General features: G+C 44.8%; 3 protein-coding genes across 19 annotated transcripts; all 3 read right to left on the reverse strand.

Moving 5' to 3' along the window:
- Window positions 1–28,220: 28,220 nt before the first annotated feature.
- LOC140457208 (uncharacterized) lies at window positions 28,221–54,244 on the reverse strand. Of its 3 annotated transcripts, XM_072551288.1 has the most exons (4): window positions 53,919–54,244; window positions 46,206–47,206; window positions 39,485–39,491; window positions 28,221–31,592 (listed from the first exon to the last, which is right to left on the reverse strand). In XM_072551288.1, exons 2-4 carry the CDS (start codon window positions 46,916–46,918, stop codon window positions 30,522–30,524), a joined length of 1,791 nt encoding a protein of 596 aa, XP_072407389.1. In that variant the 5' UTR covers window positions 46,919–47,206; window positions 53,919–54,244; the 3' UTR covers window positions 28,221–30,521. The 3 variants fall into 3 exon arrangements, with proteins under 3 accessions (XP_072407389.1, XP_072407388.1, XP_072407387.1); XM_072551287.1 differs by lacking the exons at window positions 39,485–39,491; window positions 46,206–47,206; window positions 53,919–54,244 and adding exons at window positions 39,160–39,244; window positions 39,549–39,691 and having other exon boundaries at window positions 28,221–31,724; XM_072551286.1 differs by lacking the exons at window positions 46,206–47,206; window positions 53,919–54,244 and adding an exon at window positions 39,160–39,244 and having other exon boundaries at window positions 28,221–31,724; window positions 39,436–39,673.
- Window positions 54,245–78,310: 24,066 nt separating this feature from the next.
- Window positions 78,311–113,548, reverse strand: LOC140457219 (uncharacterized). Of its 15 annotated transcripts, none has more exons than XM_072551326.1 (9): window positions 113,437–113,548; window positions 109,039–109,129; window positions 104,528–104,615; window positions 103,484–103,666; window positions 101,125–102,111; window positions 98,087–98,169; window positions 89,272–89,355; window positions 83,220–83,857; window positions 81,028–81,524 (listed from the first exon to the last, which is right to left on the reverse strand). In XM_072551326.1, exon 5 carries the CDS (start codon window positions 102,085–102,087, stop codon window positions 101,236–101,238), a length of 852 nt encoding a protein of 283 aa, XP_072407427.1. In that variant the 5' UTR covers window positions 102,088–102,111; window positions 103,484–103,666; window positions 104,528–104,615; window positions 109,039–109,129; window positions 113,437–113,548; the 3' UTR covers window positions 81,028–81,524; window positions 83,220–83,857; window positions 89,272–89,355; window positions 98,087–98,169; window positions 101,125–101,235. The 15 variants fall into 15 exon arrangements, 11 of the variants coding, with proteins under 11 accessions (XP_072407427.1, XP_072407426.1, XP_072407429.1 ...); XM_072551325.1 differs by having other exon boundaries at window positions 104,528–104,657; XM_072551328.1 differs by having other exon boundaries at window positions 101,125–102,105; window positions 104,528–104,661.
- Window positions 113,549–124,137: 10,589 nt separating this feature from the next.
- On the reverse strand, window positions 124,138–127,014 carry LOC140457215 (uncharacterized). Its single transcript, XM_072551315.1, has 2 exons — window positions 125,140–127,014; window positions 124,138–124,549 (listed from the first exon to the last, which is right to left on the reverse strand). Exon 1 carries the CDS (start codon window positions 126,162–126,164, stop codon window positions 125,172–125,174), a length of 993 nt encoding a protein of 330 aa, XP_072407416.1. The 5' UTR covers window positions 126,165–127,014; the 3' UTR covers window positions 124,138–124,549; window positions 125,140–125,171.
- Between the last annotated feature and the right edge of the window lie 17,165 nt (window positions 127,015–144,179).

Consider the following 144,179-nt stretch of genomic DNA (forward strand, 5'->3'; position numbering starts at 1 on the left):
TCTCTGGCTTCCTTCCCTTCCACTGGGCCACGTTGCCAAGCAGTTTCCATGGCTCCCACTATCGGAGCCCTGAAATGCAAGTGTCTCCAGTTTCTCTCCAACCTCAACCTGCCCTATCAGAAATAATTTGATCACATGACCCACCTTTTATTCCCTTGACCCTCTTCTCACTTAATGCTGATCATCAGCCATTCCAGGTTCACTGACATTGTTAACAATACTTTTGGTACTGCCCCTCTCAGTTCTGAATCCAGCATCCAAAACAAAAATGAACCCACCATCTTCACAAACTACTGCCTCATCTCCAACCTTCCTTTCCTCTTCAATGTTCCTGAATTTGGTGTACCTCAAGGATCTATCCTTAGCCCCTTATATTTCTCACCTACTTGGTGCAGTGGGCAACATCAACTTGAGGTACCACATTCGATTTCACATACACATTGACAACAACCAACTCTACTTGATCACAACCTTTCTTTACTCGTCCACTGTTGCTAAATTATCAGATTGCTCACCTGATACCCAGTACTGGATTAGCAGAAAATTCCTCCATTTGAAAATTGGGAAAGTAGAGTTCATTGACTTTGGTCGCTACTACAAATTCAGTTATAGAGTCATAAAATAATACGACACAAAAACAGACCCTTCGGTCCAACTCGTCCAGATATTCTAAATAAATCTCATCCCATTTTCCAGCTCTCCCTATAGCTCAAACTCTCCAAACCCGGCAAACAATCTTTCCAAATCTTTTCTGAATCCTTTCAAGTTTAACAACATCTTTCCTATAGGAAGGAGACCAGTACTGAATACAGTATTCTAAAAGTGGCTGAACCAATGTCCTGTAGCACTGCAACATGACCTCTCTACTCCGATACTTAATGCACTGACCAATAAAGACAAACGTCCCAAACACCTTCTTCACTACCCTGTCTACCCATGATTCCATCTTCAAGGAATTATGAACCTGCACCCCAGGACATGTTTGTTTGGCAACATTTCCCAGCACCCTACCATTAACTGTATAAGTCCTGCCCCGCTATACCTCACATTTATTTAAGTTAAACTGCATCTGCCACTCATTGGCCCATTGGCCCATCCAATCAAGGTCCGTTGTACTTCTTCACTGTCCACTACACCACCAATATCGGTATCATCTGCAAACTTACTAACTAATTTTTCTACATTCACATCCAAATCATTTATATAAATGACAAAAAGTAGTGGACCCAGCACAAATATTGGTCACAGGCTTCCAGTCCGAAAAATAACGCCCCGCTATCACTCTCTGTCTCCTACCTTCAAGCCAATTTTGTATCCAAATGGCCAGCTCCCCTGGATTCTGTGTGATCAAACACTGTTAACTAGTCCACCATGTCAAAGGCTTTACTGAAGTCCATGTAGTCAATGTCCACTCCATGTCTTCATCAATCATCTTCGTCATTTCTTCAAAATACTTAATCAATACTTTCCACGCACAAAACCATGCTGACTATCCTAATCAGTCCTTGCCTTTCCAAATACATGTAGATCCTGTCCCTCAGAAGCCCCTCCAAGGACATACCCAGCACAACCTTAGGCTCACTAGCTTTTCCTTATCACCTTTCTTAAATAATGCTACTTTATTAGCCACCTTCTAGTCTTTTGGCACCTCACCTGTGGCTATCAATGACACAAATACGTCAGCAAGGGGCCCAGGAATCACTTCCCTAGCTTCCCACAGAGTTGTGGGATACCCCATATCAGCGCCTTGGGATTTCTCCACCTTTATGCATTTTAAGATGTCCAGCACCTCCTCTTCTGCAACATAAACAGTTTTCAAGCTATCATTGTTTATTTCTACAAATTCTTTAGCTTCCATGTCCTTTTCCACAGTAAATATTGATGCAAAATACTCATTTAGTACCTCACCCATCATCCTGCAGTTCAACACATAGATGGTCTTATTAGATTAGATTACTTACAGTGTGGAAACAGGCCCTTGGGCCCAACAAGTCCACACCGCCCCGCCGAAGTGTAACCCACCCATACCCCTACACCTACATCTACCCCTTACCTAACACTACGGGCAATTTAGCATGGCCAATTCACCTGACCTGCACATCTTTGGACTGTGGGAGGAAACCGGAGCACCCGGAGGAAACCCACGCAGACACAGGGAGAACGTGCAAACTCCACACAGTCAGTCACCTAAGGCGGGAATTGAACCCGGGTCTCCGGCGCTGTGAGGCAGCAGTGCTAACCACTGTGCCACCGTGCCGCACACCAGTATTAATCTTAAAGGGGCCCCATTCTCTCCCTAGTTACTCTTTTGTCCTTAATGTATCTGTAGAATGTTTTGGGATTCTCCTTAACCCTGTTTGCCAAAGCTATCTCATGTCCCTTTTCTGCCCTCCTGATTTCCCTCTTGAGTATACTCCTACAGCCGTTATACTCCTTCAGGGATTCACTCAATCCCAGCTGTCTATTCCTGACACACGCCTCCCTTTTTTTCTTGACCAGAGCCTCAATTTCTCTTGTCATCCAGCATTCCCTGCGCCCATCAGCCTTGACCTTCACACAACAGGAATATATTGCCTCGGGACTTTCCAACTGCCCCTTTACCTGTGAATAACCTCTCCCAATTAATTTAGCAAAGTTCTTGCCTAATACTGTAAGAACTGACCTTACTCCAATTTAAAACATTAACTTTTAAATCACATGGAGCTCATTATTAACTTTCAGCAGGATGTTACTCATGCCCCCCCTACACATTAACAACACAAAGGTGGAACGAGTGGAGAATGTCACGCTCCTGGGAGTGGTCATCCACTACAGGCTTTCTTGGATTCTTCATATGGACGCACTGGTTACAAAGGCCCAACAATGTCTCTTCTTGCTCAGGCAGATGAGGAAATTTGGAATGATGGCGAATACCCTTGCCAACTTTTATAGACAATAGACAATAGACAATAGACAATAGATGCAGGAGTAGGCCATTCTGCCCTTCGAGCCTGCACCGCCATTCAATATGATCATGGCTGATCATTCCTAATTAGTATCCTGTTCCAGCCTTATCTCCATACCCCTTGACTCCACTATCTTTAAGAGCTCTATCCAATTCTTTCTTAAAAGAATCCAAAGACTGGGCCTCCACTGCCCTCTGGGGCAGAGCATTCCACACAGCCACCACTCTCTGTGTGAAGTAGTTTCTCCTCATCTCTGTCCTAAATGGTCTACCCCGTATTTTTAAGTTGTGTCCTCTGGTTCGGCACTCCCCCATCAACGGAAATATGTTCCCTCCTGCCAGAGTGTCCAGTCCTTTCATAAGCCTATACGTTTCAATCAGATCCCCTCTCAGTCTTCTAAACTCAAGGGTATACAAGCCCAGTCGCTTCAGTCTTTCCGTGTAAGGCAATCCTGCCATTCCAGGAATTGACCTCGTGAACCTACGCTGCACTCCCTCAATAGCCAGAATGTCTTTCCTCAAATTTGGAGACCAGAACTGTACACAGTACTCCAGGTGTGGTCTCACCAGGGCCCTGTACAGCTGCAGAAGCACCTCTTTGCTTCTATACTCAATCCCTCTTGTTATGAAGGCCAGCATGCTATTAGCCTTCTTCACGACCTGCTGTACCTGCATGCTTGCCTTCATTGACTGGTGGACAAGAACACCCAGATCTCTCTGAACAGCCCCTTTACCTAATTTGATACCATTGAGGTAGTAATCTGCCTTCCTGTTCTTGCCACCAAAGTGGATAACCAGACATTTATCCACATTAAACTGCATCTGCCATGCATCTGCCCACTCACCTAACTTGTCCAGGTCACCCTGTAATCCCCTAACATCCTCATCACATTTCACCCTACCACCTAGCTTTGTGTCATCAGCAAATTTGCTAATGTTATTGCTGATACCATCTTCTATATCATTTACATATATTGTAAAAAGCTGCGGTCCCAGCACGGATCCCTGCGGTACCCCACTGGTCACTGCCTGCCATTTCGAAATGGAGCCGTTAATCACTACCCTTTGTTTCCTGTTAGCCAACCAATTCTCTATCCAATCTAGTACTTTGCCCCCAATCCCGTGCGCCCTAATTTTACTCACTAACCTCTTGTGTGGGACTTTATCAAAAGCTTTCTGAAAGTCCAGGTACACTACATCCACTGGATCTCCCTCGTCCATCTTCCGAGTTACATCCTCAAAAAATTCAAGAAGATTAGTCAAGCATGATTTCCCCTTCATAAATCCATGCTGACTCTGTCCTATCCTGTTACTATTATCCAGATGTGCCGTAATTTCATCCTTTATAATAGACTCCAGCATCTTTCCCACCACTGAGGTCAGACTAACTGGTCTATAATTTCCTGCTTTCTCCCGCCCACCCTTCTTAAAAAGTGGCACAACATTAGCCGCCCTCCAATCCTCAGGAACCAACCCCGATTCTATTGAACTCTGGAAAATAATCACCAGCGCATCCACGATTTCCCGAGCCACCTCCTTCAGTACCCTGGGATGCAGGCCATCAGGTCCCGGAGACTTATCAACCTTCAGACCTAACAGTCTCTCCAACACCAAATCCTGGCAAATAGAAATTCCCTTAAGTTCAGGTCCTTCAGCCACTGTTACCTCAGGGAGATTGCTTGTGTCTTCCCCAGTGAACACAGATCTGAAGTACCCATTTAATTCCTCTGCCATTTCTTCGTTCCCAGTAATATATTCCGCTGCTTCTGTCTTCAAGGGCCCAATTTTTGTCCTAACCATTTTTTTGCCTTGGACATACCTAAAAAAGCTTTTACTATCCTCCTTTATATTCTTGGCCAGTTTACCTTCGTACCTCATTTTTTCTCTGCGTATTTCCTTCTTACTAATCCTCTGTTGTTCTTTAAAAGCTTCCCAGTCCTCCGTTTTCCCGCTTATCTTCGCTAAGTTATACTTTTTCTCTTTTAACCTTATATGTTTCTTTACTTCCCTTGTCAGCCACGGCCGCCCATGTCTCCTCCTGGGATCTTTCTTCCTTTTAGGAATGAACTGATCCTGCATCTTCTGCATTATACACAGAAATATCTGCCATTGTTCCTCCACGGTCTTCCCTGTTAAGGTATTAAACCATTGAACTTTGGCCAGTTGCTCCCTCATAGCTCCATATTTCCCTTTATTCAACTGAAATATTGTCACTTCAGATTGTACCCACTCCCTCTCAAATTGCAGATTGAAGCTTATTGTATTATGGTCACTACTTCCCAATGGCTCCTTCACTTCGAGGTCACTGACCAATTCTGGTTCGTTACACAATACCAGATCCAGAATCGCCTTATCCCTGGTCGGCTCCAGCACCAGCTGCACTAAAAATCCATCTCTGAGGCACTCCACAAAGTCTCTTTCTTGAGGCCCGATACCATCCTGATTCTCCCAGTCTACCTGCATGTTAAAATCCCCCATAAAAACTGTAGTAACATCTTAGGTGCGCCATCGAGAGCATTCTGTCTGGATGTATCACTTCCTGGTATGGCAACTGTACCATTCAAGATCGGAGACAGTTACAGAGAGTGGAGAACTCGGCCCGAACAATCACAAAGGCCAAACTCCCATCAAGAGAAACCATCTACCAGGCCCACTGTCAAGGAAAGGCCGCCAGCATTCTCAAAGATCCATCCTACCCTGGCAATGTTTTTCTCCAACCTCTACCATTGGGGATTAGGTACAGAAGCCTGAACACATGTACCAGCCAGTTTTGAAACAGTTTCTTACCTACTGTTGTTAGAATGCTGAATGGACTCACAAACTCTTAACATTCGCCTGGACCTGTGTTATGTTTTTGCCACTGTTTACCTATTATTTACTAGCTATGCTACTTAACTCTGTGATCTGCCTGTATTGCTCATGAGACAAAGCTTTTCACTGGGCCTCAGTACATGTAACAATAAAGTCAATTCAATCCAGTTCTATGCTTTTCCACAACTAACTCCCAGAGTCCATCCCTGGTGCTCGCTTTAATCTCCTGATCAACTGGATTTAAAGCCTTCAGAACAATCAGACTTCTGTGATAACAGACAAGACCTTGTAAGTGTCAAAGTGAGACAGTCCCATTTGTAGGGTGGCTGGTTGTTGGTTAAATGGATATGCCTCATACAGTCCTCATGTATTCACAAATGACTGTCCACCATTTGTTTTGGAAGGATAAAAGTGATAAAGGCCAATTGCCATTTACTTCGTATTTCTAGATAATGTTAAGTTTGATACGCAAATTTGCTCAGGTCTTCATATGGTAAGATGCATCTAGAATCAATGGAGAAGATGCAGAGAAGATTTACTGGAATAATGCTGTATCTATCAGGGCTATACCTATCAATTCGCAGGTAAGGGGTTGGCTGGAAAATGGGAAGCCTTCAAAATGAGATAATGAGAGTCCAATTAGGGTTAAAGGAAAGCTGGTAGGTGTAGGAAATGCTGGATGATGAAAGAAATTGAGGGTTTGGTTAAGAGAAAGAAGGAAGCATATGTCAGATATGGACAAGAGGGATTGAGTGAATCCTAAGAAGAATATAAAGGCAGTAGGAGTATACTTAAGAGGGAAATCAGGAGGGCAAAAAGGGGACATAAGGTAGCTTTGGCAAATAGGATTGAGGAGAATCCAAAGGGATTTCATTAATACATAAAGGACAAAAGGGAAACTAGGGAGGGAATAGGGCCCCTCAAAGATCTGCAAGGCGGCCTTTGTGTGGAGCCGCAGGAGGTGGGGGAGATACTAAATGAGTATTTTGCGTCAGTATTTACTATGGAAAAGGATATGGAAGAAATAGAATGTGGGGAAATAAATGGTGACATCTTGAAAAATGCCCATATTACAGAGGAGGAAGTGCGAGATGTCTTGAAATGCATAAAGGTGGATAAATCCCCAGTACCTGATCAGGTTTATCCCAGAACTCTGTGAGAAGCTAGGGAAGTGATTGTTGGGGCCCCTGGCTGAGATATTTGTATCATGATAGTCACAGGTAAGGTGCCGTAAGACTGGAGGTTGGCAAATGTGGTGCGACTAAGACAGGCAGTAAGGACAAGCCAGGGAACTATAGACCGGTGAGCCTGACATCGGTGGTGGGCAAGTTGTTGGAGGGAATCCTGAGGGACAGGATGGACATGTATTTGGAAAGGCAAGAGCTGGTTAGGGATAGTCAACATGGGTTTGTGTGTAGGAAATCATGTCTCACTAACTTGATTGAGTTTTTTGAAGAAGTAACAAAGAGAATTGATGAGAGCAGCGGACGTGATCTATATGGACTTCAGTAAGGCGTTCGACAAGGTTCCTCATGGTAGACCAGTTAGCAAAGTTAGATCTCATGGAATACAGGGAGAACTAGCCATTTGGATAAAGAACTCTCAAAGGTAGAAGACAGAGGGTAGTGGTGGAGGGTTGTTTTTCAGACTGGAGGCCTGTGACCAGTGGAGTGCCACAAGGATCGGTGCTGGGTCCACTACTTTTTGTCATTTATATAAATGATTTGGATGTGAACATAGGAGGTATGGTTAGTAAGTTTGCTGACAACACCAAAATTGGAGGTGTAGTGGACAACGAAGAGGGTTATCTGAGAGTGCAATGGGATCTTGATCAAATGGGCCAATGGGCTGAGGAATGGCAGATGGAGTTTAATTTAGATAAATGTGAGGTGCTGCATTTTGGAAAGGCAAATCAGGGCAAGACTTATACGCTTAATGGTAAGGTCCTGGGGAGTGTTGCTGAACAAAGAGACCTTGGAGTGCAGGTTCATAGTTCCTTGAAAGTGGAGTTTCGGATAGATAGGATAGTGAAGGAGGCGTTTAGTATGCTTTCCTTTATTGGACAGTGAATTGAATATAGGAATTGGGAGGTCATGTTGCAGCTGTTCAGGACTTTGGTTAGGCCACTTTTGGATTGTTATCTGCAATTCTGGTCTCCCTCCCTTAGGCTGGATGTTGTGAAACTTGAAACAATTCAGAAAAGATTTACAAGGATGTTGCCAGGGTTGCGGGGTTTGAGCTATAGGGAGAGGCTGAATAGGCTGTTTTACCTGGAGGCTGAGGGATGACCTCATAGTGATTTATAAAATCATGAGGGGCATGGATAGGATAGATAGATAGACGAGGTCTTTTCCCTGGGTTGGGAGAGTCCAGAAATAGAGGGCATTGGTTTGGGGTGAGAGGGGAAAAAATTAAAAGGGACACAAGGGGCAACTTTTTCACACAGAGGGTGGTGCGTGTATGGAATGAGTTGCCAGAGGAAGTGGTGGAGGCTGGTACAATTACAATGTTTAAAAGGGTAAAAAAGCATATAAAGCTGAAAAGAGAGAAATTGATATAAGCTGGTCCCTAACAAATCCAAAGTGCTGTTGAGTAACAACTTCCTTAACTCGAGACAAACAAAATATACTGTAAAACCTTTGCATGTCTCACAGCATCTGTTGGTTGAGAAACAGAGTTGATGTTCATGTCTGGGCTCTGAGGATGAATGGTTGTGGATATGAAATATGTCTCCCTCTCCAGAGACACAGCCAGATTTATTGTGTATTTCTAGCGTTTCCCTGATGAAAGATTCTAACGTTGTCTGAGCTGGAAATTCATCAGTAAGATCCAACTGCTAAAAGAGTGACTCTGGAAATAGTTTCAATCTGTCATTCCCTGTCCTGACGTAATTCAAACACATTAGGAGGAGATTATTCCCTGAGCAGGTCTGCTCAGTTTTTCCAAATCTTAACACACACCTTTAAAAGTTCAAAGGGTTTATAGTCATAGAGTCATTGAGATGTACAGCACGGAAACAGACCCTTTGGTCCAACCCGTCCATGCCGACCAGATATCCCAACCCAATCTAGTCCCACCTGCCAGCACCCAGCCCATTTTCCTCCAAACCCTTCCTATTCATATACCCATCCAGATGCCTTTTAAATGATGCAATCTTACTAGTCTCCATCACTTCCTCTGGCAGCCCATTCCACACACGCACTATGCTCTGTGTGGAAACATTGCCCCTTAGGTCTCTTTTATATCTTTCCCCTCTCACCCTAAACCTATGCCCTCTAGTTCTGGACTCCCCCACCCCAGGGAAAAGACCTTGTCTATTTATCCTATCCATGCCCCTCATGATTTTGTAAACCTCTACGAGGTCACCCCTCAGCCTCCGCCGGTCCAGGGAATACAGCCCCAGCCTATTCAGCCTCTCCCTAGAGCTCAAACCCTGGCAACATCCTTGTAAATCTTTTCTGAACCCTTTCAAGTTTCACAACATCCTTCTGATAGGAAGGAGACCAGAATTGGCACATTGTAGTGGGCAAGGAGCTGTTTAATTCTTCTCTTTAAGGTGAGAAAATCACTCATTCACCACACCAGCTGAGATGTCAGTGAGTTTATATTTAACAGAAGATATTGGTTCTGCAGTTGTTCACATGCAGCACAGAGCTGTGATGGAGAAACCTGAAATAACTCTACGAAGACCGATATCCCGTCACCAAGTCACACTTTATTTACATGTACATGACACTGACTCGGCTAGCACTGATGCCTCCTAGAGTGAGCAGAACCCCTGTTTCTAGCTGTCAGCCAGGGCTTCCTGATTGGACCCAGTTAACAGTCCCAATCAGGGAGTTCATATTCTATGAGATCAACCTGGCTGACCTCATTCCAATCACATGTACTTTACAGTCAATTTGTTTTCCAGCATGGAATCACATCCATGTGATCATCAAACATCAATCTATTTTAACATAATTTTCCCAATGGCACTTCAATTAAATACTTCAATACATCTTAAGTGACTTGAGGGTTCTTATCTCTACCACTGTTGTAGGCAGAATCAGGTACTCACAACTCTCTGGATCATTTCCCCCCTCAAGACCCCACTAAACAGGAAACTGTGCCTCTTAGTTATTGAGCCCCTCTACCAAGCAGAAAAGATTCTCCCGATCTATTCTGTCCACGCCCCTCAAAGCAATATACACCTCAATCAGATCCCCCAGTAGCCTTCCCTGCTCTCAGGAAAACAACCCCACCCATCTTATCTCTCTTCATAGTTGAACCGCTCCAACCGAGGGAACATCCCCGCAAATCTCTTCTGCACCCTCTCGAGTGCAATCACATCTGACCTATTGTGCTCAAAATTGTGCACAGTATCCAGCTGTGATGTGATTGATGTCATACACAGCTCCATCATAACCTCAAACAAATGCAGAAATTGCTGGAGAAACTCAGCCGGTCTAGCAGATTCGATGGGGACAAAATAGTGTTCACCTTTCTTGCCCAATGACTTCCTTCAGCTCCATCATAACCTCAGTGCTCTTGTGTTAAATACCTTGAGCAATAAAGGCAGGTATCCCATATGCCTTCTTAACCAATGTATCTGCCTATCCTGCTATCTTCAAGGATCTGTGGACATCTGTGCACACCAAGGTCCCTCTGATGCTCTGTACTTCTCAGGGTCTTACTATTCAATGTGTAAACCCCTGCTTTGTTATTTCCCAAAATGCATCACCTCACACTTTTCAGGGTTACTTTGACTGGTCTGGCAATAGATGCCTTTGTATCATTGCTCCAAACGAGATCGAATGATAAAGCATAATTTTAATTCCATTGAGGGGCAGCATCCCCCTCAACTCCAGGACAGAAGCTTCCGCGGAGTGCGCCAAGTCCACACGAATGCACAGGGCAGTCTCTGACTGGAGTGTGAGCACTGCAGCCACGGAGTAGAATATACTCAGTGCTGGATGGTGCCTGATGCCTGGTGGTACAATTGGATGGAGTTGCCTCCTGGGGCCATTAGCGGGCGGGAGAAGCAGAATCTTCACGAAACCCCAGGGGAGCATTCAGTCTGATCCAGGGGCTGGAGGGGCCGCCTGTGTTCGGGAATGACCAACACTCATTGGGTGTTACTGAATAGAGGGGGAGGCTTCAGGGGATTTGAACAGGCGAAGACAAAGGGCTAGAACATGGCAGGAGGGGTATAATGTTTATAAATATGAAACTATCTTACTTCCGTCAAAACAAAACAGAATTTCTTAAATGATAGGTCAGGAAAACGTGGAAAAAAGCTCATGCCCTTTATGGTGGCCATGAAATTACTGTTGATTTAAACCCCTTCTTGTTTAAGAATGCCCTTTCGCAAATTCCTGATGAAGGGCTTTTGCCCAAAACGTCAACTCTCCTGCTCCTTCCTGACCTACTGCACTTTTCCAGCACCCCACACTCTCGATTCTAATCTCCAGCATCTGCAGTCCTCACTATCGCCTCAAGCGAAAGAAGCTTGCTGCTCTAATCTGGTCTGCCTAAGTGTGACTCCAGAGTTGACCTTCAAACAAAAGCAGAAATTGCTGGAGAAACTCAGTGGGTCTTGCAACATCCAAATGGGTAAGAAGGATGATTAGATTAGATTCCCTACAGTGTGGAAACAGGCCCTTCGGCCCAACAAGTCCACACCGACCCTCCGAAGAGCAACCCACCCAGTCCCACTTCCCTCTGACTAATGCACCTAACACTACGGGCAATTTAGCATGGCCAGTCCACCTGACCTGCACATCTTTGGACTGTGGGAGGAAACCAGAGTACTCGGAGGAAACCCACGCAGACACGGGGAGGATGCGCAAACTCAACACAGACATTCGCCCGAGGCCAGAATTGAACCTGGGACCCTGGTGCTGTGACGCAGCAGCTAACCACTGAGCTACCATGAAGTCTTGCACCAAGAGTTCAGGCCAGACAATATTGACATGGTGAAGAAGGGTATTCTGTTTCCACTAGTCGGTATGCCAAAAAACTAGGGGTAAGTGAGGAATGCAGATGCAGGAGATCACAGACGAGATTATAGTGCTGGAAAACCCGAGGAGAATCCTGATGAAGGGCTTCTGATTCTCCTGCTCCTCGGATGCTGCCTGACCTGCTGTGCTTTTCCAGCACCACACTCTTGACCCCAAAAACTAGGGGGGGGGGAGGGGGTCACAATTTCAAGGTGGTCAGCAAGAGAGCTATGAGTGAGATGAGGAGAAACTTCTTTATTTGAAGAGTTGTTAGGATTTGGCATGTGCTGCCTGGGAGAATGGTGGAGGTGGATTCCATAGGCGTTTTCAAAAGAGAGTTGGATTTGAAACTGTATTTAGAGGGCTACAGAGTTAGGGCTGGAGAATGGGACTCGTTCTTTCGGGAGCTGGTTTAGAGACAATGGATCAAATGTATTTCTGTTCTCTAAAATTCCATGATTCTGAAGAAGCAGGACCTCGAAAGTTGTATTCTCAAGATTACTCCCGGTGCCACTTACTAGAAAGTACAGAAATATGAGAACAGAGCAAAGCATGCTTCAAGAATTGGTGCAGGAAAGAGGGTTTCAGATTTCGGGATCACAGGGACCGTTTCTGGGATGCAAGGACTCTACAAGCAGGACATTCTGCACCTAATATCCTTGTGAGAGGGTTTGCTAGTGCTGTAGGTTGGCATATAAACTAGTTCAGCAGAGGCAGGGGTCACAATGCATTCATTCATCAGTGACTCTGCACAACCTAGAAAAGTTCTCAAGGCAGTCAGTTCAGCCCTATTGTGTTTCAAGGGAATAGAGTAAGGGATAGCTTCTACTTAAATCCAGGAGTATGAGGTCAGACAGCTGAGTTAAGGTGTGGATTGACACATTGAATTGTGATGTTGTTGCCATCACAGAGATGTTGAGAGAGGGACAAGACTGGTAACTCAGCATTCTGGGTATCAAACCTTCAGGCAGGAGAAGGGAGCGTGCAGAATTGGAAATGGTATCGCATTGTTAGTTAGGGAGTCAGCTGCTGCAATAAGGATGGAAGATATCTTGGGAAGGGTTGTCAAATAAGACTTTGTGGGTACAGCTCAGAAACAAAAGGTGGCCGCCAAACTATTAGGAATGTGTTATAAACTCCCAAACAGCAGGCAATTGAGGAGCAGGTATGTAGAATTCACAGAGGCATTTAAAATTATAGGGTATTTATATTACGGGATACCACCTACCCCAATATTAATTGGAATAATCATGGCAGAGTTTAAAGGCAGCAAATTTCTTAATAAATAATCAGAAGAGGTTTTTATATCAACATGTAGAGGATCCAGCAAGTGATGGTGCAGTGTTGGACCTAATTCATGACCACAAGACCATTTGTTTGTTATGGAAAAGGAAAACAGATCGTCTGCCAAAAAGAATTCTGGATTGGGATCGGGCAGACTTTATTAAAATATGGCAAGATGTGGCCAAAATGGATTGGGAACAGCTACTTAAGGGTAAATCTACAGCAGAAAAATGGGAGGCATCAAAAAAAGTAGTGGGGAGAGTTCCGGCCCAACATGCTCCCTGTAGGGTAAAATGTAGGAATGATGAAACCCTGGAACTCTCCGAATATCATTAGCCCTGGCTGAGGTGCCAGAAGACTGGAGGTTGGCTAATGTGGTGCCATTATTTAAGAAAGGTGGTACGGAAAAGCCAGGGATTGGTAAGTTGTTGGAGGGAATCCTGAGGGACAGGATTTACATGCATTTGGAAAGACAAGGACTGATTAGGGATACACAACATGATTGTGTGTGTGGGAAATCATAACTCATTAATTTGATTGAGTTTTTTGAAGAAGTAACAAGACTGAAGAAGGCAGAGTGCTGGTCGTTGTCTATGTTGACTTCAGCAAGGGGTTAGACTGGTTAGCGAGCTTAGATCGCATGGAATCCGGGGGAACTGGTCAATTGGATACAAAGTTGGCTTGCAGATAGGAGACAGAGTATTGTTTATCAGACTGGAGGTCTGACCAGCGAGGAGCTGCAAGAATTGGTGCTGGGTCCTTTTCATCATTTATATAAATGGCTTAGATGTGAACATAGGAGATATGGTTGGTGAGTATGCAGATGACACCAAAATTGATTGTCTAATGGACGGTAAAGAAGGTTATCTCAGAGTGTAACAGGACCTTGATCAGATGGACCAATGAGCCGAGAAGTGGCAGATAGAGTTTAATTTAGATAAATGTGAGATTTTGCATTTTGGAAAGGCAAGTCCAGGCAGGACTTATACAGTTAATGGTAGGGCATTGGGGAGTTCTGTTGAACAGAGAGACCTAGGAGTACAGGTACATAGTTCCTTGAAAGTGTCATCACAAGTAGATGGGCTTGGGAAGATGTTTGGCAAACTTGCCTTCATCGGTCAGAGCACTGAGTACAGAGAAACCTCAATTATCCGAAGGACACAGGCAGGGAGTATTTCATACAGTTAATTGAATTCCAGATAATTGAATGCTGGATAACAGGACTTTGCAATCTGTCTGGATAATCGGATATTCGGATAATTGAATGCCGGATAATTGAGGTTCTCGGTACAGGAGTTCGGGCATCATGTTACAGCAGTACATTGGTAAGGCCACATTTGGAGTACTGCATACAATTCTGGTCTCCCTGCTGTAGGTAGGATGCTTTTAAACCGGAAAGAGTGTAAAAATGAGGTTTTAGGGATTAAAGAGTTTGAGTTATATGGATAGGCTGGGACATTTTTCCCTGGAGTGTTGGAGGCTGAGGGGTGACTTTATAGAGGCTTATAAAATCATGAGGTTCATGGATAGGAAATGTTTAGAGGGTAATGGACCAAGTACAGACCAATGGGACCAGTTCAGTTTGGGAAACTCCGTCAACATGAACAAGTTGGGCCAAAGAGCCTGTTTTGTGCTGATTGACTTATTTGCGTTTTAATAGGACATGTTAGCCGCATTTCACACGTATAGTCTCTCTCCACTGCTAATAGTGCTTTTTCAGTTCCATGTCTGAAAGCTGATGATATTCAGGTCCTAATCAATCGAGTGTCTTTGTCGATTACTGATGTTGTCCCCTTGTTTAAGAAGGGTAGCAGGGATAATCCAGGTAATTATAGACCAGTGAGCGTGATGTCAATAGTAGGGAAGCTGCTGGAGAAGATACTGAGGGATTAGGATATATACCCATTTAGAGGAAAATGGGCTTATCAGTGATAGGCAGCATGGTTTTTGTGCATGGAAGGTCATGTTTTACAAACCTAATAGAATTCTTTGAAGAGGTGACAAAGTTGATTGATGAGGGAAGGGATGTAGATGTCATATACATGGACTTTAGTAAGGCATTTGATAAGGTTCCCCATGGTAGGCGAATAGAGAACGTGAAGTCACATAGGGTCCAGGGTGTACTAGCTAGATGGATAGAGAACTGGTTGGGTAACAGGAGACAGAGAGTAGTAATAGAAGGGAGCTTCTCAAAATGGAGACCTGTGACCAGTGACGTTCCACAAGGATCTGTGCTGGGACCACTGTTGTTTGTGATATACATAAATGTTTTGGAAGAAGGTCTAAGTTGCGTCATTAGCAAGTTTGCAGATGACACTAAGATTGGTGGAGTAGCAGGTAGTGAGAAGGACTGCCAGAGAATACAGCAGAATATAGATCAATTGGAGAGTTGGGCAGAGAAATGGCAGACGGTGTTCAATCTGGACAAATGTGAGGTGATGCATTTTGGAAGTTCCAATTCCAGTGCAAACTATACAGTAAATGGAAAAGTCCTGGGGAAAATTGATGTACAGAGAGATCTGGGTGTTCAGGTCCATTGTTCCCTGAAGGTGGCAACGCGGGTCAATAGAGTGGTCAAGAAGGCATATGGCATGTTTTCCTTCATCAGATGAGGTATTGAGTGCAAGGGCTGTCAGGTCATGTTACAGTTGTATAAGATTTTGGTTCGGCCACATTTGGAATACTTTGTGCCGTTCTGGTCGCCACATTACCAAAAGGATGTGGATGCTTTGGAGAGGGTACAGAGGAGGTTCACCAGGACGTTGCCTGATATGGAGGGTGCTAGCTATGAGGAGAGGTTGAGGAGATTAGCATTATTTTCGTTAGAAAGAAGGAGGCTGAGGGGGCCTGATTGAGGCTTACAAAATCATGAGACTTAGACAAGGTGGAAAGCAAGAAACTTCTTCCCAGAGTGGAAGACTCTGGGGTCACAAGTTCAAAGTGAGAGGGGAAACATTTTGGGCAGATATATGGGAAAAGTTCTTCATGCAGAGGGCGATGGATGCCTGGAACATGTTACCAGTGGAGGGGCGGGAACAATAGCATCATTTAAGATGTATCTAGACAGATACATGAATGGACAGGGAGCAGAGGGATACAGATCCTTAGAAAGTAGGCGACAGGTTTAGATAGAGGAACTGGATTAGCACAGCCATGGAGTGCTGAAGGACCTGTTCCTGTCCTGCAGGTTCTTTGTCTTCCTTTAGCTCAAACCCTCCAACCCTGGCAACAGTCTTGTAAATCCTTTTGAACCCTGTCAAATTTCACAACATCTTTCATATCGGAGGGAGACCAGAATTGAATGCAGTGTTCCAAAATTGACCTAATCAATGTCCTGTACAGATGCAACATTACCTCCCAACTCCGATACTCAATGCTCTGACCAATAAAAGCAAGTGTACCAAATGCCTTCTTCACTAACCCAGCTATCTGGAACTCCACTTTCAAGGAACTATGAACCTGCACTCCAAGCTCTCTTTATTCGGCAACACTTCCCAGGTCCTTACCATTAAGTGTACTTTTTATCATTTTTCTTCTTTTTTTCCCACAGCACCTCTGTTGTGAGTGTGTAAGTACAGGAGTCAGTGAAAACACCATGCGCGAGATAATTTTATCCTCAGTGTTTTTCACCGCCAGGAAAAAACACCCACATGGCCAGGGAACTAGCCCCAGTCAGAGCCTGGTATGGGTAACGACCGTGAAAGAAAAAGTGAAGGGGAGGGTAGGGATCAAATCCAAACAGAATGGGGCAGGGGGTTAAAATAAAAAAACTCTACTCCCTACAGTGCCCACTCTCCCTAAAGGCATTGCGAGTGTTGGTGGATACAACGTGCCCCCCCTCCAAGGACATTCGGGCTTGAACATAACCACAGAAGAGGGGCAGGCAGTCGGCAGAAACAGCCCCCTTCACAGTCCACTGTCTGGACCTGTTAATGTCCAGCTTGGCCAGGCCCAGGAGCAGACCCCACAGGGAGTCCCCTCTGCAGTGGGTGCTTAAAGATCAGGAGTGTGGGGCTAAAGTGCAGCCAAGAACAGAGGAGGGGGCCTATCAACCTTACAAGGCAGTGAGGTTAGCACGAGAGTGTGGTCGTGCGAGGTGGTCACCACACCCTGACCACCTGACGCCTGGAGGAAGAACCCCTCAACTTCCGCCTTGGGACCCTGCAACCACACGGGATCAATGTGGACTTCACCAGTTTCCTCATTACCCCTCCCACCACCTTATCCCAGTTCCAACCTTCCAACTCGGCACCGCTCTCACGACCTGTCCTATCTGTCCATCTTCCTTCCCACCTATTCACTCCACCCTCCTCTCTGACCAATCACCATGACCCCCACCTCCATCTACCGATCACATTCTCAGTTATCTTCCCCCCAGCCGCATCCACCCCCCTCCCATTTATCTCTCCACCCCCTTGGCTCACAAGCCTCATTACTGATGAAGGGCTTTTGCCCGAAACATCGATTCTCCTGCTCCTGGGATGCTGTGATTTTCCAGCGCCACACTCTCGACTCTGATCTCCAGCAGCTGCAGTTCTCACTTCCTCCGCGTGAGTTTAGCATGCTTGTCTTCACTGCTCAAACCTTTGTGTTTAGGAATTGGGACATCGTATTGAGGTTGTACAGGCCTCTTCTGGAATACTGTGTGCAGTTCTCATTGCTCTGTTATAGGAAGGACGTTATTAAACTGGAGAGGGTTCATCAAAACTTTATCAGGAATGGAGGGATTGAGATACAAAAATAGACTGAAAGACTGGAGTGTAGGAGGTTGAGGGGTGACTTTTTTTTAGGTTTATAGAATCATGAGGGGTATAGATAAGGTGAATGACAGGGGTCTTTTCCCCAGGAGCATATTTTTAAGATGAGGGGAGATAGATTTAACAAGGGCATGGGGGCAACTCTTTTACACAGCTCTGTGTGTGGGATGAATTGCGAGTGAAAGGGATGGATGAAGGCACAGTTAAAATATTAAAAAGACATTTGGATAAGTTCATGAATAGGAAAGATTCGGAGGGAAATGGGCCAGGTGTAGGCAGGTGAGAGCAGTTCAGTTTGGAAGCCATAAGACCATAAGACATAGGAGTGGACACAAGGCCGTTCAACCCATCAAGTCCACTCCACCATTTAATCATGGCTGATGGGCATTTTAATTCCATTTACCTGCACCCTCCCCATAGCCCTTAATTCTTTGTGAGATCAAGAATTTATCAATCTCTGCCTTGAAGACACCCAATGTCCCGGCCTCCACTGCGCTCCGTGGCAATGAATTCCACAGGCCTATCACTCTCTGGCTGAAGAAATGTCTCCTCATTTCTGTTCTAAATTGACCTCCTCTAATTCTAAGGCTGTGCCCATGGCTCCTAGTCTCGAAACATGGTCGGAATGGACTAGTTGGATTAAAGGGTCTGTTTCCATGCTCTGAGTTCCAGCTTCCCACCATTCTCTGGGTGAAACAACTTGCCTCCCAGCTTTTCTAATCCTTCCCTTAAATCTAAGCACCCTTATCAATTTTCCTCCGCTATCTTGCCTAATGATTCCATAGCCTGGAATATTGACCTTCCAGACCAACCCTTCCCTCAACCATTGTTCTGTGATAGCTACAGCATGTGTCAGTCCCCTCCTTTAACTCATCAGTCTTATCTTTGATCACGAGAAAGGGGGCAAACCGTGTATGAAGCTGCAGGATATTGGAACAGTGTTAAATGATTGCTTCTGTTCAGTTTTCACTCTGGAAAAGGAGAATTCTGTTGCAGAGTTAAAGAAAAGGGACTGTGAGGAACTTGCACAGTTTGACATAGGAAATGTGGAGGTTTTGTCAGGCTTAAAAATGGACAAATCTCCTGTGGTCCAGATGAATTGCATCCTGGGGGAGACAGGGGCTGGTTGCAATGCAAGAAATTGCAGGGGCTTTGACACATGTTTAATTCCTGCCTGGTCACAGGGGCAGTGCCAGAGGACTGTGGGAAGGCTAATGTGTTTCCACTTTTCCAGAAAGGTGTTAGCGATGAACCAGGAAATTACAGACCGTTGAGTGTCATGTCGGTGCCAACCAGACATTCCAACCTGACCTAATCTCATTTGCCAGCATTTGGCCCATATCGTCTCAACCCTTCCTATTCATGTAACCATCCAGATGCCCTTTAAATGCTGAAATTATACCAACCTCCTCTGTCAGCTTGTTCCGTACACGCAGCTCCCTTTGCATGAAAAGTTACTCCTCGGGTGCTTTGTAAATATTTCCCCTCTAGTTTTGGACTCCCCATCCTAAGAAAAAGACCTTGGCTATTCACCCTATCCATGCCCCTCATGAATTTATCAACCTTTATAAAGTCACCCCTCAACGTCTGACACTCCATGGAATAAAGCCCCAGCCTATTCAGCCTTGCCCTACAGCTCAAATCCTCCAATCCTGGCAACATCCTTGTAAATCTTTTTTCACATCTTTCCAATAACAGGAAGACCAGAATGCAATGCAGTATTACAAAAGTGGCCTAACCAATGTCCTGTTCAGCTGAAACATGACCACCCAACACCTTATACTTAATGCACTGACAAATAAAGGCAAGTGTACCAAATGGCTCCTTCACTACCATGTCTATGGCAACTCCACATTCAAGGAACTGTGAACCTGCACCCCAAGGTCTCTGTTTGGCAACATTCCGCAGGATCTTACTATTAAATGGGAGTCCTGACCTGATTTGTCCTTATAATGTTACTAACCAGTTGCCTATTCCATCAGTCAGGAAATTTCCCTGAGGGAAGTCTTTATTCCTCATGTCTATCCGGCAATAGTGTTGGTCTCTGTTCCATTCTATTCTTCACCTTGAAACTTGGAAGTGAAGCTGTCACAGTATTCAATACAGAGCAAAGGAATGGATCAGACTGAGGAGCTTTGGTACACAGACAACTCCCCAAAACCAAAGCAGAAATTGCTGGAGAGTCTCAGCAGGCCTGGCAGCATCGATGGAGAAGAAATCAGAGTTAACATTTCAGATCCAGTGACCCTTCTTCAGAACTTCCCGAAAACCTTGTCAAATCGTGTCTTGCTGATATTCTTGAGTGCTCTCCTGAGATCTACAACGTTAAAAATCACACAACACCAGGGTTACAATCCAACAGGTTTATTTGGAGGCACAGGCTTTCGAAGCGCTGCTTTCACCACCTGATGAAGGAGCAGCATTCCAAAAGTTAGTACTTCCAAAAAAACCTGTCGGACTATAACCTGGTGTTATGTGAATTTTAACTTTGTCCACCCCAGTGCAAGACCAGCTCCTTCAAATCGAGATCGACAAAAGTATATCCTGTTACTTAGACTTTTCTTGTAGCTGCCAACTGGAGAGGATCCTGTGCAATGTTGATCCACCAGCACAGGATCTGTGCTTCTTGGCAACACACACTGTGCAAGTGGATGGAGCCAGTTAATCATGACCCGAATGAAGATTTTTCCCATGATGCTGAGTGAAATGCCCTTGCAGCTATTGCAATCCCCACAGGCACCTTGTTTTATGTAAATCTTTGTGGCTAATAGAATGGGGATCTGACTTCCCAGAAGAGAAGGAAGAGGACATGAAGCTGTGGTAGTAGCTAGGGGTTTCCATGCTTCAGCAGTTTAGATTAGATTTTTAGAGATTAGATTAGATTAGATTACTTACAGTGTGGAAACAGGCCCTTCGGCCCAACAAGTCCACACCGCCCCGCCGAAGCGTAACCCACCCATCTACCCCTTACCTAACACTACGGGCAATTTAGCATGGCCAATTCACCTGGCCGGCACATCTTTGGACTGTGGGAGGAAACCGGAGCACCCGGAGGAAACCCACGCAGACACGGGAAGAACATGCAAACTCCACACAGACAGTCACCCGAGGCTGGAATTGAACCCGGGTCTCCGGCGCTGTGAGGCAGCAGTGCTAACCACTGTGCCACCGTGCCGCCCTAGGCAAGTCCCTTGTTGCTGGTGGTCTCTCTACTTAGTAGGCAACGAATGGCTTTTTCAACTGTCAGTGTTCCTTGTCCAACTTAACCATGACAGGAGTCATTGGAGATAATCAAACTGAGACAAGAAGATGTTTCTGTAATGGTGGTATAGCTCAAAGTTATGCTTAATCCATCAAGACTGCTGTTTATTATTTCAGTCAGTGAAGAATTTACCACCTCCCAACTGCATCTGGGAACTTTGGTGTTGTAAGGCTGAAATCCCCATCAGATACCCTGGACTAAAACCCTCTGAACTTGGGACAAGAGTTTGCGGAATTCACATTTGAACGAAGACTTGCGGAGCTCTATGGCTGAGACAGAGCAGGCAATATGCAAGCCAGTTGTCTGGAACAAGGGTTTAGCTTGTCAAGTGAAAGGAAGACAAACATCTCAGCTAAACATACTGAAACACCAGCCTGCAGAGCAAACCACTGAGACATGCTGGGACCCATAAAAATACAAACCCATTCAACTTCTAATCAGTTTACTCAGACACAGAGATACTGTACATTCCACATCATTGTACCACATACAAACCTGTTAGTCTTCGAATGTGAAGACCTTGCACTTAGCAGTAAAACTTTAACCTGCGTACATCCAAAAGAAAGATAGACATCCAAAACTATCGTAAACATTTTTATTGGAGAACCATTCACACCGCTCTAATAATCAGGAGAATCATTCAGCCCTCAGAGGAGGAACAACAGCTCACTCATCAAACCCAGATTTGAGGATCAGGGAACTGACAGTCAGTATAACTGGGCAATAACTCCTTAGAGATCAGAGGGTTGGATTCAGTGAGAGGTTTGGCCAGAGTCCAGAGAATCAGACACAGCCAGTCGCTGTGAGTCACAGACTGTAACCGTCACAGACTCAGGAAAAGAGAGCAAATGATCTTCTTATCCACAAACCTCCAAGAAGTAACCAGAGAGCAGAGATACCGACTGGGACAGTGCCAGTGACATCCACCACTGTCCAAGCCAACAGAAGCTACTGCAGGGGGGGTAAGCATAAGGTAATCGAAACCCTCTGTCCCAGCTCAGATGGTGTAGGAAGGATAGGCTTTGTGGCCGATGGTGAAGGGCATCCCAGGAGAAGGGAAGCAAGATAGGAGCCCGGGATTAGTATTTTCTCGAACTCTCTTTCCTTTCCCATATCACCCAGTGATTAACAGCTTTGTAATTTTAAACTGGGGTGCTAGTTAGGCAGCAGATAAGTCTCACTTGACTTGAACATTGGGTTTTTAAAAAAATATTCATTTTCTTTGTTATTGTACATATTTTCACTTTTGCTTGTTTTAATGTTTCCTTTGCCAATGAAGCATCTGCCTCCTGTGTTTTTCATCAGACAACATTTCACTACATAAGCCCAGTGTCAAAACCAGGGAGCTGGTATACAACAGACCAGCCAGCTCACCCGACAGTGTCCGAGGGCACTCTCGGGAGGCACCGTCAGTCAGAGCACAGATTTCCATTGTCACAGAAAGCTTATATTTCTTGACAGGCTCCTTTATTTGCACAACTGCCTCAGCTATTTTCAGGCTATTTTTGCTGATGTTGTGCATCAGGTCACCCCTTGGTTTTCATTTCAATGAAAAAACGTCACCTCCAGCGAGTTGGTTGTCTTTGTTGTGGGTTTCATCTCTACTTCATGTTGCTGGGTCAGAAATGATTCAACTTGGTGACTTCCAAACTTCACCAATACTAATTCTGCTTGATAATTCCTTGATAAGTTAATTTCATATTGCACACTATGTGCACACTCGGGCAAATGGGAAATCGGTGACAAGTATCAGACAGAATTAATTTCTCATTTAATCTTATTTAGTGAAACCTTTCAATCAATGAATTGTACATTTTTTTCAAAGATCAATTTAGGACTGAAGTAAAAGTTCATAATTTTACGGTAAACTTTAACCTGTTGAGAGTTCTTGAATGAAGAGAAAAAAATCAAAGCGCTATATTATCAGGCTATCAATCCTGAACATAATCAGAAACAGAACTGAATCATGTCAGAGACTTACGGTCATTAGTTGAAATAACTGAGTGAATGGCTTCTCCCCGGTTTGTGCACGTGTGAGAGAAAGGCTTACTTACTGATTCACCTTCCACACCCAGAACTCACCTCTGTGCTTTAGGGTCAAAAGAAAACACAACCAGCTTCCTACAGGAGGGATAGTGTGAATTTGCCATGTGTTATGAGGATGGGTAGCTCAGTGAATCCCTCTCCAGAGGGATCCTTATCTCAAGAGGGTTGGAATATAAAAGCAGAGATGTACTACTAAGACTTTATAAAGCTCTGGTTAGGCCCCATTTGGAGTACTGTGTCCAGTTTTGGTCCCCACACCTCAGGAAGGACATACTGGCACTGGAACGTGTCCAGCGGAGATTCACACGGATGATCCGTGGAATGACAGGTCTAGCATATGAGGAACGGCTGAGGATACTGGGATTGTATTCGTTGGAGTTTAGAAGATTAAGGGGAGATCTAATAGAGACGTACAAAATAATACATGGCTTTGAAAAGGTGGATGCTAGAAAATTGTTTCCGTTAGGCGAGGAGACTAGGACCCGTGGACACAGCCTTAGAATTAGAGGGGGTCATTTCAGAACGGAAATGCGGAGACATTTCTTCAGCCAGAGAGTGGTGGGCCTGTGGAATTCATTGCCATGGAGTGCAGTGGAAGCCGGGACGCTAAATGTCTTCAAGGCCGAGATTGATAGGTTCTTGTTGTCTAGAGGAATTAAGGGCTACGGGGAGAACGCTGGCAAGTGGAGCTGAAATGCGCATCAGCCATGATTGAATGGCGGAGTGGACTCGATGGGCCGAATGGCCTTACTTCCACTCCTATGTCTTATGGTCTTATAAATGGAGCAGATGAACGGCCTCTCTCTAGCACAAATTGACTGGGAAGACACTGGCGTAGTGCTATCATTGTTCAACTATTAATTGAGAAACCCCAGTGAATGATCTTGTCATGTGTTATGAAGATGTGGGTGTACCTTTAAGAGAGTTAAAAGCAGAACTACCTGACCCAGTACCAAGTGTACTAAAAAAATGGTAACAATGTAACAGTAGGTCAAACAACTCGATTAGTTTGTTGCTTGGAGACAAAAACAAATTTGAATTCGGCCAATCAGTTTAAATTATACCCGAAACATAACAAATTCCGATCAAGTTGAGTATATTTCAATCTTAAAAGCCAATGACACAATCTGATGCTCTGGAGTAGAAGACCGGGGAAAATTGACCAGTTGAGGGGAGAACTGAAACGGCCCAGCATGTAAACAGACTGCTTGAAAACATACTTTTTTGATCAGTAACTTATGATGCAGAAATTTCTAACAAGGAGAAAAGACGACACAGGAAGATCCAAAGACAAGAATCGACAGCTGCCTGGCTTTGAGATAAGAAGTGTTGTTTTGTAAATTTTAATTGGGAGTTTTATCGGACTAGTATTACAGAAGGGAAGGTAACAGGTAGGTTAGAAAAGAAATTGCAAGTAGTGGTTAGTTAATTATTCCCTGTTATACTTTATTTCTTAAAGTTATTAACTTTTACTTTAAATAGTTCCTGGCCACTCGATTTTTACAGATTACTGCACGGGATAAATCTTTTCTGTGCTGCTGGTTTTAAATTAAGTGGGAAGGTTTACCCTGTGTTGTAACGCATGGCAGATAGTGGAATTCGAATTCAATGAAAGAGATCAGGAATTAAGAATCTATTAATGTCTATGAAACCATTGACAATTGTCCAGAAAGATCCAATTGGCTTATTAATGCCCTTCAGGGATGGAAATCTATCATCCTCATCTAGTCTGGTCTATACGCGAGTCCAGAGCCACAGCAATGTGGTTGACTCTCAATTGCCTTCTGAAATGCAAGTCACTCAGTTGTATTACTTGCTACAGGGTTTCAATGAAGAACTGAAACCGGAAGGACCACCTATCATTGATCCAGGCACCAGAAACAACAATGGCAAAAATTGCCATGTTGACCCTGCAAAGCCCTCCTTATTAATATCTGAGGGCGAGTGCCAAAATTGGGAGGCTGTTTCGCAGACTAGTCAAGCAACTGCCTGAAATAGTCATGCTCACAATCATACTTTACAGACACCACCATCACCATCCCAGGCCCACCAGTAGGACAAACCCAGCAGAGATGATGGCACAGTGGTATCTAGTTGGGAGGCAGCTGTTCTGGGATTCCTCAACATTCACGCTGAACCCCACAAAGTCTCATAACTTCATGTTAAACATGGGAAAGGAAACCACCTACTGATTCCCATATACTATCCCCTCTTGGCTGATGAATCACTACTCCCCCATGTTGACCAACAGGTGGCAAAGGTGCAAAATGTACTCTGGTGGGCAGCACCAGGGATCGAGTCGGTGGGATCCTAAAGGACATGGCTGCTAGACTGAGTCTGCAGCAGGTGGTGAGGGAAACAAGAGTCCCGTCTACAAAATTCCACTCAAGGACTGCCACAAACACTACGTAGGACAAACAGGAAGTTAGCCAGCCACCAGGATACACGAACACCAGGTAGTCATAAAAAGACACGACCCTCTCTCCCTCGTAGCCCTACACACATATCTATCCTGGGACAGGTTAAGCAAAGACATGCCAGATAATTCCTAGAGGCCTGGCACTCCAACCACAATGCCATAAACAAACACACAGATCTAGATACCATCTATCAACCCCTCAGAAAATGAACAGGAAATGACATCACCACAAACCCCAGGAACCCCATCCAGGACAAACATATAAATAGAAAGCAGGAGACAACAGCTTCACTTCACTTGGAGGTCCCCACTGATGATGTTACCTAGCCAGGTAATGAAACATCTGGATATCAAACTTACAGCTCAGCGAGCAAACCTACACCATAAAGAGTCCCTTTGTCCTTAGGTGGAAGTGGTCGTGGGATTGGAAGGTGCTGTTTGAGGATCTTTGGTGAATTTCTGCAGTGTATCTTGTAGATAGTACACACTACTGCTACTGAGCATCAGTGGTGGATATTGGGGAGCTCGTCAACCTGCTCTGCTCCGACAACCTGAGCTTATCATCCTCTTTTCCACAGCTGAAGTAGCCCAGCACAGTAAACACATCGGTGCATCTCCTCTGCAATCCTCCAGTGCAATGACATCCTTTATATGGTGTGGAGACCAGAACTGCACACACTACTCCAACTGTGAGCAAACCCAAATCCTGACAGCTCCAACATAACCTCCCTGATCTTGCAATCTATAACCCCATTGATAAAACAATCTGAATGCTTTCTTAACTACTCTATTAACCTGCCCTGCCACTTCCATGGAGTTTGTGGACAAGTACCCCAAGATCCCTCTGTTCTTCTAAGTTCTCTAATGTCCTGCCATACATTGAACGTCCCTTGTACTGTTACTTCTTCCAAAGTCTCACCTCACACTTTGTGGGATTAAATTCCATCCACCACTGATCTGTCCATCTGACAAATTTATTTGTGTCCACTTGAAGCTCAAGACCTTCTTCCTTACTGTCAACCTCCCGGCTAATGTTAATCGCAAACTTATTTTTCATTCCACACTCCTCACCTCACCCCCAACCTCCTAACAAGCAAGATTCATATCCCAAACAATAAATGACCCAACAATGATCCTTATGGGGAGCCACTGGCTTCCAGTCACACAATTTGCCTATCACCACCCTCTGTTGCCTGCCACTAAGCCAGGTTTGGATGCAATTTGCCAAATTATCCTGAATCCCATGTATTTTAACTTTCTTTCATCAGTCTCCCACTTAGGACTGCATCAAAGGCTTTGCTGAAATCGATATAAACTACATTACCTTCATTGACAGTCTTAGAAACATTCAACCAAATTTGTTAGGTATGATTGCCTTCTGACCAAACCATGCTTTCTATCCTTGATCAAGCCTGGGTTTTTAAATTGGAGATTAATTCTCTCCAATAGCTTCACTACCACTGATGTGAGATTCACTGGTCATAATTCCCTGGTTTAGCTATACCACCTCTCTTGAAAACTGGAAGCATATTTGCTGTCACCCGTGTCATCTCCTCTGTGGCCAGAGCAGAATTTAAAATTTTGGTCAAAGCCTCTGTGCTTTTCTCCCTCACTTCACTGCAGCCGGGCAAACAACTCATCTGTATGTGGGCGTTATGTTCTTTTGTCTTGGGGTTTTCACACACTTGGTGCAACTGCAACACACCAACCTCTGTGAACAACCAATATTTTATTAAGCAAGTACAAGCTTTCTGTAGGAACCCTTAACACACTTCGGAGGGCTTGTGGAGCTATGTCAAGGATCTCTCCAAACAAAAGAACCAGTCCTTCCTTTATACAGTACAGGAGTTTCACATTACAGTCAGTGATGCCCACAAGACAACCTCCAGCCATTCCTCCAGTCACATGCCACTCAATAAACAATGTAGTGATCACATCATTTCCAGGAACAATGTAATGTAAATCATCCCTTTATGGTTAGATCTGTTGTGAATGTCTTTTTTTTAAACTGTAGGGAGTAGTCAGAATTTTAATTGGAGTGTTCTTATTGATTTGTGAATAGGGGCTGATAATGTAATTATTTTAACTCTGAATAACTAGGAAATGGCCATGCAAATGGCTCTGAATGACAAGGGATGGGAATGTAAATTCCTTACATTCTACCTGTAAGACGACACATACCACCCTATCCCCCGGACATCCAATTTCCTGCAGGTCAGAAGAACAAATTAACCCTTCAATATCTCATGGGGATCTGTCCACTTTTAAGCCTGACAAAACCTCCAATATTTTCTCACTCCCTATATCAATCAGCTCAAGATGAAACCCTGTCTGTTTGAAGGAAATATTTTGACATTTGTTCCAGACGTGGCAGGACCATGGTGAAAGTGTGTGTGTACACAAAAGGACTGACTTAACAAGTACGAGGCAGTCAGAGAATGGCACTCCTAGAACAAGGAGATGCCCTGCTTTCAATCAATTCACCAGCTGAAGAATTAGGACAGGTTAAGGTGAAGATTAACACCACCATCATTCAGAACAGCACAGCTGGGTTGATAAGTAAGCTGCAGCAGAGTCAAAGATAGCCACACACACACACACACACTACACTAAACTCACCAGTAGTTTGCATTGTAACCAGTAGTTACAATACAGCCGTATGGTTCTCAGAGACTATGGTGACTTTACCTAATATAGGCAGTTTTCAATTTGCAGCTATTTTCTGAAAATTTATTGAACAGCAGTTTGTATATGATACATTAATTAGACAACCACACACGACTGACAGCGCAAATGCTTCACCTGGTCCTGAAGCTGTTCTATCGAATGGTGGATCAGGGATGGTAGTTTTGAAGTGATGGACGGTTTGTTACTGATACTGTGCAGTCTTTGGCAGTAACAATCTTTGTCCCTTCCTTGGGCTGACATCAGGGAAGTCCAGGTCTTCTCCCAAGATGGTAGTGGCTTGTTTCTCTGGATCCTTTCTCTCTCCCCAGCTATCCTTGTTGCATACCTTATTTTGAGGGTCTGCCATCTATATCGCATAAGTCACCTGTTTAAATCCCCTCTGCCAATGACCACAAGCAGCTACTCACGATGCTAAGGTGACTGTTGTCCCCTTGCTCACCCCCATTTGGAAGGCAGGTTCCATTCTCTCCATTAGCAAAAATGTATCTTCAAAACTTACAGACTCATAATAATAGAACAGTGTGGCGCCCAATAAATATTGTGTTGATGTGTGTCAAAGGCTAGTTGCAACTATGACTTCATTTAACCATGTTACAGAGTTACAGAGATGTACAGTATAGAAACAAACTCTTCGGACCAACTCGTCCATGCTGACCAGATATCCCAACCTAATAGAGTCCCATTTGCCAGCGCTTGGCCCATATCCCTCTAAACCCTTCCTATTCATATACCCATCCAGATGTCTTTTAAATGCTGTAATTGTACCAGCCTACACCATGTCCATTGGCAGCTCATTCCATACACATTTTCTGTGTGAAAATGTAGCCCCTTAGGTCCCTTTTATATCTTTCCCCTCTCACCTTAAACCTATGCCCTCTAGTTCTGGACTCCCCCATTCCAGGGAAAAGACCTTGTCTATTTACCCTATCCATGCCCGTCATAATTTTATAAACCTCTAAAAGGTCACCCCTCAGCCTCCAATGCTCCAGGGGAAACAGCCCCAGCCTGTTCAGCCTCTCCCTGTAGCTCAGATCCTCCAACCCTGGCAACATCCTTGTAAATCTTTTCTGAACCTTTTCAAGTTTCACAACATCTTTCCAATAGGAAGGAGACCAGAATTCCACGCAATATTCCAAAATTGGCCTAACCAATGTCCTGTACAGCCGCAACATGACCTCCCAACTCCTGTACTCAATACTCTGACCAATAAAGGAAAGCATACCAAATGCTGCCTTCACTATCCTATCTACCTGCGACTCCACTTTCAAGGAGCTTTGAACCGCACTCCAAGGTCTCTTTGTTCAGCAACACTCCCTAGGATCTTCCCATTAAGTGTATAAGTCCTGCTCTAATTTGCTTTTCCAAAATGCAGCACCTCACATTTATATAAATTAAACTCCATCTGCCATTTCTCAGCCCATTGGCACTTCTGATCAAGATCCCATTGTTATCTAAGGTAACCCACTGTCCACAACACCTTCAATTTTATTGCCATCTGCAAACTTACTAACTATATCCCCTATGTTCACATCCAAATCTTTTAATTAATGATGATAAGTAGTGGACCCAGCACCAATCCTTGTGGCACTCCACTGGTCACAAGCTTCCAGTCTGAAAACCAACCCTCCACCACCACCCTCTGTGAGCCAGTTCTGTATCCAAATGGCTAGTTCTCCCTGTATTCCATGAGATCTAACCCTGCTAACCAGTCTCCCATGGTGAACCTTGTCAAACGCCTTACTGAAGTCCATATAGATCACGTGCACCGCTCTGCCCTCATCAATCCTCTTCATTACTTCTTCAAAGTCTCACGTTATAGAAGAAATTCTAAATATTTTAAAGGGGACCCCAATTTCCAAAAACACACCCTCCCACACAGATGCACAATGACCGACATACACGCGGATAGCCCTTAACACACAACCAGGCATCTCCGAAACACACACAGGTTTACCACTGCCAGAACTCTGAACTCCATTTGTGGCCCCAGACTTCACAAACCCACCCAACCTGCTCTCATAACCCCAAACCATTAAGTCTCACGATTCTTTCAGCTCTCCCCCACCCACCCCGCTCTTGAACTGTTGAAGAACCATGTTCACTGCTTGCTTCACGATTTTCTCAGTCCCTCCCCTGCTCTCTCCCTTGGTTCAAGACTTCAAAACTGATCACCCAAGCTGCGTGGACAAAATGGAAAAGAGAGGCAAATGGAGGGAGGAGCTAAGCGAGAGAAAGGTTCAGGGCTCAGGCAAGGAGGAACATTAGCAGTAATTCGGTCCAGTGGCTGGTGAAAATGAAGAAGTGATGTTAAGCAGCTGACTGGATGATCTCAATGACTGGGTTGCAGTTTATTAGCCGAAACAGTCTCCAATGAACTCAGTTCAGTTCGGAATGGATTAACAATGAAATCCAACATGGGGAGTTGCTTGTGAATTTGCAAGTGTGTCAGCAGATGGGATGACCGAGTGAATCCCTTCCCACACACGGAGCAGGTGAATGGCTTCTCCCCAGTGTGAATATACTGGTGTTCGATGAGTTGCGACGATCGCCTGAAGCCAGCAGCACAGCGCGAGCACCTGAATGGCCTCTCCTCCGTGTGAACACGTTGGTGTACCAGCAGGTGGGAAGACTGGGTGAATCCTTTCCCACACTCTGTGCAAGTGAACGGTCTCTCCCCGTTGTGAACACGCTGGTGTCTCAGCAGGTTACATGACTGGGTGAATCCTTTCCCACACTGAGGGCAGGTGAACGGCCTCTCCCTGGTGTGCACTCGCTGGTGTACACGGAGTTGAGACAGTCCTGTGAAGGCAGACCCGCAGTGAGGGCACCTGAACAGTTTCTCATCGGTGTGAACTTGCTGGTGCGACTGAAGGTTGGACGACTGAGTGAACCCCTTCCCACATTCGGAGCAGGTGAACGGTCTCTCCCCGGTGTGGACCCGCTGGTGTCTCAGCAGGTCGGATGAAGTCATGAACCCTTTCCCACACACAGGGCAGGTGAACGGTCTCTCTCCAGTGTGGACCCGCTGGTGTACAGTGAGATCGGATGATTGTCTGAATCCAGTCCCACATTCGGAGCACCTGAATGGTCGCTCATCAGTGTGCACCCGTTGGTGGGACATCAGGTCGCCAGAATGTTTGAAGCACTTCCCACATTCCAGGCACTGAAAAGGTCTCTGATCGGTGTGAACACGTTGATGCTTCAGCAGGTGGGCAAGCTGAGTGAATCCCTTCCCGCATTTGGAGCAGGCGAATGGCCTCTCCCCGGTGTGAACGTGCCGGTGTTTTTGCAAGGAGGAGGAATCACTGAATCCCTTCCTGCATTCCGAGCAGGTGAATGGCCTCTCCCCCGTGTGACTGCGTCGATGGGTTTCCAGTTTAGATGGGTAATCAAAGCCCTTCTCACAATCTCCACATTTCCATGGTTTCTCTACACTGCTTTCCATATCCAAAGGCCAACCACATTCAGGTCCTGATGAGGCAAGCCGCTCCATCAGAGAATGCGCTTTGAATCTCCCACTTTAAAGCCTTTCCTGTAAAATTGATTTAAAACAGGAGAAAACAGAGCAACAAATAACTCACCGAGGCTGTGAACTGGAGATGAATGAACCTGGGCTTATGCCCTTCTTATGCCTGAAACGTCGATTCTCCTGCTCCTTTGATGCTGCCTGACCTGCTGCGCTTTTCCAGCAACACATTTTTAAACTCTGATCTCCAGCATCTCCAGTCCTCACTTTCTCCTAGCTGAATGAACCCGGTCATTTGTAGAGTCGGCATGACGATAAAGTGACTATGAATCAGCCTATAAATCTAGTGCGGATTCGGGCCTAGTCTTTACAGGGCCCTTAGCTTCTGGAGGCAGTGGTGGAGAGGGACATGGTGACTGATAAGCTGCAGGAACATGGCGAGAATCTTCGATGTGAATCCTGCTGACATTACAACTTCAAAAAGGTGAGAAAGGCTCTTGATTGGTGAGTACTGGGCACCTAACAGTTAACCCTTTCTTATCGTACAGATTTAGAGCAGTGAGATCATAGTTAGTTAACTTTAGTGATGGAATCGGATGTCTAATAGTTCTCGTCTAAGGCATTAATTTTAAGTTTAAGAGATGTCAGGAGAGGCCAACTGAGTGGAATGTGTCACTTGTCAAATGTGATGCTGCCAGTAATCTAGATGATCATGCATGCAGGATGTGCTCCCAGCTGCAGAAGCTGAACCTCTGGGTCTCACTAACTGGAGACACTGGGCGCATCCACAAGGAAAGAAGGAATGGGCGAAAGAACTTTCCAGAAAGAACAGGCAGGTAGTTCAGGAGTCCCCTGGGGCTCCTCTCACTAACCAATATTCCAGTTTTGAAGCTTCTGACACCAGAGGCAGCTCAACTATATGGGGTGGGGTGGGGAGAGAGAGGGGGGGAGAAAGAGCTACCATGACAGGGGATTCTTTAATAGGAGAGCAGACAGGTGTGCCTGCAGACAAGGACATGACTCCAGAAAGATGCATTGCCTCCCTTGGTGCCATGCTCAGGGATGTCACTGAATGGCCTGTCGGGCATCCTGAAAGGGGAGGGTAGAGGGTGAGAAGTCATGATACATTTTGGTACCATAACATGGGCAAAGTGGGGAAATGAGGTCTTGCATCAAGAACTCAGAGCTAGGCAGAAAATTAAAAATCAAGACCTCAATGGTCATAATCTCCGGATTACTCCCTTGTGCTAGCGGTATAGAAAGAGGTAAATGGGACAGATGAATGCGTAGCTCAACAGTTGGTGCAAGAGGGAGGGTCTTAGGTCCCTGGATCACTGGGACTGTTTTTGGGGAAGGTGGGACATGCACAAACTGGACTTCGGTCTGCATCCGAATCAACAGCCTTGCAGGTAGGTTTGCTCGTGCTGTTAGGAGGAGTTCACCCCGTCGAGACACACAACAAAGGAAGCAAATCACAAGGAGTTCAGATCTGCTAAGTGTCAAGAGAGTATGGCAAGGAAAGATGGTCTACATTGATGTAGTGTAGCTGGAAGTGTAATGGATGGACAAGTCAATGGTATGGATTGGCACATGGAAGTATGATGCTGCAATCACAGAATCATGACTGAGGGAAGGGCAGGACTGGCACTTTAACATGCCAGGGAATAGGATCTTTCGGTGAGACAGAGGAGGGTGTAAAAAGGGTGATTAGATTAGATTAGATTAGATTACAGTGTGGAAACAGGCCCTTCGGCCCAACAAGTCCACACCGACCCGGCGAAGCGCAACCCACCCAGACCCATTCCCCTACATTTACCCCTTCACCTAACACTACGGGTAATTTACCATGGCCAATTCACCTAACCTGCACATTTTTGGATTGTGGGAGGAAACCGGAGCACCCGGAGGAAACCCACGCAGACACGGGGAGAATGTGCAAACTCCACACAGAGAGTCGCCTGAGGCGGGAATTGAACCCGGGTCTCTGGCGCTGTGAGGCTGCAGTGCTAACCACTGCGCCACTGTGCCGCCCGTGGTGGAGTATCATAATTGATTAAGGAGTCAGTTACTGCAATAAGGAGAGACGGTATCTTGGAAGTGTCCTCAAACGAGGTTCTGAAGGTAGAACTTAGGAATATTAAGGGAGCAGCCACTTTACTAAGGAAGTGCGTTATAGGTCTTCAAAAGAATCAGCAGGAAATAAAGGAGCAAATATGCAGATCGTTCATAGGAGTGCGTATGAGTAATAATCAGATAATTATACTTGGGGATTTCAATTTTCCCAACATCTTGTATCCTCACTTGCCACTGGAGACATCCTGGAGGAATAACTAACGTGTTCAACCTCTGTTCAAGAACAGCAAAAGGGATAATCCTGGAAACCACAGACCAGTGAGTCCCACATCAGTGCTTAGGAAGCTATCAGAGAAAATCATTGGGATAGGATTTACATACATTTGGAAGAGGATGGCCTAATTAGGGACAGTTGGCATGGCTGTGTGTGGGACAGGTCATGTCTTACTAACGTGGTTGAATATTTTTTGAGGTGGTGCTGAAGATGATCACTGAGGGTAGAGCAGTGAATGCTGTGTGCATGAATCTTAGTGAGGCTTTCAACAAGATCCCTCATGGGAGGCTCATCCAGAAGTTTAAGATGCATGGGATCCATGGTGACTTGGACACGTGGATTCAGAATTGGCTTTCCCACAGAAGGCAGAGGGTTGTGGTAGAAGGGTGTTTTGCTGGTTGAGTGTCCATGACTGCTGATCTTCTGCTGGGAACCAGCCTTGAACCAAACCTCTACTGTTTGCGATATACGTAAATGACTTGGATGAAAAAGTTGACGGGTTGGTTAGTAAGTTTGCAGACAACACAAAGATCGGTGGAGTTGTGGATAGTTGTCAAAGGATACAGATCAACAGGATATAGATCATTTGCAGATATGGGTGGAGAAGTGGCAGATGGAGTTTAATCTGAGTACGTGAAAGTTGCTGCACTTTGTGAGATCAAATGTTAAGGAAGAGTATAGGGTTCATGGCAGGACCCTGCACAACACTGATGTACACAGGGATCTTGGGGTTCAAGTCCATAGCTCCCTGAAGTGGCAACACAAGTAGATAGGGTGGTAAAGCAAGGGCATATGGCATGCTTGCCTTTATTGGTCAGGGAATTAAGTACATGAGTCAGGATGCCATGTTGCAGCTTTATAAGATTTTGGTTAGGCTACACTTAAGAGTATTGCATTCAATTCTGGTTGCCGCATTACAGGAAGGCTGTGGAGATTTTGGAGAGGGTGCAGAAGAGGTTTACCAGGCTACTACCCCTGTTTAAAGGGTATGAGTTATAAGGAGAAGCTAGAAAAACCCGAGTGGTTTCCTCTGGAGTGGCAGAGGCTGAGGGGAGACTTCATGCAAGTCTATAAAATTATCAGATGCATACATACAGTTGACAGTCAATCTTTTTCCCAAAGCTGAAATGTCTGATACTCGGGGGCACGCATTTAAGGTGGAATGGGGAAATTTCAAAAGGAGATGTGAGGGGTAAGTTTCTTTTTTAAAAAACACAGTGTGGTGGGAGTCTGGAACACCAGGGGTGGTGGTGGAGGCAGATATGATAGGGGCATTTAAGGAACTTTTAGATAAGCATATGATTTTGCAAGGAATGGAAGGATATGGATCCAGGGCATGTGGAAGGGACTAGCTTAAGTTGGCGTCATGTTTGGCACAACATTGTGGGCCACAGGGCCAGCTCCTGCGCTGTAGTGTTCTAGGTTCGAACATAAACTGGGAAAGCCACAGTGTTAATGGTTCACAGGGGGCCGATTTTGTGAAATGGATTCAGGGGAGTTTTTTGTATCAATATGTAGAAGGCTCAAATAAAAGGAAGGCACAGTGCTGGATCTGGTTATGGAGAAAAAAGCAGGGAAAATGTTTGATGTGGCAGTGGGAGAATATATTTTAGCGATCGTGAGCACAACATGATGTGGCTCCAATTTGTTCTGGACAAGGATAAAAGATGGCCTGCTAAAGATAGCTTTGAACTGAGGGAATGGATATTTTATTAAAATAAAGCAGGACGTGGCCACAGTTGACTGGGAACAGCTCTTTGTGGGTAAGTCTCCCGCAGAGCAGTGGAAGGCATTCAAAAAGGAGTGGGGGAGGGGGTACAGGTCCTGTATGGACCCTTTAGAGGGAGATGTAGGAGCATTAAGTTCAGAGACCCCCAGATGTCTCGGACAATTCAGGACGGGGTGAGGAAAACGAGAAAGGCTATTAAAAAAATCCAAAGGGACAACTCAGCTGCAGCCCTAGAGGAGCACGGGAAAAGGGACTGTGAGCAACTTGTGCAGTACGACGCTGGAAACGTGGAGGCAATGGAGGCGCTATCAGGCTTAAAAATAGACAAATCCCCTGATCCGGGTGAATTCCATCCCAGGCTGTTGTGGGAGCTGAGGCAGGAAACCGAAGGGTTTTTGATGCAAATTTGTAATTCCTCTCTGGCCAGAGGACTTGCAGGATGATGAATGTGGGGCTGCACTTTTCAAAAAGGATGGTAGAAATGAACCAGGAAATTACAGACCGGTGTGTCTGCTGTCAATTGTAGGCATTATATTGGAGAAAATTCTTAAGCAGTGAATTAATACCCACTTGAAAGGCATGGGTTAATTAGTGATAGTCAGGGCGCCTTTGTCAGAGAGGAAGGTCCTGCCTCACAAATTTGATCGATTTCTTGAAAACATGATCAGGTGTACGAACGAGAACTTCAATCGATGCAGTTTATATGGATTTCAGCAGAGCTTTTGTCAAGGTCCCACATGGGAAACTGATTGAGAAGGTTAAACCACATGGAATTGAGGGAAACACAGTGAAATGGATCTGAAACTGGCTTAGTAATAGGTCACAAGGGATCACGGTAGAACGCTGATTGAGTGACTGGAGGCCGGTGTCCAGCGGTGTACCACAAGACCCAGTACTGGGATCCTTACTGTTTGTTATATACATGGTGGTATAGGTGGAAGTGTGGAGGGAATGGTAAGCAAATTTGCAGTCTACACCAAGATTGGTCAATACTTATCAGCGGAGAAAATGGTTGTAGGTTAAAGGAAGTTATCGATGGGTTGTCAGAAGCGCAGATGGTATTCAACCCCAGTAAATGCAAGGTGATGCACTCTGGAAGAAACAACAAGGTGAAGGAGTATTTAATGAATGGGAGAGCACTGGGTCGCTTAGGGGAACAGAGGGATCTTGGGGTAATTATTCACAGATCCCCAAAGTCAGCAAGGTGTGCGAAAGGGATAGTTAAGGCGGCATATGGGATACTTGCTTTCATTAGTTGTGGCATAGAGTATAAGAGCATGGAAGTAATGTTAGAGTTGTACAGAGCTGTGAATATACAGCTGGAGTACTGTGTGCAGTTCTGCTCAAGTACAACAACTGGAAGAGCATATTGGCCTTTTGTAAAACCCTGTTGGGGCCACAACAAGAGGATTGCTCTAGTTTCAGTCTCCATCCTGGCCCCTGAAAGAATGCAGATGAGATTTACCAGAATGGTTCTACAATAAGCATCTGAGGAGGAGGGGAAATCGAACGTTTTGGGCATCAGCCCACTTATGCCTGAAATGTCGATCCTCCTGCTCCTCGGATGCTGCCTGACCTGCTGTGTTTTTCCAGCACTATGCTCTTGACTCTGATCTCCAGCATTTGCAGTCCTCACTTTCTCCTGGTTCTACAATAAGGGAATTTAGTCAAATGATTGGTTTGGAGAAGCTTAGAGTTGAAGCAAAGAACTTGAGGGAAGATTTGATTGAGGTGTAAAAGGTGTCGACAGGTTTAGAAAAGGTATACAAAAGGAAACATTGTTTCAATTAGCTGAAGGTACATGCGCCAAAAAAAAACTTTTGAAAACGTTATACAGGGAAGCACAAAGTTCATGGAATGCCCTGCCAGTAGCAGTGGTGGACTCTCCCTCTTTATGGGTATTTAAGCGGGCATTGGATAGGTATATGGAGGATAGTGGGTTAGTGTAGGTTAGGTGGGCTTTGATCGGCGCAACATCGAGGGCCAAAGGGCCTGTACTGCACTGTATTCTTCTATGTTCTATAAACTTTATTTATGCAGTGATTGATAATACCCAGAACACACTGTGTAAGACAGTGGTGAGTAAAAGTGATCAATGATTTATAAAAGCTAATCAGGGTAGGCACTCCAGTGTGTATTGCTTCACAGAGAGCCAGATTGAACTTGATGGACTGCATACAGCATGTGCCACACTGACTAAATGATCAGTGTTAAACCTTTCCTCATAATCCATTCTCTGTAGTCCAGGTATCCTTCATAGAATTAGAGAATCCTTACAGTTTCAGAGCAGGCCATTTGGCCCATCAAGTACACTGACCCTCCAAAGGGGATTCCACCCAGATCCAGCCCCTTTCTCTACCCTGTAACCCTGCCTTTCCCATGGCTAACTAATCTAGCCTGCATGTCCCTGGATACTGTGGGCAATTTAGCATGGCCAATTAACCTAACCCACACATTCTTTGGGCAAATCATTCAGATGAATCTATTCCACACTCCAGTAAGGACCCAGAACTGAACACAGACTCCAGGTGTTTGAATATTTTGGTGCCTGTCCAATCAGATACATTCCCTTGTTCATAGTGGCAAATCACTGATAGATGTAGTTTGTCGCTGAAACAGTGAGGTGATGCACTTTGGAAGAAGTGTCAAGATAAAGGAGTCACTGAATAGCAGGACACCAGAAAGCTCAAAAGGAGGGAGGCTAACAGGGTAGTTACGGCAGCAAACAGGACATTTACCATTTTCAGTCATGGCATAGATTATCACAGCAGGGAGATTATGTTAAGCCATAGCTGGAGAACTGTGTGCAGTTCTTGTCTCCTCATTACAGGGAGGCTGTGAGTGTACTGGAGATTCAGATTCACCAAGACATGACCTGGGATGGAGCACTTCTGCAATGAAGAGAGGCTAGATAAACTTGGGTAGCTTTCTTTGAAGCAATGAAGATTGGGGCGGGGTGGGAACCTGATTAAGGTGTATAAGATGAGAGCCACAGACAGAATACAGAGAAAGCAGCTATTCTCCTTAGTTGAAGAGTCAATAGCATAATGTTAATGTTAAAGGTGAATGGCAGGAGGTCTGGAGAGGGTTTGATGGGGAACTCAGTGAATATGCTGGGAATTTTGAACGTATTGCCTGGGAGGGTAGTTAAGATAACTGAGGAGCAACAATCGACATTTGTGATTTTTCCAGCGCCACACTTTTATCGACTCTGACTTCTCCAGCATCTGCAGTCCTCACTATCTCCTAGTTAGGATGGGAAACCTTCCAAACTTTTTACAAAAATACACAAGTACTTGAAAATGCAATAACAGTTAAGGGTGTAGGCCAAGTGCTGGAGAGTGGGATTAGTGTAGATAGGTCAGCAGGACTCGATGGGCTGAAGGGCCTCTAACGTGCTGTATGATTCCATAAGTTGAACAAACCTTTCACGTTCCACATTCAAATAATCAGGTCCTGACGAATTGCCTGAACCTTGGCTTGACTTGCAAATCCTCCTGTATTTACAATCTGTGAAAGGAGTTCATAAAACAAAATTACTGTCAATCGTGACAAAATAAGATAGAAGATACAATTCTCCAGCTTCTGCTTTCTCTGTGCAGATCCTCCACCCAAGCCATGCGGGTATAGGAGCGCATGCGCTCTCCTGCTTGCTGCCTCAGAACCACAGCTACCGCGCATGCGTCCTAGCGAATATTTACCCCCAATAAAAATGGCGGTTTAGAACAGAAGGGTCAGCGCTGCTGGAACCCCGCAGCTCACAGCCACGTCCTCCGGATTTGAGAAAGGGGCCTTCTAATTTGTATCTACGCACAGCTTATGAGTTGTTCACGGTCAACTCAACGGCTCCATTCCTTTCCTGGCGAAGATTTAATATCACTTATCAATCACGGCCCTTCCATTTCGGGAGCAACACAACCTTAGCGGCCGCGACAACGCCGCGCCTGCGCCTGCGCCGGGGTGACGCCGGCTGCGATGGTCACGTGCCGCCATGCCAGGCACGCCCCGCCTCCGATTGTACGTGGACGTCCGGTCCCCTGATCCTATTGGCCCAGAGCTTCCGTCAATCACCCGACCATTCACCAGTCTGTCCTTTGCGATGAGAGAAGGTGGAAGGTGCAATTGCAGCGGCCGCAACATCCCAAATGTCATCTTTGACGGGGTGATATGTTCAAGGAAACACTTAGGTAATGATTCTCATTTAGCGAGCCTTTGCGGCCACGATGGGCCGAATGGCTCCTTCTGTAATTCTGTGAAAGCTGAGCCTCCTCTTTGTACACCATAGAATCCCAACAGTGTGGAAACAGGCCATTTGGCCCCACAAGCCCACACCGACCCCCCAAAGAGTAACCCACCCAAACCCATTCCCCTACTCTATTATTCTTCATTTACACTGATTTATGCACCTAACCTACACATCCCTGAACACTCTGGGCAATTGACCTAACCTGGATTGTGGGGAAAACCAGGAGCATCCGGAGGAAACCCACGCAGACACGGAGAGAATGTGCAAACTCCACAAAGACAAGTCGTCTGAGGCTGGAATCGAACCTGGGTCCCTGGCACTGTAAGGCAGCAGTGCTAACCACTGAGACACTCTATGTTTACTTATAGAATCACAGAGTGGTACAGCACAGAAACAGACCCTTCAGTTCAACTCATCCATGCTGACAAGATATCCGAACCTAATCTAGTCCCATTTGCCAGCTCTTGGCCCATATTCCTCCAAGCACATATCCATCCAGATGCCTTTTAAATGTTATAATTGAATCAGCCTCCACCACTTCCTCTGGCAACCCATTCCATACACTTACCACCATGTGTGAAAAAGTTGCACCTTCGGTCCCTTTTAAATCTTTTCCCCTCTCACCCTAAACCTATGCCCTCTAATTCTGAATTCCCCCCAACCCAGGGAAAAGACCTTGTCTATTTACTCAATCCACACCCTTCATGATTTTATAATCCTCCAAGGTCACCCCTCAGCCTCCGATGCTCCAGCCTATTCAACCTCTCCCTATGCTCAAATCCTCCAACCCTAGCAACATCCTTGTAAATCTTTTCTGAACCCTTTCAAGTTTCACAACATCCTTCCGATAGGAAGGAGACCAGAATTGCACACAATATTCCAAAATTGGCCTAACCACTGTCCTGTACAGCTACAACATGACCTCCATACTCCGATATTCAATGCTCTGACTAATAAAGGAAAGCACAACAAATGCCTTCTTCACTATCCTACCTAACACTCCACTTTCAAGGAGCTATGAACCTGCACTTGAAGGTCTCAAAAAGCAAACAACACCAGGTTATAGTCCAACGGGTTTATTTGAAATTGCAAGCTTTCGGAGCTCTGCTCCTTCCTCAGGTATGGTTTGATAGGGAAACATAAGACACATTATTGATAAGCAAAAAGTTAACAACTTTAAAAGTTGAATCCTTTAATCGTTAGGAAGAAGACTGCTGATTAAAATGCAAAATTAAAGTTTTAAAAAAGCAGAAGATGCTGGAATCCAAAGTAGACAAGCAGGGAGCTGGAGGAACACAGCAAGCCAGGCAGCATCGGGAGGTGGAGAAGTCGACATTTTGGGTATAATCCTTCTTCAGGAGGTCGGGAGAGGGGGAGCATTCCTGAAGAAATGTCAACTTCTCCACCTCCTGTTGCTGCCTGGCTTGCTGTGTTCCTCCAACCTCCTGCTTGATTAAAATGCAAAATGCAAATTACTTTCAAGTCTTTGTCCACAGATAATTCAAGGTTTTATCAATGTACAATAGGTGGTACCTCAGGTTAGAGAATGCATTTTAGGTGTGAGGTCCTGCTTTGATTCTGTCTATGTTTTAAGCTGAGGTCCTTTTTTTTTAACAGAAAAGAATCTTGAATGAAATAATCCCATTGTTTACGTGTGAGAGTGAGCAAGAGAGTGTAAGGGAGAGACAGACAGAGAGGGAGGGAGGCAGAGATTGTGTGTGTGTCTTATTACTTGATGTCGTTTGATTTTTGACTCTGCCCATCCAGGTCCAACCCTGACATCTCCACCTTATGTTTGTTCAATACTTCATTGGCCAGAACGTCAGAAAATAAACATTAGGACTAGAATTGGGCCATTCAGCCCATTGAGTCTGCTCCACCAGTGTGACCATGGCCGACCAGATAATCATCAACTCTATTTTCCTGCCCTTTCCCTGTAACCCTTGATTCCCCTTCTGATCTATCTCAGCATTAAATATACACAAGGGTTCCATACCACAGTTCTCTGTGGCAAGGAGGTTTAAAGACTCAACCCTCAGAAGAAATTCCTCATCTGAATCTTAAAATTAGCACTCCTTTATTCTGAGACTATGCCTTCTGGTCCTACACCCTCCCATGAGGTGAAACATCATCTTGGCAATTACTCTGTGTGGGAGAATTGAGAGATTCATGGCAGCCATTTTGTCACATATTAAGAGCCTGGAAACCATTTTGAATCCCATCTTCATGCCTGACTGCTAAAATCTTGTGTTTCCCATGCCCAGCTAAGATGGTTGGCCTTGCCGATGTACTAATACCTTTGCGTGGACCTATTGCCTACTCACATCTGCTTGTCAGCTACTAACTGACACTGTCCAGACATTACATGACTGAAGCTAATGACTGGGCAAGATGCCATCTTGCTCATTATCCTGCAATTAACAGTTTGCTAATTGCTAAACGATTGTAACCTATATAATCACGCGATTCTTTGTATCTTGGAGTGACTTGCGGCCATTCGGTCGCCTTGTCTCTCCCCATGAACTCTCAAATAAACCTGTCAATACTCAAGGCTTGTGTGACGCGGTATTTCTAAATTGGACCGCTAGGAGCAAGTCACCCACTGCTCAATTTACTGCCATCCCCAACAGTGTCAAGCCCCTTAGGAATCCTGTGTTTCAACGACATCATCTTCCTTCTAAATTCCAACAGGTCTAACCTTTGCTCTTAAGACAATCCCCTCTGCATTGGGGATCATGCTAGTGAACCTTCTCTGAACTGCTTCTAATTAAATAATATATTTCTTTAGATAAGAGGACCAAAACTACTCTCAGTACTTCAGACGTGGTCTCACCAGCATCTTATACAGGTGCAGTAAGGCTTTCCTGCTCATACACTCTTATATGGTTCAAGATCATTCACAACTGCTCGGTTACTGAAACAGTCCATGTTCAAATGCAATAGGATCTGGCTGATGAGTGGCAAGTAAAATTCGCAGCACACAAAAGCAAGATAATGATCATCTGAAGTGAGAGACAATCGAACCAATGCGCCATGACATCACTGAATCTTCCACTATCAATATCTTAGGGGTTGCCAATGACCAGAAACCCGACTGGAATCACTGCAAAACACAGTGGCTACAAGAGCAAGTCAGAGGCTGGGAATACTGCAGCAAATAACTCACATTATGACTCCCCAGAGCCTGTCCACCAACTACAAGACAGAAGACAGGAGTGTGATGGAATACTCTCCACTTGTTTAGATGGGTGCAGCTCCAACAACACTCAAAGAAACTTGACACCATCTTGTATAAAGCAGCCCCCTTGATTCACACCAAATCCATTCCCTCCACCACTGACACTTAGTAACAGCAGTACTATCTACAATATGTACTTAATGGTAAGGTCCTGGGGAGTGTTGCTGAACAAAGAGACCTTGGAATGCAGGTTCATAGCTCCTTGAAAGTAGAGTCACAGGTAGATAGAATAGAGAAGGCGGCATTTGGTATGCTTTCCTTTATTGGTCAGAGCACTGAGTATAGGAGTTGGGAGGTCATGTTGCGGCTGTATAGGACATCGGTTAGGCCACTTTTGGAGTATTGTGTGCAATTCTGGTCTCTTTCCTCTGGGAAGGATGTTGTGAAACTTGAAAGGGTTCAGAAAAGATTTACAAGGATGTTGCCAGGGTTGGAGGATTTGAGCTACAGGGAGAGACTGAATAGGCTAGGGCTGTTTTCCCTGGAGCGGAGGTTGAGGGGTGACCTTATAGAGATTTATAAAATCATGAGGGGCATGGATAGGATAAATAGACAAAGTCTTTTCCTTGGGCTGGGGGAGTCCAGAACTAGAGGGCATAGGTTTAGGATGAGAGGGGAAAGATATAAAAGGGACCTAAGGGGCAACGCTTTCACCTAGAGGGTGGTACGTGTATGGAATGAGCTGCCAGAGGAAGTGGTGGAGGCTAGTACAATTGTAACATTTAAAAGGCATTTGGATGAGTATCTGAATAGGAAGGATTTAGAGGGATGTGGGCCAAGGGCTGGAAAATGGGACTAGATTAGGTTAGGATATCTGGTCGGCATAAACGAGTTGGACCAAAGGGTCTGCTTCCGTGCTGTACATCTCTACGACTCTATGCACTGCAAAAATTTACCAAGATCCTTCGATAGCACCTTCCAAACCCACACACATTTCCACCTGAAAGAACAGGGCATCAAATACATGGAAAAACAACCACCTGCAAATTCCTCTTCTAGCCACTCCCCATCCTGACTTGAAACATATCACCATTCCTTCTTTGTTTCTGGGTCAAAATCTTGGAATTCCTTCTCTTGGTCAACCTACACCACGTGGACAACAGTGGCTAAAGAAGACAGCTCACCATCACCTTCAAGGGCAACTGAGGGGACACAATAAATGATGGCCAGCCACTTAGCACCTTTTCCCTCACCTACATCCACCTATCGCATTCTCAGTTACCTTCCCTCAAGCCCCATCCCCTCCCATTTATCTCTTAGCGCCTTTGGCCGACCAGCCAGCCTCATTCCTTATGAAGGGCTTAGGCTCGAAACGTCAATTTTCCTGCTCCTGGGATGCTGTTTTTTTCCAGCAACACCTTCTCGACTCTGATCTCCAGCATCTGCAGTCCTCGTTTTCTATCCTAGCCAGCAAATCCCATGTTGCATGAATAAATTAAGAAAAACAAAAATAAAACTCGACCCCCCTTGAAACAAGGGGCCAACGTTCCATGAGCCTTATGCAACCCCATATGGGTCTCCTTTTCACAGGGCGAGAAGTTCAGAAATAGGGGAGGTTCTGTTCAATTAATTCCGAACCACAAGCAAACTCCACTGTCCCCATCCATGATCTCCATTTAGAGAAAGGAAATAGAGGCATTGGAGAAGGTGCCACACAGATTGAACAGAATATCAGAACTGAGAGCATTTCACCCTCAGGAGAGGCTTTGTTCTAACAGAGAGAGGAGTGAAGGGTGATCAGATGGAACATTTCATGATGATGAAAGGCTTCAATAAACCAATAAGATTTCATTTAAAAAATGAAATCTTTAGGGCGGCACGGTGGCACAGTGGTTAGCACTGCTGCCTCACAGCGCCAGAGACCCGGGTTCAATTCCCGCCTCAGGTGACTGACTGTATGGAGTTTGCACGTTCTCCCCGTGTCTGCGTGGGTTTCCTCCGGGTGCTCCGGTTTCCTCCCACACTCCAAAGATGTGCAGGTCAGGTGAATTGGCTATGCTAAATTGCCCGTAGGGTTAGGTAAGGGGTAGATGTAGATGTAGATGTAGGGGTATGGGTGGGTTACGCTTCGGTGGGGCGGTGTGGACTTGTTGGGCCGAAGGGCCCGTTTCCACACTGTAAGTAATCTAATCTAAAACTCTTAGCCTAGCAAGTGGTGCGAAGATGGCACTTGCTACCACGAGTGCTTGAGTTGAACAGCAAGGATTCGGAATGTAAGTTTGTTCGCTGAGCTGGAAGGTTCAGTTTCAGACGTTTCGTTACCATTCTAGGTAACATCATCAGCGAGCACTGGTGTTAGTGGCCAGCTTTCTATTCACGTGTTTGGGTTTTCTTGTGTTAAATACCAGCACTTCACCGGAAGCTCACTGGTGTTACCCAGTATGGTGACAAAACTTTGGAAAACAAACCTTCCAGCTCAGTGAGCAAACCTACGTCCCAATTCTCAACCTGAGCTACATGAATCCATGTGAGTTCTCAAAACTCACATGGATTCTTTTAGAGGGAAATGGATACATTCATAAGGGAGAAAGTATTAGAAGGGTATGTTGTTGGGGAGTATGATAAGGGGAGGGTGGGGACTCTCATGGACCAATTCAGCCAACTGGCTTGGTTCTGTGCTATAGACGCTATGAAGCAGATGCAAATGTATTTATTTTCGATAAACCTGTAGTGGTAGGAAAACACCATGAACTATCCAGGCTAAAACAGACCTACATTATTCGGCTTTTGCAGATCAGTTCAATGGAAAGGTGCTGTCCAAGCTCAAACAGCATCGGGCTACTGGAAACCAAGTGGACAGCCCAGCAAGTCCAGCAGAAAGACACCCTCCAACCAGAGGCCCGACTTCGCCCACTGTCAGAGCGAACATCGTTCAGCACTGGATGTAATTAACAGCAGCAATGAAAGCAGAATCTGACCCCTGTAGTTACTTGTGATCTCGCTGGTGTATCTCCAGGTTGGAGGAATCAGTGAACCTCTGCCTACACACAGAGCAGGTAAATTGTCTCTGTTTGGTGTGAACCCGCTGATGCGTCTGCAAGTGGGATAACTGAGTGAATCCCTTCCCACACTCCAAGCAGACAAATGGCCTCTCCCCGGTGTGAACTCGCTGGTGTTTCTGCAGATTGGAGGAGTCACTGAATCCTTTCCCGCACACAGAGCAAGTGAACGGCCTCTCCCTGGTGTGAACCCGCTGGTGGGTCAGCAGGTGGGATGACTGAGTGAATCCCTTCCTGCACTCTGAACAAATGAACGGTCTCTCCCGAGTGTGAACCCTCTGGTGTGTCAGCAGGTGAGATAACTGCGTGAACGCCTTCCCACACTCAGAGCAAGGGAACGGTTTGTCCCCAGCATGGACCTGTTGGTGTTTCAGCAGGTTGGATGACTGAGTGAACCCTCTCCCACACTCCGAGCAAGTGAAAGGTTTCTCCCGCGTGTGAACCCGCTGGTGGGTCAGCAGCTTGGATAGCAAAGTGAATTCCTTTCCACACTCGGAGCAGTTGAACGGCCTCTCCCCTGTGTGAAGTCGCTGATGTTTCTGCAGGTTGGATGAATCAGTGAAGCCCTTGCCACACATGGAGCAGGTGAACGGTCTCTCCCCAGTGTGGCTGCGACAATGAATCTCCAGCTTAGATGGGGATCTGAATCCTTTCCCACAGTCCGCACATTTCCATGGCCGCTCCATATTGAGGTTCTCCATGTGCCCTTTCAGGTTGAATGACCAGTTAGAGCCTTGTCCATGAGGTAGAACACGTGCAGTCTCTCCCTGTTATGAACAGTAAGAAATGTTTCGACTCTCTTTCCACTGTCAGTTCACCCTCATGCATATGCCTTGGTACCTTTCCATTTTGTTTGATGTTCAAAACCTTTGGCAGCAAACAGAAGTGATAGACATTTCACTCGATTCCACGCCAATGAGTTTCGAGACTCAATTAATTGATTGACTGTGTCAGATCTTTGAGATTTCCAATCCTCTCCGTTTAACATTCTGTAAAACACATTTACAAAAAAACCACTGTCAGTACAGTTAGCCTCTTTGCTAATATTCGTAATTAAAGGGGTGATTCTACTTTTTGGTAGAACATTTCATAATCCACAAGCTGAACATCTCCATCCCACTCCACTGTAGACATTCTCCCCATTCCCCTGAAGGCGATGATTCATGCTAACCCACACTCGCTGCTTCATGTCCCGGTCACAGGAAAAAGTTGCTGACCCTAAATATCAACCTTCACATAAATGGTAGATTCACTGATTTGGAAACAAAAGGATCTCAGGAATATTTTTATTTCAGCTGGATGTGCTCATGGGATGAAAATCATCACTGGGAGGTAAAGGAAGCAGAGCCAATCAACAATTTCAAACTGACATTTAGATGGGCGCTTGAAAGAAATAAACTTGCAGGGTCACAGGGATTTAGACAAAGTCTCATGGATTCAAATGTGCCAAATGGCTGGAAATATATAATGGAGTTAACTTCATAAGAAAAGACTAGAAATAATTAGACATTAAGTTCAGAGAGCCACAAATAACATATTGAATATTAGATTAAACTAGATTAGATTCCCGACAGTGTGGAAACAGGCCCTTCAGCCCAACGCATCCACAGCAACCCTCCGAAGAGTAACCCATCTACATCCATTACCTTCTGACTAATGTACCTAACACTATGGGCAATTTAGCATGGCCAATTCACCTGACCTGCACATCTTTGGACTGTGGGAGGAAACCGGAGCACCCGGAGGAAACCCACGCAGACATGGGAGAATGTGCAACCTTCACACAGACAGTCACCTGAGGCTGGAATCAAATCCAGCCCCCTGGTGCTGTGAGGCAACTGTGCTAACCACTGAACCACCATGCTGCCCAATGAATACCATATTGCATAATAACAATGCACATCTCTGTCCTATACTAATTAACCATCCACTTAAATATCAGCCATCTCCTGGACAAATCACCCCTTTAATTACGAATATTAGGAAAGAGGCTAACTTTTCTCTTGGTTGGACTATAATATGGTGTTGTGTGATTTTTATCTTGGATCTGGTAATAGGTAATGAGGCAGGCTTAATAAATAACCTTAGTAGAGAAGATCTCCAAGAAAGTTGTGATCATAAAATGATAGAATTTAATTTTCAGTTTGACAGTAAGAAACTTAGGTCAATGACAACTGTCCTTAATTTAATTGAAGGGAATTGTGAAGAAATTGGTTAGATACAGTAGTCAATTGTAACATAATGACAGTAAGCAAGCAGTGATTGACATTAAAACTCTCGGTAAAAACAAAAGGAGGAAAGACTCCGAGAGGGGGAGAATCCAACCATAGCTAACCAAGGAAGTTAAGGAGAATATTCCAATTGAAAGTAAAAAAAGTGTATACGGAGGCAAAACATCAGTGATAGCCCCGAAAACTGGGATAAAATCAGAAACCAGCAAAGGAGGATTGAGAAGATGATAAAAAGTGCGAAAATAAACTACGAGGGAAAACTAGCGAGGAATATATAAACTGACAAGACCTTTAAATATACAAAAAGGAAGAGAAAGGTCAAAGATCGCTTAGAAACTGAATCGGTAGCGAAAGCAATGGGGAACAGGGAAATGGCAGAGGAATTAAACAGATGTTTTTACAATGGAAACTACTTTGAACATCCCATTAATGCTCAAGATTATGGGGAGAAATTAAGTACCATCACAATCACCAGTGAAGTAGTATTAGACAAACTGATAGGGCTAATGATGAATCATCCCCTGACTTGCATCCCAGGATCCTAATAGCGGTAGCTAGGAGTAACGGATGCATTGGATCAAAAATCCTTGAAGTACCAGAGGACTGGAAAATTCCCAACGTGACGCTCCTATTCAAAAGCAAGAAAGGGAAAAAGCAGGCAAATGGAGGAGGATTATCCTAACCTCTATTGGCGTCAAAGTGTTGGAATCATTTATTAAGAGAGTAAAAGCTGAACATCAGGAAAATCATAAATCTAATCAGAGTCCGCCTGGCTTCATGAAATGGAAATGGTGTCTGACTAATTTATTAGAGTTTTTCAAGAGTTTTAGCCAGCGTCAATAAAGGGGAACCAAGTCCAATGATCCAGACCAATACAGGAAATCCAGGTAAGACCTTTGCAAAGCCATCAGGGATGCCAAGAGGCAGTATTGGACCAAGGTGAAAGCGAGGACTGCAGATGCTGGAGATTAGAGTCGAGTGTGTGGTGCTGGAAAGCACAGCAGGTCAGGCAGCATCCAAGGAGCAGGAGAGTCGACATTTCGAGCAAAAGCCCTTCATCAGGAATGACGCTGGGAGCCTCGGGGTGGAGAGAGATAAATGGGGAAGGGGCGGTAGTGGGCCTGGGAGGGGGGGTAAGGCAGCCGAGAGTGGGATTGTTAGATGGAGATGGGGGTAAGATCGGAGAAGAGGGTGGAGCGGATAGGTGGGAAGAAGATGGACAGGTCATGAGGGCGGTGCTGAGCTGGAAGTTTGGAACTGAGATAAAGTGGGGGGAGGGGGAATGAGGAAACTGGTGAAATCCACATTGACGCCATGGGGTTGGAGGGTTGCAAGGCAGAAGATGAGACATTCTTCCTCCAGGCGTCGGGTGGTGAGGGAGTGGTGATGGAGGAGGCCCAGGACCTGCATGTACTCAGCAAAGTGGGAGGGGGAGTTGAAATGTTTGGCCACAAGGCGGTGGGGTTGATTGGTGCGGGTGTCCTGGAGATGTTTTCTGAAGCGCTCTGCGAGCAGGCGTCCAGTCTCCCCAATGTAGAGGAGACCGCATCAGGAACGACAGATACAGTAAATGACATTGGTGGATGTGCACATGAAACTTTAATGGATGTGGAAGGCTCCTTTGAGGCCTTGGATGGAGATGAGGGGGGAGGTGTGGGTGCAGGTTTTGCAATTCCTGCGGTGGCAGGGGAAGGTGCTGGGAAGGGATGTGGGTTGTTGGTGAGTTGCGTAGGGAATGGTTTTTACAGAAAGCAGGTAGGTGTGGGGAGGGAATTATATCTCTGGTGGTGGGGTCCCTTTGTAGGTGGCAGAAATGGCAGATGATGATGATGCGATGTCTCCGGAGGTTGGTGGGGGGGGAAGGTGAGGACCAGGGGGGGTTCTGTTCTTGTTGCGTTTGGAGGGGTGGTTTTCGAGGGCGGAGGTGCGGGAAGTGGAAGAGATGCGCTGGAGGGCATCATCAACCGCGTGGGAGGGGAAATTGCAGTCTTTAAAGAAGGAGGCAATTTGGTGTGTTCTGTGGTGGAACAGGTCCTCCTGGGAGCAGATGTGGCGGAGGTGGAGGAATTGGGAATACGAGATAGCATTTTTACAGTAGTCAGGGTGGGAGGAGGTATAATCCAGGTCCCTGTGGGAGTCGGTGGGTCGGTAGAAAATGTCAACGTTGAGTCGGTCACCGTTGATGGAGATGGAGAAGTCCAGGAAGGGGAAGGAGGTGTCGGAGATGCTCCAGATGAATGTAAGGTCGGGCTGGAATGTGTTGGTGAAGCTGATGAATTGTTCAACCTCCGATTGGAGAACTGGACCAAGTTAGAGGCCCAAATCTACCAAACAGACTCCCAGCATCTATGGCAATGCCTAAACAACAGTATGGGATAGAAAATGGAGCATGGAAGGTAGCAGACAAATACACATCCCTCCCTGACGTGCTCAGTGCTTCCTATGCTCGGTTTCAGCAGAATGTCAGCGGCGCGGTGATGCCTGCCTCGACAGTACCAGACACAGCTGTTCCCTCCGTCACCAGACATCAGGTCGGTCTTCCTGGGAATCAACCCAAGGTAAGGGACAGGCCTCGACGGACTCCCCAGCCGCGCATTCAGATCCTGTGTGGACCAGCTGGTAGAGGTATTCACTGACATCTTCAACCTCCCTCCTACAAGCCGAAGTCCCCGCCTGCTTCAAGAAGACCACCATCATCTCCGTACCCAAGAAAGCACATGCAACGTGCCTTAATGACCACTGGCCAGTGACTGTGACCTCAATAATCATGAAGTATCCCGAGAGGCTGGTCACGGCCCACATCAACTCTAGTCTCCCAGCCTGTCTCGATCCCCTACAATTTCCTTATTTATGTAACAGGCCCACAGTAGATGCTGTATCCCTCGCCCTACAATCATTCCTGGAACACCTGGACAACAAGGACACCTATGTTAAACACCTGCTCAGTGGCTATAGATCCGCCTTCAACACCATTATCTCCTCCAGACTGATCTCAAAACTCTGACTGGTCTCGGTTCTGCCCTCTGCAACTTGATCCTCAGCTTTCTGACCCACAGACTGCAATCAGTGAACATGGGTAACTGCACCTCCTCCACAACATTGGAGCCCCCCCCCCCCCCCCCCCCCCCTCCCCCCAAGGATGCATCCTCAGCCCCCTACAGCACTCCCTATATACCCACGACTGTGTTGCCAAATTCTGAACGAACGCAATGTGCGAGTTCGCTGACAACACCATTGTAACAGGGCAGATGTCTAACCATGATAAGTCAGAAGGGAGATAGAGGACTTGGTGACATAGTGCAATGAGAACTACTGCTCTCTCAACATCAGCAAAACTAAAGAACTGATCATTGACTTCAGAAAGAAAGGAGGAAGACATGTCCCCACACACATCAACAGAATGGAGGTTGAGAGGTAAAGACCTTGGAGAGACAATAACCAAGGACCTGTCCTGGACTTGCCATGTAGATGCAACGGTCAAGAAGGCACAAAGACTCCTGTTGGGCAGCTCAGGAAATTTGGCACATCCATAAGAACCCTCAACAACTTCCACAGATGAACCATTAAAAACATACGGTCCGGATGCACAGTGGCCTGCTACAGCAACTACTCTGTCCTGGACCATAAGAAATATACAAGGTGATGTGCACAGCCCAGACCTTCCATCCATGGACTCCATTTACACGGCTCACTGACGCGGAAAGGCTGCCAACATAATTAAGGATCCATAGCACCCCGGTAATAATCTCCTACAACCTCTTCCGTCAGTCAGAAGACACCGAAGCCTGAACACATGCACCAGCAGATTCAGGAACAGCTTCCTCCTGGCTGATGAATGGACTCTCTACCCTCAAATAATGCTGATCTTGCTAACATTGATCTTGCCTAGTGCACGCCTAGTGCAATGGAACTTGTATGCCTCTAAGTCTTTTTGATTTGTACTTCCTTGCTTTCTCTGATCTGCCTGTATTGATCATAAACAAATCTTTTCACTATTCTTGGGTACACGTGACACCAAATCAATCAGTAGCTATATTGTATTGGGACTTCCAGAAGGTGCTTGATAGAGTACTTCACAAGTGGTTAAGTCATTAAAATAAAAACCCAAAAGAACTGTAGATGCTGGAAATCAGAAACAAAAACAGAAATTGCTGTGAAAACTCAGCAGATCTGTGGAAAGAAAGCATAGTTAACGTTTTTGGTCCAGTTCTTCAGTCTGAACAGTCACTGAACCGGAATTATTAACTTTGATTTCTCTCCACAGATGCTGCCAGACCTGCAGAGTTTTACCAGCAATTTCTATTTTCGTTTGTAACATAAGAGCCCATGGTGTTGGAGGTAATATATTGGCATGGATAGAGAATTAGTTAACAGGCAATAAAGAGCAAATAGGGTTAAGGAATTTTGTTTTAGGCGATCTGTGGCCAGTGAGGTTCCACAGGGTTCAGTGCTGGGACTGCAACTGTTTACAATATAGATTAATGACTTGGAGAAAGGAAATGAATATATTGTGGCTAAACTTGCAGATGACACAAAATCATCCAGAAAGGGCGAATGCAAAAGGAGTACAAATGATTTACAGAGAGCTATTGATAGGTTAAAACTAAGTGGGGAAAAATTTTGGGAAATGGATTATAATGTGGGAAAATGTGAAATTGTTCATTTTGGAAGGGAACGCGAAAGAACAGCACTATTTAAATGGTGAAGACCTACAGAAAACAACAACACAAATGGACTTGGAGGGACTTGTGCATGAAACAAAGCACTCACAAATGTGCAGCCGGTAATCATGAAGGCTAACGGAATGATGCCCCTTATTTCAATGGAAGTCTTGCAACTGTACAAGGTGCTGGTGAGATCACACCTGGAGAACAGAGCGCAGTTTTTGTTCCCTTACTGAAGAAAAAATATTTTTTAATTGCAGGCGGTCCAGACAAGGTTCACTAGGATGATTCCCAGTGAGGAGGGATTTTCTTATGAGTAAAGGTTGAACAAGTTGGGACTTGACTCAGTGGAGTTTAGAAGAATGAGAGGCAAGACATTTACGAGACTGAAGATTTTGACAGGTTAATGCTGAAACGATGTTTCACCTCTGGTCTAAGACCAGAGTGTACAGTCTCAGAATTAATGGCTGCCAATTTAAGATTGAGATGAGGAGGAATTTATTCCCTCAGCAGGCTCTTTGCCACAGGGGCCACCGTTTTGTGTATATTTAGGACTGAGATACATTCTTGATCAGTCGGGGAATCCTGTTTCTATTTCTTACAGTCTTACTAAATTCACCAAGATTCTTTGAACAGCACGTTCCAAATTCACAGCCACTTTTACTTAGAAGGGCAAGGACAGCAATTACATAGGAACACTTCCAAATCACTTACAACCCTGACTCGGGAAATTATCATCATTCCTTCACTGTTGCTTGGTTAAAGTTCAGGAACTTGCTCTGTATCTGTATTGTGAATCAACTTACACCAAATGGAGTGCAGGGTTTGAAGAAAGCAGCTCACCACCACCTTCTCAACGGTTAATCAATAAGTGGAGGTCCAGCCAGTGACACCCCATGGGCCAACCCCTTCCAATCTCCTCAGATTCCACTTAAGTTTCCCTTCAGTTCCTGCAGGTCAACAATTTAAGCTCCGAATCTGAAATGAGAAAAAAAAAAAATGTTTTGCTCACAGATGTTGGCCGGAGGAGGAGGTTTCACTCAATCTTCATTCAGAGAGAACAGAAGCACTTGAACTGGGCTGGAAAAAGCAGCTTCAGAAGCTCAAACTGTAACATCCGCATTCAGACAATGGGGAAGCTCTGATTGGGTGGAGGACCAGCCTTCTTCCGGTCCTCCAGCACAGTCCATTGGTCAATCTCCCGCCATCCACAAAGGAGGATGAACCTTCTTCTGCACGTGCGTAGTTCTTTCGCTTATGCGCATGCGTATTCGTTTACACGGTCCATCGAACGGATTCCCTGACGAAGGGGCTTGTGGGAATTACGGAGTCCATTACGGGAACTGAACCCAGTCTCGGCTTCCAGAGGTGATGAACAGCAGTTACGAGGATGGATTGAAGCAGTTGAGGCTATTCTCCTTAGAGAGAGAAGGCAAGAGAGCTATTAAAGGTGAAATAACTCCACAGACACCAGTATTCTATCAACAAATCACCCTTTATTTACGTGTTCAGCGTGCTTGACACTGTTCTGCCTCCCTCAGACTCAACTCTCAGATCCTAACACTCTCATACATAGCTGTCAGCCAGGGCTCCCTGACTGGACCGAGTTAACAGCCTCAATCAGGGAACTCATTTACTAGGAAATGCACATGGATGATCTAGTTACAATCACTGTATCCCTCCCCCTCTAAGTCCACAAACGTGGTGTTATTCTTTTTCTTGTCACCTCTCCTAGGCATTTTTGCACTGGATCCGGTTCCTCTGACTCAGCCTCAACAGTGTATACTGGACCATAACCCGCCTCTTGTGCCCAGAGTGAACAAGTAACAATATAACACTTGGTTGAAACCAATAGTACAGCTGTATTGCTATGGAACATAAAAACAAATTCAAATTTAACCAATCAGTTTAAATTATACCCCAAGATACCACAATCCAATCAAATTTGAATTTAGTATTTTGATAATATTAAAATCATTGAAATGATCCAAATCACCCTGTCAGCATAGGTGCAAATGGTGCTGCCCATTCTACAAATTGGACTGGTTTGATGATCTCTTTGCTTTTCACCCTCCTGATTTCTGCCTCTACTTTTGTATGGAAAGCAAATGGCATTGAGCAGGCCTTGCAGAATCATGGAAATGCTTCCTGGCTTACATGTAAGGTGTCCTTGGCTCCAATGATAGTCCTGTGATGATACTATGGGTTTCAGAGGTGTATTTTGTCCTGTTTTCTTTTGAAGAGCTGTCTGTTTGAATCTAATAACCTAAAGAGTAAAAGTTTTTTCTGAGGTTGGAACAATAAAAGAAGCTTGAATGGGTGGGATCAAACTCCCCTGAGCCAGGAATTTTTAGTTTTAATTTTAATTTTTTAATAGCAGTTGCTGGGGACTTATAGAGTCACAGAGACATACCGCACGGAAACAGACCCTTCGGTCCAACTTGTCCATGTCAACCAGATATCCCAACCTACTTGAGTCCCATTTGCTAGCACTTGGCCCATATCTATCCAAACCCTTCCTATTCATATATCCATCCAGATGCCTTTTAAATGTTGTAATTGTACCAGCCTCCACCATTTCCTCTGGCAGCTCATTCCAATTATGCACCACCCTCTCTTGTCCCTCTCATCCTAAACCTATGCCCTCTAGTTCTGGACTCCCACACCCCGGGAAAAGAACTTGTCTATTTATCCTATTTATGCCCCTCATGATTCGACAAAACCTCTTTAAGGTCACCCCTTAACCTCCGATGTTCCAGGGAAAACAGCCCCAGCTTATTCAGCCTCTCGCTGCAGCCCAAACCCTCCAACCCTGCCAATATCCTTGTAAATCTATTCTGAACCCTTTCAAATTTCACAACATCCTTCCAATAGGAAGGAGACCAGAATTGCATGCAATATTCCAAAAGCGGCCTAACCAACATCCTGTACAGCTGCAATGTGACCAATAAAGGAAAGCATACCAAACGCCTTCTTCACTATTCTATCTACCTGTGACTCTATTTTCAAGGAACTATGGGATGTTCATGGGGTGTTACTAGACTGGAATAGTTAATTAGCAGTAGTGAATATATCTATTTTATTAAGTATTTTGATAGAGTTGCAGTTAAGTCAATTGTTTTTTTTAACCCTGTGGTAAACTGCCCTTACTATCTTCAATGAGATCGCCTTTTCCCTTACCACCTGAGGATTTCTCTTTTTCCCAGTATTTATCCCTTTGAGATTAAAATTGATGTCAGAAGCCAAACTTTGATATATGAACCAACTCATAATCATCGTCACTTTCGCTGCTAATCTTGCAAGTCTTAGCTCTCTACTTTTCCACATGAATTCTCTGTACTTCAGGAAGTGAATTTTTGAACTCCTGTAAAATAATCGTCCCTATAAAAGCATTATATGTATGATATGTTTTCAGTGCCCTTATCCACTTATCAAAACTACTTTGTTTGATCCTTTCAAACGCCATGTACATTTGACCAGAATCCCTCCTTAGATTCTTGAACATTGTTATAGGCTTCTGGTCCTAGCTCATATGCACTTAAGATGGAGTTTTGTCCGGAGGCTCACTGAAGATGTTACCTAGTATGGTGACAAAACATCTGAAAATGAACCTTCCAGCTCAGCGAGCAAACCTACATCCAGAACCTCAACCTGAGCTACAAATCTTCACAAAACTCGCTAACTTTACACCTCATTATACTTCCTAAGTACTTTCTCAGATTGTGATGCAATTTCGTTTGGATCAACCCAATTTTGTTTGGATCAACAATACCCATGTGGTCACGAGCCATTTCATTTGTTTAGCCACTTTCTCAAATTGAATGAAAAAGGATTCTGCATCCTTCTCGTCAAGTTTAGACAATACTTGGACATATTTAAAAAGATCCCCACCAGGTCTTTGGGGCGATGACAGTCATCACAGTCCCCATCACTCCTACTTTTTACCTCTGCCACCACCAATGTAAGTTGACTTTTCAGTTTTCATTTCCAACCTCTGAAGCTCAAAAACTCTTTCTTTCTCCCTTTCTTCTCTCTCTCTCTCTCCCTTTCTTCTCTTACTTTCTCCCTTTCTTCTCCTTGGGCCTTCCTTTCCTTTCCTTTTCCCTCTGCTTTGAATCATAATTCAAACTGTTTCACGTGCAATTGAATTTTAGCCAATTCCCAAGATTCTAATGGCATTTCTGGCAATTGTAAATGCTGTGTGATTGTCTGAATTATCTCCCCTTTCCTCACAGACACAGGCAGCCCCAACTCCAGCATGTTTGCTGATTCCAAAAACCTCGCATTGCTTACTCTCTGTAAAACACCCAAAGTGACTTCTTCCACTCCCAGAAAACTCTTAGTGACTGAAAGAGCAATTCTTAAACAACACAAACCCTAGACCTTGCTGAAAAACGTCTGGGTATTTAAATTAGGTCTTCACTCAGACAGTCATTTTCTCATTAAAAAACGTTGAGCCAATCAAGATGAATCTTTCTGAACCAAGTTAACCCCCATCAAGCTCAGGCCTGAGTCTTTTACTACAACCAGTGGGAACTGAAGCAGTTGCTTCTCGTACGAGATCGGAACCAAAGTTGTACTCCTAATCTGTAAATGTGCCCTGATATAGGTTCTCAGTCTCGCTACCTTAAGGGTTGAAGTCCAGAATGAATTTTGTTGAGGACTGGTTCTGCAATCAATGACAGAGCCGTCGGTATCAACCTCCCTTAGAACCAGGTGACTGTAACCAGATGCTTATTTTGATTGGTTCTTATTTGGATGTTGCTCGGAAATTTAACTGTTCCAAATCAGATATAGGTGAGTTTCCCAAGGTGTGCACTCTCCTGAATACCAGTTTCTGAGTTCTCTGACTCAAATTTAGGTCTTGTGGGACTCTTTTGCTGTCTTGAGTCTGCATGGTGGCAGGAACGACAGACCTGAGTCCTGAAAAACTGTCAACCATTTGGATGAGGCTTATAGAGTCATAGAATCATACATCACAGAAAAAGACCCTTTGGTCCAACCAGTCCATGCCGAGCATAATCCCAAACAAAACTAGTCCCACCTACCTGGCCCATATTCCTCCAAACCCTTTCCTATTCATATACTTATCCAAATGTCTTTTAAACACTGCCATTGTACCCATGTCCACCACTTCCTCAGGATTTTATTCCACTCACAAACCACATTCCGTGTAAAAAAAAATTGCCCTCTTTTTTTAAAAATCTTTCTCCTCTCACCTTAAAAATGTGTCTTAAAATTTCCCCATCCTAGCAGAAAGACAACTACCATTAACTCTATCTATACCCCTCATTATTTTAAAGACCTCTCTCAGGTCACGTCTCAACCTCCTATGCTCCAGTGAGAAACATCCCAGTCTATCCAGCCTTTGTTTATAACGTCCCATGCACAGCACCATCTTGGTAATCCCTTCTGAACCCTCTCCAGCTTACTAATATCCTTCGTATAGCAGGGTGTCCGGAACTGGACACACTATTCCACAGGAGGCCTCACCACTGTCTTGTGCAACCTCAACATGACTTCCCAACCCCTTTAGCCAAAGGCTTGGCTTTGTTTTGGGGTCTTTTGTGGGCTGACCTAAAGTCCCTCTGTTCAATGTATGTCCTGAGTGATGCTATGCAATTGCCTTCACTCAAGTGGTTTTTCCCAAACTCAGTCGGCCTGGTGTCCACTTCTCACGGTGTATCCTTTAACTATATAGAGGTCATAGAGATTACAGCACAGAAACAGACCCTTCAGCCCAACTCCTCCATGCCGATCAGATATCCTAAATTAATCTCGTCCCATTTGTCTGCATTTGACCCATATCCCTCCATCCCTTCCTATTCATACACCCATCCAGATGCCTTTTAAATGTTGTAATTGTACCAGCCTCTACCATTTCCTCTAGCAGCTCTTCCTACATACGACCACCCTCTGCATGAAATAGTTGCCCCTTAGGCCCTTTTTAAATTTTCCCCTCTCACCTTAAACCTATGCCCTCCAGTTTTAGATTCTTCTACCTTTGGGAAGAGAGCTTGTCTATTCACCATATCCATGCCCCTCATGATTTTATAAATCTCTCAACCTCTGATGCTCAGGGAAAACAGCCCCAGCCTATTCAGCCTCTCCCTGTCGCTCAAGCCCTCCAACCCTGGCAACATCCTTATAAATCTTTTCTGAACCCTTTCTGGATGAACAACATCTTTCCTATAGGAGGGAGACCAGAATTGAACACAGTATTCCAACTCTGATACTCGATGCTCTGACCAATAAAGGCCTTCTTGACTACACTGTCTGCCTGCAAGTCCACTTTCAAGGAATTATGAACCTGCACTCCAAGGTCTCTATTCGGCAACACTCCCCAGGACCTTACCATTAAGAGTATAAGCCCTGCCCTGATTTGCCTTTCCAAAATGCAGCACCTCACATTTATCCTGATTAAACTCCATCTGCCCCTCCTCAGCCTATTGGCTCATCTGATCAAGGTCCTGTTGTACTCTGAGCTAACCTTCGCTGTCCACTACACCACCAATTTTGGTTTTATCTGCAAACTTACTAACCATACCTCCTATGTTCACATCCAAAACATTTATATAAATGACAAAAGGCAGTGGAGCTAGCACTGATCCTGCAGCACACCGCTGGTCACAGACTGGAGTCCGAAAGGTAACCCTCCACCACCACCCTCTGTCTCCTACCTTTGAGCCAATTTTGTATGTAAATGGCTAGTTCTCCCTGTATTCCGTGTGATCTAACCTTGCTAACCAAACTACATGTGGAACCCTGTTGAACGCCTTACTGAAGTCCACATAGACAACATCCACTGCTCTGCCCTCATCAATCCTCTTTATCAAAAAACTCAATCAAGTTAGACACGATTTCCCACATGCAAAGCCATACTGACTGTCCCTAATCAGTTCTTGCCTTTCCAAATACATGGAAATCCTGTCCCTCAGAATCCCCTCCAACAACCTGCCAACCACTGTTGTCAGGCTGACTGGTCTACAGTTCCCTGGGCTTCTCCTTACTATCATTTTTTAAAAAATATGCTCCACCTGATGTATTTTCTAATGAGAGAGCAGTTGTAGTTCCTGTTTGAAGTCCAACTGGGCTTCAGCTAGTAAGCGCTCTTACATGGTTACATACTTAATCCCACATACCAAACATACCAATCCCACATTTAACCCCATTAAGGGTTAAATCAAAGTCACATGCCTCTGCCAGTCATCTTAACCTCATCAAAAACTTCAACAAGTTTTCCCCTGATTCTTTAATTGCCGAGTAAAACCGATAGCACCTCAGAATTAGAGGAGGCTGGGGCTCATGATATTCCTTAATTAAATCCATCAACTCTTAAAAGGTTTCATTATCTGGCGCCTCAGAAAAAGGAAGGCTCCTAATGACCGAGAAGGCTGCGGGTCCGCAAGGTGTCAGGAGAATTACTCGTTGATTTTCGATGTCGTTTGCCCAGAAATAAAAATGCATTCTTTCTATGTACTGGGCCCAGTCTTCAACAGGAGGATTGAAAGAGTCAAGCTTCCCAAATAACAGCACGATGCCAGAAATGCTTACCCCAACATAAAAAGACCAGATTGGTTTCACAGGTCAGCGCAACATCGAGGGCTGAAGAGCTTGAACTGCATTGTAACGTACTAAGTTCTATGAGTATTGCAAGCAAATGTTGTCAGGGGCATTTTCATTTCTATCCACAGAGACTAGTATCCTGTCACCAAGTCACCCTTTATTTACACGTGCATAGTACGTGACACTGGCCTCACTCAGAACCAGCTCTCAGAGTGAACTGGATGTCTGACACTCCTGTTTACATCTGTCAACCAGAGCTCCCTGACTGTGCCAGAGTAACAGGGAACTCATGTTCTGTGAGGTCCACCTGGCTGACCTGATTCCAATCACAACAAAATGTTTTCAAAATCTTGAGAGGGCTAGGTAGGGGGAAACCTGCCACTTGAGAAAGGAACAAGCACAAGCAGCCATAAAAAGACAAGACAACTGCCACACAATGTCTTTTGGTGAAGCAAAGCCAGGGCGATGTAGGGCTCAGAGAGACTTTGACCCCTGTGACCTGTTGAACAACAAGAACACTTCAATGAACTTTGATATTCTACTGAATCAGAGTATGGTACTTGAGGAAAGCTTGTTTTGTCAGCATATGTGCAGTCCTGACAACTGGCCCCCAGGTAGACTGAGTGGTTTCCACAGGGAAGGGAAGTGTGTGCATTCTAGATATCATTAAGCTGCCAGAGCCCGTTCTTCAAACTGGGACAAGAAATAGGATGAAAAGTGGAGTGACCTAACCAGGACATCAAGTACATGTGAATCGTCCCTGGTTGTGACTGTGACATCCCCTTGAAAAATACTTTGTTAACTTCTGTTGGATGCTGGGGTGACATATTCTGGAGGAGAATAGAGGGTGTTGAAACTGAATCCAAGAGTTAGCACATTGTGTCATTGACAGCCGTGGGAGAAGTGTCGGAAGATTGGAGGACAGCTAATGTTCTGCCACTATTTAAGAAAGGCTGCAGGGAAATGCCTGAGGACTACAGACCGGTGAGCCTAAAATCTATGGTGGGTAAGTTGTTTGAGGGGATTCTGAGAGACAGGATGTACAGGTATTCATAGAGGTAAGGTCTGTCCTGAGGTAGTCAGCATGCCTTTGTGTACGGGACATTGTATCTCACGAATTTGATTGAGTTTTTTGAATGGGTGACTAAGATAGTACATGAAGGCAGTGCAGTAAATGTTGTCGACGTGAACTTTAACGAGGCCTTTGACAAGTTACTGAATGGGCAGTTGTTGACTCAGGTTAAATCTCATGGGATCCAGAGAGAGCTATCCAACTGGACACAAAATTGACTTGAAAGTGGAAGACAGAGGGTGGTGGTAGAGGGTTGTTTTTCAGTCAGTGGTGTGCCCTCGGAATCAGTGCTGGGTCCACTGTTATTCATCATTTATATAAATGATTTGGATGAGAATTTAGGAAGTATGGTTATTAAGTTTGTGGATGACACCAAGATTGGTGGTATAGTGGACAGTGGAGAAGGTGGGAACACAGTGAAATCTTGATCAACTGGGCCAGTGGCCGGAGGAATGGCAGATGGAGTTTAATTTAGATCAATGCAAGGTGTTGCATTTAGGTAACTCAAATCAGGACAAGGATTACCCAGCCCATAGCAGGGCCCTGGGGAGTGTTAAAAACAAAGAGATCCACGGATACAGGTTCATAGCTCCTTGAAAGTAGAGTCACAAGTAGAAGGTTTTCAGCATCCCTGCTTTCATTGGTCAGAGCACTGTGTATAGGTTTTGGGAAGTCGTGTTACAGCTGTATAAGATGTTGGTGAGGCCGGATTTGTAATACTGCATGCAGTTCTGGTTGTCCTGCTATAGAAAGGATATGATTAAACTAGAAAGAGCACATAAAAGATTTACTAGGATGCCACCGGGACTGGAAGGTTTGAGTTATAAGCAGAGGTTGGATAGGCTGGGACTTTTTTCCCTGGATTGTAGAAGTCTGAGGGGTGACCTGACAGAGATCTATAAAATCACAGTGGCATAGACAAGGGAGATAGTCAACAGCCTTTCCCCTGGGTAGGGGAGTGCAAAGCTAGAGGGCATAGATCCAAAGTGAGAGGGGAGAGATACGAAAGTGTCAAAATGGGCAATTTGTTTACACAGAGGTTGGTGAGTGTCGACAATGGGGTAGAAGTAGTGGCAAAGGCAAGTTAAGAAGCCGGAGTGGGTACAAGAGTGGGATAAGTATGGAGGGATGTGGGTTGAGAGCGTGTGCTGGAAAAGTAGGCCAGGCAGCATCCGAGGAGCAGGCAAATCAATGTTTCAGACCTGAAGAATGGCTCTGGCCCAAAATGTTAATTTTCCTGCTCCTCGGATGCTGCCTGACCTGCTGTGCTTTTCCAGCAACACACTCTCAGCTCTGATCTCCAGCATCTGCAGTCCTCACTGTCTCCATGGAGGGATGTGAACCAAATGCAGGCAAATGGGACTAGTTTAATTGTGAAAACTGGTCAAATTGGGCCAAAGGGGACATTTCCAAGCTGGAAACATGTATGGCTCTCTCCAGGGGAGGCTAATGTTGGGAAAAAGAATAGAGGATAGTAAGATAGAGTCTAGCGCACAGAGAGAGGTCCTTAGTCCATTGTAACAATGAAATTGGCTATGATTGGAAGGTATGTTGGAATAGGAAAAGTGGGAGACAATGATTTATCACTTCAGAGTAAGAAAATCTTCCCACAGTTACTAATATTGTTTGGTCAGAGTTTGTATTCTGCACTGGAATTGTTGTCACTTCTAATCTCGTTTTACTGGATATTAGCAGGAGAGAGCCAGTAGTTAGTAAAGTCAAATCAAACACAATGTGAAAATCTTACAGACAATCAGGGCCTGTGTATCATCACATTGAATCTAGGGAGAGAAATGTTTGTCTGTTCTGTCTGTGGTAAACAGTTTTTTTTTACCATCAGGGTCACTGGGAAAAAAAAACATCAAGTCACCAGGTCTGAGAGTTTCTAGGGCGCTGATCTTGGAGAGTGCTTTAACTGTTGAAGTAGCCTGGAAGGACATTGCGCCGTTGACAGTAGGGAGAGACAGTACAGGTGGGAGCTGAGATGACACAAGGAAACCTGCACCATGGAAAGACAGCGGAGATATGGCAGCTATGGAAATGAATTAATTTACTCGTCGGAACTGAGAACTCATCGAGACAATGGAGTGGTTGTTCACTCGCTCACCAAACCTGTTGATGCACTAGATTAGATTAGATTAGATTAGATTATTTACAGTGTGGAAGCAGGCCCTTTGGCCCAACAAATCCACACCGACTCTCCTAAGAGCAATCCACCCAGACCCACTCCTCTACATTTACCCCTTCACCTAACAGTACGGGCAATTTAGCATGGCCAATTCACCTAACCTGCACATTTTAAAGTCCAGACTGCTTGTTGATGAAATGCGAGACCAGGAGCCAATCTTCACTGAGTTTTATATTCATTCACTGAGCGAAACATAACAAATGTACAACTGCAAACTTCAATCCAGTCTCCCCAGTGTCAATAGGGTTTTTCTTTCTCTCGGGGGTATCTAATCAATGCCGTTCATGATTCATTAAACCTAATTGACACAATTATTAGATTCCCATCCTTTATTTGAAGAAAATTTAAGAGTAAATATGTACAAACAATATTTCAAAATTGATCCAAGAAATATTTTTCACAAAACATATACTGTATTATTAGACTGTTCTTGGACACTAAATAACAGTAGCAGAGTGGCTCAGTGGTTAGCACTGCTGCCTCACAGCGCCAGGGGCCCAGGATTGATCCCAACATCGGGCGGCTGTCTGTGTGGAGTTTGCACGTTCTCCCCATGTCTGCGTGGGTTTCCTCCTGGTGCTCTGGTTTCCTCCCATAATTTGAAAAAAAATGTGCAGGTTAGGTGAATTGGCCATTTTAAATCGCACATAGCACTCAGGGATGTGTAGGTTAGGTGCATTAGTCAGGGGTAAATGTAAAGTAATAGGGTAGGGGAATGGGTCTGGGTGGGATACTGTTTGGAGGGTCGGTGTGGACTTGTTGGGCCAAATGGCCTGTTTCCAAACTGTAGGGATTCTAAAACTTTTCATGAAATAGCCAGTTAAATTGATTACTTGCATGAACCGATTTGATCTGGGAAATTCCTCTCTCTCTCCAATATTTGTTTTGCACTAGCACTATCAATTCCTACTCATCTCTCACGTATACTGCTTGTCACACAGAATGATTACCTATCTAATACTCAACAGGAAAAATACTTTCAGCCTGATGCTTGCATATAATTCTGTTTAGAATATTTAACAGGTATGGAGATTAGTCCAGTTGACTGGGAGACAGTATAGGAGGAAGACTGTAGATTTCTGGGACCATGTTTGGGGTGGTCGGGCCTGTACAAAGTGGATGGATTGCAGCTGAACCAAAATAGGATGAGCATCTTTGCAGGGTGATTTGTGAGTGCTGTGGGGGGAAGGTTTAAACTAAATTAGCAGGCCCCAGCATGGGAGCCAGACAGAATGTTCAGCAGCAGAAGATGAGTGGCCAAAATTAGAGTTGATAGCAACTGAGTCAGGACAGCAGAGCTATTATCGGCCAGTTAAGGCACAAGGGAATTTGTGAACGTTGGATGGTATTTAGGAACAGGTTCTTCATACACGATGTCTGTGCTGACCATCGTGTCATTCTAAACTAATCCCAGCATTGAAGGCAAGTGTGCTGTATGCTTTCTTTACCACCTTATCCACTAATATCGCCACTTTCAGAGAGCCATGAATTTGGACCCCAAGATCCCTCTGTATTTAAATACTCCTAAGTGCTCAGTTATTTACAGTATCGATTCCTCTTGCATTTGACCTATCAGAAACATCACCTCACACTTGCCTGGATTTAATTCCATTTATTATTTCTCTGCCCAATTTTCTAATCAATCTAGATTGTGCTGTATCCTTCCATGAACTTCCTCACGACCCACAACTTCAATTTTTGCATCGTCTGCAAACTTACTAATCGGGAGAAAGTGAGGACTGTAGATGCTGAAGATCAGAGTCAAGATAGAATGTGGTGCTGGAAAAGCACAGCAGGTCAGGCAGCATCCCAGGAGCAGGAGAATCGACGTTTCGGGCATTCCTGATGAAGGGCTTATGCCCGAAACATCAATTCTCCTGCTCCTCGGAAGCTGCCTGACCTGCTGTGCTTTTCCAGCACCACACTCTCGAAACTTATTAATCAGACCACCTACGTTTTCATCAAAATTATTTACAAATGTTAGAAACAACAGCGGGGTCAGCACTGATTCTTGCAGAACACTACTGGTCACAGGCATCCAGTCAAAAAAAAAGCCCACCCCTCCACAACTACCCTCTGACTTCTATGACCAAGTCAACTTTGTATCCAATTTCCACTGGTCATGTGATTTAATGTTCTGACATGAATTCTTTACGTGAATCACCCAGGCCAAAGCAGCTGTCAACATACATTTTGGCCATTAGCTAAGATTTCATATATTTCATCGATCACAGTATGATTCCTCTCAACGGACTCCATAGCTGAAAAGACGTTTACTTCCAATGCTCTTGTCTTCATCTCTTTCTCGAACTCATCATGATTAAATTCCTCTCCTTCTCAGTCAGGAAGTTAGCTGGTGTCCTAGGTCCACTCCCAATCTGTTTCTCTGTGATGCTGTGTATCGTCAATATTGGAATGATAGTTCAGAGAACCCTGGGTGTCCAGGACAGTTCAGGACTGGATTAGGAAGAAGAGAAAGGCTTTTAGCAAGTCCATAGGGAGCAATTCAGCTGCAGCCCTAGAGGAATACAGGAAATGCAGGAGGGAACTAAAGAAAACAATTCAAAGAGCAAAAAGGGTTAGAAAAAGGATTTGTGAACAGGATTAGGGAAAACTCTAAGATATTTAATGAAAACCTCAGAGGAAAGAGAGCAACCAGGGAAACAGTAGGGCCCATTAGGGATCAAGGAGGCAACTTGTGTGTGAAGCTCAATTTGAGAGCAAACTATGCAGTAAATGGAAAAATCCTAGTGAAAATGGATGTGCAGAGAAATTTGGGTGTTCAGGTCCATTGTTCCCTGAAGGTGGCAATGCAGGTCAGTAGAGTGGTCAAGAAGGCATATGGCATGCTTTCCTTCATTGGACAGGGTATTGAGTACAAGAGTTGGCAGGTCATGTTCGAGTTGTATAGGACTTTGGTTCGGCCATATTTGGAATACTGCGTACAGTTTTGGTCACCACATTACCAAAAGGATATGAATGCTTTGGAGAGGGTGCAGAGGAGGTTCACCAGGATGTTGCCTGGTGTGGAGGGTGCTAGCTATGAAGAGGGGTTGAGTTGATTAGGATTGTTTTCATTAGAAAGATGGAGGTTGAGGTCTACAAAATCATGAGAGGTGTAGGCAGGGGGGGATAGCAAGAAGCTTTTTCCTAGAGTGGAGAACTCAATTACTAGGGGTCACGAGTTCAAAGTGAGAGGGGAAAAGTTTAAGGAAGATATGTGTGGAAAGTCCTTTACGCAGAACAGATTGCCAGGGGAGTTGATAGAGGTGGGTACAATAGCGTCATTTAAGATGTATCTGGGCAGATACATGAATGGGCAGGGAGCAGAGGGATACAGACCCTTAGAAAATAGGTGGCAGGTTTAGATTGAGGATCTGGATCAGCTTAGGCTTGGAGGGCCGAAGGGCCTGTTCTTGTGCTGTAATGTTCTTTGTTCTTTGACACTGGAAGGGTATTCAATGAATGCTTCTCTTCAGTCTTCACTCTGGAACACAGGTAAGGGATTCAGGAAAAGGACTGTGAGGAGCTTGCACAGTTTGACACAGGAGCTATCGGAGGCTCTGTCATGCTGAAAAATGGACAAATCCCCAGGCCCAGACAAACTGCTGTGGGAGGTGAGGCAGGAAATTATAGCGGCACTGACACTGATTTCTACTTCCTCTCTGGCCACTGGAGAAGAGCCAGAGGATGAGAGGACAGCTAATGTGGTTTGACTTTTTAGAGGGAGCTGAAAATGTGTTGCTGGAAAAGCGCAGAAGGTCAGGCAGCATCCAAGGAGCAGGAGAATCGACGTTTCGGGCATGAGCCCTTCTTCAGGAATGAGGAAAGTGTGCCAAGCAGGCTAAGATAAAAGGTAGGGAGGAGGAACTCGGGGGAGGGGCATTGGAAATGCGATAATGGAAGGAGGTTAAGGTGAGGGTGATAAGGTGAGGGTGATAGGCCAGAGTGGGGGTGGGGGCGGAGAGGTCAGGAAGAAGATTTCAGGTTAGAAAGGTGGTGCTGAGTTCGAGGGTTGGGACTGAGACAAGGTGGGGGGAGGGGAAATGAGGAAACTGGAGAAATCTGAGTTCATCCCTTGTGGTTGGTGGGTTTCTAGGTGGAAGCCTGACCTGCTGCGCTTTTCCAGCAACACATTTTCAGCTCTGATCTCCAGCTTCTGCAGTTCTCACTTTCTCCTAGAAGATTTTAACCTACTGCGAATCCTCTTACAAGGATGCCTTCCTTGAAGAAGCTCTCTTCCTCCCTCTACAAGGATTTCAGTGAGTCTCTCTCTCACTGCACACCCCAGGTCATTTTCTCTGCCCAGCTTCCGCCTAGGAACCCTCCAACCACAAGGAATGAGCTCAGATTTCTCCAGTTTCCTCATTTCCCCTCCCCCCACCTTGTCTCAGTCCCAACCCTCAAACTCAGCACTGCCTTCCTAACCTGAAGTCTTCTTCCTGACCTCCCCCCCCACGGCCTATCATCCTCACCTTAACCTCCTTTGACCTATCGCATTTCCAACACCCCTCCCCCAAGTGCCTCCTCCCTACCTTTTATCTTAGCCTGCTTGGCACACTTTCCTCATTCCTGAAGAAGGGCTCATGCCCAAAATGTCGATTCTCCTGCTCCTTGGATGCTGCCTGACCTGCTGCGCTTTTCCAGCAACACACATTCAGCTCTGATCTCCAGCATCTGCAGTCCTCACTTTCTCCTTTTTCATACCTCACAGATCTGTTTGAATTTTTGGGGGGAAATATGATCAAGTGTGTGGATGATGGAAATTAAGTTGATGTAATTTTTATGGATTTTAGCAAAGCTTTTGACAAGGTCCCACATGGGAAACTGATTGAGAAGGTTGAAGCACGTGGAGTTGAGCAAAACTTAGTGAGATGGATCAGGAAGTCACAGGTGAGGTCCCGGAAGACTGGAGGTTGGCTAACGTGGTGCCACTGTTTAAGAAGGGTGGTAAGGACAAGGCAGGGAATTATAGACCAGTGAGCCTGACCTCGGTGGTGGGCAAGTTGTTGGAGGGAGTCCTGAGGGACAGGATGTACATGTATTTGGAAAGGCAAGGACTGATTAGGGATAGTCAACATGGCTTTGTGCGTGGGAAATCATGTCTCACAAACTTGATTGAGTTTTTTGAAGAAGTAACAAAGAGGATTGATGAGGGAAGAGTGGTAGATGTGATCTATATGGACTTAAGTAAGGCGTTCGACAATGTTCCCCATGGGAGACTGATTAGCAAGGTTAGATCTCATGGAATACAGGGAGAACTAGCCATTTGGATACAGAACTGGCTCAAAGGGAGAAGACAGAGGGTGGTGGTGGAGGGTTGGTTTTCAGACTGGAGGCCTGTGACCAGTGGAGTGCCACATGGATCGGTGCTGGGCCCTCTACTTTTTGTCATTTACATAAATGATTTGGATGCGAGCATAAGAGGTACAGTTAGTAAGTTTGCAGATGACACCAAAATTGGAGGTGTAGTGAACAGTGAAGAGGGTACCTCAGATTACAACAGGATCTGGACCAGATGGGCCAATGAGCTGAGAAGTGGCAAATGGAGTTTATTTCAGATAAATGCGAGGTGCTGCATTTTGGGAAAGCAAATCTTAGCAGTATTTATACACTTAATGGTAAGGTCCCAGGGAGTGTTGCTGAACAAAGAGACCTTGGAGTGCAGGTTCAGAGCTCCTTCAAAGTAGAGTCGCAGGTAGACAGGATAGTGAGGAAGGTGTTTGGTATGCTTTCCTTTATTGGTCAGAGTATTGAGTACAGGAGTTGGGAGGTCATGTTGCAGCTGTACAGGACATTGGTTAGGCCACTTTTGGAATATTGTGTGCAATACTGGTCTCCTTCCTATCGGAAAGATGTTGTGAAACTTGAAAGGGTTCAGAAAAGATTTACAAGGATGTTGCCAGGGTTGGAGGATTTGAGCTATAGTGAGAGGCTGAACAGGGGCTGTTTTCCCTGGAGCGTCAAAGGCTGAGGGGTGACCTTATAGAGGTTTATAAAATCATGAGGGGCATGGATAGAGTAAAGAGACAAAGTCTTTTCCCTGGGGTCGGGGAGTCCAGAACTAGAGGGCATAGGTTTAGGGTGAGAAGGGAAAGATATAAAAGAGACCTAAGGGGCAATGTTTTCAGCAGAGGGTGGTACGTCTATAGAATAAGCTGCCAGAGGAAGTGGTGGAGGCTGGTATAATTGCAACATTTAAAAGGTATCTGGATGGGTATATGAATAGGAAGGGTTTAGGGGACTATGGGCCAAGAGCTGGCAAATGGGACTAGATTGGGTTGGGATATCTGGTCGGCATGGACAAATTGGACCGAAGGATCTGTTTCCGTGCTATACATCTCTTTGACTCTATAACTGGGGTAGTGGGCCGAGAAATGGCAAATGGAGTTTAATATAGAAAAGTATGAGGTTTGCATTTTGGAAAGTCAAATCAAGGTAGGAGTTTCATGGTGAATGGTAGGGCCTTAGGATGTGTAGTGGAAGAGAGGGACCTTAGAGTTCAGGTGCACGGTTCTCTGGAAGTGGAGTCCCAGGTAGACAGGGCAGTGAAGAAGACTTTTGGCATACTGGCCTTCATCAGTCAGGGCATTGAGTACAGTAGTTGGGAAGTTATGTTGCAGTTATACAGGATGTTGGTGAGGCCGCACTTGGAGTGTTGTATACAGTTTTGGTCACCTTGCTATAGGAAGAATATTATTAAACCGGAAAGAGTGCATAAGAAATTTACAAGGATGTTGTCTAGACTCAACGGTCTGAGTTATCGGGAGAGGCTGGACAAGCTAGGACTTATTTCTTTCAAACATAGGAGACTGAGGGGGGAATCGTATAGAAGATCACAAGAGGCACGGATAGGGTGAATGCACTCAGTTATTTCTGCAGGGTTGGCGAGTCGAGGACAAGAGGGCATCACTTTAAGGTGAGAGGGGAAAGAATGAGTGGCACAGAGGGTGGTACGGGTATGGAATGAGCTGCCAGCGGAAGTGGTTGAGGCGGGTACATTAACAACATTTAAAAGGCAGTGGGACAAATACATGGATAGGAAAGGATGAGAAGGGTATGGGCCAAGTGCAGGGAAATGGAGTTAGCGTGGATGGACATTTTGGTCGGCATGGACCAGTTTTGACCGAAGGGCCTGTCTCCGTGCTATAGGGCTCTATGACTCTTATTTCCCTCAGAGTCCATCATCCCCTTGACTTTCCAATGCAGCACACTTGTTTGCGACGGGGATAGTCACAGGAGATTCCTGCATTCCCTGCCTACCTGAGCTACCTTCCCTCGAGTTAACCCACCTCCCTGACTGTGTTTGCAGTTTTTCTACCTTCCTCAAACTTCCACCCATCACACCCCCGCCTTCTGAAAAATTCCTCATTGTCTCTGACTAGCGCTCCAACCAATTTATATGATCCAATAGGATTGGCAACCAGACACTCTTCCTGCAGACATAATCATCAGGAATGTTGGAATTCTCCCTCATCTCCCACATCTGACAGAAAAGCACATCACTCTCCTAAAGGCAATCTTTGGGCCTTAAATTATAGACCCAGAAAGTAGTAGTCTTACTGCTCTAAAGACATTGCTCTGGGATAACTTAATACCTATGTTTTATATTCAAAAACATTAATCAAATCAGATCGCAGTAAAACATAAAACTCATTGTTACAGACTTTGAAAAAGCAGATCAAGATTTCTAAGTTTATAAGTCTTAAAAACAAAACTTAGTTGATCAATGAAATCCTGACACTGCCAGCCAAGAGGAGTTCAAAAATGAGGTCTCTCCAAGGTCAGCTGTGAATTTCACTTTGTCTTTATTGATATCAGAGATGCTTGTAATTTCACAATCAGTCAGTTGCGAAGATTCACTCCTGGGGTTTTTTGTTGAACTTGAGAGCTGTTCTCAGACCTTCCACGGGGTCTGTGCCGAAACTCCTGCTCTCTCTCCCCTTTCCTCCCTTTCAAGGTATCTTTTTTGATCTTTTGTTTCAAAAGTTCCATGTGGAAAAAAAAATCATTCACAATTCCATGAAATTGAGGAAATCAGCTACAGCGCTGCAAAGCCTAAAAAAAGAAGTAACAGCTCTTCCAGCCACAGTTCTCTACTGTTGACCATTTTAGATCAGAGAAGACTGAAGGGGAACAAGTTCGAGGTGGGCAAGGTTATGTGGGATATGGACAAGTTGAATAGAGAGCAGCTGTTCCCCTTGGCTGAAGGGTAAATCATGAGAGGACATAGATCAAGGGTAAAGGGGAGGAGATTCAGAAAGGATTAGGTTAAAAAAAAACTTTTTCACTCAGCGGGTGAACTACAGACCAGTGAGCCTCATGTCAGTGGTGGGTAGGTTGTTGAAGGGGATTATAAGAGAGGGTCACCGGATCCGTAAAGTTAACTCTGATTTCTCTTTACAGGTGCTACCAGACCTGCTGAGCTTTTCCAGCAATTTCCGTTTCTGTGTAAGATCAGGACTTATACTGTTAATGATAGGGCCCTAGTAGTGTTGTCGAACACAGGGACTGAGGTATTCAGGTACATATTTCTTTGAAATTTGCGTCACTGGTAGACAGAGTGGTTAAGGAGGTGTTTGACACACTTGCCTTCATTTCTCAGGAGTTGGGACCTCATGTTGAGGTTGTACAAAACTTGGTGAGGTCACTATTGGAGAATTATGTACAGTTCTGGGCACTCCACTATAGGAAGGCGAGTATTAAATTGGAGAGGGTTCAGAAAATATTTACCGGGACTGGAAAGTTTGAGACTTACAGATTGACTGATAAACTGGGACTGTTTTCATCGGAGCTTGGGAGGTTAAGGGATGAACTTATGGAAGTTTTATAAAATCATGAGGGGCATCGATAAGGTGTACCGGAAAGGTCTTTTCCATAGCGTAGGTGAATTGAAAACTAGAGGACATTTATTAATGTGAGAGGAGGGAGATCCAAAAGGGACCTGAAGGTCAGTGTTTTCACACAGAGGGTAGTTTGTATGTAGCATGAACTGCCAGAAGAAGTGGTGGATGCAGGTACAATTTCAATATTTAAAATACATTTGAATAGGACACATGAATAGGAAAGGTATAGAGGGATATGGGCCAAATGCAGGCAAGTGGAACTAATTTAGTTTGGGAAACTTGGTTGGCAGGGACTAGTTGGACCAAAGTATCCCATTCTGTGCTGGATGACTATGTCTTTTATCCTTGACCTGCATTATTGTGGAAAGACAAAATATATTTTTAAAAAAACTATTGGAGCAGCACTAACTGGCAAATGAAACCTCAGAAGGTCAATTTTTTAAAGCATAGAATCGAAATATTTCTGTCTTTGTTCAATACCTTCAGATCCATAGCAAAATACTTGTCAGTCCTGTGCCAAGGGAAGGTTCATACACAAAAACAGGAGAGGGGCTAAGATTGAAAAAAGGGAAGCCAAGAGGAATCATGAGAGAAGGTTAGCAGGCTGCCTAAAAAAAACTAGTACAATGATCTTCAATCTTGTAAAAGATTAATGAAAGTAGTGGGGTCCGTGGGGAACAAACAGGGTCAGCTTCTCGATGACACGAAGGATATGACAGAGTATTAAATGAATATTCTGCTTTAGTGTTTCCCAAATTAGAATTTGGTTGACAATGGCCTAGTTAAAAATGTGGGTGTTGAGCAACTGAACAGTATAGTGACAGATAAAGAAGAGGTGCCCTCCAGGACGAGGAGGCTCCAAGCCTGGATTCTCCACAGTGTGGAAATAAGCCCTACGGCCTGACAAGTCCACACCGACTCTCCGAAGAGTAACCCACTCAGACCCATTTCCTTCTGACTAATGCACCTAAAACTATGGGAAATTTCGCATGGCCAATCCACACTAACCTGCACATCTTTGGATTGCGGGAGGAAACCGGAGCAAACCCTTGCAGACATGGGGAGAATGTGCAAACTCCACACAGACAGTCGCCCGAGGCTGGAATCAAACCTGGGGCCCTGTGCTGTGAGGCAGCACTGCTAATCACTGAGTCATCGTGTTGCCCCAATATTAGATACAATAGGCTGCTGAGAGATAAGGGAAGTAATCACGGAGCCAGTGACAGAAATGTTCCAGGCTCTTCTGAAGCCCTGGAGACAACTCAAAGGAAATTTACTAGAATAATACCATGAATGAGGAATTTCAGATATAAAACAAAGATTAGAGAAATCGAGTTTATTCTCCTTGGAGTGTAGAAGATTAGGAGGTGTTTAACATTATTAACAATTTTGACAGAGTAAAGAAGGATACTCTGATTCAGTCCCTGGGGACTGAAATACTGAAAATGTGACACCATTGTTTAAGAAAGGGCCAAGCTTAACATCAAGAGTGAGAAAACTGATGGAGGCCAGAATACATGATAAGGCTGAAAGAAAAATAAGTTGATACCAGAGTCAACATGGCTTTTGTCAAGGGCAGGCCATGTTTAGTTGAGTTCTTTGATGAGTTGGTACAGGCAGTGGATGAGGGTACTGCTGAGGATGTTGTATAATTGGACTTCCAGAAAGCATTTGATTCAGTGTCATTTGGCAGGTAGGTTCACAAATTGGAAATGATTGGATTGATTGGTCCTTGGCGACATAGATGAGAAGTTGGCTAAAAGATAGGAATCAAAGGGGAGATATAGACAGGGATTTCTCAGATTGGAACAAGTTGAAAGTAGTGTTCCCCAGCAATCACCCTCTCTTTGTTCTAATTTATACAAACTATTTGGAGATGGGTGTTGAGGGCAAAATCTCGAAATTTGCAGCCGATGCTAAGCTAGGGAGAACACTGAATTGTGGGGGTAATGCTGAATGACTTCAGAGGGACATTGACAAGTTGGCCAAATGGTTGGATACCTGGCAGAAGAATTTCAATGCAGAGAAATATGAGGTAATGCATTTTGGTAGAAGAAACAGAGAGATCAGATAAGTTCAGTGGTACAACTTTGAGGGGAGTACAGGAGCCTTGGCATTCATATGCATGCTTCTCTGAAGGTGGCACGACAAGTTGAAACAGTTGCTAAGAAGGTCTGTAGGATCCTTGGGTTTGTAAATGGGGGCATGGGAAAAAGCAAGGAAGTGATGCTACACCTCTACAGATCATTGGTCAGACCACATTGGAGTACTTTATACAGTCCTGGGCACCTAGTCTAAGGTGAAGCCCTGGAGACAACTCAAAGGAAATTTACTGGAATAATACTATGAATGAGGAATTTCAGATATAAAATAAAGATTAGAGAAATGGAGATTGTTCTCCTTGGAGTGTAGAAGATTAGGAGGTGTTTAACATTATTAACAATTTTGACGGAGTAAAGAAGGATATTCTGATTCTACCAGTTAACATGTCAGTAACTCGTGGTCACAATTCCGAGATTGTCAGCTGGAGAGCTGGAAGTGAGATGAGGAAATTTCTTCAGCTGTTAGATTGGAATGTGCTGCCTGAGAGTAGTGGAGGTGGATTCCACACGAGATTTCAAAAGAGATATGGATACGGATTTGAAAGTGACGAATTTAGAGGGCTATGGAAGTGGGAAGGTGATGGCCTAACAGTATTATCACTGGACTGTTAATCCAGAGATTCAGGTAATGTTTTGGGGTCCGGGGTTTGAATCCTGCCATAGTTGAATCTGAAAGCAATAGAAATCTAGAATGAAGAGGCCAATGAAGACCATTGTCAATTGTTGGAAAAACCCACAATTCGGGAAGGAAACTGCCAACCTTAGCTGGTCTGGCCCACATGTAACTCCAGTCCCAAGCAATGTGGTTGACTCTTTTGATGTTCCCCTGGGATGAGCAATTAATGCTGGCCGAGCCAATGATGCCCTCATTCCATGAATTAATTTAAAAAGTAAGTCTGGAGAATGGGACTAACTGGATTGTAGTGGTCATGTGCTTCGAAGGTGCTGTCCAAGGAGCCTTGGTGAGTTTCTGCAGTGTATCTTGTAAATGGTGCGCAGTGCTGCTGCTGAATGTCAGTGGTGGGGGGAGTAGATGTTTGTGGATGTGATATCAATCAAGCAGGCTGCTTTATCCTGGATGGCGTCAGAATCCCGAGGGTTGTTGGAGCTGCACCCATCTAGGCATGTAGGAAGTATTCCATCAGATTCCTGACTTGTCCTTGCAGATGGTGGACAGGCTTTGGGCAGTCATGAGTTGAGTTACTTGCTGCAGTATTCCTAGCCTCTGACCTGCTCGTGTAGCCACTGCAGAGTCATAAAGTTATATAGCACGAAAACAAACCATTCATTCCAAATTGTCCATGCTGACCAAGTTTCCCAAACTAAATGAATCCAATTTACTTGCATTTGACCCAAGACTCAGTAACCCTTTCCTAATCATATACCTGCCCAGATATCTTTTACATGTTGTAACTGTACCTGCATCTACCCCTTCCCCTGGCAGTTCATTCCACATCTGAACCACCCTCTGTGTGAAACAGTTGTCCATCAGGTCTCTTTTAAATCTTTCTCCTCTTACCTTCAAAATATGCCCTCTCATTTTGAACTCCCCTTCCCTGGGGATAAATACCTTTGCTATTCATCTTATCTATTCCCTCATGATTTTATAAACCTCTATGAGATCGCCCTTCAATCCACCGGGCTCCAATGAAAAAAGTCCCACCCTAGCTAGCCTCTCCGCAGAACTCAAACCCTCCAGTCTTGGTAACATCTTCGTAAATGTTTTCAGAACCGTCTCCAGTTTAAGAGCAGGGTGACCAGACTGTATGCAGTACGCTGGGAGAGGCCTCATCAATGTACAACCTCAATATGTCATCCCAACTCCAGTACTCAGTGGTCTGAGCCAATGAAGGCAAGTGTGCCAAACGCCTTCTTTACCACTCTGTCTACTTAGGATGCAACTTTCAAAAAACTGTGTACCTGAACCCTGACAACACTCCCCAGGGCCCTACCATTAACTGTGAAAGTCCCGCCCTTGTTAATCTTACCAAAATGCAACAGCTTGCTTTTGCCAAACTTAAACTCCATCTGCTACTCCTTAGTCCATGGGCTCAATTGATCAAGATCCCTTTGTAATCTGAGATAGTCTACTTCTCTGTCCACTATACCACCAAATTTGGTTAAAAATCACACAACACTAGGTTATAGTCCAACAGGTTTAATTGGAAGCACACTAGCTTTCGGACGATTTGGAATGAATGGTTAGGTAAAAACAATGACTGCAGATGCTGAAAACCAAATACTGGATTAGTGGTGCTGGAAGAGCACAGCAGTTCAGGCAGCATCCAACGAGCTTGGAATGAATGGTTGTCCACCTGATGAAGGAGCGGTGCTCTGAAAGCTTCCAATTAAATCTGTTGGACTATAACCTGGTGTTGTGTGATTTTTAACTTTGTACACCCCAGTCCAACACCGGCATCTCCAAATCATGACCAATTTTGGTGCAATCCCCAAATTTCTTAATGATGCTTCCTGAATTTTTGTCCAAATTGATTATATAAATGATGAACAGTGGAACCAGCACCGATCCCTGCAGAACACCATACGTGTCAGGCCCTCCAGTCTGAAAAACAACCATCCAGCACCACCACCCTCTGACTGCTGTGTCAAACCAATTTTATATCCAACTAGCAAGCTTTCCCTGAATCCCATGTGATCTAACTTTACTAACCAGTCTACGTGTGGACCCTTGTTTACTAAAGTCCATGTCGTCAACATCTACCACTCTGCCCTCATCTATCTTCTTAGTCACGTCCTCAAAATTTCAATCAAGTTTGTGAGACATGATTTCCCACACACAAAGCTTTTATTGGTAGAGGGATTGAGTTTCGGAGCCACGGGGTTATGCTGCAGCTGTACAAAACTCTGGTGTGGCCGCACTTGGAGTACTGTGTACAGTTCTGGTCACCGCATTATAGGAAGGATGTGGAAGCTTTGCAAAGGTTTCAAGAGGAGATTTACTAGGATGTTGCCTGGTATGGGGGGGAAGGTCTCACAAGGAAAGGTTGAGGGACTTGAGACTGTTTTTATTAGAGAGACGAAGGTTGAGAGGTGACTTAATAGAGACATATAAATAATTAGAGGGTTAGATAGGGTGGACAGTGATGGCTAGCATGAGGGGGCATGGCTTTAAAATGAGGGGTGATAGATATAAGACAGATGTCAGAGGTAGTTTCTTTACTCAGAGTAGTAGGGGCATGGAACACACTGCCTGCAACAGTTGTAAACTCACCAACTTTACAGGCATTTAAGTGGTCATTGGATAGGCATATGGATGGGATTGGAATAGTATAGGTTAGATGGGCTTCAGTTTGGTTTCACAGGGCAACGCAACATCGAGGGCCGAAGGGCCTGTACTGTGCTGTAATGTTCTATGTTTTCTAATGTGAAATATTACAGGTACATACCACCTGACTCCAATACAGATAAGTGTCTTTTTATTCTCCTTCTAATGAACCTGTTCAGGTATATTGTCACATGCCCCCTGGAGCTGGTGGGACTTGAACCCAGGCATCCTGGCTCCGAGGTAGGGAACCTTCCACTGTGTTACAAGCACGCTCATTCAGTGTCTCCTTCCCGGCCATTATCAGACAGATGAACGGACCCTCCATCCTCAAATGATGCTAATCTTGCTAACGTTGATCTTGCCTAATGCACATCTTGTGCAATGTCACCTGTAAGCCTCTGTTGAAGTCTTTTTTCTCTGTACACCCTTGCTTACTGTGATCTACCTGTATTGCTCATAAACAAAGCTTTTCACTGTACTTCGGTACACATGGCAATAAATCACATCAACTCAAGTCTCCTCATATGGGCTCATTAACCATTCGATCAATGCCCTCCACCTTGATATACTTAATTAATAGAATGAACACCCAGAGTAGGAGAATCAAAGACTCTCTATCAGAGTGATTGCCAAGTGAATGACTCAGTTAATCTTTTCCCACACTCTGAGCAGATGCCCAGCCTTTCTCCTTCGAGTGCACCCACTGGTGTTTCTGCAGGCTGGATGAATCCGCAAATGCTTATCCGCACTTGGAACAAGGGAATGGTTTCTCTCTGGAGTGAACAAGTCGGTGCGTCAGCAGGCTGGATGACTCAGTAAAACCCTTCCCACACACAGAGCAGGAGAACGGTCGCTCCCCGGTGTGAAGCTACCAATGCTTCCACAGGCTGGATGAATCAATGTAGCCCTTCCCGCACTCGGAGCCGGTGAATGGCCTCTCTCCAGTGTGAACGCACTGGTGATACTGCAGGGTTGACGATTCACCGAATCTCTTCCCATACACAGAACAGGTGAAGAGCCTCTCCCCAGTATGAACCCACTGGTGCTCCTGCAGGGGGGATAACTGAGTGAATGCCTTCCCACAGACAGAGCAGGGGAAGGGCCTCTGTCCTGTGGGAACACCTCGATGAGTTTCTAGTGCAGATGGGAAACTAAATCCCTCCCTACAGTTGCTGCATTTGCGTGATTCCTCCATGTGCTGGTGTCCTTGTGCCTTGAGCATCTGCAGAATAATTTGAAGTCTGAACGAGTGTGCAGTCTCTCTTCCTCAAGTGCTGCAGTGTTATTTTCGGGCAGTGTAACTGGTTTCACAGTCAGTTCACTGGAACACGCTCACCCAGGCTGGTGGAGAGCGCCTGCTTTTCCACTCGCACGGATATTTAAAGCCCACTGAAGCTGACAGATCAGACAATCGTGTCTGCAGTGATTGATGACATTCAGGTCCTGAAAGACCAAGTGAATATCAGATCTGGGAATGACATCTGAAATTTCTTCCTGCAAACACTCCCTTATAAATAGATGTGAAAACAACATACAAAGGTCATTACTAACATCTCGGGATAGAAGTTCAGAACAGACAATTCTACTTTCAAGGGAACCTACTTCCTTTTATCATTCTCCACAAACTATAAATTTCCACCCTTCCACACTCCTTCCTTTCTCACGAGGCTATGTGTGATACCATCCTCCACATCTCTCCCTCCCCATCTCTCACTCTAGTGTATCTGAAACCAACCTCCTCACCTATCACTCTACTGGATCTGACACCACACCCCCCATCTCTCACTCTGCTGTATCTGATACCACCCGCCCCAACTCGCTCTGCCTCTGCCACCCTCCCCCTCTCTCGCTCGGCTCTATCTGATACCATCCTCCCCATCTCTCACTCTGCTGTATCTGATACCACACTCCCCATCTCTCGCTCGGCTCTATCTGATACCATCCTCCCCATCTCTCACTCTGCTCTATCTGATACCACCCTCGCAATCGCGCCTTGTGTCTGATACCACCATCCCATCTCTCACTCTACTGTATCTGATACCATCCACACTATCACTTGCTCTGCTGTATCTGATACCACCCTCCACATCTCTCGTTCTGCTGTATCTGATTACACACTTCCCATCTCGTCCTGTGTCTGATACCACCCTCCCCAACTCTCCCTCTGCTCTCCATGATACCACCCTCCCCATCTCTCCCTCTGCTGTAAATGATACCACTCACCCATCTCGCCCTGTGTCTGATACCACCCTCCCCATCGCTCAATCTGCTGTATCTGATACCACCCTCCCCATCGCTCAATCTGCTGTATCTGATACCACTCTCCCCATCTCTCACTCTGCTGTATCTGATACCACCCTATCTCTTGCTCTGCTGTACCTGATACCACCGTCCCCATCTCTCATTCTGCCGAATCTGATACCAACCTCCTCATCGCTTACTCTGCTGTATCTGATACCACTCTGCCCATCTCTCACTCTGCTGTCTCTGATACCACCCTCCCCCATCTTTCCCTCTGCTGTATCTGATCCCACCCTCTGAAATGTCTGGAGTCTGAAATGTCTTCTCTCTCAATCAAGGATTCCCCACTACCCTGAATGACAGGGCCCTCAGCCACATTTAACCCATCTCCTGCTCTCCGGCCCTCACTCTCGCTCTTCATTCCTGCACAGCGATAGGATCACACTTATCCTCACCTACCATCATCCGCATCCAAAGGATCATTAGCTGCCATTTCCATCACTGCCAGACACCTATTTGCTTCCCTTCCCTTGTCGGTCTTCTGCAGGTACCGTTCCTTCTGGGTAAACCTGGGTAAATGTGAGTGAGTGAAAGAAAACCCCTGATTTCCACAGTTTAAAGAAAAAAAAAACATTTATTTTACTAACTCTAACAGTGAACAGCAAACAAAAACTATTAACAAACCCGAGCCCCCTTTGTCTTACCAATCACTATCTGACAACAAATTCTGAAACTGTTTCTACAATAATTATTAAACATTAAATTACTTAATCTCCCAAAGTCCATATAGTGTCTCAGGCTGTCTTCCTTCCGGTCTTCTGAATCTGCTGCTTCCTTCTGCCCGACTCTGCTGTCACCTCCCTGGACTGTCTTCGTTTTGTTTTACTGTGTGTCTTTGCTTGAAATTCCTTGGTACTTTTAATAGATGGTGCCTTCTGAGAGGTTTCTTTTGAGAGCGTCTACAGTCCTTTCAGATGACATGCTCTCATGTTTGATGGGCGGTTAGCTCTGACTGATTTTCAAAATGCCCTTCTGTTTTGCCACCAAGACGTATATCCTCGCATTGTATTGCCAACATTGGATCAATCAAATTCAAATGATTTTTGGTATCCTGGGAAGAATTTAAATAGATTGGTTAAATTCAAACCCGGTTGCTTTAACATCAAAACACAATCCAAGCTGATTGTTACATATTAAAATTTTCACCACGCTCTGCAGCTGTCAGCCAGTCACAGACACATGTACTGTTACAATCTCTCATCTCCGAAAAGGCAACTCTCTCAAAGTGACCAGACACTCCTTACACTTTGTAACACAAGTAACTGAGGTCCCTCATCCATGCTGCGATGCCCTGCATTCCTGAAAACAGCAGTGTCCTAAAGTGAGACCCATTGCTAGAGGTCCTTTTTGAGGAATAGCAATGAAAAGGAGGAACGTTCTGGTCAACTAGTTTGGAACCAAGGTACCGTGAGCACTGCCAACATTTGCAATTTATATTTAGAGAAAAGGAAATAGAGGGAATCAAGGAGACACCACACAGATCGTAAACCCAGTGTCTTAACTGAGACCATTTAGCTGGAGAGCTTTGCTCCATAAGATACTGAACGGTGACCTGATGGAAGTCTTTAGGATGATGGACTTTCAATAAACCAATAAGAGTTTCAAGAGAAAACTTGTTTATCCAGTGTTATGAACCAGACCAGACCCAACACATTCTGCTCCCCCCTCCACCGTCCCTCCAGAGTATATCCGGGAGATAGCCTAGACCCTAACTTTTGTGTCTTGTTAGAAGGCGACTGTAAGATGCAGTGTTCCAGATATGATACCATTGGTCCACCACTACGCTTTCATCAAAACAACCTTTATTCTTATAACACAGTTAAAATATAACAAAAAGAATTGGCATAACTTTACTTTATTAAAATACTTAACAAGATAATGTATTATTCAACCACAAATCATCAACTGTTCCAATACAGGCAGCATCCCATAAACACACCCTTGGCAAAGGTAACTCAGTAACATAGTTACTTTGCTCACATGCTGCCTCTCTCCAGTCCAGTAAAGAAATACCAAAAGAAGCAATCTGCCCCTTTTGATTGTTATGAGGAAGCCTTTGTATCTAAGATTTCACTTTAGCAGCAGTGAACTCCAGCAGCCAGCTAAAACTTACTCAACTAACTGAAAGCAAAACTAAAGTTTTCTGGGTCTGTGTCAGCCTGACCCTGTCCAACCTTTTGCCTTACTCTTAAAAAATCCAGAGAGAACTCGAAGTAGTTTACAAAGTGCCTGTCTGAAAAAGACATTTTGGCACCGCTGGGACAACACCCCTCCATAAGAGAAGCAGGGCAGAACACATTTCTCTCAAAGGCACAGCTCTCGTCCACCAGCAGGGAGTCAGAACGCAGAACCTGTTACCATAGCGAGTGGTTGAGGTAAATGGCATGAGCACATTTAATGGAAGCTAGATACAAACGTAAAGGAGAAAGGATTGGAAACATATGCTGATGGGGAAAATGTAGGGTGGGTAGAACCTAAATATTGACAGAAACCACATGAGCCAACTGGCCTGGTCCTGTGCTGGAGACTCAGTGCGATGCAAATTACTCATTTCACATCTACCTGCAGTGGGAAAGAAAACACTACTATCCAGGATGAAATAAGCACTCTTTATTTTGAAGTGTAAACTCCCAGGCTCAAAGAGCATCAGGCTTACTGGAAGCTGGGTGGTCAGGCTGACAGAAAGAAAATCTTCCACATCACCCACTGTGAGAATGAACAGAGTTCACTCCTAGGTGTGACTTACAGCAGTGCCAACAGCAGAATCCAACCTCTGTGATCCCTTGCGAACCCGTTGGTGTTTCAGCAGATGCCACAATTGAGCGAACCGCATCCCACACACAGAGCAAGGAAATGGCTTCTTCCCCATGTGAACTCGCTGGTGTGTCCGCAGGTTGGTTAACCGAGCGAATCCTTTCCCACATATGGAGCAGGTGAACGGCCTCTCCCCGGAATGAACGAGCTGGTGTGAAAGCAGGTTGGAGGAATCACTGAACCCCTTCCCACAGGCGGAGCAAGTGAATGGTCTCTCCCCATTGTGAATGCGCTGGTGTCTCAGCAGGCTGGATGAGTACGGGAACCCCTTCCCACATTTGGAGCAAGTGAAGGGTCTGTCTCCAGTGTGACTTCGCCGATGAGTTTCCAGCCTTGAGGGGGTAATGAATCCCTTCCCACAGTCCTTGCATTTCCAGGGTTTCTCCTCACTGTGATTGCAGTTATGCTGGAGCAATTCCAATGATTGGCTTAAGCCTCGTCCACACACAGAACACGTGAATGGTTTCTCTCCATTGTGAAAGGTGTTTTTTCCCTCCATGTTCAACATGTGATGACTTTCAGTTAATGATTTATTGAGAGGCTGTCAGATTCTGATTTGGTTTGTTTTTCCTGGTGAAATTGAGATAAAACAGAAAAATGGAATCAGAGAAAACACATCAAAACGCAAAGGCTAGTTGTGAAATTGAGCAAAATGAATCTAGACATTCATGAGTAAGCGTGTAGGAATAGTGACCAGGAAAGTGCCAGATTGTCATAACTAGCCAATGTGTTCACCAGTGTCCATTAGGGAATGGAATCTGACATCCAGTCTGGACCCACACAAATCTCTGGCTTTTATGCCAAGAGATGGGAGGATGGGGATGAGACAGACAGGTGGCTGAAATGGTGGAGGGGGGAGGGTGGTTGCTGAAGGAGACATAAATTATATAATTACAAGTTAACCACATCTATGAAAGAATCTCTAAAACCCTGAACCTTTCTCAAATTGAAGGAAGGATGTTCTGGCTACAGAGGGAGTTCAAAGGTTTACCAGACTAATTCCTGGGATGGTAGGTCTGATATTTAAAGAGAGACTGAATTGGTTAGGACTATATTCACTGGAGTTTAGATGTCTGAAGGTTAAATCTCACAGAAACCAATAAAATTTGTATCACAGTCACACAGAATGGAAATAGACCCTTTGCCCAACTTGTCTATACCGACTAGGTTTCCTAAACTCAACTGGTCCCTTTTGCCGGTGTTTGGCCTATAGCCCTCAAAACCTTTCCTATCCATGTACCCATCCAAATGTCTTTTAAATATTGCGATTTGTAACTGCCTCTACCACTTTCTCTTGTTCCATATATGCAGCCTATGAGAGAAAATGTGGCCCTTCAGTAAAAACCCATTTGGTTCACTAACAACTTACTTTTTCTTAAAAAAAGGGAAATCTGCCATTCTTATCCCGTCCAAGCTACTTGTAAAACACCAACAGAGAATGCTGGAGAAACTCAGCAGGTTTGGCCTTATCTCTGGAGGGACAGACAGAAACAAAGCCAATACTGAGTTCACAGACCCCCTTTAGAACTTCATTGTTGTACTTATTGGTGCTAAATCACAAACTATAGCTTCTCCAATGCCATAGCTACATCTTGTTACATGTTAAGGCATTTGATAATGCTCCCCATGGTAGGCTGATGGAGAAAGTGAGGTCGCATGGGATCCAGGGTAGACTAGCTAGATGGATAGAGAACAACTGGGCAGCAGGAGACAGAGAATGGTAGTGGAAGGGAGTTTGAAAACTAGCCACCGGGATACATGAGCACCAACTAGCCACCAAAACACATGAACAACTATCACTGGTATCCATACACACAGACAAAGAGGGACACCAGTTTGACTGGGACAATGCATCCATCCTGGGACAGGCCAAACAAAGACATATGCAGGAATTCCTAGAGGCCTGGCATTCAAACCGGAACTTCACTAACAAAGATAGATTTGGACCCATTTAGGAACCTCTCAGAAACAGAATTGGAAATGCTTTCACCCACCACAACAAACCAACACACATAAATTGCAAGTGGGACAACACCAGAGCTTCAGCAGAGGCTCACTGATTATGTTACCTAGCATGGTAACAAAACGTCTGAAAACAAACTCACCGGCTCAGCAAGCAAACCAACAACCCAAATCTTTTATCTGCCTACTGTCTTATCCTTTCTCTCTGGGCTCCATCTCTAACTATCCACTCACTCCTTCTCCTCCCAACCCTCATCAGCATTTTCCTAGTTGCTAACAGTTCTGAAGAAGGGTCACTGGACTTGAAACTTTAACTCTTTTCTCTCACCACAAATGGCACCAGACCTGCTGAGTTTCTCCAGCAATCTCTGGTTTTGTTCTCTCCAGCATCCACAGTTCTTTGTTACATGCTAAATATAATAATTTATTGCAGGATGAATTGAATGCAAAAGTAGGGAGGTTGTGTTTCAGTTGGACAGGGCACTGGTAAGACCACATCAGGAATACTCTTTACAGAACTGGTCACTGCATTTACAGAAGACTACTAAACCTCGAAAGCCATTTAAGAAAATGCTTATTAGGCCAATATCTGGCATGGCTGAGTTGTCTGACAATAAAAGGTTAGACAAGCTAGGACTACATCTGCTGCAGTTTAGAATCATAGAATTTATGGTATAGGAGGCAGCCATTCAACCCATCATCTCTGCACTGGCTTCTGAAAGAGCTACCCCGCAAGTCCCATTCTCCAGACCTACCTCGGTAGCCCTCTTAATTATCACTTTCAAATGTACAAGCATACCGAACAGCTTCTTCACCATCCTGTCTACCTGGTACTCCACTATGAAACTGCACTCCAAGATCTCTTTATGCAGCAACAGTCCACTGGACCTTCCCATTAAGCGTAGAGGCCCTGCACTGATTTGTCTTTCCAAACTAACACCCCACATTTATCTACTGTTGACACACTATTGGGAGAACTTACAAAATCACGTTCTATACAATAAAGACCTAAAAGAAGCTCTAAAAATAATCTTTTCTAAAAAAAAACTACCCTTCCCTCAGCCACAGTATTTAAATTTTATGCAAATAAGGAAAAAATTTAAAATCTTAAAATCCCAGCACTTCGATGAAACTCGCATCAACCAACAACAGCCTCCTCCTCAATCCTCTATCAGCGAGCTCTCACATCTCTAGATCTGAGTAAGTTCAAGCCCTGATCCCTGTCATTATTTAAACTAGTGTCACAAAGTTATGTACAGTACTCAAAGTGGAAGGCAGGAAGCTAGAGTTTTTTTTATTTCTTTTTTTTTGTTTTTTACAAACAGTGTGGTTCCTTTAAGAGAAAAAGTTATTTTTAAAGCTTGGAGATGTAAAAAACATGTCTGCAAACAGCTGCAGATACATGTTTCTATTTAAGAACTGCCTGTGTATCAATTCACTGTGTGACTGGATACTTTAGGCTTTTTGGATTAGATTAGATTCTCTACAGTACGGAAACAGGCCCTTTGGCCCAACAAGTCCATAACGATCCTCCAAGACCCACCCAGACTCATTCCCCTATCCTATATTTACCCCTGACCAATGCATCTATCACTATGGGCAATTTAGCATGGCCGATTCACCTGACGTGCACAGCTTTGGACTGTGGGAGGAAACCGGAGCACCCAGAGGAAACCCATTTGTTTTGATATTTTGGCCATGAGTTTGAATTTAGCCAATTAATTTAAACCAGTCCCTAGACACTGAAAGCCAACTGAATTTAAAACTGATGGTGTTGACAACCTGAAACCAATCACATTATAAGAATTTGATGTGTCAAAGTGGGTATATAAAAAGGGTTTTTTGACAAACTGGGGAAGAGCGCAACCCTCAATCTGAGAAATAAGTATCGGGCTCTCACCAGAAATCGCCACACTCTCTAAAAATGCATCATGTATCTATAAAATGCACCACGGCACCTTTAGCTACTAATCCTGACAGCAGAATTCACAGAGAGAACAGTCCTGTCACAAGCATTCAATGATGAGAGGTGTTTTAGAAAGGAGATCAGCAGACGGCATGAGGAGCTAAGTTTTAATTTATTGTTTTCTTAATTTCTTGGATTTATACAAGTGGGACCTGTGTTATTTAAACAGCATACCAACCGAATTTAGTTCGGTCAGGGACTAGGCAGTAGCTTGGGAGGAACTGTCTGATTTGTTAGTAATTTTGTTAATTTGTTCACTGTTAGGGTTAAATAAATAAACTGTTACTTATTACTTATAAAGTGAATATGAAGGATTCCTTTCATTTAACCACTCCTTTATTACAGATTGGGGGTGAGGGGTAGGTTTAAAAATCAGACTCTGAGGCAAGGTGAGCTTGTCTGGGTGATTCAGTTTTAATTATCAGAAGGGTGGTCAACCTCCCCTCTGGAACTACTAATATCCACTTTCGACCTGCTTAGAATAACTAGTAAAGTTAGGGTCTGGGCTATTCCCTTGTAAAGGTTTGAGGGGATCTGGCCTGGCCCTTAACAGGATGAAGACATGGGTTAGGGAGAAGACACCTATGTGCTACCTCAGAAGCCTCACTCTGAGATATTAAAGAGTTAACTTGCTCTGCTGACCTGCAGCAAATTGATGTCCCAAGACTAGAGTGGGATATCTCTGACTTGCAGAAAGATTGTAAAGAAATCAAATCCCCATCTTTTGGCATTCAAAGCCATTTGCATGGCCATTTCTTAGTTATTCAAAAGCCATTGACATTATCATCTCCTACTATTTACATTTTCATCCCCTATTCAGAAATCAATAAGAACATTACAGTTGGAATTTGACTACTCCCCTATAGTTTAAAAAAATGATTTGCAACAGATTTGACCATTAAGGGATGATTTGCATTACATTGTTTCTGAGGATGAGGTGGTCACTGCATTGTGTCATGAATGGCATGTGACTGTGGGTTGTCTTGTGGGCATTACTAACTAAGATGTAAAGATTGTGTATAAAGGAAGGGCAGTTTCCTTTGTTCTGGGAGAGCTTTTGTCACAACCCCGTAAGCTCTGCGAGGTGTGTGTTAAAGGTTCCTCCAGAGAGTTTGCACATACTGTGCTTAGTAAAATTTGGTTGTTCATAGAAGTTGGTGTGTTGCCTTTGCATCAATCTCAGGAAACAGAACCTAACAATTCTCACCAACCAGGTCTTGAGTTTTTGTGATCATCATAAGGGCTGGTATTATGTTGGTGTGGTGCTCCATATACAAGCATGAAGACAATCTGACATACTCTCTATAATGCGAGCTCATAACATGGGTAAATACTACAAAGGTACTTGGATATCACGGAGTAATCCACCAACCCATGCCATAGTTTTACAGGGATCAAAAATGAGGGTGGATTTGTCCCAGTGTCATCAAGGGGGATAGCCACTGAGAGCACTTGACTAAAGGGCTAACTCAGTATGGATTTACCTCTTATGGAACTGCTCATTGTCTGTCCCACCAGTGAATACCCAAACTGTTAAGTGTGCCTTAGTGGAAGACACCTACTTTGTCCCCATAGCAGCATCCCAAATGGGATGGACACGATGTGCAGTAAAGTTTGGAATTGGGGACTGAACACTCAAGCCCATCCATGGATGGGATTGTACATGTTATTGTGATAGTTTTATTGTATTCCTTAAAATGAAAAGTTAAGGAACGGAAGAGATTCATATCAGGGATTGGTCACCGTTGCCAAAAGATAGCTCATATGGGAGTGTGTTCATAGTGGCTGCTTACTCTAGGGTTGATTTACATAGATATAGCTAGTTTATACATTCCTTGCTGCACACTCACCGTCACTTTTATTGATGCGATGCTTATTTTGTAAAATGTGGAAAGCATAACAACGTATTTGACATGCAACACGAGGAAAATGAGTACAATATCATAAAATGATTGCAACTTTGATTCTAAGCGCAACGATTTAAATGGTACGTCAAATAATACAAATGAGGTAGTGCTTTGTTGAGAATAAACTACTGTAAGGAGGTAATACTCACCACTGCCTGGAGGTGCCCTGGAGGATATAGCAGAGCCAGTAGGGGTGATCTCACATAAATAGTTTACTGAACCCAAGTTCCATCCTGCAGTTAGGAAGAATGAACAGAATGACATTCCAGCTGCATTCCAGGGAGAAGGATTTGTAGAAACCAAAGGAATTTGACAATTGCTCGCTATATATGGTAAAGCTATTTGGATTTGAACAAGTTTCACAAGAATTCCAAGTAAGGAAATCGGAATGCCAACTTGGCAGAGCAGACCTGTATCGGGGGCTGAGAAACCCCCGATTTCAGCAGCAACTCTGGGAAATGACCAATTGTGAAGAAATGCCCCATTTCAGCAGGCATAGTAGAGACATTGAGAAGTGTTCCAGCCTGGCCAGCTGCCAACTGGGTGATAACGTTTAGGGTTGGTTTCAGAACCCAGGATGGTGGTTGAGATATCTCGAGTAGTTAAAAGTGTGTATCATTCACTTAAGTACTGAATAAATTAATTAGATTTTACAGAGCTCTATGTGTTCCCACTGTATTTTTGTCTATTTATGTACTGTTATCTCACAGAGGCGAGCAACAGTGGGATGGTTGAGAACTGGAGGGTTACTCTTTAAAATAAGGATTTGCCCATTTAAGACAGAGATGAGAATTTGTTTTCAACAGCGATAGTGAGTCTTTCAAACTCTTCTTCAATAAGGAGGAACAAGAGTCCTTTAATGTTTTTAAGGCAGATATTGAAATATTTTTGACAGGAGGAGGAGTGCAAGATTATCAAACTAGGGAGGAATATGGTGTAATCAGATCAGCTATAATCTCAGTGAATGGCAGAGCTGGTTCAAGAGCCGAGTTGCTAATTTCTACTGCTAATTTGTACGTGAATATGTTAATGTTGCTTTCCAACACTCCTGTGAAACAGATTGTAATATTCTATAATGCAAAAGGCTTTCTGTAAGCTTAAAATATTGTCAATGATTTGTAGATATAACTCCATTTCTTCATCACCTCTGGTGAATAACCTATAAACTCCTTGTCACAGCACTGTGGGAGCACCTTCCCCACATTGACTGCACTGTGCAAGGAGGCTAAACATCATCCTGTCCACAGGCTTTTTGGGACTGGCAACATTTGCGGGTCTTGTTCATGAAAGGTAGGGGAGTAGGACTAGTGAATTTGATTCTGCAAGAACCCAACACGGACAAGGCAGGCTAAGTTCTATATTGTAAACTCGGTAATTCTATGACTTGACAAAAGGCACCAACACTAGAGAGGAGGGACTAGCCTCTGCAACCAACAACCATCCCTTCTCCCCAATTTAAACCAACAATCAGTTGTTCTGCCTGTGTTTCTCGATTCAGTTCTGTGAACGACGTCTACAATTTCAAGATAGTAAAACATAGCATGCAAGTTCAATTGCTGGAAACACTCATTGGGTCAGGTAGTATCTGTAGAGTTACAGTTTCATGATGTGCAGGGCATAAACAATAACTTAAATGAAATCACCATCTTTAATTGGTCTAAGTTATTTTTCTAATTATAAAAAATTAAAAATATGCTGAATGGTCTATACCATTTAAGAAGTGCGAGAGAAATAAATAAAGTGCAGGAAAAACAATCTCCGACTATGAAAGCTACTCGAGTCATAGAGATGTACAGCACTGAAACAAACCCTTTGGTCCAACTCAGCAATACAGACCAAATACCCTAAGTTAATTTAGTCCCATTTGTCAGCACTTGGCCCATACCCCTCTAAACCGTTCCTATTCATATACCCATCCAGATACCTTTTAAATTTCTAATTGTACCAGCCTCCACCACTTCCCCTGGTACTTCATTCCATACACGCACCACCGTCTGTGTGAAAAAGTTACTCATTAGGTCCCTTTTAAATCGTTCCTTTCTCACCTTAAACCAATGCCCTCTGGTTCACCCAAGGGAAAAGACCTTGGTTGTTCACCCCATCCATGCTCATGATTTCATAAACATCAATAAGGTCACCAGAGCCTCCAACACTTCAGGGAAAACAGCTCCGGCCTATTCAGCATCTTCCTATAGCTCAAATCTTCCAACCCTGGCAACATCCATGTAAATCTCCTCTGAACCCTTTCAAGTTTCACAACTATTTGAAGATAAAGCAGGTTCATTAGCAGCACATGATCAGAAGATAGGTGTGGTGGTAACAATTGGCAGAAATAAGTGAAATACCAAAAAGAGCTACCACACATCCATTATTAAAGATAAATTTAGACTGACACAGAGGTGGTCAGAGAGATTAGAGGTGAAAGAAAGCAATGGACATAGGTTGAGATTCACAATAAAGGAGACACACCAGCACCAAAGTCATGGAACCTTTCAAAAATAGCAGAGCACAGTTTTAGACACTTAAAATTGTCAGTGACTGGCTAAAATGCTCACTTCTGAAACAGTTTCACCTGCTGCTGATTTTAAAATCTCCTCCTGGAGTTCGCAGCTAGACATAAAATACAAAAACTGATGTCAGAGAAAAATCTCACAGTTGGTGAACTATCCAGGGAGCACGAGATGTACTTCCCAATTAATGGAGTATGATCACATCACACACACAAGCAGAGCATCTGGGTCTTCACAAACCACTCACCACCACATATTATGAGGCCATCCTTAAGAGGACGTAAAGGAGGTTTTACTGGAAAATACAGGGGAGTTTAGTTGCAAAGTTACGTTGGAGAAACTGGGGTTCTCCTCTTTGTGGTAAAGGATATTGCGAGGATCACGTGTACTCAGGGCTGAGAGTTTCTGTGATGAATCCATGTGACTGAACATATATATGGAGTATGGATTGTATTATGAGCAAAGGCTAAACAGATTGGGGCTCTACTATTGACATTTAGGAGAACAAGAGCTGATTTCACTGTCACATATAGGATTCTTAACGGGCTTGACAGGGTAAATACTGAAAGGATGTTTTCGTTCATGGCACGACCAGAAGACATTGTCTCAGAATTCAGGGGTGTCAAATTTAAGGCTGAGGAGGAATTTCTTCTCTAAGGTGATTGAGTGTCTTTGGAACTCTTAGCCATACAGCGAGGGGAACAGAATCCTTGTGCATGCTTAAAGCTGAGATAGGTAGATTTTTGATCAAGTATTGTGGAGAAACCGCAGGAAGGTGGACATGAGGAATGTCGGATAAGCCTATTGAATAGTAGAACAGGCTTGAGGAGCCAAGAGATCTTCTCAGGGTGGCAGCTAGTGAATAGTGGTGTTGCGGAAGGGTCAGTGTTGGGACTACAACCTTTTCTGTATACGTTAATGATCTAGATGAAGAAACGGAGGACATTCTGGCTACGTTTTCAGATAATATAAAGATACGTGGACAAACAGGTAGTCTTGAGGCGGCAGGGAGGCTGCAGAAGTATTTAGGTGGAAGTGAGAGTCGATAGTGTGGTGCTGGAAAAGCACAGCAGGTAAGGCAGCATCTGAGGAGCAGGAAAATTGATGTTTCGGGCAAAAAGACAGGTTCAGAGAGTGGGCAAAGAAGTGCCAGATGGAATATGATGTGGGAAAGTGAGAGGTCATGCACTCTGGTAGGAAGAAGAGAGACATGAACTTTTTTCTGAATGGGAATTCAGAAATCTGAAGTGCAAAGGAACATGGGAGTCCTAATCCAAGATTCTCTTAAGGTAAAACTGCAGGTTGAGTCGGTAGCTTATTTTGAGAGGACTAGAATATAAAAGCAGGGATGCCCTCCGAAGACTTTCTAAAACTCTGGTCAGGCCACATTTAGAGTATTGTGAGCAATTTTGGGCTCCATACCTCAGAAACAGGTCCAGAGGAGGTTCACAAGAATGATCCCAGGAATGAAAGGCTGAAATATGAGGAACATTTGAGCACTCTGTGTCTATATTCGATGGAATTTAGAAGGACGACGGGGGGATCTAATTAAAACTTACAGAATACTGAATGGCCTGGACAGAATGGACATTGGAAAAATGTTTCCATTGGCAGGAGAGACTAGGAAACGAGGGCACAGCCTTAGAGTAAGGCGACGACCCTTTAGAAAGGAGATAAGAAGAAACTTCTTCAGCCAGAGAGTGATGAATCTATGGAAATCATTACCACAGAAGGCTGTGGAGGCCAGGTCATTGAATATATTTAAGACAGAGACAGATAGGTTCTTGATTGTCAAGGGAGCCAAGAGTTATGGGGAGAATGGGGTTGAGGTCCTTATCAGCAGTGACTGAATGGCGGAGCAGACTCGATGGGCCGAATGGCCTATTTTCTGCTCCTATGTCTTGTGATCGACCCCTGTTCCTAATTCTTGCGGACCTTGGGACGCCTAGAGATCTCACAAGACAGTGGATCCAGGTTGGCGTCATTTCCCTCTCCTCGGTCAGGCGTTTTGGATTCACATTGTGAGGTGCCACAGACAGTACACCATCCCGTCACGGAGGAAAACGGGTCGACAACAAAACAAGTGGAAATGCGCGCGCGCTGTCCGTTGCCCATATAAGGGCCGGCAGTCACCCTGCTCCCTGACCCTCGATGCCCCGCCCCTTCCCCACCTGGAAAATGGCAGCCGCTCCCAGGGGCCCTGTAACGAAGCCTGAAGCTGTTTCCCGTTTGGTGCAAACGGGGGACCGCTAGTGTCTTACCGCGGAGTTTCGCTCGCAAAAGGTTTTCACACAGCCTCTCCATGCTCGCCGCCGCCGCCATCGCTCCCTCCGCTTCAATGTCACCATTCGCGCATCCAACATGATAAACATCCGCTCCCGCTTCCGGCGCCGAGGCCCCACACATGACCCCGCTGCGCCTGCGCATCCTCTCACATTGCAGAGAACCCTGGATCCGCTGCGCCTGCGCATCCTCTCCTCACATTGCAGATGAGGCGTTCTTCCTCCAGTCGTCTGGTGGTGAGGGAGCGGCGGTGAAGGAGGCCCAGGACCTCCATGTCCTCGGCAGAGTGGGAGGGGGAGTTGAAATGTTGGGCCACGGGGCTGTTTGGTTGATTGGTGCGGGTGTCTCGGAGATGTTCCCTAAAGCGCTCTGCTAGGAGGCGCCCAGTCTCCCCAATGTAGAGGAGACCACATCGGGAGCAACGGATACAATAAATGATATTAGTGGATGTGCAGGTGAAACTTTGATGGATGTGGAAGGCTCCTTTAGGGCCTTGGATAGAGGTGAGGGAGGAGGTGTGGGCACAGGTTTTACAGTTCCTGCGGTGGCAGGGGAAAGTGCCAGAATGGGAGGGTGGGTCGTAGGGGGGTGTGGACCTGACCAGGTAGTCACGGAGGGAACGGTCTTTGCGGAAGGCGGAAAGGGGTGGGGAGGGAAATATATCCCTGGTGGTGGGGTCTTTTTGGAGGTGGCAGAAATGCCGACGGATGATTTGGTTGATGCGAAGGTTGGTAGGGTGGAAGGTGAGCACCAGGGGCGTTCTGTCCTTGTTACGGTTGGAGGGGTGGGGTCTGAGGGCGGAGGTGCGGGATGTGGACGAGATGCGTTGGAGGGCATCTTTAACCACGTGGGAAGGGAAATTGTGGTCTCTAAAGAAGGAGGCCATCTGGTGTGTCCTATGGTGGAACTGGTCCTCCTGGGAACAGATACGGCGGAGGCGGAGAAATTGGGAATACGGGATGGCATTTTTGCAAGAGATAGGGTGGGAAGAGGTGTAATCCAGGTAGCTATGGGAGTCAGTGGGTTTGTAAAAAAGTGTCAGTGTCAAGTCGGTCGTCACTAATGGAGATGGAGAGGTCCAGGAAGGGGAGCGAGGTGTCAGAGATAGTCCAGGTAAATTTAAGGTCAGGGTGGAATGTGTTGGTGAAGTTGATGAATTGCTCAACCTCCTCACGGGAGCACGAGGTGGCGCCAATGCAGTCATCAATGTAGCGGAGAAAGAGGTGGGGAGTGGTGCCGGTGTAATTACGGAAGATCAACTGTTCTACATAGCCAAGTCCCACCATTCTACAGGATTACGGCCGGGCCGCCCAACTGCTCAAATCTTCTTTCATACCAGGTTTGATTGGATAATCAGAAGTTCCAGGGATCTACTCAGCTTGAAACCCATACTTGTGATGGAGCGATGATTGAAAATCAGTCGCCTTTTACAGAACTAGGTCAGGTCAGGGCAGGAAATCACTTCGGGAAAAACATCGTGCTGAAAGCGACTTGGAACGAGAAATGTCCATGAAATAGTTGAGCCTAATGGTTAGATGATAGTGGAGCAGAATGCAGTTCAAGGGTGAAAAGGGTTAAGATATCTCACGATCATTCAGAGAGTCATATAGAATGGAAACGGGCCCTTCAATCCAACTTGTCCAATCTGATCAAGTTTCCCAAACTCAATTAATCCCAATTGCCTGCACTTGGGCCATATCTTTGTAAACCTTTCCTATTCATGTATCTGTCCGAATGTCTCTTAAATGTTGTAACTGTATCATCACGTACCACTTCCTCTAGCCACATATGAATCGCCTTCTGTGTAAGAAAGTTCCCCCAAACGACTTATGCCCTTAACTTTTGACCTTTCACTCTGTTTGATGTTATGTGCAAACTTACTAACAATTCCTCCTAAATCAATCACCAAGGATGTCATTTGTGACTTTAAGTACTGTTTCAGTAAAAGGCAGAACCTCATTAAAGGGAATTCTAATGTGGAGTTCAGGAAAAAATGGGCATGGATATGGGAGGTGACAACATCATAGAATCCCTATAATGTGGACCAAACCATATGGCACATTGAGTCCACACTGACCCTCGAACAGCATTCCCCACCCCCATTCTTGCATCCCACATTTCCCATGCCTGATCTACCTAGCTTGCACTTCTCTGGACACTATGGGCTATTTAGCATGCTAATCCACCTAGCCTGAATTTCTGGACAGGAGGAGGAAACTGGAGTACCCGGAGGAAACCCACTCAGACAGTCGCCCGAGAGTGGAATGCTGTGAGGCTGCAGTGCTAACCACTGGGCCGCTCTCATGTTCAAAGACAACTAAATTTGGAAAAAGGCCGATTTTAATAAGATCAGGTGTGATATGGCCAGAGCGAATGGAGTGCAGATATTTTTGGTAAATCTGTGTCATACCAGTGGACAAGAAGAAAACGGACTGTACAGGCTCAACATGTTAAAGATAAAGAGTGGGACCAAAAAATCCAGCGAACCTGGATATCAATGAATATACAGGAAACAAAAAATGCTGGAGATCACAGTGGGTCAGGCAGCATCCATGCAGGGAAAAAAAACAAGCTAAGATTTTAAATCCAAGTGACTCTTCATCATAGCTCTGATGAAGAGTCATCTGGACTCAATGTTAGCTTGCTTTCTCTTCATGGATGCTGCCTGACCTGCTGTAATTGCCAGTTTTTTTTAATTTCAATTCAGGTTCATCATCATGCTGCAGGTGTACAAAACTCTGGTGCAGCCACACTTGGAGTATTGCGGACAGTTCTTTAGGAACTGCATTGTAGGAAGGATGTGAAAGCTTTGGAAAGGGTTCAGAGAAGATTTACTAGGATGTTGCCTGGTATGGAGGGAAAGTCTTACAAGGAAAGGCTGAGGGACCTGAGGCTGTTTTCCTTGGAGAAAAGGTTGAGAGGTGACTTAATTGAGTCATGTAGGATAATCAGAGGGTTAGACTGGGTGGACAGTGAGAGCCTTTTTCCTCGGACGGTGATGGCTAGCATGAGGGGGCATAGCTTTAAACTGAGGAATGATAGATATAGATCTCAGAAGTAGTTTCTGTACTCAGAGAGCAGGGGCGTGTAACGCACTGCCTGCAACTGTCGTAGACTTGCCAACTTTAATGGCATTTAAACGATCAGTGGATCGTCATATGGACGAAAATTAAATTGTGTAGATTAGATGGGCTTCAGATTGGTTTCCCAGGTCGGCGCAACATCGAGGGCTGAAGGGCCTAGACTGCGCTGTAATGTTCTATTTAAATTCCAACGTCTGCAGTAATTTGCTCCTACTGCAAATATACAGAATATACAGGATTGGATAGTGAAAATAAAGGAGGCTTGTGGGAGATAGTGAGGGCTCAACACAGTAGAAGCACTGAAGGAGTGGAGAATATGCATGAGGAAACATGAAAAGGGAATTAGGAAAACAAACATAAGTCATGGAAGGATAATGGCAGGGAAACTAAAGGAAAATGACAATGCCAGTCTTCGACCAATTAAATTTACTCCACGTGATATCACAAAACAATTGCTGAATATGGCTGAACATATGAGAATCAACAGTAGTTGACTGGAACAAGTTAGCTGCAAGTCAGATAGAAGAAACTGTAGAAACTGGTAAACAGGTTACTGCACCCAAGTTTCATCCCACAGAATAAACAGAATGACGTTCCAGCTGCAGTTAGGAAGGATGACTGAAGACCATTTGGAATTCGGGACTAAATTATCAATCGTGGATCAGAATTGTATCTCACATGATTGTTGTAATGCGATTTATTATACCTGTTATTGTAATAATATTATTGTGTTTATTAAAACGGCAAGTTAAGAAATGGAAGAGATCTACAACAGGGATTATCTCAGATGCCAAAAGAAAGCTTGTATGGAAGAATGTTTGGAATGGCTGCTTACTATAGGATAGGAATAACATAGATATAGCTAGTTCATAATATTCCTTGTTATTCGTTCATCATCATTTGTGTTGATATGTTTATTTTGTAAGATGTGGAAAGTACAATGTACTTGCCACGGAACTGAAGGAAAATGAGTAAGATATCACGAAATGATTTGTAACTTTGATTCTAAGTTTAAATGGTATCGTCAAATAACACAAATGAGGTAGTGCTTTGTTGAGAATAAACTACTGTAAGGAGGTAATACTCACCACTGCCTGGAGGTGCCCTGGAGGATATAGCAGAGCCGGTTGGGGAATCTCAGATAAATAGGTTACTGCATCCAAGTTCCATCCTGCAGTTAGGAAGAATGAACAGAATGACATTCCAGCTGCGGTGAAGCTGCATGGGGCTAAGTTATGATTGAGACCACAAAAGGGAGAAAAGATTTGTAGAAACCAAAGGAATTTGACAATTGCGAGCTATATATGGTAAAATTATTTGGAATTGGACTAGTCTCGCAGGCAATTCCAAATAAGGAAATTGAAACGCCAACTTAGCAGGACTGAATGAAAAAAAGCAACTGGAAAATCCCCAATTGCAGCAGCAACTCCAGGAGATGAACAATTGTGAAGAAATACCCTATGTTAGGATGCTTAGTAAATGCACTGAAGAGTTCTGGCCTGGCTGACTGCCAACTCTCCCGGGTAATAATGTTTGGGGTTGGTTACAGAACCCAGGTAGTAAAGGATGGTGGTTGAGATATCTCCAGTAGTTCAAGGCATAAATATCATTCACTTAAGTACTGAATAAATTAATCAAGTTTTATAGCACTGTAAGTGTCTCTACTGTATCTTTGTCTCTCTCTCTCTCTCTCTATATCACACACACATACACACTTCACCCACCACTGCCCTTGAACCCCACCCCTCCCAATGCAACAAGGACAGACCCCCCCCTCCCCCCCAGTCCTCACCTTCCACCCCACCAATCTCCGCATACATCGCATTACCTCCAAACAGACCCCACCACCAAAGATATATTTCCCTCCCTACACCTATCACCGTACCGGAGAGACCGTTCCCTCCGTGACTCTTTTGTCAGGTCCACGACCCCCACCAGCCCATACCCCACTCCTGGCACCTTTCCCTGCCAGCGCAGGAAATGCAAAACCTGCACCCACACCACTCCCCTCACCTCTATCCAAGGCCTCAAGGGATCCTTCCACATCAGTCAGAAATTTATCTGTACTTCTACAAGTATCATCTACTGCATCTGTTGCACCCGGTGTGGTCTCCTCTACATCGGAGAGACAGGACGCTTCTTGCAGATTGTTTCAGAGAACATCTCTGGGACACCCGCACCCACCAACCCCACAGGCCCATGGCTGAACACTTCAACTCCCCCTCCCAATCTGTCAAGGACATGCAGGTTCTGGGCCTCGTCCATCACCAAACCATTACTATTTGACGCCTGGAGGAGGAACACCTCATATTCCGCCCTGGGACTCTGCAACCACACGGGGTAATGGTGGATTTCAACAGCTTCCTTATTTCCCCTCCCCCTGCATTATCCCAGTCCCAAGCCTCCAACACAGCACTGCCCTCCAGACCTGTCCATCGCTCCCCCCTTAACCTTCTTCCACCTTTCACTTTCTCAGCTACCTTCCCCCCCCCCGCAACCCCACCCTCCTCACTTTATCTCTCAGCCCCAGCCTACAATCCTCATTCCTGATGAAGGGCTTATGTCTGAAACATCGATTCTCCTGCTCCTCAGATGCTGCCTGACCTGCGGTGCTTTCCCAGCAATACACTCTCGATTCTGATCTCCAGCATCTGCAGTCCTCACTTTCTCCTACACACTGTTGTCTTACATGCACATGCAATTCCTATGTTTAGTGGGGTCCCAGAGCATTGGAGCCATTGCTATTTGTGCTATATATTAATGATTTAGAATTGAATGGAGGAGGGTTGATAAGTAAGTTTACAAGTGATACAAAAATTGGTGAGGTGGATAGCCTTAGATTACACGAGGCTATAGATGGGCTGGTCAGACACAAAATGAATTCTAGCAGCATAAGTGTGAGGTGATGCACTTCGGTAGGGCAAACAAGGCAAGGGAATATACGATAAACAGTAGGACCCTATAGAGTACTGAGGATCAGCGGGACCTGATGGGTATGTACGCCAGTTCATTAAGACATCAGGACAGATAGATAGAGTGGTTAAGATGATGGATGGGATACGTGCCTTTATTTTTCCAGGCATAGAGTTTAAGAGCAGGAAGGTTATGCTGGAATTGTATAAAACATTGGTTAGGCCACAACTAGAGTCGTTGCACAGTTCTGGAATCCACATTATAGTAAGAAAGTTATTTGAACGAGAGAGTGTGCAGAGGGGATTTGCCAACAGGTTGCCTGCGCTAGAGAGTTTTCGTTCTGACTTGAAGAGATGACATGACTGAGATGTATAAAATTGAGGGGCATGGATAGGGTAGACAGGAAGAAACTTTTCCCCTTGGTAATGACCATAATCATAGATTTAAGAACAGGGCCTGGTGTAGGGGGGAATGAGAGGAATTTTTCACCCAGAGGGTGTTGGGAATTTGGAACTCACTGCCTGTAAGGATGGGAGAGGTATAAACCCCTTGTAACATTTAGGTTGTATTTAGATGTGCACTGTGATGCCAAGGCTTTACAAGGCTGTGTTCAGAGTGCTGAATAGAATAGTTGGGTTGTTTTTGACTGACGGAGACTTGACAGCCAAAGGGTCCTTTTTTGGACTGTACATTTCAACAGCTATGACTTCAGACAAGAATGGGAGGTTGGAGATGGGGCAGTTTGCAAGAACAAAGGTGTCAACGATGTGTTTTTACAAGAGGGGGAGTGATGGCAGACTTGAAGAACAGAGGAGAGAGTTCCTGAAGAGAAGGGAGGATAGTTCATAATATGAGCAATATAGAAAGATTGAGGGATGAGGCATGCAGTGGGAACAGGTTCGATTGAGCAACTGGAGGGTTTCATGGATAAGGTGAATGGTGATGAGTGAAAATGGAGGAGGAACAAAAGGAAAATGCCATCTCAGGGCTCAGAGAAGGAGGAAATTCTGAAGCAATTTGGTCAGTGGCTAATGGAAGAGAAATAAGTTGATCTTATTATTTCAATCTTAGTAACCAAAGAAGCTTCATGTGCTCCTCACATTTTTCATGGAAGTGAAGATGGAGGGTACAGGGGAAAGGTCAAATTCTTCAAAGGAAATAACTTTTAAGTGAGGAAAATACACTGCATTGAAGACAAAGGTAATTTATTTACCTTTATCCAGGATATTAAAACCTAAAAGTGGCCTGACGTTTAATAAAAATAGGTCCCATTGAAGACAGTTCAGTTCTGGATGTGACGAACTGCAACATTCAATCATTGCAGTTATTTGTGAACTCGCTGGTGTGTCAGCAGGTTGGATGACTGAGTGAATCCCTTCCCACATGCAAGGCAGGTGAATGGCCTCTCTCCAGTATGAACTCGCTGATGTTCAGTGAGGTGCGATGACCGCTTGAACCCAGTCCCACAGTGAGAGCACCTGAATGGTCTCTCATCGGTATGAATGCGTTGATGGAGCATCAGTTCCCTGGAGCCTTTAAAGCACTTCTCACAGTCGGGACATTTAAAAGGTCTCTCCTCAGTGTGAACACGTAGATGACATGTCAGTTCCCTGGAACTTTTAAAGCACTTTGTGCAGTCTGGGCATTTGAAAGGTCTCTCCCCAGTGTGAACTCGCTGGTGTCTCAGCAGGTCGGATGACTGAATGAATCTCTTGCCACACTCTGAACAGTTGAATGGCCTCTCCCCACTGTGAACCTGCCGGTGCCGCAGGAAGCTGGATGAATCAGCAAATCCCTTCCCACACTCGGAACAAGTGAATGGCCTCTCCCCAGTGTGAACTTGCCGGTGGGTCAGTAAGTTCGCTGACTGCGTGAATCCCCTCCCACAAATGGAGCAGGTGAATGGCCTCTCTCCGGTGTGTCTGCGCCGATGAGTTTCCAGTTTCGATGGGGAAATGAATCCTTTCCCGCAGTCACCGCATTTCCACGGTTTCTCCCCAGTATGGCTGCATTTATGTTTCGACAAGCCAGATGACTGGCTGAACCCTCGTGCACACACAGAACATGTGAATGGTTTCTCGCCGTTGTGTACAGTGCTTTGTCCTTCCATGTTCAAAGGCCCGTGATATTCTGCTCCTGATGAATATTGTGCATCTGTCAGGTCTTGATGCTCCATGTGGTTTCAGCTTCCCACCTGCCCCTTTCCAAACAAAATTAATTTAAAATAAGAGAAAGCAACTGATAGAGATCCAAAAAAGAACACAAAGAACATTAAAAATTCAGAGCTGGAGTAGGCAAATTAAACCCCTGAAGCCTGCTGTACCATTTGAAATGATAATGGCTGGTCTCACCTTGTCCTCAACTCTACCTTCCTGCCAACTCTCTCCATAACCTTTCAATCCATGATTAATTGAGTAGGTTGTGGAACTGAACTGATGGAATCTGATCATTTGTAGGGAGCACAATAAAAATGTGAGCGTGAAAGCAGCCCCAGGATTGGTTTAGAAACCCAACTGGTTCACCAATGTCCTTCACAGAAGAAACCTGCCACCCATATGGACTGATGCAAGACTCTGGCCTTAACGTGATGAGTGAGAAAGACTGAGCAAAAGGGAAACAAAATGGTTTTTGTACATCTATGACTCAACCAGTGTGTTGAGAGAATTCCCCAATCCACAATGCCCAACTTCTCGAAGGAGAACAGCAGCCTGATGCAGAGGAAAACCTTCACCTCCAAGACTTCCATCAGTGAGTTGAAATTGGGGAAAGACTGTTCACCTGCTCCACTTGTGAGAATGGGAAGATACGTGAGCGTTTGACTGGAAGGACATAGCTCAGAGTTAGGTTCTGTGGGAGAGATGGGGTGAGAGAATTGGGAGGGATGGGAGGAAGGGTGGGAAGAGGTATAAGGATTTGGGGTAATGGTAAGAGGTTAGACATTGATAAGGAGGGAAGGCCGATGGCCGTTTAGGTGTTGAGAGAGTCTCGGATAATCGGCGAGAGTTTTGGTGGGTAGGTAGTGGGAAGAACTGAGAGAGTATGATTAGGGGAACCCTGAGGGTTTGGTGGGGTGGGGTAAGTGTTGGGGCTGGTGAGAGCTTTGAGATTCAAGATGGGGGAAGAATATAAGAGGATTTTGGGTTAGGGAAGAATTTGAGATTTAGGTTGGGGAAGGAGGGTTAAAAGAGTTGGTGGGGGTAAGAAATAAAGTCTCAGGGTGGAGCGGGGATAGCTGGGAGTCTCAGGGTCTAATAAGGAATTGGGAGCCTCAGGCCGGAGCGGGGAGAGCCGGGAGCCTCAGGCCGGAGCGGGGAGAGCCGGGAGCCTCAGGCCGGAGCGGGGAGAGCCGGGAGCCTCAGGCCGGAGCGGGGAGAGCCGGGAGCCTCAGGCCGGAGCGGGGAGAGCCGGGAGCCTCAGAGTGGAGGGGTAGAGCTAAGAGAGTTCGAGTCTGAGAGTACAGCAGTGGGTGTTATTTTAGAGGGATATTGAGCGAGGTGCGGGAGAAATGAGCTGTGAGAAGGACAAGCGGTTGGGTTTTGACGCTAAGGTTTACTTGTAAATAAAAAACCTACCTTTTTACAGAGTTTTTAGGATCACAATCAGGTCTTAGAAATCAGACAGTTGGCCACACTCATTATTCCAAAAACTATGGGTTTGAAGTGATCTCACAGCTGATAGCTCTGAGGTGGAGTTGCCATCACTGCATCAGAGCTCACAACTTCAATGTTCGTGTTCCAGCCTCACTTTGGGAAGGCCTGAGGTATGAAAATAAGAAAAAAAAAAGCCTGTTTTGGTGACAGCACAAAGATAAAGGGACACACAGTTCAAGATTTGTGCAAGAATTAGAGGGAATGCAAAGGAAGGCTTTTTTTTGTTGTGGCGAGTGGTAATATCCAGAACTCTTTCCCAAGAAGTTGGTGGAAGCTGCAATGATCTATGATTTAAGAACGCAATTGGAATGACATTCAAGGGAAATAAACTTGTTTGGCTTTGGAAATACAACAGAGGACTGAGATACACCTAACTGCTCTACACAGAACTGGCATAGACTCGCTGTGGCTTCTTGCATGCTTAGTTTGTTCACCCTCTGACCACAATTAGTCTCGGTGTAGAAATATAGAAAATAGGAGCAGAGTAGGTCATTCAGCCCTTCAAGCCTGTGGAAACGTTCAACATGATCATGGCTGATCATTCATCTCAGTGTTCTGTTCCCACATTCTCCTCATATCCTTTGATCTCAGAACTGTACCTATCTCATTCCTGAAGACAATCAATGTTTCATCCTCAACTATGCCAAATAATTCTAACAGGTTCATGTCACCACTCTCTGGGTGACAGAATTTCTCCTTATCTCAGTCCTAAATGGCCTACATTTGAAGTCCGGGTATCATTCAGGTAAATCTGCACTTCACATCCTCAAAGACTTGTGGGTGGGGGAGAGAAGGAACACTGTAACTGTGGGGTGGGAGTGGGATGTGGAGTTAGAGGTGTGAGTCAGTCAATCTGTGCAGCCTAGCCTTCCAAGGTGGGGTGCCCAGACCTGAACAAAGTGCTTCTGGTGATTTTCCACACACTCCAATATCTGAACTACTTTCCCACAAACAGAATGGACAAACCTTTTCCTTTCACAGTTGAAGCCCAATGATATTCAGGTCCTGGTGATTTGTGTGAGTCTGTTAGATCTTGATGTTGTTCGGAATCCAGCTGATAGTAAGATCCCAGACAAGTTAGATCCCAGAATGAAATCTGGCTTAATAGAGCATAAATTTTATGTTTTCAGTTGGTCACCATGATGGTTAGTCACTATTCACACACATTCACATGAAGCTGACAATGCACTTTTAAAACAAGAACATTACATAAAAGAGGGGAAAAAAACCTCATTTTACATATCTAAGTCAATTTTACAAAATCTTAGCATTCAATCTTTTTTCCCCGACAACATTCTTTTCAGAGGTCAATCCAGGAGAAATATCATTGCCGTTTTTTAGACATCTTCCCAGCCCGATGGCCTAAATCCATTTTCAGTTCTGATAGCTTCAAAATTTCTATACAACTTGGAGACTTCACAAACTGAAACCCTGTTGCTAAGATGAAAACTGCTCTGCTGGACTAAACACTCGATTCTTCTGAACTGAACTCAAGCTAAACTACCAGTGTTTCCAAATCATGTTTATTTCTGTATGTTATAAAATCAGCAGCGTAAATGTCTCAATCGCTAAGCAGGAAGCTTTCTTGGAAGTTATTTAGGTCACATTTTCAAATTAATTTCTGTGCTCTAAATAAAGACCAACCTTCATAGAACTGAAAGCAAAACCCCAGCTGCTTTTTAAAATGCACATTTCCAAACTATAGTAATGGTTACTGTATCCCTTCATCACAATGTGATGTTTGGTTTGAGTTTCCCATCTACAGTTACTCCCATTTAATTTACAAAAAAAAAGCCAGTCCCATCAGCACACAACAGAAATCCAAACAACTTCTTGTTTGAATTTGTTATGTCTAAAAACCTTTTCTTCACTCCTATAAAGGGCATTACCAAAATGGTCCAGGACAGAAATTCTCCTCAAGGATGGCCACAGCTTGCTGAACATTGCCTCCAGTGAAGGTAGAAGCCACTTATCACTGCCTTTCCTGATAAAAAGTACATCTGCTATTCCACACTTTCTTATTCAGGGTCTAAGGTCTGGGTGTTTATGAAGCATCTCACTGGCCTGGACATTGCCTCCGCATGGAACAAACAGGCCTCTTCCACTGCCACTTCTTGCACTGTGCACACATTCCAACTCACAATTTTGGGATAATTGCCTTATTGATGACTTAGAAAACCTATCCAGTGCTCCTCTATACTCATTAACTGAATTAACAAAATCCAAACACTTGTATTTGATTAGATTCCCTACAGTGTGGAAACAGGCCCTTTGGCCCAACCAGTCCACACTGACCCTTCGAAGAGTAACCCATCCAGACCCACTTCCCTCTGACTAATGCACCTATCATGGGCAGCACGGTAGCACAGTTGGTTAGCACTGCTGCCTCACAGCGCCAGAGACCCGGGTTCAATTCCCGCCTCAGGCAGCTGTCTGTGTGGAGTTTGCACATTCTCCCCGTGTCTGCGTGGGCTCCTCCAGGTGCTCCGGTTCCCTCCCACAGTCCAAAAAAATGGTAAATTGCCTGTAGTGTTAGGTGAAGGAGTAAATGTAGGGGAATGGGTATGGGTGGGTTGCTCTTCGGAGGGTCAGTGTGAACTTGTTGGGTTGAAGGGCCTGTTTCCACACTGTAAGTAATCTAATCTAATCTATCACTGTGGGCAATTTAGCATGGCCAATTCGCCTGACCTGCACACCTTTGGACTACTATTTCTTAAAAGACACACATTTTGTCCAAGCTTTTTACCTTGTACTCATTAGAATCATTTACAAAATATCAATAAAGGGACAGATCCAACACTTCTATTAATATGAGGGGATAACATTGATTGATTGGCAAGTGGACTGTGGTAGTCACGTTGTCAGGTAGAATGCAACAATTAATGATGATTGACTGTGAACTGCAGGGAAAAAATGGCTGTCACGTATTTTGTTGAGTTGAAACAGGCACACAGCGCATGTCCATGTGCTTTCTGCCTGCAAAGAACAGGACCTTGCTATGTTACCAGTCCTCACAAGTGTGTCCGACTGCAAGCCTAATTGACAATCCTAAATTTATTATCAGTGTAAATCTTCACACAGCTAGTATTATCCAGAAAACACTAAGTGCATATCTAATATTAGATAACGTCTTGTGAGTTTCGTAAGCATGCAGTGGTTGGGCATAGTCAGTGCCTAGTTTGTCGCAAACAGTTGAAGAAATATGCCATTTAAGACAATTAGTCAATTTCTGGGACAAACTGGTGTTTCAGCAGGTTGAATTACTGAGTGAACATCTTCCCACACTCACAGCAGGTGAATGGGTTCTCCCCAGCGTGAGCACACTTGGTGCACTGGAAAAACTCACTGGTGAGCTGGAAAGATCTCCAGAATCTAGCCCCACAGCGATAGAACCTGAATGGTCTGGCTTTGAAAAGCTCTCCCCACTGTCTCCAGCTGTTTCAGTACAACTAAACATACAGCTTGCTCAGCATTGTCTACTATAAAGATAATATCCATGCATGCACCCTGCCATCTATCAGCCACGCCATACCGTGAAGTGAGCTATAGAAGCCGGAGTGGAGGTTTAAAAGTGAAGTGGAGCCAAATCTGAAACAATGAACATTCTCCAGGCTCACTGTCTGCCCCTTCCAGCTTCCAACCTGAGCCACATCAACACATTAGTTAGAGTCGCTCCTCTTGGAGAAGGATTTTCCCTGGCATGCGTGCAGTGCAAATGTTGCCGCTTGTTATCCAAGTCTTGTAGCAATTGGATAGACTGCTTGAGTGTCTGAAGAGTCATGAACAGTATTGAACATCGCACAATCATCAGCAAACATTCCCACTTCTGACCTGAAGATGGATGAGAATGCCTCTGCACTGACGTGCTGATATTTCCACCCCTCCATTCTAGAATTGAGATCATTTGGGTGCCTCTTCACCTCCAGTGCCAGTCACAACTGGATGCAGTAAGATAGCAGAGCTTAGATGCTATCTAAGGTTCAGGGATCACTCGGTTTTGTTTAGAGATGTGATCGTACGGGAGAGGGTGCAGAGGAGACTTACCAGGATGTTGCCTGGCTGGAGAGTTTCAGTTATACAGAGAGATTGGACAGATTGTGGTTGGTTTCACCACATAGAAGAGATTGAGAGGGGCATAGCAAGGAAGGAACGTTTCCTCTTGATAGAGTAATCAATGACTATGGTGCATAGATTTAAGGGGCAGAAGGTTTAGGCGAGATTTGAGGGAAAATGTTTTCACTCAGTGGCCTGTTAGTTTGGTAGAAGCAGAAATCTTCATAACTTTAAGAAGTGTTTAGATGAATACTTGTGATGCAAAACCATACAAGGCAATGGGCCAAGTGCTGGAAAATTGAATTAGAATGGTTAGGTGTTAGTTTTAAGCCAGCATGTACCCAATATGCTGAAGGACCTTTTTATGTGCTGTGAACCTTTTTGACTCTATGCTTTTGCCGTCTGGTATGCAAGTACTCCTGTGTTGTTGCTACAACAGATTGGCACCTCAGAAGCTGGTCCTATCCTTGTTCTTTTAAAGGTGCAAAGACTGGGACATCCTGTCTCCAAATATTTCCCGCACTGAGAATTCTCTGGTGCAGGATTAGGACATCCTGTGTACAAATAAATTCCACCCAGTTCATACATAATCACATAATGACTCCAATCGCAACTCGCCCTGTTCACACGGAGAATCCCAGGATGGAGAACTGGGAAATCCTGTCTCCAAACACATCTGATCCTGTTCTCGTAAGTGCTCCAGTCAAACGATTATTTGTAAGTGAAGGTACATCCACTGCAAGGGCAAGTGAGGAGAATGATGGGCCAGGTGCTGGCAGGTGGGACTAGATTGGGTTGGGATTTCTGGTCGGCACGGACGAGTTGGACTGAAGGGTCTGTTTCTGTGCTATACATCACTAAGACTCACCAGGAAAGCTGCACTACAGGGATTCTAAGGGTTCATTCAAATCACAAACACTATCACCAAATCAATAGACTCCAGCCAAAAGTCTGACTGTGTCCCTAATGTGACTGTCCTCAAACAGTCCGTACAGCATTAAAAAGCCTTTCCCCATCTCTCAGAGCAAGTAAGAACTCACTTGTCCTACGCAAGCAGGTTTACCATCACAAAGATGTCTCAAATATAACTTGGCTCACAGCTCCAAGTATTAGAAATTTATTAATTTTGATTATGCATCAAATAGGGGTCATTTAATTTCTCAAGTCCACGATCTGATACATCATTGTTATTGGTGACTGAGGGCATACCAGGATGCCCATCAGCACTTGAATATGTGCCTCATCTGTGTCCAAACTAATTCAGCCCTGTGAAAGAACAACTTTCACAGATACAATCCATTATGCCCATAAGATTCATTGCAAACTGATTATTCCAACCCACTACCTGAAGGAATTAGATAGATCTGCTGTTCCACAGTAAAAAGAGGGGACAGGTATATCCTAGTACTGATACACCGGTTTACCTGGTGGATTGAAGCTTTCCCATTCTGAAGAAATGATGCTGTCATGACAGATAAAATCTGTTGGAAACAGATCTTCACCAGATGGGGTTTTCTGAAAAAGATAAAGTTCATATTCCACAGGAGAAGTAATTCAGTAAAGCCTTATGCTAAACACCATTCCAAAATCTCAACCACCCAGAGACCAGGGATGATTGAGCACTTCAATCACATTCAGAACAGCACTAAAAAAAACCTGTCTTGGAAGGAGCTGATGATCTGCTCAGGGCCAATTAAGGACCATTCAATTCCCTCCCATTCAGTACCCGGTCATAGCCTCCTTCAGCTCATCACATATCGACCAATCCAGAATGTGCCAAACACATTCCACCCTGTTCTCATAGGCGCTCAAAACAAATGGCTATTTATAAGATGAAGGTACGTCAGCAGCAGGGGTGACTTGTTACTTGTCAGATTCATGACCAGAATACTCAACAAACCTCAGCATCCTCCCTGCTACCAGCAACTGAAAAGATGGTGAATTTTCACAGCCACAGCCTTTAGGGAGGACCACACCAATGTTACCCATTCAATGCTTTTTTGGGGGAGGGGCTTTGAAGTTAAAAACATTTTCAATTGAATTGGGAGGAAACAAATCTCATATTGACTATTGAGAAATGAGAAAAGGGAGCCCAGTATCTGCAGCTGTACAAAACCCCTGTTACAGTCTACTTGCAGTACTGCAAGCAGATCTGTGTACCGTACTTAAGGTAGGACATATTGGACAGAGTACAACATAAGTTTACAAGAATTATAACTGGACTTCAGATATTATATTAGGAGGAGAAATTATACAGATTAGGCATGTTTTCTATAGAATTTAGAAGGTTAAGGGGGTGATCTGATTTAGGGCTTCAAGATATTAACTGGAAAAGACAGAGTAGATAAACTCTGTTCACTAGTTGGAGATTTTAGAACTAGAACTAGCCTGAGAATTAGGGTTAGGCCATTCAAGAGAGATGTGAGGAAGCACTTCTACACACAAAGGATGCAGAGATTTTGAACGCTCTTACAAAAAAATGTAAGAACTCAAGTTTTAAATTGGAGATAGATAATTTTTTTGTTCAGCAGAAACATTAAGGGAATGGGGCAAGGCAGATATATGAAGTTAGGCCACAGATCAGCCATGATCTCATTAAATGGCAGAACAAGCTCAAGGGGCTGAATGGCCTACTCCTGTTCCTATGTTATCATTGAAATCAGTGCAAACTGTACAAAATAAAAAGGTCAGATGACATTCTAAAATGTCTGAATAATCAAGGAGCAAAAGAGCAAATTACAATAACCATCACTTGGGAAAAAGTGCTAGTTAAACTAACAGGGCGAAAGACTGATAAAACCCCTGGGCTTGACAGGATACATCCTTGGCTATCAAAGGAAGTAGTTACAGAGATAGCAGGTGCAGTTTTCAAGTACTGGAAAAGTCCCAAAGTTTGGAAAACTGCCAACGTAACATGTTTATTTGAAAATGGAAGGAGACAGAAAGCAGATATCTAAAGGCCAGTTAGCTTAATGTTTGTTAGTGGAAAAGGTTAGAGTCTATTATAAAGCATCTAACAGCAGAGCATTCAGAATTACATAATACGATCAAGCAGAGTCAGCACGGCTTCATGAAAGAGAAATCATGCCAGAAAGGTTTGCTAGAATACCTCGAGGTGGAAACAAGCAAGCTAGGAAAAAGTGGAGTGGATGTAATATATTTGGATTTCCAGAAGGTATTTGATCTGTTATATCACAGAATGAAATATTAAGTACTTTCAGAGAAGATTAGATTCCCTACAGAATGGAAACAGGCCTTTCGGCCCAACAAGTCCACACCAACCCTCCGAACAGTAACCCACCCAGACCCACTCCCCTACCCAATATCCACCCCTGGACACTATGGGCAATTTAGCATGGCCAACTCACCTGACCTGCACATCTTTGGATTGTGGGAGGAAACCAGAGTACCCGGAGGAAACCCACGCAGACACGGGGAGAATGTGTAAACTTCGCACAGACAGTTGCCGTGGCTGGAATCGAACCCGGGTCCCTGGTGCTGTGAGGCAGCAGTACTAACCACTGAGCCACCATGCCAAAAGTCAACAATGAGTCTCATTCATTTCATCTTGGGGCTATTTCCCTCCCACCGAAGGCGCTTGATAAGGTGCCACATGTTAGGCTGCTTAATAAGGTAAGAGGCTATCATGCTGGAGGTAGGATATTAGCAATAATTAACTAATAGATAACTCAGGATTGAGAAAAGGGCGTTACTTTCAGGATGGCAACCTGTAACTAGATGAGTGCCACCTACAAACTGGAGGAAGAACACTTTGTCTTCTGCCTCAGGAGCCTACAATCACATGGCCTCAACAGTGAATTCACCAGTTTCTAAACCTCCCCACCCCGTTCCAGATCTAGCCCTTCAACTCAGCACCAGATTCTTGAGGTAAAAAACAATAACTGCAGATGCTGAAAACCAAATACTGGATTAGCGGTGCTGGAAGAGCACAGCAGTTCAGGCAGCATCCAACGAGCAGCGAAATCGACGAAGGGCTTTTGCCCGAAACGTCGATTTCGCTGCTCGTTGGATGCTGCCTGAACTGCTGTGCTCTTCCAGCACCACTAATCCAGTACCAGATTCTTGACCTGACCTGTCTGTTGTCCTGTCCATCTATCCGCTCCACACTTGCCACACAATCACCTCTTACCTCCACTCACCTTTTGCCATCCCACTTACCTTTCCCCAGCCCTTCCCCCTCTCATTTATTTCTCAGCCCCCTTTCTCAGTCCTGATGAAGGGCTTATGCCCAAAATGTTGACCCTGCTGCTCCTCGGATGCTGCTTGACCTGCTGTACTTTTTTTAGTACCACACTTTATCAACTCTGACTCTGGGGCAACTGCAGTCCTCAATATGTCCTTCTACTATTGAAGTCTAGGATAAATTATTCTTTATTTGCTGCCCTCTCTGCCTGTCTTGCCACTTTCAATGATCTGTTAACATATTTATGCAGGTCCCTCTGCACCTGCATCTCTCTTAAAATTGTACCTCCTATTTTATACTGTCTTTCAATGTACTCTCTAAAAAAAATCACTTCACATTTCTCTGCATTGAAATTTTTGCCTGCACCCCAAATTTGTCAGTGGCCTTCTGCTGTTCTACACAGTTGTCACAGTTTATTATTCTTCCAAGTTTCATGCCATCTGCAAGTTTTAAAATTGTCCCCTACACCCCAAGATCTAAATCATTAACATATATCAGGAAAAGCAAGAGTCCCAATACTGATGCCCTGGATATCTTCATCACAAACCCTCCTTCAGCCTGAAAAAACATCTGTTGACCATTCTCTCCCTGTTGCTCAGTCAATTCTGGATCCACATAGCTACTGTCTCCTTTATTCTATGATCTATTGTGTTCCTCACAGGTCTGCTGCAAAGCACAATATCAAACAAATTCTGAAAATTCATGCACACCACATCAAGAGTATTATCTTCACCAAGACTTTCTGTTACCACTTCAAAAGAAACACCAGCAAGATAATTAAACATGATTTCCCCTTTAGAAATCTCTTCCTAACTGACCCACATTTTTCCACATGCTTACAAATTCCAACCCAAACAGTTGTTTCTAGAAGCTTCTCCGCCACCAATGATTTCTGGGAGTATCTTTACAGCAGGATTATCCTTGTCCTTTAAAAATGTTGTCAATTCCTGTCTTCTGGTACATCCCGAAAGACCAGGGAAAACTGAAATATTTGGGCCAGTGTCCCCGCAATTTCCAACCTCCCTCCCTTCAAAATCATCACATCAGCCCCTGGTCAACTTTAAGTGCCATCAATCTACCCAGAGTCATTTCGATCTCCTTCATGTGACGAGCTCTCTTCCTCTGACACCGTGACCTGGGCAGCATCCTCCTCTTTGGTAAAGACGGGTGCAAAGGTGTTCATTTAACACCCCCACGTGTCACTGATGGGTCCAGCTCCTCCTTTAGCCACTCTCTGGCTGTTGAAAGGGAGTTAAAAATCACACAACACCAGGTTATAGTGCAACAGGTTTATTAGGAAGCACTAGCTTTCAGTGCACTGCTCCTTCATCAGGTTACACAGTCACCTGAAGGAGCAGCGATATGAAAGTTACTGCTTCCAAATCAACCTGTTGCACTATAACATGGAGTTGCGATTTAAAATTTTTCCCACCCCAGGCCAAAACCAGTCCCTCCACATTATGTTTAAAGGAACGTTATTGGTGGGGGGGGGAGACTGTAAGGCTGTGGCCAGGGCCTCTTGGTGGTAGATATAGCCGGTAAGGAGCGAAATGGTGGAAAGGGAGTGACAGGACACGCTTGTGGACACCTCGGGAAGGCACGGAAACGGCAGACTGACCTGCAGGGGCCGGGTTTGCAGCTCTCAGCCTCTTCACCGGGAACGGGGGCGGCTCGAACTCCGGCTGCACAGCCGCCATCTTGCCGCTGGGCCGGGACGGCGGGCGCATGCGCGGCCCCTGCTTGTGACGTCAGGCGATGCCTCCCCCAGTGCTGGGAGATGCAGAAAGCTGAACAAGTGGCAATGATCAGCAGCTTTACCCCCTGCTCAGCTCCTGCAGCTGATGTTGGCCCCTGTAGAAAATAGGAGCAGGAGCAGACTATTTCTCTCTTCCATCCAACTCATAGAATCCCTGTAGTGTGGCAACAGGCCATTTGGTCCTACAAGTCCACACCGACCCTCCAAAGAGTAACCCACCCAGACCCATTCCCCCCTTACTCTACATTTACCCCTGACTAATGCATCTAACCTACACATCCCTGGACATCATGGGCATTTTAGCATGACCAATTCACCCAACCTGCACGTCTTTGGACTGTGGGAGGAAACTGGAACATCTAGAGGGAACCCACACAGACACAGGGAGAAGGTGCAAACTCCACACGGCCAGTTGCCCAAGGCTGGATTGAACCAGGATCCCTGGTGCTGTGAGGCAGCAGTGCTAATCACCAAGCCATCATGCCATCCTAACTATTTATTCTTTTCACCATACCTTTTCATAGAATACCTACAGTTGTGGAAACTGGCCATTTAGATTACTTACAGTGTGGAAACAGGCCCTTCGGCCCAACAAGTCCACATCGACCTGCCGAAGCGCAACCCACCCAGACCCATTTCCCTACATTTACCCATTCACCTAACACTACGGACAATTTAACTTGGCCAATTCACCTAACCTGCACATTTTTGGACTGTGGGAGGAACCCATGCAAACACGGGGAGAATGTGCAAAATACAGTCAGATAGTTGACTGTGGCCAGAATCGAACCCAGGACCCTGACCCCGCCCGTCCTCAACCCCGTCCAATACCACCCCCAAACCCCCTCCAACCCCACCCTGTGCCCCCGCCCGCCCCCAACACCATCCAATACTGCACCCTGCCCACCCCCCCAAAGCTGTCCAATAATGCACCTTGCCCACACCCCCACCCCCACCCCCTCACACCCCAACCCCATCCAACACTGCACCCCGTGCATCCCCCAATCCCGTCCAATATCGCCCCTCTGCCCGCCCACCAACCCCGTCCAACACTGCACCCCGCCCACACCCCAATCCCATTCAGCGCTGCACCCTGCCCACCCCCCAAACCCATCCAACACTGCACCCTGCTTACCCCCCAACCCGGTCCAACACTGCACCCTGCCCACAACCCACCCCCTCACCCGTCCAACTCTGCACCCTGCCCACACCCCCCACCCCCAACCTTGTCAAAACTGCAACCCGTCCAACCCTGTCCAACTCTGCACCCTGCCCACACCCCCTTCCCCCAAACCCCAACCCCGTCCAACACAGCACACCACCCATCCCCCAACCCTGTCAAACACTTCACCCTGCCCACACACCCACCCGCTTGCACCCTAACCCCATCCAATACTGCACCCAATGCACCCCCCAACCTCATTGAACATCACCTACTAGCCCGCCCCCCAACCCCGTCCAACACTGCACCTTGCCCCCACCCCCAAACCCATCCAAAACTGCACTCCGCCCCTCACCCCCCAACCCGTCCAAAATCAACCACCTGCCTGACCCCCAACCCCGTCCAACACTGCACCCCATCCGCCCCCCCCAACCCCATCCAAAACTGCACCCCGCCCCTTCACCCCCCAACCCCGTCCAACACTGCACCATGACCACCCCCACAGCCCCAACCAACACAGCCCCCCTGCCCGCCCCCAACCCAGTCCAACACTGCCCCGTCCGCCCCCACCCACCCTCCAACGCCGTCCAACACCGCCCCCCCCCCCCCCCCCCCACCCCACCTACTGTCTGATCCACGTCGTACTGCGCCCCATCACCACCACCACCTCTCCGGGGCAGCCAGATGTATACCAACATTAAGACTGCTGCTACCTTTGTGGGGTAGGTCTCCAAGCTGCGCACACAGCCACACACACGACTTTTTACTGCAACCTTTTGACAGGTTCCATCTCTGCCATGTACAGGACAATGTTGGAGAGATTATCTGGGGAAGGGGGGATTTTGGGTTCACCCTTGTGTAGGACTCCAGGGAAAGTGTGGGGGGCGGGAAGAGAGAGAGAGAGAGGACGGGAGGTCAGTCATTTAGAGACGGTGCCTGGACTGTTCTCAACAGCATTTCAGTGAGCCGAGTTTGTTTTTAATCATTGAACCTGTAAACAAAAGACGCAATCAAGGTTGAAACAGCTCTTTGATGCAATGATTCTATCGGGACCTTGAGCTCTCCTTCGGATAATCCGAAATACGGGTAATTGATATTTGGATAATCGAGGTTCCTCTGTATACACCACAGCCGGCATTCTCCACTGTGGAGGACCCATCTGCCTGCCTATTCTTTTGTCTCGTCCCTCATGCTGCTTTGGGATGAAAGGACCAGTGGGGTATTTTGCTGCTATTCATAGAATCCCCACAGTGTGTAAACAGGCCCTTTTGGGGGGATTCAAGATGGCAGCGACCCAGTAGGTCTGCTTTGCTGAGCTCCGCACCAGAGCCCAAAGTGGGACACTCGCCCTCTCTTCACTGTCCAATTTGTTGAAAGTAGCTATTTCCTGACCCTTGGAACTATTTAGCACCAGTTCTGAGCAGTTTGGTGCAGTTTAAAAGATGACTCGGGGAAAGGAGCACAGGGCTTGCTTCAGGCAGAAACCCTCCCCCCCCCCCCCCCCCCCCCCCTCAGCAATGGATGCACCCGTAGCCTTGGCTTCAGCCACCGCAGCTGCCTCAGAGGATTCGCCTCAGAGGATTCACCTGCAGAGCGGAGCCTGATCTCAGAGTTTGCAAAACTCCGAGAGAAGATCGACTCGTCGATGGAAGAGACCTGGGCCAGGCTGGAATTGATCCCGATCATGCTACAGAGGCATGACCTGAAGATCCAGATTCTCAGACAGCGTGTTGGAGGGGCGGAGCAAAGGGCCACAGCTTCCAAGACTGCGGATGAATCCTTAGTGAGCCTTGTTCAGGCTCTGGAAAGTCAAGTGTGGGCCTTCAAGGTCGTCGGAAGAATATTCGGTTGCTGGGGCTTCCCGAACGGGAGCAAAAGACCAGCTAGTCAGCTTTCTGGGGCAATGGCAGGTGAATCCTCTGGGGCGGTCGCGGAGGGCGACGCCATGGCTACGGATGCGTCCATTCTGGGGAGGGAGTTCTGCCTGATGCGAGCCCAGTGCTCCTTTCCCCTGAGTCATCTTTTAACATTTTCTAAGGCTGGAGGCTAAGGTAGGCCGGGTGCAGGTCGAGCAGGCCCACCGGGTCGCAGTACGCAGGCCTGGATCAGACCAGCGCCCCCGCCTGGTCCTAGTGTGAGTCCAGCATTATAGAGACAAACAAATGATGCTGGAAGCCTCTAGAGCACAGGGAAAAGATCCCCAGGCTATGGTACATAAAAGATCACAAATCATGCTTTTTCAGGACTTTTCCCCAGTTGTGATTTGCAAGAGGAAGGCCTTTGATGAGGTAAAAAGGCATCTGAGGGACCTGAATATCCAGTATTCCGTTAGATATCTGACGATATTGCGTTTCAGCCACAGAGGGTCCGTGTTTAACTTTGATTCACCAGAAAAGGCAAAGAATTTCTTGGATGCTCTAAAATAGACTGAATTATATGGACAATTATTCTATTCTGCCTTTTTTATTCTGTAATTTGCCTGATTTACCTGGTTGTTGGGGGGTGATCTTGGTCTTCTATTCAATATATGTCAGGGTCATAACTATCTCTTTTCCTTTTTTTGTGTTCCCTCTCCCCACTCTTCTACTCCCCCTCATCCCCTCCCCCTCATCCTTTGTTTGGATGGGAGGGGAGGGGCGGTGAGGGGAAGTGGGGAGAGATTTTTTTTGTTGTTCTACCAGGACTGCCTAGGATTACAATATTGGAAGGGATGGGTTGAGTGCCCACTTTTAACTTTCTTGTCATAAGATATTGGAATTTTTTTTCCTTACTTTGTGGTGTCCGGGGTGGGGACATGGTTTCAGCAAAAGGAGTCATAGTGGGATTAATGGGTGGTATGAGCGCTCCCTGTGGACAAGGGGGAAAGTCTCCTTTCAGTTATGTTTTATGGTGTTATGTTGTAGACATAGTTGTTAGAAGTTTTGCTTTAGTCATTTTGGAAGTTGCACTTTTAAACTTATATGTACTGGTTATGGTTTTCACTTGGGGTGGGGTTCTTCTTCCTGGCCGGGGGAGGGGGGGGGGGGGGGGTCTCGGACTGTTTCGGATGATCATGGCTAGCCATTCGTTTAAATGGTGCACCTGGAATATTAAGGGGAGTCGCTCACCAATTAAGAGAAAAAAGATACTGTCAAGCCTTAGAAAAGACTGGGTTGATGTAGCCTTGTTACAAGAAACACACTTAACTGATAAGGAATATTTGAAGTTGCAATAGGGAGGATTCGGCAAGCTGTTTCTCTCATCTTTTAACTTGAAAAACAGAGGAGTGGCTATTGTCATCTAGCGGAACCTCCCGTTTCAAATGCTCGGCCAAATAAAGGATGAGTCCGGGAGGTTCATAATAGCTCAAGCCTTAATACATGGGGAGAAGAATGGGATCCTGAATGTACACTGTCCCCTGGCACATCCCTTTAAATTTGGATGCGCTCTCTAGATTGATGGCCCTTGGGGTGCATCATACAATTACAGGGAGAGACTTTAACTGCATTATTGACCCTGAGGTGGACAGGATGCCTTGGGGTCTTATGGGTAAGTCTCCTCAACTCAGGCAGTTGGTGGACTTGAACAAGGAGTTGGGGTTGGTGGATGTATGGAGATGTCTTTACCCCGCAGGTAGGGATTTTACCTTTTTTTCTAATCCACATTAGTGCTATACCAGAATTGACATGTCTTTTGTCCCATCGGCCTTTTTGAACTCGGTACTGTCCTGCAGAATAGGGACTACAGGCATTTCTGATCATGTGACAATGATTATGGAGGTCAAGACCGGAGGTGGTGGGGCAGTTTCCCGGCACTGGTGCATGGTCCCTTTCCTCCTGAAAGATAGCAAGTTTATACAGTATTTTTTGCAGGAGTTTAACATTTTTTGGGATATCAATTTAGGCTTGGCCAGCAACCCATCGGTGCTGTGGGAGACTGCCAAAGACTATGCATGGGGTTTAATTATTTCTTACAGTGTGACCTTGTGAGGGGAGAACAGCAAGGTTGGACTGAGGCTCACCTGAAGGTGGCTGAATCTGCATAATTTGATAGGCCGTCCATTACTAAATTACAGAGAATTACAGCCCTCAGGGCTACTTTGAATGCTGCAATTACCCAAACAGCAAAGAGGGAAATCTCTTTTGCAAAACAGATGTTATTTGAGTATGTTGATAAACCAGGTAGATATCTAGCATAGCTGAAAAATGTGTTGCTGAAAAAGTGCAGCAGGTCAGGCAGCATCCAAGGAGCAGGAGAATCGACATTTCAGGCTTAAGCCCTTCTTCAGGCTTATGCCCAAAACGTTGATTCTCCTGCTCCTTGGATGCTGCCTGACCTGCTGCGTTTTTCCAGCAACACATTTTTCAGCTCTGATCTCCAGCATCTGCAGTCCTCACTTTCTCCTACATATCTCGCATACTTGGCCAGAAAGAAGAATGCCCCCCAATCTATTATATCCATCACAGAGAGTGCTGGTACTCTGACTTGCAATGCCAAAAAGATTAATGCAGCATTTAGAAAGTTTTATTTTGAGCTGTATCAGTCAAAGGGCTGTGAGGATAGAATGATGAAGATGGAGTTGTTTTTTAAGACCTTGGACCTTTTGGGTGTAGCCTCCAAGCAGACATCCTTTTTGAGTGCCCTACTTGATAATTCAAGAAGTTCAGGAGGCGATGAGGCTGCTCCAGAGTGGTAAAGCGCCCGGACCAGATGGATTTCAAAGTGAGTTGTATAAACAGTTTACAGACAAGCTGACCGGGCCACCCTTGGATATGTACAATTACCCATTCAGTCAGGGCTGCCTCCCATGTTCTCTGAGAGAAGCAAATATTTCTCTTTTCCTTAAGAAAGGAAAAGCCCCAGAAGATTGCACTTCATACAGGCCCATATAATTATTGAATGTGGATTTTACAATCCTGTCAAAAATGCTAGCATTAAGGCTGGAGACGGTATTGCTGTTTATTGTAAAGGAGGAGCAGACAGGTTTTATTAAGGGTCGTAGGTCCACCAATAATATTAGAAGAGTATTAAACATGGTCCAAATATGTCAGCAAAGAGCGATTCCGGGTTTGGTAGTCTCCCTGGATGCAGAGAGAACATTTGATCAGGTGGAGTGGCCGTACCTCTTTTATGTCGCGGAACGGTTTGGTCTTGGAGGGGTTTTTGCCAAATGGGTGGCATTGTTGTATAGTGATCCGAAAGCAGCGGTTCTCACTAATAGTATAAAGTCAGATAATTTTAGTGTCGTCAGGGGCTCGCCACTATTATTTACAATGGTAATCAAGCCGCAGGCGGAAGCCATTCGCACAGATCCCAATATAACGGTCCTGGAGGTAGGATTAGGCAGGCATAAAATTACCCTCTATGCGGATGACATCCTTCTCTTTTTAACTGATCTAATGACACCTGTGCCCCACTTAATACAAATGATTAATCTGTTTGGTTTGTTTTCAAAATTAATTCCATGAAATCAGAGGCCATGCCTGTGGGGGATCTTACGAGTATATCCAACTTTGGGGATGGAACCTGTTTCCCCTTCCGGTGGTCTCAGGAAGGTTTTCTGTATTTAGGCATTTTTATTACCCCAGTTTTTGATCAATTATATAAAGCCAATTATGAACAGCTGCTGGAGAAAATTAGGCAGGACCTTCGGTGTTAGAAAGATCTTCCGATGTCCTGGTTGGGCAGATAGCTCTGGTGAAGATGAACGTTCTTCCTTGTCTATTATATCCATGGGAATGCTCCCTTTGATGTTGCCAAGGCAAACACTGCACAGGCTTTGCAGCTGGCTCAGATCTTTTATTTGGGATCATAGGCAATCACTTATTAAGCTGGATAAATTGCAGCTTCCACAAGTAAGGGTGGATCTAGATTTTCCGGGATTTAGGAGGTACCAATTGAGTTCCTTGTTATCCTATGTCGCTGAATGGGCCGGTAACGATCCATGATCAACCTGGCTAGACATTGAGGCCTCCCAGACAAAATGCCCCCTCATGAATTTGTTGTTTATGGACAAAATGAGAACTGTTATGGATCACTGTAAAAACCCGATTGTCCAAAACACAGTTAAAGCGTGGAGAATGATGCGGCAGGGCGAGGGCAATTTACTAAAAACTTCCCCTTTCACTCCCATTGTGGGAATGTTGGGATTCCAGCCCGATCAATGGACTCTGGCTTTAAGCTCTGGGAGTCCAGAGGATTCTCCTGTTTGGGAGATCTATTTGACGGGGAGGTCACGATGTCCTTCCAACAGCCGAGTCAGAAGTTTGAGCTACCTAGAAAGGATCTCTTTCGTTACTTCCAGGTTAGAGACTTTGTACAAAAAAAAAGACTACATTGATGGTTAATCCCTACAAATCGGACATAGAGAGAAGAGTACTCCGGTCTACGGGCGCCCTCTCGGTTAGCACTCTCTATCACTTGTTAGGTAGTAATGTTTCGAAGGACATTGAATGGCTATGTAAAATCTGGACTCAAGAATCAGGGGTGGAAATCTCAAAGATGTGGGAGGATATCTGGGAAAATGTTAGGAAGTTCTCAATTTGTAATAGGACCCAGCTATTCAACGGAAGGTACTCCATAGGGCCTCACCTGGCACCAGAACGGCTTGCGAAATTCAAGACAGCAGTGTCCCAAATGTAAAATGGAGGTTGGTACTCTTACTCATTGCTTGTGGTCATGCCACAAGATCTGCAGGTATTGGGATGACATAGTGAGTGCTTGGGTAAAGGTTTTGGGAACTGAGGTTAGCTTGGATCCAGTATCCCTCCTTTTGGGTTTCCCAAATCTTCCCTCCCTGGATGCGCTTGGGAAGAAATTGTTTTAATATTCTTTTTTTTCTGCGCAAGGAAGAACATTCTAATGAGCTGAGTGTCGGAGAGTTCCCCAGGACTCTCGAATTGGCGTAGGATAGTTATGGAACACATCCCCCTGGACCTCCTCACGGATATAGTGCAGCAGAAAATGGAATTGTTTTACAGAACACGGTGGCTCGTTTTGAATAATATTGATGTAAATATATCGGCTATATTATTCAGGGCCTTTGTTTAGCTGTGGGGTCTATGTCTGTCAGTTTGGGGGCCCCTGGGAGGAAGAATCCCGAACAAATATGGGTCTATACACTATTGCTCCCAGTGGTGGGGAGCTGTGATGACATTGCACTGAGTGTAGTAATTTAATTGAATATCATTTAATTGCCTTGTTATAACTTGGTTTAATTTTATTTCATCTGTTTATTTATTTGTTCTCCTTGGTTATTTATTGAACTGTAGTTTTTATAGGGTTATTTTGTTTTTTTTTGTGTTTCTGTAGTCTGTGGAGTAGAGTAGTAGTTTATTTTCTATTATTGCTATTATATTATAAAGTTGTCATACTATTTCGTATTGGTTTTGTAAAAACCCTAAAATATTTTTTTCAAAAAAAACAGGCCCTTCAACCCAACAAATCCCACTGACCCTCTGGAGAGTAACCCAGCCAGGCCCCTTCCCTATATTTACCCCTGACTAATGCACCTAACTCTTACATCCCTGAACACTATGGGACAATTTAGCATGGCCAATTCATCCTAACCTGCACATCTTTGGATTGTGGGAGGAAACCAGAGTACCCAGAGGAAACCCACACACAGTCCTCCGATTCTTAAAACAACAAATCCAAACAAGTAGACACAACACACACCCAGGAACTCTAGCCATGCTACCATACATCAAAGACATCTCAGAGATAACTATCAGACTGCTCTGACTCTTTGGCATCATGGTAGCCCACAAACTCGCCAACACACTGAAACAGACACTGATTAACCTAATCAGCCAAATTAATGTCATTTACAAAATACCCTGCAAGGACTGTAACAAATACTACATCGGACAGACAGTCAGAAAACCAGCCACCAGGATGCACAAACACCAACTAGCCACAAAAAGACATGACCCGCTATCACTAATATCCTTACACACAGATGAAGGAGGACACCATTTTGACCGGACAGGCTAAACAGATACGCACAGGAACTCCTTAGAGGCCTGGCATTCAAACCGGAACTCCATCAATAAACACATCAATTCGGACCCTATTTACCAACCTCTGAGACAAAGAACCGGAAATGATATCACCCACCACAACAGACCAAGGCACACAAATAGAAAGCGGGACAGACACCAGCGCTTCACTGGAGGCTCACTGATGATGTCAGTGTCAAAGGTTGTGGTGCTGGAAAAGCACAGCCAGTCAGGCAGCATCCGAGGAGCAGGAGAACTGACAAAGAGCTTATGCTGGAATCGTCGATTCTCCTGCTCCTCAGATGCTGCCTGACTGGTTGTGCTTTTCCATCTCCACACTCTCTGACTCTGATCTCCACCATCTGCAGTGCTCACTTTCTCCCAGCTCACTGATGATGTTACCTAGCATGGTGACGAAACGTCTGAAAACAAACCTGCCAGCTCAATGAGCAAACTTACAGTCTGAACCTCAACCTGAGCTACAGATATTCTCAAAAATCACATGTTATATCAAGGTTGTACAGAACATTAGTGAGGCTTCTTCTGGAGTACTGGGTGCAGTTCTAGTCACCCTGCTCCAGGAAGCATATTATTAAACTGGAGAGGGTTCAGGATGTTGTCAGGAATGGAGGATTTGAGGTATAAAAATAGACTAGAAAGACCGGGAGTTTTTTTCACTGGAGTGTGAAAAGTTGAGGGATGACATTAATGAGGTTTATAAAATCAAAGGATATGGATAAGGTGAATGACAAGGGTCTCTTCTTTAGGGGGTAGTTCAAAATGGAGGGGATTTTTTAAGGTGAAGGGAGAAATATTTAAAAGGGACGTGAGGGGTAACTGTTTTAGACAGGGAGTGGTTTGTGTTTGGAGTGAACTGCCAGAGGAAGTGGTGGATGCAGGTACACTTACAATACTTAAAGGACATTTGGATAAGATTTTTAAATTAGATTCGCTACAGTATGGAAACAGGCCCTTCGGCCCAACAAGTCCACACCAACCTTCTGAAGAGTAACCTACCCTAGACCCATTCCCCACATTTACCCCTAACTAATGCACCTAACATTATGGGCAACTTTAGCATGGTCAATTCACCTGACCTGCACATCTTTGGATTGAGAGAGGAAACCGAAGCACCCGGAGGAAACCCATGCAGACACGGGGAGAATGTGCAAACTCCACACAGACAGTCACCCGAGGCTGGAATCAAACCCAGGTCCCTGGGGCTGTCAGGCAGCAGTGCTAACAACTGAGCCACCCCAGTTCATAAACTGAAAAGGCTTGGAGGGTTGTGGGCCAAGTGCAAACAGTTGAGACTAGTTTAGTTTGGGAACATCATTGGCGCGGATTGGTTGGACTGAAGAGTTTGTTTCCGTGCCGAATGACTCGAAAACATGTTAAGCAGATAAAGAGACGTATATCCTGTTCTCAAGTACTTTGTATTGAAAGGCAAAAATTTGATAAATCTACATTTTTTAAAACACAAAATGTTCAGTTCAAAGCAGCACCATCTTCTCAGCAGAAAAAGGGTTATGTTTTCCTCGTTGTTTACAAAAAGGCGAAGAAAGTTTAGCAAAGGTCAGTCGTGATAATTGACCTCATGTCAGTTTCGTTTTCAAATCAAATCTTTGTTTTCCTAATCCTTTTGGTATTTCTTTCAAATTTGCCCAAGTGTTCCTTATTCTTTCTTTCCAAATTACTGTAATGTTTCTGAAGAACAACAGAACTAAAAAAATTTCACTTTCATAGGTAAACAAAAGTTTCCACATTCCTGGAATTATGCTAATCCACAGCCATCAAGCTGAAGTTCATCTTTAGGGTCTGGTGCTTTTTGCCTCTGTAAAAGTAAATTTTAATTCATATGTAAAGATTTACTTGCACTCAGTAAGCATAACATTTCATTTTTTTTCCAGCATTTAACCAATTGGACATTTCTCTTATAGTTGGATTACGGTAAGGATCATGTCCACTGTTGGTCTGCCAGCATGGAAACTGCACTGCACTTCTGAACAAACACACACGCGCAGTCTACAAGCAGATTAACTATTTTAACTATAACTCAAGCAAAGGCCTTGCCATTGACTTTAATATGGTGTGAAATGCCATTGCAATCTCCTCTGTCGCAAGTTTTTCTTTTATATGACATGCGGAGTTTTGCATGCCCTGTGGAATGGATGTTACCTGCCAAAAGAAAAGGAGGTCAAGAGGATGTGGCCATAGATGGGGCTTTCTCAGCTGGAATTCCCACCTTCCTGTTTGTTAATTAATGGGATTTTTAAGCTGAAGTGATGAGGTTTCCTTGTCCAAGTTAACGGAGAGGAAACTGCAGGAGAAATCCATACAGACACTGGGAGATGTACTTAAAACTTTAATCCCAAAATTAAAAGTTATATTTGAACACACATGAACTTTGAACTCAATACTCACACAGAGTTTATCATGAACAGAATGATTTCGAATCAACCCTGAACATGTTCAACAGAAGCAGTAACTGCACCATCCAAAGGCAGCAGACACTTATGAACTTTCTGATGTGTCTGCAGGTTGGACTGCTGAGTGAATCCCTTCCCACACCCAGTGCAGGTGAATGGCCTTTCTCCAGTGTGAGTGCGTTGGTGTATTAGTAGAGTGAAAGATTTTGTGAACCTCTTCCCACACACTGAGCAGCTGAATGGTCTGTCACCTGTGTGAACTCGTTGGTGCGCACTGAGGTCAGAAGACTGCCTAAACCTCTTTCCACAGGAGGTGCAGCTGAACGGCCTCTCCTCAGTGTGAATTCGCTGGTGTCTCTGGAAACTGGATGACCCAGTGAATCCCTTCCCACACACAGAGCATGTAAATGGTCTCTCCCCAGTGTGAATTCGCTGGTGTTCAGTGAGACTGGAGGAACGTGTGAATGTCTTTCGACAGTAAGTGCAGCTGAAAGGCTTCTTCTCAGTGTGCGCTTGCTGGTGTGATCTAAGACTGGATGACCAAGTGAATCTCTTCCCGCACACTGAGCAGGTGAACGGCCTCTCCCCAGTGTGGATCCGCTGGTGTTCAGTCAGGCCAGATGGCAGTCTGAACTTTTTCCCACAATAGGTGCAGCTGAATGGCCTCTCTTCAGAGTGAACTTGCTGGTGTGCAGTGAGGTGGGATGACTGCCTGAATCCCTTTCCACAGCAAGTGCAGATGAATGGCCTCTCCTCAGTGTGAGTTCGCTGGTGTGACAGGAGACATGCTGACTTTGTAAATCCTTTACCACACACAGAACAAGTGAAGGGTCTCTCCCCAGTGTGACTTCGTCGATGAATTTCTAGTAGAGATGGATAATAGAATCCTTTACCACAGTCTCCACATTTCCATGGTCTTTCCATGGACCCAGGCCCAGCATGACTACGTCGGTGGATTTCTAGCAGGGATGGGTAATTGAATCCTTTACCACAGTCCTCACATTTCCATGGTTTCTCCATGGTGCTAATATCCTTGTGTTTCTCAAGGTTGAATGATTAGTGCAGGCCTCTCCCACATACAGAATGTGTGTGAGGTTTCTCCCTGCTTGAATAGTCCAATATTTTTTCAGACTGCTTAATTGGTTAAAGTTCTTTCCTTAGTTAATTCACTGGGGTACACTCACTTAGGCATGTCAGTACTTTTCCAGTCACACTGATGTTTAAAATCTCTTTGAGGAGACAGATCAGATGAACATCTCTTCTTCCAGTATAAAGGCCAGTAGTATTCAGATCCTTATGGATCAAAGGACTCAGTCAGATCTTGATGTAAAGTTTGTTTTGAGGTTTTTGAGCAAATTTCCCCTTTATTATCCTGTAAAAGGAGTTTGCAAAAGTAATTCACTGTCAGTATACGATGGAAATTCAGAAGAGATTATTCCAGTTCCTGTGATTCCATTTTTCCTTTCTTGTTTCCCAAAAGTCCCACATAGTCTCTCATTCCTAGGTTGAAATCCAAACCCATTGCCCTCACCATTTTTTCTCTCCACGGTAATCCAGGATGGAGGACAGGAAAAAATTGTGGCTGTAAGAACTGCTCCTTTTTTGAGGCATTTTAGGTGTTGGAGGCGATTTCCTCAAATTCCAGGAGCAGCAATTACAATTTCATGTGGTGTTGTATTCTTTGGATGTTTGGGGGGAGAAAAGATCAAAACGACGGCACTTCAAAAAGGTGGAAGAATAACAAAAGGCAGCAACCACACGATCAGAGAAAGAAACCTGTATTGCTGTCTGACACAGCAGTGAATCTGCACAGTTACTGCCTTCGCTGTTTGAGTTCAAACATCTTTGGACATTGGAGTGTGTCTAGGCTGCCAGAGGAAGTAGTGGATCCTGGTACAATTGCAACATTTAAAAGGCATCTGGATGGGCATATGAATTGTAGGAGTTTGGAGGGATATGGGCCAAGTGCTGGCAAATGGGACTAGATTAGATTAGGATGTCTGGTCGGCATGGATGAGTTGGAGCAAAGTATCTCTTTCCGTGCTGTATGACTCGAAGTTTTTTTCTCCTCTGTCTGACCTCAGCTTCCCAGCTCCTTTCGCCAGACAGTATCAGACCAAGAGTCAATCATCTAGTCACGTGACCCTATTAAACCCCGCCCATTCGGCCATGTTGCTCGAATGCTGCGCACGCACTCACAGCCCCATGAAAACAAAATGTCTGCTGCTCCCAAGCACCGAAAAAGCCTCCGAGCTGCAATAACAGGACCTACAGGTATTTATTTGGTGCCCTACCCAATAATAAACGTTCACGAACGTTCCCCGCACGCTAACTGGTTCCACTCCGCTCCTTTGTTGCCGTCGCCTCTTACCGGCTGCCGAGCGCCAAACGAGAATCTCCCCTGCGCCGTCACTCGGAAGACTGTGACTCTGCGCTTGCGCACACGGTCCTGCTGACTCGATGAGGGACATTCTCTGCCGCGGGAGTTGCTGGGTAAAAGGCCCACCATTCACAATGGCAGGGCCAAAGATCCGCAGATGCTGAAGACCTAAAACATTCCAACACATAAACAGAAATTGCTGGGATACTCAGTCAGCCTTGGCAGCATCTTTGAAGAGCAAACGGAGTTAACGTTTTGAGTCTAGTTACCTTTCGAAGTTGATAGTAGCCTGGAAAAGGTGGTACTTACAAAAATGGCAGGGAAGGGGAAGGAGTGAGCAGATAGGTAGATGGGGAGCCCAGAGAGAGAGAGAGAGAGAAACAAGTAAGGCAAACAAAGCGAGACAACCAAGAAAGAAAAGCAGTTCTGATGAAGAGTCACTGCACCTGATGTGTCAATTAAATTTGATCTTGAGTCCTGAAGGCTATATTATCCTCTTCCGACTCAAGTCTCACTGGAGTACCATAGCAGGCTTAAGACCAAAACGTTGGTCAGGGAACACAGTGGAGTGTTGGAGTGGACTGAAACTGGAAGCTTGGTGTTACCTTTACAGCCAGACCATAGATGTTCTGCAAAGCAATCACCCAGTCTACATTTCATCTTTCTAAATGTAAAGAAGACCACATTGAGAGCAGTGAATACAGTATACTAGATTGAGTGAAGTGCAGGTAAATTGCTGCTTCACCTGGAAGGTGTGCCTGTGGCCTTAGATAGGGAAGGGATGAACAGAAAGGTGTTGCATCTTCGGTGATGGTGTGGGAAGGTGCTGTAGGGGTATTGACAGTGAAGGGAGGAATGGACCAGGGTGTCCTTGCGGAACACTCCCTGTGTAGTGCTGACAAGTGAGGGGAATATGTGGATGTGGGTTTGCTCCCTGAGCTGGAAGGTTCATTTTCAGATGTTTTGTCACCATAGTAGATGATATCATCAGTGAGCTTCCAGATGAAGCACTGGTGGCATAGCCTGCTTTCTATTTGTGTTTAGGTTTCCTTGGGTTGATGATGTCATTTCCTGTTCTTTTTCTCAGGAGGTGGTAACTTTGGTCTAAGTCAATGTATTTGTTGATAGAGTTCTGGTTGAAATGCCATGCTTCTAGGATTTCTTGTGCATGGCACTGTTTGGCTTGTCCTAGGATGGATGTATTGTCCCAGTTGACAACACTAGGATAGCTTTACGTGCTGATGGGGAGAGAGAGAGACTGGGTGTGGATCTCTAAAAGTGGTGAAAAGAGCTGTCTGAGGGGTGGGGTACTTTTGGGTTTAAAAAAAATATTTCCTGCAGCTCATGCCTTTGACTGGAAAGAACACAAGAATGTAAGAAATAGGAGCAGGAGTAGGCCATCTGGCCCCTCGATCTGCTCCACCATTCAGTAAGATCATGGCTGATCTAGTTGTGATGTGGAGATGCTGATGTTGGACTGGGGTGTACAAAGTCAGAAGTCACATGAAATCACGTTATAGCCCAACAGGTTTATTTGAAATCACAAGCTTTCACAGAGTGCTGCTCCTTCAGCGGGTGAGTGTCCAATCACTTACCCGTCCACTCGCCATGACCTTTAATTCTTTTATTGTTCAAAAATATTTCTATCTTTGCCTTAAAAACATTCAATGTGGTAACCTCAGCTGCTTCTCTGGACTGGGAATTCCAAAAATTCACAATCCTTTGGATGAAGAGATTACTCCTCAACTCAGTCCTAAATCCGCTATCCCTTATTTTGAGGCTACACCCCCGGTTCTAGTTTCACCCACCAGTGGAAACAACCTCCCAGCTTCTATCTTATCTATTCCCTTTATAACTTTATATGTTTCTATAAGATCCCCCCTCAGTCTAGTGAATTCCAAAGAGTACAGTCCAGTCTACTCAATCTCTCTTCGTAAGCCAAACCCTTCCAGGATCAATTTAATGAACCTCCTCTGCACCCCCTGCAGTGCCAGGTATGGCTGAGACAGCAACTAAAGGCATATGTGCAATTGCTCCTCCTACCTTTGTGGATTTGAATCAAAGTATAGTCTCTCACACTGTACTGAAATCCGCTGAATAAACATGTCTAATGGGATTTCCAATGTTAAAATCAATACTCACATATGTTTTCAAATATTACCAATAATTCCACCCAGTGACATGATGGTAAATTCCACTGCATCATTTCCATGGTGGAGCACTAGTAATTACACCGGACCAGTAACTTTGAGACACACGATTTTGTTCAAGTTCAATATCCACCATGGGAGAAGGTGACATTTGAATTCAAGAAAAATTTGGAATATAACCACACTGTTGATTGTTGTTAAAAACCTACCTGGTTCGATCATGTCCTTTATCTGGCCTACTGGGTTTCCCTATCTGAACAAATATAAGGTGTGACGCATAGAAAACCATAACCAATTGTTAGCAAATCTATGATGTGTTCAATGAAATGTTACATTTCAGCAAAAAAATTCCTTATTTTCTTTGCTATGGTAGTTTGAAAACTGGAGTTAGAGACACAATCAATAAAATTTAGTACCAACTTGTACACAAACCTAAGTCGATGGACAGCATTTGACACAAAGGTGGAGAATGGGATATCATGAAAATTGAGAGTTCCTCTTACAGCAGCAATGAGGTAGAACCAACAGCAGTCATGTTAACTGGGAGATCAGTTAGCGCATCAATAAAACTTGACAGACACTGTAGCTTTTTTTTAAAACATAAGAAATAGGAGCAGGACTAGGCCATTTAGCTCATCAGATATTAAATAAGATTACGGCTGATTTGATTGCGGCTCTAACTTCATGTTCATGTCTGCTCTCTTTTTGTCAGTCAAGAACCTATCCAATTCAGCTTCAAATATATTTAATGACCCAGTCTCTTCATCCAAGATATCACTATATATATTGAAAATAACAGAGATCCTTGCACAGTTTCCTTGGTATTCCATACAATCTGAAAATGATCCATTTTTCCTGATTCCGTTTCCTATTGGTTAACCAGTCCACCATCCATGCCAATATGTCACCTTGACACCATGGACTCTTAACTTGTGGGTAACCTTTTATGTGTTGCCTTATCAAATAGTCCATATGCTTCACATAGAGGTACAGTACTCCTTTATCTCACCTGCATATTACATCCACAAACTATGTTGACCCTGCTTGGTTGTATTGTGTTTTCAACTGTTTTATGATTGCCTCCTTAATAATGAAAATAGCATTTCCCCCAAGACACTTGAGACACTAACTGGCTTCCTATGTCTCTGCTTTCTTGAATGGAAGTGTTATATTTGTGGTTTCTGACTCACTGGGACCTTCCCAGAACCAAAGGAATTGAGAAAATAACAATTATCCATTCACCCTGAAACCATTTTCCTCTAGTGACCGTCCTTGTTTTATGTTCCTTTCTCTCTTTTGCCCCCTATTTTTCTCTTATTCTTGGAACATTACTTGTGTCTTTTACAATGAAGGTCGATAGGAAAGGTGTGAGGGAGATGGAAGAGAAACTGACACTGGAGAAAGATGCCACTTCAGGGGGAGCTTTGGAGGCACTTTGGCATGATGGGCAAGTGGAAGGATGGAAAGCAGCAGGAGCAGCTGATTGGCTTGTCTCAACCTTAGTGTCAAAGAAGTCCATGAACCCTTGGCACTTGTTGTTGGAGGACACAGGAGGAGAGGTAGAGGACTTCAAACAAAACCAACAGCAATTAGATATATCAAAAAAAATTTGACATGCTGTATTTAACAAAGTCGATTTGACTTTTAATCATAATGTTAATCATGTAACTGGGCTGGAGTTTATTAATATCAGCAAAAATAAACCCTGGTGAACTTGGTTCAGTCCTGGATGTAATATGCACCAGAATCTAAATGCTGCACAAGTTATGAACTCACTGCTGTCTTTGTAGGATGGATGAATGAGCAAATTTGTTTCTGCACACTGGACAGATTAGATTAGATTAATTACTAACAGTGTGGAAACAGGCCCTTTGGCTCAACAATTCCACACCGACCCGCCAAAACACAACTCACCCAGACCCATGCCCCTACATTTACCCCTTCACCTAACACTACGGGCAACTTAGCGTGGCCAATCCACCTAATCTGCACATTTTTGGATTGTGGGAGGTGGGAGGAAACCAGAACACCCAGAGGAAACCCACGCAGTTACGGGGAGAATGTGCAAACACCACACAGTCAGTCACCTGAGGCAGGAATTGAATCCGGGTCTCTGGCGCTGTGAGGCAGCAGTGCTAACCACTGTGCCACCCACTAATGGTCTTTCTCCAGTAGTGAATTGCTTGTGTTTTAGCAGTTGGAAGACATTGTGAATCTCTTTCCATAGTCTGAGCAGGTGAACATAGATGATTGAATGTAACCTTGTATACCCACAGAACTGATGTAGTTTCTCCCTATCCAGAACGGCACTGTTTACTTCCATGTTCAAAATTTGATGATGTTCAGGTTTTGATAAATTGGGCAATTTTATCATATTATGTTGTGACCTTTGATTTCAGTTTGTCCATGCAAAACCTGCCATTGTAATACCCTGTGAAATTGACCTAAAACAGAACGAAAACTGGGTGACAGAAAAGCCTAAAAAATGCAAAAGCAGGTTGTGAAATTGAGTTGACTAAGTAGGTCCACCTGTGGGGCTGGCACTAAGAAAAACTAATCGTGAAAGCTACCCAGATTATTGGGAAAAAAACTTCTTAGTTCACTAATGTCCATCAAGGAAGGAAACTTACTAACCTGGAGGTTCACAAACACTCTGACCTCTGTGGGAGGAGACAGAAAGAAATACAACAATGTTCGGGAAGCATGAGGCAAAGGAGAGGTTTATTTTATATTCACATGGACAAAATCTCCCTCACCAGCTAGAAGGACCAAGGTAGTAGGTGAATGTGGAAACTTTTTATGCTTCACAAACACAATCCTAACTTGATATCCAGTACTGGATGACAAGAAATTTCACATACGAGTAGCAGTAGGCCATTTAGCCCCTTGATTCTGGATTAGTGGTGCTGGAAGAGCACAGCAGTTCAGGCAGCATCCAAGTAGCTTCGAAATCGAAGTTTCGGGCAAAAGCCCTTTATCAGGAATAAAAAGCTATTCCTGATAAAGGGCTTTTGCCTGAAACGTCAATTTCGAAGCTACTTGGATGCTGCCTGAACTGCTGTGCTCTTCCAGCACCACTAATCCAGAATCTGGTTTCCAGCATCTGCAATCATTGTTTTTACCTCATTTAGCCCCTTGAACCTGTTCCACTATTCAATGATGTCATGACGGATTGTGGCCTAACTCCATATAACTGCCTTTGGCCCATATCCCTAAATACCTTCACTTAAAAAAAATCTCAGATTTAAAATTAATAACTCATGCAGCAACTACTGCCATTTGTGGGACAGTTCCAAACATCTACCACTCCTTATGTGGGGAAGTGCTTCCTAACACCTCTCCAGAATGTACGGACCTTAATTCTCAGACTATGCAGAATCCCCAACCTGTGGAACTACTTTATCTTTTATCTACCCTGTCTTTTCTCCTGTTAAGAGAATCATAGAGATGTCCAGCACAGAAACAGACCCTTCAGTCCAACTTGTTCATGCTGACCTGATATCTGAACCTAATCTAGGCCCATTTGCCAGCAGTTGGCCCTTATCCCTCTAAACCCTTCTTATTCATATATGTACCCGGATGCCTTGCAAGTGCTGTAATTGTGTCAGCATCCACCACTTCCTCTGGTAGCTCATTCCAGACATGCACCACCCTCTGCATGAAAAAGTTACCCCAAGGTCCCTTTTAAAATTTTCCCCTCTCACCCTAAACCTATGCTCTCTGGTTATTCACTCACCCCACCCCAGGGAAATTACCGTATCTACTTATTCTATCCTCGCCCCTCATGATTTTATAAATCTCTATAATGTCACCCTTCAGTCTCTGATGCTCCAGGGAAAACAGCCCCAGCCTATTCAACATCTTCTTGAAGGCTTTCCTCCATCTGAGTATTGGGAACACATGTTATTATCTTCAGTCCCCACTACAAACCTTGTGACTTTGCCATTGATTTAATTTCTCTTCCTGGCACTGGTCAGTGTCTGCCTTAGCGCATTTTCTGAATCTCGGGTCATCTGCTTCAGAATCTCTTCTCTATTCCTTTGAGACCTGAAGATGTAATGAATCCAACATACTCCTGACAAGTCTCCCACATTTAAGCACTCAGAAACTGCAGTTTTTCCAATCTGTTCAAGCAGTAAGTAGCTAGTTTGATTCAATCTGAGCTGACGGTATTGCAGATCTCGTCACTGAACATTATTTTGGGGAGACTGAGGTTCTCAAAATATGAAAGTCTTTAAGTTGAGAGTCAAGGTTATTTACCTTAAGGATAATGAATTAAACTAATATTTATCTCTAAAATGCACTCAAAGGTTGAGTAGTTATTGTTACATTGTCACCTCTGTGATAATGGTTCTTCTTACTATTTGCTAACTTGGGGGGCTAACTGTACTTTGGGTCAAATGTCAGTTCCAAACAGCACTAACCTGCCGTACGATTATGTAGGCCAATCTCTGTTTCTGCGTAGCGCTGGTATTGACTATAAATTCAGCAGTGTGGTTAAGCCCCCTCTGTAACAGGAGTTCACAAACTCCATCCTCAGTCAATGATACACAATGCCATCCTCTCGACTGGGGTCAGGGGTGACCGCGCAGGCGCCCTCTTCTCCATTGCCCCCAATAAAGATGGCGACTTTCCCGGGGCCTGGCCCAGAATCGCCGCGACGCTCTTCATATCTATCGCCTTGTTCTGCGCCAGTGCGGGACCGATGGCACCTTACGCAATGTTCCAGATCTCCAGCGTATACTTATAAAGCTTGCCCAGCTAAGCCGTTACCTCGCTGAGGTCCGCCGTCTCTGGCTGATAGCGGACGGGTTGTGTGCCTCGTCAGGGCGGCTGGAGGCCCGAATCCGGCGCATGTGCGAACAGGAATCCAAACTGCGCGTGGCCGAATCGGAACACGCCACTGCGCACGCGCGGTTCCTGCTGCGGATTGTGCCAGGCGTTATGTGCAGAATCATAGGAGGAGGCCATTCAGCCCATTGTTGTTGCACCGGCTCCTCAGACAAGCATCATTACCTCGGGCTAACTTCCCGCTTTCTCCCCGTGTGACTTCACCAAGCCTTTTGATAAGGTCACGCATGGGAGGCTGATTGCAAAGGTAAGAGCCCCTGGGATCCAAGGAAATAGACATGAATTTGTTGCATGGCAGGAAACAGAGGGCGGTGGTTGAAGGGAGATTTTGTAACTGGAACTCCCGTGGGGTTTCCCAGCGGGGATTACTGCCCTTGCTGTTTGTAATGTACGTAAACGACTAGGACTTGGAAGGTTGATCAGTGAAGTGACATGAAGTACACAGGTGAGGAGGTCACAAGAGGACATCGTGGGGAAGTGCTGATCACAGACAAATGGAAGGATAAACGAGCCAAGGGAACACATGATGAACCTGTGACCAGAGGCATGTCCACCAGTACCTGAAGTAGTAGACCAGCTAAGTTGTTAAAAAGGAATATGGGGTAGTTGCCTTTATCAGCTAAGCCATATCAGCTGAAGCATAGAGTTTAAGAAAAAAGATGTGCACGTCAGGTGAATTGGCTATTCTAAATTGCCCAGAGTATTAGGTGCATTAGTCAGAGGGAAATGGGTGTGGGTGAGTTACTCTTCGGAGGGTCGGTGTGGACTTGTTGGGCCAAAGGGCCTGTTTCCGCACAGTAGGGAATCTAATCTAAAAGCTGGGTGATGATGGAACTGTGTAAAAGATTTGTCAGTCCACCAGCTAGATTATTGGATGCAGTTCTGGAATGTACATTATAGGAGAGTTGTTACTGCACTGGAAAGGTCGGTGAGGAGATTTATCTGGATGATGCCTGGGCTGGAGAGTTTTAGTTCTAAAGAGTGATTGGAGACACTGAGGTTGTTTTCCTTGAAGCAAAGGGAACGTGACTGAGATGTGTAAAATTATGAAGGGCATAGCCAGAATAGATTCTGGAACTCTGCCTGTAAGGATGGTTGAGAGACAAAAAAAAACTGCAGATGCTGGAATCCGAAATACACAGGCAGGAGGCTGGAAAAACACAACAAGCCAGGCAGCTTTAGGAGGTGGAGAAGTCAATGTTTCGGGTGTAACCTGAAGAAGGGTTAAATGTGAAATGTCGACTTCTCCACCTCCTGATGCTGCCTGGTTCACTGTGTTCTTCCAGCCTCCTGCCTGTGTAAAGATGGTTGAGGCAGAAACTACATAACCTTGCAATGCCAAGGATTACAAAAACTGTGTGTGTGGGAAATGAGATTAGAATATGTGGTTGTTTTTAACTGGCCCAAACTTGAAGAGACTTTTTTCTGTGCTGGAGGCCTCTGTATGGTCCTTGCACACTGTTCCCTTTCCCCATGTGTGCTTCCCGCCGCCCCCCCCCCCTAAAAATCAAAATACCCAGAGATGCAATAACCTACTGTTCCCCCTCCTCCACCCCCCCCCCCCCCCCCCCCAATCTGTTATAAGGGAGTGGTTAAAATAAAATGAAATCCTTTCCTCACTCTGTAGTCAGCAAGTAATTTATTTATCTAACTCCAACAGTGAACACGTTTAACAGAACAACTAAAGAACTAAACAATCCCCTTCTAACCACAAACTATTCCCGAATAAAACAAAATTCTAATGGAATGCTGCTCCAACAAAATATAGGTCCCACTTATATAACAAAACAAAAGAATTTATTCTGTCAAATTTACAGCTAGGATGCATTTTCCGGAATGCTCCATGCCCCCTCCGTTGATCTTTTTTCAGGAACACCACTTCCTTCAAACTCTTGTCAGGAATGCTTCTCTCCATCGAATTCTTGTGTCAGGAATGTTCTCTCTGAATTCTGCTGTCTAGAATATCAGCTAAGCATTCCATGGTACCTTTATTAATTAGATGGCAGTTTCTCTGAGCTGAAATTTGTTATCTTTTGGCAGATGGTGGTTGGCTCTCTCTGATACATAGATAACTGTGAGAGCCAATTTGTTTCTTGAGAGCTGAGGACTCTTAACTCTGGCAAATGGCAGTTAACTCTCTCCAGTTTTCAAAATGCCCTCATCTTTCATACCCTGATAATCATAGCATCCCTACAGAGTGGAAACAGGCCATTCGGCCCAACAAGTCCATACCGACCATCTGAAGAGTAACCCAAGCAGACCCATTTCCCACCATTTATCCTTGACTAATGCACCTAATCTACACATCCCTGAACATTATGGACAATGTAGCATGGCCAGTTCACCTAACCTGCACACCTTTGGGTTGTGGGAGGAAACCCATGCAGATACGGGGAGAATGTGCAAACTCCACACGGACAGTCCCCAAGGTGGAATCGAACCCGGTTCCCTGGCAACAGTGCTAACTGCTGAGCCACTGTGTTACCCGATAACTTATTAATTTCCTTACAATCCCGATTGATTCTAGGTTGTCAAAAGATTCAGATTTAAATTTAATAGGTTTTTTGGTAGCAGAGTGTTTGGTTTAAGTTGATTTGGCTAAATTTAAAAGACTTGTCATGGTAAAAATTCTGCTGGCTGTTTGGTACAAAATTTTTCAATTTGGGAGTTCTCTGTGTACCTGCACTTTAAGCTGCTGTTCAGAGATCCACTTTAACTCTAAGCACAGTGAAAAAATAAACTTTTGAAGGGGCCATGCAATGCTTTCCCCCATTTTACAATTTTACATGCACCCACTTTGCAACAATTAGTAAGTTTGCAAATGACACCAAAATTGGATGTGTAAGTGGACAGTGAAGAAGGTTACCTCAGAGTCCAATGAGACTTTATTCAGATGGGCTAATAGACCAAGGAGTGGCAGATGGAGGTGAATTTGGATAAACACGAGGTGCTGCAATTTGAAAAAGCAGCCAGCTGGTAAGGACCTGGGGAGTATTGCTGAACAAAGAGATCTTCATGGAATTATGAACCTACACGCGAAGATGGAGTCACCAGATAAGATAGACAGGATAGTGATGAAGGCGTTTGGTGTGCTTGCCTTTATTGGTCAATGCATTAAGTATGGGAGCTGGGACGTCATGTTGCAGCTGTGCAGGACATTGGTTAGGCCACTTTTGGAATACTGCATTCAGTTCTGGTCTCCCTCTTATAGTAAGGATGTTGTGAAACTTGAAAGAGTTCAGAGAAGATTTACAAGGATGTTGCCAGGTTTGGAGCGTTTGAGCTATAGGGGGAGGCTGAATAGGCAAGGACATTTTCCCTGGACCATCAGAGGCTGAGGGGTGACCTTGTTAGAGGTTTATAAAATCATAAGGGGAATGGAGAGGGTGAATAGTTTAAGGTCTTTTCCCCAGGGTAAGGGAGTCCAAAACTAGGGGACATAGGTTTAAGGTGAGAGAGGGAAGATTTTAAAAGGGACCGAATGGGCAACCCTTTCATACAGAGGGTGGTGCTTGTGTGGAATGAGCTCCAGAGGAAGTGATCGAGGTGGGTACATTTAAAAGCATCTGGAAGTATATGTTTAGGAAGGGTTTAGAGGGCTGTGGGCCAATTGCTGGTAAATGAGACTAGATTAATTTAGGATATCTGGTCAGCATGGACAAGTTGGACCAAAGGCTTTCTGCGCTGTACATCTCTATTCGAGGTGAACTGACCCAACTTAAATCTGTTTTTTTTCCTGGAGCCCTTACTTCTGGGCCCACAAATGCTTGGTAGGCACCCTGCCATTGAAATGTGTTATTGTTCAGAGCGCTTGTGATTTGTGACCCAATGTCGTTTGAAGCCATTGGCCCGAGGAGAGTTATTGAATCAATTGAACCAAAGTGCATGAGCCATCATCACAGTTTTATATCGATGGAATTAACAACAGAAAAGACTCTACATTTAGATCGCTTGTGGTTCTGTCCTGTATGACTATGATTCTTCGGTCCAACCAGTCCATGCTGACCATAATCCTAAACTAAACTAGTCCCACCTGCCAGCGCTTGGCCCATATCCCTCCAAACAATCCTTATTCATGTCCTTATCCAAGTGTCTTTTAAAGTTGGAAGTTTACCTGCATCCACCATTTCTTCCAGATGATTATTCCACACGTGAACCACTCTCTGTGCAAAATAAAAATACCCTGAATGTATTTTTTTTAAAATCGTTCTCCTTTCACTTTAAATATATGCCCCATCATCTTGAAATCCCTCAACCTGGGGAAAAGACACCAGCCATTCACCTTATTTATACGTCTTATGATTTTATAAACCTCAATAAGGTCATCCCTCAACCTCTTACGTTCCAGTTAAAACAAGTCCTAACCTATCTAACCCTGCTTTTGTAACACCGTATGCAAATGAATGTTTTGGACAGTCTATGCGTGAGAAGGAGGCTTCAGTTTTTGTTTGGTTGTGCTACCTGTTATTTTTTCTGAATAAATACAAGAGCAATCATTATTCAAGTATAGTTTGATTGGGTAACTACAGTGTTGCTGTTCAATATTTCACACTTCGTCACACGTTATTTGGGGGAATAAATTAGAAAGAAAACGATTGGGAGATCCTTCTGTCTGCCATTTTAAAATCAGATGCAATATTTACGTAATGTCAACGCAGCTGAATAATATCACAAGGTCGTCCTGTTACCCAGCCTCTCAACATTAGACAGTATATCTAATGGATCAAAAAGAAATCATCAGCCTGTTAACTAATTTCATAATGATTTTTCCACATGTTGAGGATGATGAGGTGTGTGAGAGCCATCAAGTGGACAAGATGCATGTAACAATGACCGCTGTAGTCCATGAAGCTTGCTGAGGTGCTTTGACAGCTAGAGTCAGTGGTGGTGGTGAGCTAACATAAAGAGTGACATTTACCTTTGTAGATCACAGAAGATCGTTAACCTTTTTCCTGTGTTGCAGTTCATTATGTTTCACCCAGGGCACTGCACTAACCCTGGCCATGAACTCAGTCCATGCTGGCTGGGTCTGGAAGTGTAGCCTCCTTGCCAGTCTGCCGGAAAAAGACACTCTGCTTCGTCCCACAACGTCATCCATCAGCACCTCCAGGTTACTTCAAAAAGACCAAGGAACCAACTTACCTTTCTGGGCTATTTCATCAGGGGTAATGCTGGAACACCAGAATGTAAAGTGTTGATCTTGGCTTTCAGCAACTGAAGTGTTGTGGAGCTGGGGCCTAAATATGCTACCAGTACCATGAGAGATTAAATGTCCTGGAAGCGGTGAGCACTCCTGCCATGTGATTCCAGGAGATGGGCTTTGAAGATGCCAGTTACATCACCAATAAGCTGAAGTGTGTCACAATGGGTGAACTTTATCAGATGTTGCTTTCCACCAGTGTGGTGTAAATACAAGGTGAATCCAGAGTCTAGGCCCAATGTGAGACTACTTCAAAGAGGAATGGAACCACTTCATAGGAATCTCACTCCACCTCAAATTAGCACCTGTTTGCCCTTGAGACCCAAAGTAGTCTCACAACGTTAGTAACAGTGGAAACCAAAAGCTGCTTTGCATTAATACTTAACCTGTAATGGGAATGTGCATGAACATTATAATCTGTACAGAATAACCTGACCGTTATAGACAATTAATCAGGACAGAGTTTGAAGTGCATTACAGATTTTATTGTTCAGTCTGTTAGAACCATGTTTACAAAGCTGTCACAGCCAGATCATCAATTCTAACTATGTTTTATTAAAGGTTATTTGAGTGCAGAGCTGCACCATATGATTACTGCAAACTAAATCGACATTTTAAAAGAATCCTAGTAAAATCCAAAGAAGTTATGAGTTTGTTGAGTTTTCTAAGGGATTGGCTTTTTAACAGTGAATGTCTTCATTCAGAGGGTTGTAAATCGGAATTCTCTAACTTAGGGCAAATGATGCTCAAACTTGAATAATTCCGGGATAAGACCAATAGATTTTTAAACTCTTATGGGAAACAGATGGGAATTAGATGGATCAGTGAATTGAGGCCAAATATCAAATTGAGGGGCAGCACGGTGGCTCAGTGGTTAGCACTGCTGCCTCACAACACCAGGTCCCAGGTTCAATTCCAGCCTTGGGTGACTGTCGGTGTGGAGTTTGCACATTCTCCCCCTGTCTGCATGGGTTTCCTCTGGGTGCTCCAGTTTCCTCCCACAGTTCAAAAATGTGCAGGTTAGATGAATTGGCCATGCTAAATTGCCCCATAGTGTTAGCTGCATTAGTCAGAGGGAGATGGGTGTGGGTGGGTTACTCTTTGGAGTGTCGGTGTGGACTTGTTGGGCTAAAGGGCCTGTTTCCACGCTGTAGGGAATCTAATGTAATCTCACTAACCCTCCATTCCCGACAACATCCTGGAAAAATCTCTTCTGAGTCCTCTCCCACTCAATAATATCCTTCCTGTAATGGTGCAACTGGGCACAGTACTCCAGAACAGCCCTCCCTAATGTCCTGTGCAACCTCAACGTGATATCCCAACTCGCATACTCAAAGACTGAGCAATGAAGGCAAGTGTGCTGAATGTGAATTCACTAGAATCTCAGCAGGCAGAATGCGCATGTTATTCTTTTTTCCCTCATATACTGAGCTGTTATGTAGAGGGTCCAACTCCGGAAGGAGCAAAACTCGATCTCCTCTTGGGAAATAGTTCAGGAGCACTTTGGGACCAATGATGATAGTTCCATTTATAGTTCTGATTTTAAAATAGTAATGGAGAGGGACAAAACTAGTTCAAGTTCTAAACTGGGAAAAGGCGAATTTTGATGGAATTAGACAGGAGTTTGCAGAGGTTGTTTGGAGTAGATTGTTTGTTTGCAGTCAAAGGGACTTCTGGCAAGTGGGAGGTCTTTAACAGTGAATAGCTAGAGTTCAAGGTTGATATGTTCCTGTGAGGGTGATAGGCAAGGTTCGCAGGACTAGGGACCCCTGGATGACAAGAGATATTGAGGCTTTGACCAGAAAAAAGGAGGAAGTATGGCTCAGATACAGGTAGCATGGATCAAGAGAATCACTGGAGTGAGAGAGGGGATGCAGATGTTTACTGAAGAAGGAAATCAGGAGGGTGAAAAGAGGGTATGAGATGGCCTTGGCTGAGAAGATGAGGGTGAATCCTAAGTACATTAAAAGAAAAAGAGAGAGAACAGGACCCCTCAAGGACGAAAGTAGACGTGTGTGTGTGTGTGTAGAACTGCAGGAGATGGGCGAGGTCCTCAATGACTATTTCGCGTCTGTGTTTGCTGTGGAGAGAGATATGAAGACTTTGGGAAGTTAATGATAACTTGGGGACAGTCCATATCACAGGAGAGGTAATGTTGGACATATTAGAATGTATGAAGGTGAATAAATCTCCTAGTCCTGACCAGATATATCCAAGAACACTGCAAGAGGCTAGAGAGGAAATAGTGGGGGCATTGGCTGATATATCTGCTTCAGTTCTGGAAGACTGCAGGGTAGCACAAGATGTGCCATTATTCAAGAAGGGCTGCAAAGAAAAATGTGGGAACTGTAGACCAGTGAGCTTAACATCTGTAGTGCCTAAGTTACTTGAGAAAATTCTGAGAGAAAGGATATACATCTTTTGGAAATCATGCCTCACAAATTCATTAGAGTTCTTTGATGTGACAAGGAAGGCTGATGACAGCAGGGCAGAATACGTAGTTTGTAGAGCTTTCAGTAAAGCGTTTGGTAAGGTTCCACACGATAGGCTGCTGTGGAAGGTTCGATCACATGGTCTCTGGGGGATACACAATTGGCTTGATGGAAGGAAGCAGAGGGTAATAATGGAAGGATGCTTGTCAGACTGGAGGCCTGTGACTAATGGAGTGTGTTGGGTTGGTGCTGGGCCCATTGTTTGTTATTGATATCAATGATTTGGATGGGAATGTACAAGGCATGATTAGTAAGTTTGGTGATGACACTAAAATAGGTGAGATCGTGGACAGTGAGGAAGGTTGTCAGAAATTGCAGGAGGACCTTGATCAGCTGAAGAAGTGGGGCGAGAAATGGCAAATGGAGTTTAATATAGATAAGTGTGAGATCTTGCACTTTGGAAAGTCAAATCAAGGTCGGATTTTCATGGTGAATGGTAGAGCCTTAAGGAGTGTAGTGCATTGGAGTTCAGGTGTATGGTTCTCTGAAAGTGGAGTCACAGGACAGGGCAGTGAAGAAGGCTTTTGGCACACTGGTCTTCATCAGTCAGGGCATTGAGTATAGAAGTTGGGAAGTTGTGTTGCAGTTGTACAGGATGTTGGTGAGGCTGCACTTGGAGTATTGTGTTCTGGTTTAGTCACCTTGCTATGGGAAGGATGTTATTAAACTGGAAAGAGTGCAGAATAAATTTACAAGGATGTTGCCAGGACTCATGGTCTGAGTTGTAGGGAGAGGTTGGACAAGCTAGGACTTTTTTTTTACTTTTAGAGTATAGGAAACTGAGGGGGATCTAATAGAAGTGTACAAGATCATGAGAGGGTGGATAGGGTGAATGCACTCAGTCTTTTTCCCAGGGCTGGGGAAATTGAGGATTAGAGGGCGTCAGTTTAAGGTGAGAGGGGGAAAGAATAAAAGGGAACCTGAGGGGCAACATTTTTTTAACACCGAGGGTGGTACGCATGTGGACTGAGTTGCCAGTGTAAGTGGCTGAGGTGGGTACATGAACAACATTTAAAAGGCATTTGGGCAAATACACGGATAGGAAAGGTTTTCGAAGGATATGAGCCAAGTGCAGAGAAATGGAGTTTGCTTTGATGGACATTTTGGTCAGCATGGACCAGTTTGGTCTAAAGGACTGTAGAACTCTGACTCCATGGTATGATGTTGCAGAGAGACCTGGGTGTTCCAGTGCCGGAATCGCAGAAGTTTGTATGCAACTACAGCAAGTTTCAGGAACGTTCATAGAATTTTACGGTTTATTGCAAAGGGAATTGATTGCAAGAGAAGAGAGGTTATGCCTCACTGATATAAGGCATTAGAGAGACCGCATCTAGATTATTATGAGTCACCATGTATGAAAGGATGTTAATGCATTGGGAGCAGTTGACAGGTTTACTCGAGTTATACTTGGAAACAAAAATAATTGTCTTTTAGATATTTTTTCTATTGTTGCCTTTAATTTGTCTTTTTAGATATATAAAAAGTAAGAAAGAGGCAAGAGTAGACATTGGACTGCTGGATAAGTGGTAATGGGGAACAAAGTGAATTGAATGGGTACTTTGAATCAGTTTTCACAGTGGAAGACACCAGCAGTATTCCAGAACTTTGAGCATCAGCAGGGGGGCAGAGGTGAGTGTAGTGGCCATCACTAAAGAGAAGGTCTGAAGGTCCATAAGTCACATGGACTGAATGGACAACATCCCAGAGTTCAGAAGGAGATAGCTGAGGAGATTGTAGAGGCATTAATGGTGATCTTTCAGGAATCACTGGAGTTCGGGAAAGTGTTGGCGGATTGGAAAAAGGCTAGTGTAATGGTCCTATTTAAGAAGGGTGGGAGGTGGAAGACAGAAATTGATAGGCCAGTTCACTCGAGTTCAGTCATTAAGATTTTAGAGTCCGTTATTAAGAATGAGATTGTGGGGTAGTTGAAAGGACACGATAAACTAGGACTGGGTCAGCACA

This window comes from Chiloscyllium punctatum, chromosome 31, assembly GCF_047496795.1.
Source record: "Chiloscyllium punctatum isolate Juve2018m chromosome 31, sChiPun1.3, whole genome shotgun sequence".
NCBI classification, from domain to species: domain Eukaryota; kingdom Metazoa; phylum Chordata; class Chondrichthyes; order Orectolobiformes; family Hemiscylliidae; genus Chiloscyllium; species Chiloscyllium punctatum.

Excerpts from the sequence above, each read along its gene's own strand:
- LOC140457215 (XM_072551315.1), bottom strand. The coding sequence starts at position 126,164 with ATGGAGAAACCATGGAAATGTGAGGACTGTGGTAAAGGATTCAATTAC.
- LOC140457208 (XM_072551288.1), bottom strand. The coding sequence starts at position 46,918 with ATGGAGAACCTCAATATGGAGCGGCCATGGAAATGTGCGGACTGTGGG.
- LOC140457219 (XM_072551334.1), bottom strand. The coding sequence starts at position 102,087 with ATGGAGCATCAAGACCTGACAGATGCACAATATTCATCAGGAGCAGAA.